The sequence below is a fragment of the Labeo rohita genome, chromosome 5, assembly GCF_022985175.1.
Source record: "Labeo rohita strain BAU-BD-2019 chromosome 5, IGBB_LRoh.1.0, whole genome shotgun sequence".
Classification (NCBI taxonomy): Eukaryota; Metazoa; Chordata; class Actinopteri; order Cypriniformes; family Cyprinidae; genus Labeo; species Labeo rohita.
Genome location: NC_066873.1, coordinates 41,921,759 through 42,065,937, shown reverse-complemented (window position 1 = coordinate 42,065,937; position 144,179 = coordinate 41,921,759). Strand labels below are relative to the sequence as shown.

Sequence of the window (144,179 nt, the reverse complement as noted above, 5' to 3'; positions counted from 1 at the left end):
CAAAGAAAAAAACAATTATGGAAAATGAGGATTAGGGCCATCCAATGACCTGCAGGGTGTTTTGTGTGCGCAACCTTAATCTGAACAAATGGGGCTAGTAAAAAAAAAACAAAAGCTTTTACTAGCATTTCACTGTCTGCTCTTTTACAGTGTTGCCCCAATTCACTAAAACAATTAGAGTCAATAACATATTTGAGACTTGGAAGGATTATCCAGCAGTTGGGAGAGACGATCTGTCAGAAACAGACAGCAAAACTCCCTGCCACTATATCACTTTAAGACTTCATCCGAAATAATTTTTACGATGAAAGTGGATAAAAATGAAACAAGGCTATTTAAATTTTCTAAATAAATGACAAATGAAAGAATATTAACCCCAACAAAACAGAACTAGATAAGGTAACAAGGAGATAATGCTGGAAAATTATTTTATTAAATATTATTTGCAGTATTACTAATTATATTATTATTTTTAATGTTATTTTAATATATATATATATATGTATGTATTATTTAAAAATATATATTTTAAAATTATTAAATTTTTTTATTAAATGTATTATTAAATATATATAGTTTTTATTATTTTTATAGCATTTTTAATTTCTAAATAAATGAAAGAATATCTACTCTAACAAAATTATCAATGAAAGTGACATTAAATATTTTTTGAAAGCTGACAATATCATCTATCTACTCAAAATAAAACATATCTACTCACATTTTAAACAGCATTTTGATTATTCTCGCTAATTAATGCTAATGCATGCAGCTTTAATGACCTCATATTAATATATCTGCACTTTTTAAGCCAAAAGGTGATTAAAATTGTGAAAAACTTTACAGTACCATTCTCTTACAGTACATACATTTACGATTTAACCTAACTGTATCTCACACCATATATAGTTTTACCTTTATACACACTTTAAGCATCAACTATGAATCAAAGTTCAGTCATGTGTAACAGAATTAATGTACATTCATTAATCTATTAAGCAATGTATAATTAATAATGCTTGATAATTAAGTGCTATTTTAGACTTTCTGAGATGAGGTAAAAGACATTTAAGTTCTTCAACTTAACAAACTACTAAGCACTCATACCTGTAGAAGGCGAACATGACCAAAGCATTGCCTGTGACTCCTAAAGTGCCGATGATGAGGATGAGGAAGGCGATGATGTAATGCACATGATCCGGGACGTCCAGTCTTTTGTATATCTGCCGTTGAGGCTCCATCACCAACCTGAAGATACAGCAACAAACACTGAAGAACAGCACTTAAACAAACCTAACCTGAGCTCTGACTCAGTCATGGTCTCTGTCTTCTCTTTTCTGCATCACTTCCTCTCAGTCTGTCTCAGAGTAACAGAGAGTTTAGTTAAACACTATCACTAACAGCAACAGACGGACACACAGCGACCTACTTGTCAGAGCGGTTCGGTCACGTCACATGACACACCCCTCGCTCCAGCATCTGTCCCACCCCAGCTCTTCTGTGTCTTCAGAGTGATCCCATGCTCATCTCACACACACAATCAGCAGGTTATTATAAGCAACAACAACAACAACAACAACAAAAAACAGCATTTCCGATCTGAATATTGACAGTTGGGGGATATTTCACATGTTCACTTCTTTAAACATGACTAGGAGAGGAGAAGAACAAGATGGCTAAATAAAAGAAACAACCCGAAAGAGTTGAAATGAGAGCATGTGTCAGATAGATTACAGTGCTTTCCGTCTTCCATCACTAATGTATTCATCGGGTCTGTAATGGATGTGAGGGTCAGAGGGAGATTCAGAATGAGTGAGAGTGAATGAGGGTGTGAACATGTACTGCCTCAGGGATTCAAGCTTCTCTGAACTCAAAGAAAACTCCAGGAATATTTCTTCGAAAGTCAGAAATGTCACAGAGCATCCAGTGTATACCAGTGTTATGTCAGCATTATCTGGGCCATTCTACAGAACTAGTGCAAACTGCTGTCCCACAACCAAAAAACACATTTAAAAATCATTTGAGTATTCGAAATCTTAGATGTTTACTAAGATCCTTCTATTATCAATTGAAACCCACAATAATATTTAAAATATCAGTAAGCTTAATATATATAAAATCTAAATTTATTGGGTACTTTCAGTTGGTAGGTGGTTGTCCTGAACCTTAACCCCTACTGAAATAATTTTTGTATTTTTTTCCATTGTTGTTTTAAAAAATATAATTTAGATTTTTTTAAAAAAAGTGAAGTTTAAAAAATATATATTTATTTAATATTTTCTTTTTAATGTTTTATGAAATTATGAAACTTTACATTAAAAAAAGCATCCCGCTTTTTCTTATCACTACCGAAACAGTGTATGTTTTAGTTCAACAGCTGAGACTGATTTTAATTACACCCCTACATTTATGATCAGGAAATATTCCTGTGTCCCTCTCTCATAGCTAAGGTAGATAGGACCCATCATTTTGAGGTAAATGTGTTCAAAAGTATTAAAAATCTGTGTAACTTTAAGGAGCGTCACTACCGAGTCTTTGACATCTTTAAGCTAGGTTCAGAAGTATCTAAAATTGTCACTACCAAAACATTTGGTCGAGTTTTGGTAGTGACATCGGTAGATTTTTTGGGTGTTGTGCCATAAAATTGTCACTACCATAACAGTCACGGCTGAAATATGTCATCATTTTTTTGGTAGTGTAAAAAGTGAACACATAATCCTTGGGAGAAATAAACAAAATTTTAATACAGTTATGCAATTCTTTTTTTTTTTTAGTTTTGTTTTTAGTATGTTTTAGTAGTGTTTTAGTTATGTCAGTTAAAATTCTGTAATGTGATCGCTACCAAAACATTACTGTCACTACTGAAAATGTGATGTCACTACCGACACATGGGATGTTTCGTCAAAAAATAAAGTACACTGAATTATCACCTAAGAAGTTATGATAGTTTTTGGTTCAATATATGTTCAAACTAATAAATCCTACTCTGTAGAATGGTCCATATACTATTACAGTATTTACTAATATATATATATATAAATATATATTTGGCATATATATATTTACACACACACACACATATATATATGTGTGTGTGTGTGTGTGTGTGTGTGTATATACATATATACATATATACATAAATACATTTACATATATATGTGTGTGTGTGTGTGTGTGTGCATATATATATATATATATACATACATACATACACACACACACACACACATATATATATATATATATATATATATGTGTGTGTGTGTGTGTGTGTGTGTGTGTGTGTTGTGTGTATGTCTGTTTTGCTTTAATTTTTATTCCAGTTTTCCAGTTTTAGTTTTAGTAAATTTAGTGCTTAAACATATTCATTTCATTCAGTTGCCAAGGCAACATTTCTAATTTTCATTTCATTTTCATTTCAAAGTTTTTTACTATATATTAATATTTTATGTCAGCTTCATTTAGATCACAGAAAGTAATTTTTAATAGTTTGTCATTTTAGTTAATAATTACAACACTGCAATCTACAGTTTTTGGGAAAATGCTAAACCTAAATGTAAGTGGGGAGTAAGCACATTGTATGAAATCGTACAAATCCATTCCATTCGATTTAGCCACTAATTTGACAAGTTGTAAACAAACTGCCATGAGTGTGTTGACAAAAACACATTTTTAAATAGTTGTTTCCACTCAGTAACATTAATCACTTTGACTAAATTCACTGTCCTCTATGTAGCAGCATACTTTTTAACACTTTTAATTTCTTCAGTGTGATATATTCACAGACAAGCATCACTTTTACAAGTACTTAAACTTAGTATTAGTGATTTAAATCTACTTTGAACACTGTTGTTGCATCCAGAATAACAATGTGCAGTAAACGGTAGAACTGTGTGCACTACAACCCAATGTACTATTGTAATACATTAAAATATTATATAAAACACACCAATTTGCAATATCAAGCAGCAAAACGAACTGATTTGTACAGATAAAAATAACTAGATGCAGATGAGGCCGGAAGCCACACCCAAAAAATGTATCACGCCTGCTCTTACGGGAAAATAAGGTGGATAATAGGCAAAAAAACAGTATGTTAAAAGATGTCAAATTTACAAAAAAAAGTACCGGAAATATCCGGATAACTTACTACTTCCAGCAAGCTGTTGATTTTATTGTCAATGAGTTCTGCTGTTTTCTGTTGCACATTTGGCAAATACAAAGCTTTGCTATAACATTAGCAGAAAACACACTTTTGACTGTGACCACCTTGTTTTATCCTACAAAACCCAGCAAATAAAAAAGCTTAATGGTTCGTCCTAAGAGACCTTGTGTGTCTGTCCGCATGTTCTCTCATCGCTTTAGCACCGTAATCCAGGCATCACTTCTGTCCTCTCCACGGCAGTCAACGGCCGCTATGGGATTGAAAGATGCAGGATTATATCTCTCTCCATAATCCTACATCTTAGCTAAAACCTCACTGACAGTAACAGCATTACTTTAATTCAGCCTATATGACAAGCGTGCTCACTGTAACACAGCGGCCTCTGGAAGATTATAGTATAGATCAAGGAATCAATCTAACTAACCTAGAACATAAGAGGTTCTTACTCCTAATCTGAGAGATGAGGTCTGCGGGAGCATAACTTACTTGATTGAGAAATAAACATTCTTATTATAGATGGATGTACATAGTTTAAAAGTTTGGGGACAGTATTCTATAGGACAGCTGCACATGTAAAGGCAATGTAAGCCTCTTTATCCTGTCTTGAACAAATCATCCCTCTGTATCACTGTGTATTAATGTAACAATGGTATGAAATGAAATGTCTGTTTAGTCAGGACAATGTTTTGCAGTATAGTAATGGTGTACAAATGGGGACCAGCAATTACATTACATCATATAAGGGCCATTCCGCAGAGTTGGAAACATCTTGAAAAAATGTCTTTTTCCACAAATTTTGTATGTATGCAAATAATGTCCAAGGTACACATTTCTAGTAATTGTGCCGTTATTTCTCATGTTGCATTTTCAGAAAGTTTTGGAATATTAGCTTACATCTGCCTTGTAAATATATTTTTTCCTATTTTATGATACAGTTTTCAGAGGTAAATCAATAACAATTACAATTTTAACAATATTTCAAGTGTGATTTATGAGATTTGTTGTATTTTGAATCCAGTTTTTCATTGTAAAACCCAAATAGTTGATCACTCTGGTTTTAAAGTTAAGGATCCGTTAGTTTGAATATACACTGAACCAAATACTATCATAACATCTTAGTTGGTAATTCAGTATACTTTATATTTAACAAAACATCCCATGTTTCGGTAGTGACAATAATGTTTTGAAAGCGACCACATCACATTACAGAATTTTAACTCGCATACTACAACATACTAAAAAACTACAATTTGCATAAATGTACTAAAATTTAGTTTATTTCCCCCAAATAAAGGATTATGTGTTCCCTTTTGTCACTACCGAAACAATGACGACATGGTTTTGGTTACGACTGTTACGGTAATGACAATTTTAGATAGTTTTGGGCCCACCCAAAAAAGTGTGCGTTTAGTAGTGACGTTTCTTGAAGTTACACACAGTTTTCCTATTTTTGAACACATCCACATCTACCTCATCATGTAAATACGAGAGACAGTGACACGAAAATGGGGGGCACTTTCTTTTTTACATAAAGTTTCATCATTTACAAAGAAAATATAATGTGTTTCATAAAATATTTTTTTGAACTTCACTTTTTACAAAATCAAAGAGATATTTTTAAAAACATCAACGGAATAAAACGCAAAAAATTTCAATATCATTTTCATAAGTTAAAATTTAGGGGTTAGGGTTCAGGACAGCCACCTCACAATTGAAAGTACCAAATAAATGGTGAATTTATATATATTAAGCTTACTGATATTTTAAAAATTATTGTGGGTTTCAATAGATAATAGAAGGATTGTGGTACACATCTAAGATTTGAATACCTACCTTCATGTCTTTTTTTTTTTTGTAGAATGGCCAATAATCACTATGAATCACTATGTGATTTCAACCAATGCAAAAGAAAAAAGCAGATAGAGGAAAGTTATAAATCGAGTCTAAGGTATACAAATAAAACATTATTTAGAAAATCTGCCAATTGCATACAGAAAATAAGCTTTCATTTGAATTCTGTTGTCATTTATGTAGTCAATGCAATTAAATCACAATCTTTGTTTTTTTTCAGTCTTCAGGGATAGACAGATTTTCTTGGAAAGCATTACGTTTGCACGGAAACAAATCATGAGTTCGTAAATTCTCAGACTCCACATGACTGGCGATCTATTCCCCAGTGAAATAAGATAACATGTAATTTACCAAGGCTTTAAACTTTGCTCTCTGAGTCATGTCACGTCTTAATCTTTTGTTGTCTTGGGATTACTCTTATTTTAGCCCAAGATGAATGGTCATGTAATTTTTTTTTTATCTGGAATGAATACTTTTGATTACTTGCTGATCCCCTGTTGGGCTTAAACGTCAGCTTCATGGGAAGAAATGTGTCAACCTAGGCAGAGAAAAGAAGGAAAAAAACAAGGGTTTTTAGAACATTAACACAGACATCCTGAATACCAAAGAACAGGTGTGACATGATTACCTGAAACTGGTGTCAATACAACAGCACTCTTATCGCTTGCTTGTTTGAAAATTCTCATTTATCAGCCACAATGCTTTCTGTCCAAGAACAGTTTGGGGTTTAAGCCAAAAATCTGACCGAAAATGCCTTGGATATTTCATAATGTGGGGTCAGGAAATTTCCCTGTAATTACTAAATCATCAAAATCTACTGTAACAAGTTTAATGTCCCTAGTGAAAAAAGTAACAGAATTAAAATGCATTTTATACTAAGGGTAGTTCAAGTCTAACAACATATTTACTGACATACCACTCGAGACTTACTGATATAAAAAATTGTAATTAAAATTTATTTGGAGTAGTATTTCTTAATATTAATCCTAAAATGTGTTTTAATGTCACTATTGATGAGGATTGTAAAATCTTTAAATAATACCAGTCTTCACGCAAAATATTTACAGTGTACCTAAAGTATACTTGCAATAGTTCCACTTTAGCACAATCAAATATACTTAAAGTACATCATTAGTTAGACTTCAGCACTACTTCCTCACAATTAAAGTGCATTAAGTACGAAATTAGTTGTTCCAATTTAGCAGACTTTAAATATACCAAATTTAGTATACTAAAAGTACAACTGCAGGCTATTTTATTAAGTACGTAATATGTAAATGTATTTGTAGCATACTTAGCATGAAATAAATATATTTTAAATACATTTTAGTATATTTAATTTTCACTAGGGGTGTGTTCTAGCATCACTAACAAAAAAAAGTTACTCAGTCCGGCTTAATCTAGTTTTCTCTTCTTTTGCTGACATCTAGTGTTACAAATATGAAGAGCTTTCTCAAATCAAATGACAAACATTGTTTTATGTTTTGATTCTGTTATTGACAGTAAAACACCTCATGTTATCAAGCAAATTATCTAAAAAAAACTATAAAAAATAAGATAACTGTTAAATGATGGCATGAAGGTAAATGAAAAGGTATCAAGTGACATAAAAGGTAATTCAATCGAAAATTCTTATCAAATGACACTGAAGGTGAAGAACATTAAACAATAATAACTATTTTACTCTCATATTCTTACAGTTTTAAGATAATTTTGGTTGCATGGTTTTACCATAGCATTTGCAGTAAAACCATGGTAACTACAAAATTAACTGAGTTTTACTGCAAGAACCATGGTTTTAACTATGTTTTTGTAGTAAAATCACAGCAACTACAAAATGAACCATGGTTTTACTACAGTATTGACAGTAAAATCATATTTACTACAAAATTAACCATTGTTTTACTACAGTATTGACAGTGAAACCATAGTAATGACGAAATAATCTAGCAAAACATCTAGCTTAACTGTTTTCTAGTAAAACCATAAAACACAAAATTAAATGTGGTACTAGAATATGTGTGCTAAAACATTTATACAGTGAAAGAAAAAATTAAGCATGATTTTTTTTAATAAAATAAATAAATACGTTCGCGAAGGAAGTCGGATTTGCATTTACTTGCAACAGAAGTGCGTCAGCGTCGAAAGGTACGTCAACAAAATAAAAATACAGTAATTTATCACGTTAATATACATTTAAATATCACAGATATATCTACAAACGTTTTATTTAATTCTGTGATTACTATGGTTTCAATGCGAAAAACATATGTAAACCCTGGTTCTTGTAGTAAAACCATGGTTAATTTTGTAGTTACTGTCGTTTTACTCCAAATACTCTAGTAAAACCATGGTTAATTCTGTGGTTACTACAGTTTTAATGCAAAAACCATATTAAAACCATGTTTTTTGTAGTAAAACTATAGTTAACTTTGTAGTTGCCATGGGTTTACTGCAAATTCTATGGTAAAACCATGATTACGTTTGTGGTTACTATGGTGTTACTACAAAAAACATAGTTAAACCATGGTTCTTGTAGTAAAACCATGGTTAATTTTGTAGTTCCCATTGTTTTACTTCAAATCTTATAGTACAACCATGGTTTATTTTGTGGTTACTATGGTTTTACTACAAAAAACATAGTTAAACCATGGTTACTGTAGTAAAAGTTTCTTTGAGTAAAGTTTATAATTAGAACGGTTAAAGAATACTCTGTAATACAAGCTTCTTCTAGCCTACACTGTAAGAAACAAAAAAAACACAATTTGTTGAGTCAACTTAAAATAATTTGTTACCCTGCTGCCTTAAAATTTTAAGTTCTCTCAACTCAAATAAGTTTAGTCAACTTGAAATGTTAGGTTGTACCAAGTGACAACTTAGATATTTGAGTTAATTCAACTTAAAATTTTAAGGTAGCTGGGTAAACTCAACTATCTAAGTTGTCACTTAATAAATTATTTTTAAGTTGACTCAACAAATTGTTTTTTACAGTGTACTTTAAAAAAAATGAAATATACACCCCGCATAAAATGAAGTGTCTGACATTTATTTTATGAATAAAATCAGTAAGTCACATTTTTGATGGCAAAATGATAGGCTTCAAAACATCAAGGCAGAAAAATTAAGAGATGCATTTTTTGCAGACATCCATTAACTCACATGAACAAAAATCAAAAGCTACAGTAGCTATAAAAGAGTCTTTGGGATTCATAAAAGTTTGTAGCTAGAAGGAAAAGAGAGGCAGAGACGTTAAAGAGAAAAATCACAACACTTTGTCCTTCCACCACTAGCAGCCTAAAAACTCACAGTGCAAACATTACCTCATTACCGCTATGTGACAGCTATGCATTCATATTCAGAACCAATCTTCATCTATAAATTCATCAGTCTAAATACTGATTCAAAATGAATGGTATAAAAAACAATAAATATAAATACATTTGCCCTTGAAGTCTGGACAAGAACTGGTCGCCGAATCATAAGTGGTGTAAAAAAGGGTTGCACATTTAAAAACATACACAGTTTGGCTTTTAACTGTTTAGTTGTGGCTATTCAGTAGGATTTAAAATATCAAATCTTGCATGAGGAACAAACAGCCTCTGAGCTGGTCTGGTCTTACATTTGCATGCTTGCTTATAGAATATATAATGATATATTCACTGTGATTCAATTATGTGGTTAAAAACCATTCGGTTTTCACTATCAGCACTGAAGCTAAACAAAAAAATCCCCAGATCTTCCTGTTGTTGCAGGAGCTGGTGTACAACAAAAAGTTCACAAGAAAACACTTTCATCTTCATCTCACCACATATGATGCTTCGTGCTAAATGCTGTAGGCTAATGTTTGGCTCTTTTGTTATATTAAAGCTTACTGTTGACCAACCATGATGGTTTTGAAGAGCTAAACTGAGCATATATTAATTTTGGCTGTAACTGCAAATGCATTTGTTGCTTCTCAGCTGAGGTCAGTGATGTTAGTGTTCCTGATATTGTTGTTATTTTGATGACGCGGTTCTTGGATCGCTGTTATTGATGTTGGCGATCTGTAGCTGGTGTTTCTGAGGCGTTCAGTTGGTGCAGGTGTTGATGTTCTTGCCGTCAGCTGCATCATCAACCAAAGACAGATGGTAGTCCGTAGCGAGAGTGAAATGAGAAATGCATCCCACTAAACCTCGCATGTACTGTCTGTTAGTGTGCAACGCAATCTCCTTCATCCCACCTAGAGAAATTTGAAAATCAAAATCACCAGCAGAAGTAGAAAAATACAAAAGAAGTCTTTAACGAGGGCCAGGGCTGCATTTATTTGTTCAAAAATCCAGTAAATCAGCAATATTGTGAAAAATGTTTACAATTTAAAATAACCTTTTTCTGTTTGAATACATTTTGAATTTTAATTTATTACTGTGATTCAAAGCTGACTTTTTAGCATCATTACTCCAGTATTCATTGTCACATGATCCTTCAGAAATCAAAATATGCTGATTTGCTGCTCAAGAATCACTTATTATTATTAATGTTGAGAACATCTGACTACAGCCTGATATTTTTATGGAAACTATGGAAAACTTTTTTTTTTTAATATCATAAATGTCTTTACTGTCACTTTCAAACAATTTATTGCATCTTTGCTGAATAAATAACTGATTTCTTTCAAAAAAGAAGTGTACTTCTGAATGGTAGTGTTTTTTTATTCCTACTTTATTTCATACACAATGCTGTATGAATATCTATTTCATTATTACCAGCATCCTTTAGTCATCTTTATCATTACAATTAACGTCATAATTGTGTTTATTCTTACCAATGTAAAGGTCACCGTTGATGTTCAGCTGCCTCATCTTACCCGGAGATCTGCCTGTTTTTGCTCCGTAATCATCGACTGTTAGTTTACCAGACTGTCCATCCCTTCAGACAAAGACAAACATAAATTAAACTGAGAAAACTTCAGCCCTTGTATATGGTACAAATTGCCTGACATTCATCTACACTTAAAAAATTTGGTGTAGGATTTACTTTTAAACAATTTTCACTTAGAAACTGCGAGCAAGTTTCATTATAAAATGACAAAGAAACACCACATCCCTAGTGAAAAATAAATATACTAAAATGTATTTAAAATACATTTATTTCATGCTTTTTCTTGCATTTACATCTTATATACTTAATAAAAATACCCTGCAATAGTACTTTTTGTATACTAAACTGGTATATTTAATGTCTAATAATTTTGTACTTACTGTAATTTAATTGTGTGGAAGCAGTCCTGAAGTCCAACTAATGATATACTTAAGTACATTTGATTGTGCTAAAGTGGAACTATTCCAAGTAGGTACACTTTAAATATTGTGCATTGTGCACAAGTAGTACTCCAAATAAAGTTTAATTACAATTTTTATATCAGTAAGTCTCAAGCAATACGTCGGTGAATATGTTAACAGACTTGAACTATTAGTATAAATAAATGCATTTTAAATATAGTACTTTTTTTACTAGGGATAACACTAGATTGCTGTAAAGTGAAATTTTGATAAAGAAAGACCCACTGAAATAATGATTTAATGACACATGTCTGACCTGACAGCCTTCACTCTGTGCCATTTGCCATCACTAAATGTGCCATTAATGACCACAGTGGCGGCTCCGCTACCAAGATTGTAACTGTAGAGAGAATAAGAGATGTTAGGATGCTTCTGATCCTTGTGAACTGTCTGCAAAAATGCATGCATATAAAGGTAAATCTCATTACTTTCAGCAAGTAGTTGCATGCAGATGGATATGTTGTTATACCTGAAAATGAGTGCTCCGTCTTGAAGGCCGAGAGACAGGTAGTCACTGTTGGCTCTCATTGGACTGTCTCCCCGCCATAGTAAAAGACCATCTTTAGACGTGCTCTTGAAACGCATGAACATGTTTGTTCTGGAACCAGATACCCTGCAGAGACACGCACCATTATATTAGCACGTGTGCATGCATGTATGCACACAAAAACTTAATGTGAAGAAAATAGAGTGCATTAGTTGGGTTCTGGAAGTAAAAGCCTACATTTCTGTCCGTTGAGTAATAGATTTTTGACAAATGAAGCCAATTTGTTTTGATTAATTTAAAGTACTTTGAAAATAATTTTTGAATATTCAAGGTGAAAACCTACATTACCCATGATTCCACCAATCAGAGAGTTGTAGTGAGCAAATTGTACGAAAACAGTTTACAGAGAACTCACTCTCCCATGAAGCACCACAAATATATATAATGCACATTTTGCAGTAAACTATTGTTTTTATAGTTATAATCAACAAATTAAAAAAATAGTTTAATATTTCACCATTTGATTATGTTATTCACAGCGCTTAACTGGATTGTAGCTCCTTTTGTTTGATTTTCAATTTAAATTCACCTCATAACTGGTTGGTTTAGTTCATGGCATATATTGCATTAACAAAGACTTTTTAAAAATCCCTATGAGAAAAATGAACTGAAAAAAATGCTTCCAGAATCAATGATACTAAAAAAGTGTGCATGCACTAATTCACTCTATTGATCTGAGCGCAGTTACAGAGTGTAAAAGCAAAAGTACTCTACCTTTTGAGGATATCTCTGTTGTCATATGTCAGATAGCTGCGTCCAGTGAACTGAGGGATCTCAATAGATTCAGTGACAGCTGATGCAGGGAAACATAAAGAGTGCACAGCTCTTTAACAATCACTAGATGGCAGCAAACGACATAAATACACTAAAGCTTCTCACAAGACAGCAGACATGAATGAGAGATTCTGACTTGAGCACTTACTGTTTAAGCAATAATTCCCACATTCTGCACAGTGAGAGCACAAAACAGAATAAAAGAAGCTTAAGAAAGATTTTGAAGTGTTATGGAAGAAGTCTGCAAAGAATATCAGAGCAAAATCTCAGTCTAAAACCAAGCACAAAATATTGCTTGTGTGCTATGAAAGGAAAGTTTACAATTAGTTCTCAATTCCGCTCCTTAAGATCTGCCTTCCTGCAGAGTTAGTTTAAACTGTGTACTAATAGTATGTGACCCTGGACCACAAAAGGGTCAACTTATGAATAAATAAGCTTTCCATTGATGTATGGTTTGTTAGGATAGGACAATATTTGGCAATATTACAACTATTTGAAAATCTGGTCTTTAAAGTCTTTAAAGTTGTCCAAATGTGGTTCTTAGCAATGCATATTACTAATCAAAAATTGTTTTGATATATTTACGGTAGAAAATCTACCAAACATCTTTATGGAACATGATCGTTCTTTAATATCCTAATAATTTTTGGCATAAAAGAAAAATTGATCATTTTGACCCATACAATGTATTTTTGACTACTGCTACAAATATACCCGAGCAACTTCAGACTGGCTTTGTGGTCCAGGGTCACATATGAGAAGCAGAGTGCAGTATGCAAATCTTAGTAGTATGCATTGTTTTCATTTATATTAATAAAATTATTTGCATTTTAATCTCATTTATATTCATATACAATTAAAATTACAATGCACATAAAAAATACATAAAATTACAATGCACATTTAGGCAAATGTATCTGGTCAATGATATTTTAGTATTATTCATATACTACTATTATAGTATGTATTAATATTTTAGTAAATTTTGTGCTTTTTCCATTATATTAGTGACATGAAATATTAACAATAATTATAATAGTAATAATACACTGCTATAATAATAATACAACTATACACTGTCTACGCTATTTCATTCATTCATTCATTATTTATTTATAAAGCACATTTAAAAACAACCCAAGGTTGACCAAAGTGCTGATCAGGAAACTCAAATAAAAACAAAATATATAACAATCAATAAAACAACATACATAAAATTAGAATAATAGATTATAATAATAAAAATAATACATTTAAGAAATTTTTAAAAAGACAAACTATGTTATTTGCATACTGTGCACATTCAGAAATAATTGCATGAGAAGTAAGTATTGCATACTGAACTTATGGATGGATTCGCGGCTTCAGGTTTGTGTTATTATAATTAACAAACTATTAACTATAATTACTAAACTATTAACAGCAGATCTTCAGGAGCACCTGTGCCATACAACAGTATGTTTTCTCACCTTTCTGACAGTGTTTCCCATCGTACCCAAGCGCACAGTCACAGTCGTATCCGTCCCACTTCGGCCTGCATGTTCCTCCATTAGCACACGGGTTCTCCACACACGGGTGATCTGCGTTTAACACGTTCACACCAAAAGCCTGACCAGGGTTCAGCTCTATAGTGCGGTCATTCAGAGTGATCTGGGATAGGAGGATTAAAATGAAAAATGATTATACCATTTTAGAACTAAAAACGTTAAAATCTGCATATGGATCATGCAGTAGTAAATTGTCAATTTCTGACTACTTAAAACTCAGGTGTTGCAGCATAAAATTAAATTGCAGCACTGAACACTAATAAGCATCTTTAGACTCACTGAATTAACTGCAGCTGAATTTACACTACTTAAAAATCATGATTATTTGTTGCAACGTTGCAATGTGGTAGTCAGTGTTTTTGGGTGTCTGCAGTTTCTTTATCTAGAATCTACTGTCCAAACTTGTACCTTCTGCACAGTTCCACTAAAGGGTCTCAAGACGCGAGCGCTCGTCTTAGTAATATCATAATTAGGAACTCCTCCAATATATAGAGGAGAACTGCACTTTATCTGTGTAAATGCACCCTGAGAGAAAAAGAGAGAGAAAGATAATGCAAAATAATAAGAAAGCATACAGATGCCTTGTATTATACATTTATTTCTGATTGAACAGATTTTGTTGTCATTAAATGATGCTCAATAGCCCCTTTTAAGTAAAATGTGTTGACCTTTGTTTTAATGCTTAGGACTGAATAACGAATAGTAATTACTTGGCCTGAATAAAATAAAATAAAATAAAATAAAATAAAATAAAATAAAATAAAATAAAATAAAATAAAATAAAATAAAATAAAATAAAATAAAATAAAATAAAATAAAATAAAATAAAATAAATGACACCCTGTATATGTTCTTTATTTTAAAAAACCACAAACATTTGTTGATATGGTGAGCCTACACATATAAAAGTAAACTCTTTACAGATTCAGGTGATGTATTACTTTTGTGTGTCCAATAAAAATTGAGGGAGCAATTCAAGTTCTTTTTGCTGTCATCTGGAATATATGCGAGTGCTCCCGCCGGTGCCTTAGCCAACCCCAGGACGTATAGTAAAAGGTATTCACATTTGTTTTAACGTTTAGGACTGAATAATGAATAGTAATTACTTGGCCTGAATAAAATAAAATAAAATAAAATAGTATGATTTTTTTTTTTTAAGTGTTACAATTTTTTTTTTTTTTTTTTAAGGAAATTAATAGTTAATGTTTATCAAATTGATCAAAACTGGAGTAGACTGTAGTAATGATGCTGAAAATTCAGCTTTGCATCACAGGAATAAATTACTTTTTATATATTACAGTAGAAAACAGCTATTTGAAATTGCAATAATAGTTTGCAATTACTGCTTTTACTGAATTTATGATTAACTAAATGCCTTGGTAAGTACAAAAATATTACAAACTGACCCCAACTTTTGTATGGTAGTGTAAATGTTTTAAAATAATTTAAACTGTTCACCTCTGCCATGCCTTCTACTGGTCTCTGGTTGTCTACTTGTAAAATGCCATTTTTTGCTGTACGAGAGACACGCAACTCATGCCACACGTCCATAGCAATGGCCTCTTTACTCCTGACAACAGAAGCAAAGAATATTTAACAGCTGTGGATTCACAGTCATCTACCAAAACAGAAAGAAAGTCACATGTTTTGCTTTTTCTTTGTTTTCACTACACACTCCACCTGATCACTGTGGCTCCCGAGCCGCAGTCGAAGCGAAACTCCACATATCCGCCCACCAGGCTGATTGACAGGAAGTCACGACTGGCTGCATCATCGGTGTAGAGCAGCGTGCCGTCGGGTTTGGTCGGCTGGAAGGTCATCTCAAACTCCATGAAGGACAGGTAGTTGTGTGAGGGCTGAGGCCAGGGGGCGCTGGCGTACGAGTACATGCTCTCATTAAACTGAGGCAGAGACAACAGGAAACCTGAAACGAGACGTATAAGCCTTAGAATTAAGAAATATGAAGTCAGGTAGCAACTTTCTAATCATACTATAATCATGCTAGAAACATGCTAGCAACATGCTAACAACTTGCTAAACATGTTAAAACATACTAGTAACTATCTGAGACTATCTATCTGAGATTTTAAACTTTAAACTATTTCAGACTGAAAACCATCAAACTTAAAACTTTTTTTTTTCTTAAAACTTTTTAAACTTCAAACGTTCTGGTGCGGCTTTCTCAAGCCAACTTAAAGTTTGTCTTGACTAACTTTTTATCTAGTTATTACTACTATTGCATATGTCATTGTTCATGTGTGTTAAATGCTGTATATTATGCTATATATGTAAGACATATATGTTCACATTTTTGCACTGAGGTGTTTCTGAGACACTATGACACTTATTTCTTATGAAAAAGAAGTGCACTTACTGAATGGCCACTTGTAGTGTACTTTAAATAATATATTTTTTAAACGTACTTGCACATAATAAAAGGCCACTTAAATGTACTTAAAGTAAATTTCTTAATGCAAGCACACTTTAAAAGACTATGTAATGTCAAATTAAATATTTAACTTTAAAGTACATTTTAAATCATTGTTGTAATATATTTTAATTATTTTGATGTGTTGACTGGCTTACTAAAGCACATAAAGTACTTAATTATAATTTTAACTGTAGTGTTACTTGATATTATATTTAAAGTAAATATATATTTAAATCTACTACACTGGTTGCACTTTATTTTGCAGTATGTGTACTTACACGTACTCACAGTGTACTTACCTAAGAAAGTTCTGGTAATATAAAGTAACTACATGGGGTAGGGCAGGGTTAGGTTTAGGGGTAGTACATGGGTCATTCTAGAATTAGGGGTACATTTAGAATTTAACAATGTGAAGAAGAAAGTTTTCCTTTTTCCCAAAAACCCAAATTATGACCTTACATGGCTGCTTTGAAACAATCTATATTTTATAATGTGCTATATAAATAAAGGTGATCTGTAGAAATATGTGCATAAAATACCATCTATGTTTGCTACTGTCAGCCATGTTAGCTTTACTGGGTAACACAGTATTGAAAATTGAGTATTGACATTTTTAGTGTTTGGGCCTATACTTAATATGGAAGCCTAGAACTACTGAGCATATGGTATGTTTAGAAATATATGAACAAAACGTAAGTTTTAGTAAAATTGTCTTGTTAGAATTTGCAAAAATACTTGTGTAACACTGTTGACAGTCAATTAATCCACTCTTGACACAGGTTTGCTAGTTTAACCAATATTAAAGGAAAGAGAGAGAACATAACTTCTAGTGTTTCATCCATGTGCTTCTAAAGGAAATATCATCATACTGTGCAAATTATGCGAGGATGGGACAAACCATTCCTTTTTGAGGAAACAAGTTATATCACAATAAACACTTATTATTTTTGAAGCGCACACCCAAATGTCTTGATGACCTAATCTAACTGAAGGTGAAACTATGAAATTAATTCATATTTGAGGTAATTTGCATGCTTAAATGCAGAGTAGAATGAGCAATTTTTAAAAAATCGGACAGCTGAATACCAGGGTTGTATGTGATATGAACATCATTTTTGAACAAATGATATGGCTTTTTCAACATATGTGACTCTGGACCACAAAACCAGTCATAAGGGTCAATTTTTTGAAAATGATATTTATACATCATCTGAAAGTTGAATAAATGAGCTTTTGTTATGATATATTTGGCTGAGATACAACTATTTGAAATCTGGAATCTGAGGGTGCAAAAAAATCTAAATATTGAGGAATTCGCCCTTTAAAATCGTCCAAAGGAAGTTCTTAGCAATGCATATTACTAATCAAAAATTAGGTTTGAATATTATTTATGGTAGGAAATTTACAAAATATCTTCATGGAACATGATCTTTACTTAATATCCTAATGATTTTTGGCATAAAAGAAAAATCTATAATTTTGATGCATACAATGTATTGTTAGCTACTGCTACAAATATACCTGTGCTACTTATGACTGTGGTCTGTGTTTTGTGGTCCAGGGTCACATACAGTAGTGTGATCGAGAAAATATAATTGTGTACTAGAAAATTAAGCATTGGGGCTTTATATTGATGAAAATATATTAAAAATACACTTCACGGACATGAGATGTACCCACAATTATAGAATGACCCACCTAGTTATTCCCTAGTTATTGTAATTACTAAAATAAGTACACAGTATGTACATCAGGAAGAGGACTGTAAAATAAAGTGCTACTGAAAGTATAAATATGGTGGTTCTTGCACATGCAAAAATCAGCGGCATGGTCTTGAGTGTGTGTTTGTGTGTGTGTACAGCAGTGCGTGTGACTCACTCTCCTCACAGAGGAAGCCCTTATAGCCCAGAGGACACAAGCAGATGAAGCCGTCTGCACGGTTGGCAAAGCAGATTCCTCCATTAGCACAGGTGACCTTCTCACACACACTGTTGCTGCACTCGCCTGAAACACACAGAAGAGAAGAACATGCTTTGAACACAGTCCCCAAAAGTATGTGAGCATTTAAAAATCTCTCAATATCAATGCATCAGATCACTGCACTACTGTTCAAAAATTTGGGGGCAGTGATACCTTTTAATGTTTTTGAAAGAAGTCTCATTAAGGATATATTTATTTGATGACAATCAGTTAAAACAGGAATATTGTGAAATATTATTTAATTCAAAAATAATTGTTGTCTATTTTAATATATTTTAAAATGTAATTTATTTCTGTAATACAAAGCTGAATTTTCAGCATCATTACTCCAGTCTTCAGTTACATGATCCTTCTTGGCTTGCCGCTCAAGAAACATTTCTGATTATTAACATTGTTGAATATGATCATTTTGTTTTTCAAGAATTAAATTTAAAAAATTTGAAAGTTTACACTGCCACTTTTGTTTAATTTAATGCATCCTTGGTGAATAAATGCATTAATAAAATTGAAAAAATCTTACTGACCCCAAACTTTGGAACAGTCGTGTAAAATATTTACTTCTCCTTCCTGAATATTTTAATAGCATATTTGCAAGCTCACAGTTCTCTGATGTCAGATAATGACCATATGACATGCAGGTAAACAAATAAATTATTTAATCTTTTTCAGTGTTTTATTTCTATTACATTAATTATGATTTAAAATTTTCATTTATGATTTAATTAATTATCAGCTTTTCATAAACTGATGAACCCTCAGGGCAGAATAGAAAAAAGCATAGCAAGTTACATTTATTTGAAAGAAAGACACACAAGCATACTTTAAGCAACGTTTGACAAAAAGAAGCCTTTTAGGTTTGAAAATCAGAAAACAATAGATAAAGCAGTTTAAAATGAAGACAAAATGTATTTGGACACTTATAGTTATGGGGTATGTCAAACTAACCAATGTCTGCTCCGCTCAGTGCATTTCCTTTAGGCCAGGGTCGGATGTCGATGGCTTTACTGTTGACAGTCAGACTCTGCATGCAGCCCTGAAAGCCACGATTGGTCCCCACCGCCCTCACCAGCCAATAGGCATTCGGCGCTCCGCCCAGAAACAAAGGCGTGCGGAACGTTATTTTAGTGTACTGACCCTGAGAGAGAAAGAAAAGAGGTTGTCAGATGCATTTTAGAAGCTGGTCAATACATCTACTGTGTATATCACTACAGAGAACCTAACTTTATTTTATCATTTTGTGTTTTTGTCCTGTTTCTGTATTGAAGCATTTGAGATCAATCTTCCGCCACAAATATTGCAGTCACAGATAAAAAAAAAAAAATAACAGTGAAACCAAAATTTAAAAATACAAGAAAAAAAAAACTTCACACACAAATTTAAAATGAAAGCAAAGTTTTTAGAATAGCAAAGAATGGTCACGAATCAAAAAATAATATGTTTAATCAAAAATATAATAATGCATTAAAAAATAAACATGACTCGAAATTTTAAAAACAAAATCATATTGCACGAAAATGAAATATTAATGCAAAATTATCCAACTTGCACACAAAATCATTTGTTCCTTGGTTATATTTCTCTGTTTTTTTATGCTCTCAGACATATTTTTATTTTTTGAATGCTTTTTTTCACTTCGCTCTTTAGAGTTGCATGTAAATCAGGGCGGGCCTAAGTATCAACATTGGTCCATTAGTTCTAGATTAGAGCATCAGCAGCTAACGAGGCACACTGGAGTGACATCAACTCCCCTCTCAACTGACTGGAGGAGCCGTCAATCAAAGAACACATGATTTTGTGTGCAAAATAAATTTGGATAAATTTGCATTCATATTTAATATTTATGCAATATGATTTTAAATGTTTTTAAAGTTTTGATTCATGCTTATTATTTTTTTAAAATGCATTATTCATTTTTTGATTTACGCTTATTGTTTTTCGATCCGTGACCATTGTTTGCTAGACTGAAAACTTTACACCCCCCTTTCAGAATCTGCAAAATGTTCATTATTTTATCAAAATAAGAGGGATCATACAAAATGCATGTTATTGTTTATTTATTGTTCTGACCTGAATAAGATATTTCACATAAAAGACGTTTATGTATAGTCCACAAGAGAACATAATAGCTGAATTTATTAAAAATGACCCGTTCAAAAGTTTACATCCCCTTGATTTTTAATACTGTGTTGTTACACAGTTTTTTTTTTTTTTTTTTTTTTTTAGTGATAGTTGTACATGAGTCTCTTGTCCTGAACAGTTAAACTGCCTGCTGTTCTTCAGAAAAATCCTTCAGGTCCCACAAAAACTTAGGTTTTCAGCTGGTTTTTAACTGAGGGACTCTTATGCAACTATTACAGAAGGTTCAAACACTCACTGATGCTGCAGAAGGAAAAATGATGCACCCGAGCTGGCGGGTTAAAATTTTTGAAAAGAATGAAGATGTTTACATTTTTCTTATTTTGCCTAAATATCATATTTTTTCATTTAGTACTGCCCTTCAAAGGCTACAGAAGATACTTACATGTTTCCCAGAAGACAAAATAAATTAAATTTACCCAATTCAAAAAGTTTTCAAAATTAACATTTTGCAGATTCTGAAAGGGGGATGTAAACTTTTGACCTCAACTGTATTTTTACTTGTGTTTTGGTTTCACGCTTATTATTTTTTAAATCTGTGACTGCAATACTTTTGGTGGAAAATTCATCCTAATCCATACATGCGTACCTGAGAACGGCCCGACACCGGTGTGTCATTGTCTAGTCGTAGCCAGCCATTCATGCCGTCTCTAAATATTGTGACCGTGTGCCACTGTCCAATCACAACAGAGCTTTCACTCACGATTTGAGCTGCCCCTGTACCACAGTTAAACCTGTGCACATAAAAATCACCATCAATTACTAATAATCATGAAATCAATAATAAAAAAAAAATACATAAATAAATAAGACTCCATAGGATTGGAAGTGGAAGTGCCTGCAAATACAGTAAGCCAAAAAAAATGTTTTTAGGTGAAACAATGCGAAAATTATAGTTTTAGGTTAAATAATATTAATTGATAAATAGATATACATAGAAAAAACAATCATGATTCCACATATAAACAGACATGTAAATTAGCTACCAAAACAAAAGCATGAGGTGAATTAACAGCAGAAAACTATGGAGACTGAACACTTTATAAGAACTGTATTTAAAACTGGAGATACCTGTAGTGTAGTTTTCCCCGCACAAGGGCCAGGGAGGTGAAATCTCCTCTACCGTGTTCATTCTCTCCACAATACAACAGCAATCCATCCTCAGCCTCTGCCTGACAGGTCAAAGCAGTCATTCATAAGCGTCAGGTCTCAAAAACCTCTCAAACGCATCAGAGTCTGCCTGTATATGTGATTATACAGTACCTTAAACTCCAGGCTGATCTGAAAGCTCTGGTAGGAGTTTTTAAGTGGTTCAAACGTCATGTGGGAGTAGCCATAGAACTTTGGGAAATTTACCGTCAGACCTATAGGACAAAAAGCTAAGTGGTTACAACACTTGCTTTTGAAATCTTAAGACATTTGTACATGCACACACCCTCTATATACTGTGCGTTTCAGTCTTGAGAGTCTATAGATCCAAACGCTACGACTGAAGGTCACAGAAAATGATTTCTTTCAGTCCGTTTGGACATGCTTTCTGGCCCGTCACATCTTCTGTGACAGAGTTGTGGTTACAGAGCGTTTCATCTCTTGGGCACAAATCCCATAGTTCATCACTGCCATGTTGGTGTACAGCCACATCCACATGCTAGAACATATGACCCTTAGCCCAAACCCTAATTATATCAAAATTAAAGTTTTGTGACTTTTAGTCATGTTTATGACGAAAGTTCAAAGTTTGAGGGTTGGTAAGATTTATTTGTTCTTTTAAATAATCTCTTATGCTCATTAAGGGTGTATTTATTTAATAAAAAATACACTAAAATCAGTAAATTTGTGAAATATTATTGCAATTTAAAATAGCTGTTTATAATTTGAATATATTTTAAACTGTAATTTATTCCTGTGATGCAAAGCTGAATTTTCAGCATCACTACTCCAGTCTTGAGTGTCACATGGTCCTTCAAAAATCATTCAAGCTCTTCAGGAAAGTTTCTTCTGCTTATGATTATCATTATAAATGTTGCAAACAGTTGCTGCTTAATATTTTTCTGGAAACGGTGATACATTTTTCACGAACTCTTTAAGATAACTAAAAGATCAGCATTTATTTGAAATAGAAATCTTGCATGAAATCCTGCAGAAAGCAATACATTTTGCTGGATATAAATATTTGAATAAAATTGAAGTGGACAGACAAATTACTTCTCTCTGGAAACAGATAAGACACAATATAATAACTAAGCAGTTTACTTCTGAAGTAGGTACATTTGGAACAAGTGAAAACATAAATACTTCCCCAAGAGGCTGAAAGAATATATAATTGACATTTGGCCATTAACCAAGCTAATGTTTTGACACTCAGAATGAGTGCAGCTCAGCAGAATAGTGACATTTCATGAAATTGCAATTTTCAGCACAACATATATTGCATTTAAAAATATTGAAACTGATATGCAATACTGTAAGAGATTTAGAACAATAAAGTAATCTTGTGTTAGGAGTCAACTTGATTTAAAATGTTATTGTACACGCTCTGAAAAGTTTACACATAGCAAGAAATGCCAGGGGAATAGACAACAGCAAATAAAAACCTCCACACTCAAAGATTACACACTCCTAAGAGACCTCAGAGAAAACAAGAGAGAGAGATGGAGGAAGAAATGAAATGAAAAAGAGACACAAATTCTTCACGCATCTGAGATGGAGACAGAGATTCAGAAGGGTTTAGTAGATTTTAAAGGTTCCAGATCTTAGTTAATCTAACTAAACTTCAAAATGCATGTGGTTGTATCATGTCTACTAAGAAAAGAGATGAGAAAACCCTTTGCATATTATTTTTTAAATACCACATACGAAATATATTAGTTTTTAGGAAAAAAGGTGTCAAAGGAAACCACATGTGTCTCGTTGACCACTCCAGACTCTGTAAACAGCAGAAAAGAGTCAAAGTTTGCCAATCAACAAACCAGCCAATCAGAAACAGCCTCTGGATGTTCATTGTTTTTTATGCATACTTAGTGGGCGGGGTTTTGGTGAGGGTGAGTGGCTTCATTCAGTGGCATCATTTAAAGGGATAGTTTACTCAGAAATTTGTTTTGGAATGAGATGTGGGTAAATAAATGTTCATTTCATTTTTAGGTTTGATGAAAGTTAGAAAAACGGTAAAATCACTTAAAGCACAATTTTGTGTGTTGCAATAAAATCACATTGGTAATCTAACATAACTATAAAGTGTCAGCTGAACGTTTGGAATAATTAAGATTTTTTAATGTTTTGGAGGTCTCTTATGCTCACCAAGGCTGTTTATTTGATCAAAAAAATACAGTAAAATACAGCAATATTGTAAAATATTTTTGTAATGTAAAATAAATGTTTTCTATTTGAATAGAATTTGAAATGTAATTTATTTCTGTGATGCAAATCTGATATCATGTGATCATTATCAATGCTGAAAACAGTTGTGATGTCATATTTTTATGGATAATGTAATACAGTACCATTCAAAAGTTTAGGGTAAGTATGATTTTTTGAAAAAATAGACATTAATAATTTTATTTGGCTAAATTTACCAAATAAATTGGTTGAAAAATGTCAGCAAAGATATTTATGATATGACGCAAAAAAAATAAATTTCAAAAAATGCTATTCATAGAGTCTGGAAAAAAAGTATCACACGTTCTACAAAAATATTAAGCAGCAAAAACGTATAAATGTTTTAAACATTTATAACAAGAATCAGTATTAATAATTGAGCATTAATAATAATTAAAAATAACTGAGTGGCAGAGCAACATATTAGAAGGATTTTTAAGACTGGAGTAATGATGCTGAAAATTCAGCTTTACATCACAGGAATAAATTACATTAAATTACAAAAAAAGAAAGTTCTTTTAAATTACAATAATATTCCACAATATTACCATTTTACTGTATGTTTGATCAAACAAATGCAGCCTTGGTGAGCATAAGAGATTACTTCAAAAACATTATACAAATGTATTATTATTATACATATAATTATTCCTAACTTTTGGCTGGCAGCTTATATTAAACATCAAATACAGTATGTACTGATTTACTCTATTCAACATATTGACTCTCAATATGAGCAAACTTACCTTCTGAGCAGAAGTCTCCCTGCCGTCCAAGGTTGCAGTGACATCGTGAGCCGCCAGTATCGTAATCGTTGATGCAGAAGCTGTCGGGAGGGCAGACCGTCTCGTCACATGGTACGTCGTAGACCCGAGGTCTTTCCCCTTTCCATGGCGTCACTGACGGACTGGGAGATGGAACTACAGGAGGAGGCGTGGTGGGGGCGGGGCCTGACAGTACAAAAGGTGTGGTGGTCGTCCAGGAGGCGGGGCTAGTGACAGTTGTCGTGGTTGCAGGTGTTGTTGATGTGGTCCACACTGCCGCTACTGTTGGAGTGAAGCTGATATTTTGGGAAACAGGAGTACGCATCCTATAAATAACATTTCCGTTACCGGGAGTCCCAATGCGGGAGCGAAGCTGAGACCGCCTGCCGTTTTTCTTACTGCTAGGAAATGACTTGATCTGCAAGAAATGTGTAGATGAATGTCATAAAGTTTAAATAACAGCACATTTTTTTGTGACAAGATGTTGTTTAGTGTGTAAAAAAAATGTTTATGGAAACCATTACTTCCCCCAAGTTCTTTCTTTTTGTGAATTTAATTTTTTTTTCTTAATAAACATAAAGATGGCTCACCTCCTCAATGAAGACGTCATAATCCGAGTCATCGATTTCAAAGCCATCCTCATCTTTATTGTCAGAGTTTGAGATGTAGATGTCATAGTCTCCGCTGCCTACATCTGATGAACCTGTTTTTTCATAAAGCAGCGTATCATATATTTCAGTCATCTGACCTCATAAATACAGTAAGCTGGAAAAAAATCACCATGATTTCATGCACAGAACAAGCATGTTAGAAACAGGTTTCTGACTGCACTGTGTTATTTTTGAAGAAATCAGGTCTGTTTATACAGGAAGAAGTGCACTGAATTGGAATGACAAAGAACTTCAACAGTACAAGAACCTTTAAGTACTTAAGAATTTAAAATACTAATAAATTCTATAATAGTGTATAAATAATACTAAAATAACACTTTTGGACTTTAGTCGACTGTGATCATATAAAATATGAACAAACTAAATGCAAATTTCTATATATCTGAATATATTTTTTTAAATTGTATGTTTCTTTTGGAAATGCATTTCAATTCTTCCTTACAGTTGATTTCAAATTTCAATTCCACCTACCTTAATTTAAATTAATTATAAACTATTTTGATGAAAGATTTTTAAATTGTTTTTAAAGTCTCTTATGCACACCGAAGCTGCATTTATTTGATAAAAAAAAGAAAAAAAGAAAGAAAAAATACAGTAAAAATACAGTGTAAAATATTATTGTAATTTAAATTAACTGTTTTCAATCTGAAGAAATTTGAAATGTAATTTATTTCTGTGATGCAAAGCTGATTTTTTACCAGCCATTACCCCAGTCTTCCATATCACGTGATCATTATCAATGCTGAAAACAGCTGTGCTGCTTCATATTTTTGTGGATATTGTGATACACTACCATTCAAAAGTTTAGGGTAAGTATGATTTTAAAAATAGAAATTAATAACTTCACTTGTATGTTTCTTTTGGAAACGCATTTTAATTCTTCTTCTTTACATTTGACTACAAATTCTGCATTCTGTTTTCTACCTCAATTCACATTCAGGAATTAAATTCGAATTTAAGAAACATGTTTGGTTCGGTTCTGAATGATGCACAACCCAGGTTTTTGATGCCTTGTCCCAAAACAGTGACTAAATTGTAAAATTTTTGCATTTTACATTTCAAAACTGACCAAAGTTTGTTCCTAAAAGTAATGCATAAGGTGGTTTGTGTGACTGGACTGTTAAAGTGTTTGTGTTTTGAGGTCTCTGTTCTTAATCTGTCTGCTGAAGGGGTTGGGGGCGGGTAACTAGTGCTGTAATCTTCCTGCTTGTGGTGTTTGTGTGACACAGAAGTCATCTTCCTTAAAATGAGCAGGCTTTAAGATGCTTAATTTAATTAGTCTGGTCCTTCCAGCCACCATGCATGCAAACAAATCTGTGAGGAGCATCCAAACTATAACAGTTACAACATAAACCATGCAAATCATGCACTTAAGTATAGTCAATTAGACCCTTTTACCCTAAGTAACCTATTTAACACAATGGTTATAATGTGAATCAGTAACCTTACAGTACCCAGACCTGAGGGTCTCGTAAGGTCATGTCCCGATCGCACTGTAGCTCACCGAGTGTGCGCACGGGATTGTTAATGGCACTGGGAGGGCTGATCCCATGTGCGTTCACGGCCCTGATGACAAACTGGTACTCTGTCTCAGGAATCAGACCCTTGAGCACCATAGAGTTTGACTCTACTGGCTCTCTGATGTACGTCCACTCAGTGTCCATCTCTGGCCTGCAACACACACACACACACACACACATCAACAAACTTTAAAAACAATGCTTTCACTGATTAGAGAATACAGATACAGTATGGAAGAGAACAGCTGTAGATTTAAATTCTTAACTTGACTGAAATAAAGTTAAAATGAAATAAAATCTGGATGACAATCTTACACTTAAAAAATTAAATGAAAATAAGAAATGTTGCATTAGCAACTAAATTTATTTCAGTTAGATGCAAAGGTAACATTTTTTATTTTTAAGTTTTTTAGTTGAACTTAAAGTTGAAGTACTAAAATAACTAAAACTATAAGTGAAAAAATAAATATTTATTAAGAAACTAAATAGACATATTAAGAAATATAATGACAAAATCCCAAACAAAATGACTAAAACAAACTAAAATTAAAATGAAAGACTGTAAAATAATGTAAAATGTAAAAATAAAAGCTATGAAATACTATAATTGTATATAAATAATAATTATAATATGGTAACCCTGATTGACAAAAGTTAAGTTATTAAATAAGATGAAATATATTGTTTGGCAGGTGACAATATGGTGAGAAAAGTCTGTTTAGAAAAGTAATAACATGATTTGAGATGAGGGGACTGAGAAGGTAGATTTAAATACTTATATGTATTAAAGAATGAATAAAAAATTAAATAAAGCTGAAATAAAATAAAATATAAATATTAGATGAAAACCTTACACTTAAAAGCTTTAACAACAGTGAGAAATGTTGACTTGGCATCTAACTGAAATAAAATTAGTTGAAGCTGAAGTACTAAAATGACTAAAAATGAAAAAAAAAAAAATAATAAATAAAAATTACTAAAAAAAATAAACTGAAATACTAAAAAATATAATAATAAAAATTACAAAATCTCAAACACAAACAAACCAAAATAAAATGAAATTTAAAAATGTGAAAAATAAAAGCTATGAAATAATATAAACAATAATAAAATAACACTGTTTTTTTGGTCGACAAATGTTAACAAATATGGCAAACTATATTAACTAAAAGCAAATGTCTACAGGTGGAACTTCACAAATTACACTAATAGACTTTTCCTTGAATATCTTTGAAATATGAACATATCTCTCATTTCAAATTCTTTTCAACTCTTCTTTTTTACATTCAAATTCTGCATCCTGTTATAAATTTAGGCATTTAATTAGAAACTGGGTTAACTGTGTTAACCCTGGGCGTGAGCAGTAGAAATAGTGATGCTTGCCTCATTAAGCACCACTAATTATCAAAACTCCACATGTCAAAATAAGAACATTCTAGTTTACAAGCAGCAAATGCACTCAAGCCAGAGAAAGAATTAATAGTGCCATTAAACACAACTAAATTGGGGCGATTATGTGAAAGGTTGTTAATCTGAAAAGCAGACGGTCTCTGGGGGGAGTGAGTCTAATCTGCTGGAAGACCAACACTCATGTTGCATAATTAGCAATGAGGATTACAAACATAATGATTTCACACACAAATGCACATATACTGACCCTGGACGTACAGCAGGATACCAGCATAACGCCTGAACACACTTCACTGAATTTATTATTTTTATTTTTTATGTATTTTATATTTATATTTTCTGTATACACTTACATTTTAGTTCAAGTTTTGGTAATTTTGTTACATGTTTTTGTCATTTTCATTAGTTTTTAATAGGGCTGCAAAACAAGTAATCGCATTCAAAATAAAACTTTATGTTTACATACTATATGTGTGTGTACTGTGTATATTTATTATGTACATATTAATATACACATACATGTATATATTAAGGAAAAATATGTTAGATTTAAATACAAAATATTTATATTTATATATAAATTATACACAAATATATATGCATACAAATATTTATCTAAATACATACATATATGTGTGTGTATTTATATACTGTACATAATAAATAAACAGTACACACACATAGTATGTAAAAATAAACTTTTTTTGAAAAGTGATTAATCACAATTAATAGTTTTGCAGCCCTATTTTAAATTTTATTTAAATTTGTTTATATACATTTTTTTTTAAATTAGTATTAGTATGTTTGGTTTTGGTTATTTTAGTACTGTTGCCTTGACATCTGGCTCAAATAGTTTTTAGTTTAGTTAACATTTATTTTATATCAACTGAATTATGTAACCAATTAATCAATCTTAATTAATCAACTAACTGGGCTATAGAAAAACTTTTAGAGCTAAAGAATTAAATTAATATAACAAGTGCAAATAATTATAAATAAATAGGAATAATGTCAATTTATGATTTTCCTTTACAAAGCTATTACTTATTTAATTTAATTTAATTTAATTTAAAATTTAATATAAGAAAAGAAAAGAAAAGAAAAGAAAAGAAAAGAAAAGAAAAGAAAAGAAAAGAAAAGAAAAAGAAGAAAACAAATGTTTATCATTCAGTATATGGAAATAACTTTTTAAAAAGTATGATAGGATGCACTTAATGAAGAAGTCTGGTGAATATCCTAAGTGGGGCTGTCAGTCGAAAAATTTTAATCGAATTAATTACATCATGTTTCGATTAATTAATCTAATCAATCACAAAATACATTTGTGAAAATACCCACAAAAGATTATTTAAAGCTATGTTTGTGTTAAATGAGAAAGTATGAAGTATACCTTAAAATTGTAGCTTTAGAAAGAAATATTTTATTTGATTCAACATAGAATTTATTACACATAAACATTTAGGCTGCAATGGCCTAATGTAAACTATGAAACATAAAAGAAGATAATTTGAGAAACATCTCAGTATTTTTTCTTCATACAATGAAAGTCACTGGTAATCAAAACAGCTTAGTTACCAACAGTCTTCAAAATACCTTCTTTATGTTCCACAAAAGAAAGGTTTGAAACGACATGAGGGTGAGTAAATGATGACAGAATTAAATTTTGGGGGGTGAACTATCCCTTTAATGTTTTTATTTTCATTATTATTGATTTTAGTTTTTATTTTAATTAAAAGATACTCTAAATAAGACACTAAATCTGCCAGCAGGTGGCGGTAAATGTCTTTATGAGTCGTTCACTCTTTCGGTTCAATTCCTTCGTCTGATTAATTCAGGAATCTCTCTTTATAAATGGGGCTTTGAATCATTTGTTCACATGATTCGTTCAAAACGCGGATTCATTCAGAAACTAAACACCGCTGTGTTGCTCGGAGACACACAACAATTCTGCTATGGTTTCAAAGATAAATGTGACACTGGATCACAAAACCAGTCATAAGGGTCATTTTTTCAAAATTGAGATTATACATCATATGAAAGCTGAATAAATAAGCCATCGATGTATGGTTTGTTAGGATAGGACAATATTTGGCCGAGATACAACTATTTAAATATCAGGAATCTGAGGGTGCAAAAAAATCAAATTTGAGAAAATCACCTTTAAAGTTATTTACATAATGTTCTTAACAATGTATATGACTGATCAAAAGTTAAGTTTTCATACATTTACAGTAGGAATTTTACAAAATATCTTTACTTAATTTCCTAATGATTTTTGCCATTAAAAAAAAAATCTATAATTTTGACCCATACAATGTATTTTTGGCTATTGCTACAAATACACCCTAGCGACTTAAGACTGGTTTTGTGGTCCAGGGTCACAAATATGTTCTCTGCAAAACTGAGCAAAAACACATAATATAATGTTTAAAATATAACACAGTATCAACTTCTTATTTACTGAACTGTTGTGTAAAATCACATTTAAGGTCATGATAGATCAGGACAAAATCAGCACTCGTGTCATATTGCTCTTGCTGCCCGTGTGATAGGCTATTGTGTGTATGTGATATAAATATGAGACAAAACACATACAGGGGCATTTTTTGCACCAATATCTTGAATTTTGGGGCAAAACTGCATTTATGGAGTTGTTGCCCCGCATCATATTTGTCAACAGTCAACTACACAAAATATAAGATGATACAGGTCTAGGGGTGGGGCCAGTGTATTAACTGCATTAAAATATTTTAATTGCATTATTTTTTTATTACTAATAATTAACAAATTATACTGACACCCCAGTCCTATGTAATCACATGTGACATGTTTCTTATGTTTTTGGTCACTATATAATTCTCATACTGCCATTTGTATAATTTTATATAGTTGTCATGACTTACTATTGTTCTAAAATATAATAATAAAGAATGAGAAACAGCAATCATCAGTCATTTTTCAGGCATTGACGCACACATAACAGCAGACCGTTGTGTGCTGCTGGTCAGTTGTTTGATGTGTGTGCTCATGAAGACTGTGTTTTCAACTGGTCTGAATGGGTTAGCTGTGTCCTAGAACAGTAACTACCACAGAAATGCATTAGTTTCATGAGTCATCTGGACACACAGGGCCCGACAGGGTAAAGATCACACGCAGAAACATCAGTCAAAGCCAACAAACGCATTGAAAAACTTGCAGGAAATTCATTCTTTGCATGTAAATGAATGGAGATTAACAGAATGTGATTTTGTTCCAGAAAATGTTTCTTAAATGAAAAAGCAATTCTATCTATCTATCTAGCTATCTATATTAATTGTTCAATTACCTGATATATGCCACAAGGAAGTATAGCACAGGTGCACTTCCTTCACTCTCTCCATGTTGCCATGACAATGCCAGTTCTGTGTCTGACACGGCGACCACTTTAGGCTGGGTTGGAGGTGCAGGAGGCATGCACTTCTCTACAATATAAAAGAAAAATATCCTGCACATCGATTACTTGTGACTTGAGAAAATGGATGAGCTGAATGCATGTTTTGGGGTTTGTCTGCTCACCATGAGAGCCAGTGCTGATGTCCCGGGGCATGCTGGGTCTGCCCTCTCCTGCCCAGCCGTACGCCCCCACACTGACACGGTACTGCGTGGCCACCTTTAGGTTCCCGATCACCACATCCTAACAGACACACAGATTAGCATGCAAGACCGCACCATATGGTATTAACAGAGAAACAGATAGTGAACGCCTACTCACAAAGCTGGCTTGGCCATCAAACTGTCCCTGAAGAAAAAAATGACATTTCTGCTGAAGCCAAATTGTTCATTTCAAATGGGGTAGAGTTACACCTAAGTCTCGCAATCACTATGGTCTGATAATTTATTATTCTAATTATTATATATATACAGTTGAAGTCAAAAGTTTACATACACCTTGCAGAATCAGCAAAATGTTAATTATTTTACCAAAATAAGAAGGATCATACAAAATGCGTGTTATTTTTTTATTTAGTACTGACCTAAATAAGGTATTTCACATAAAAAGATGTTTACATATAGTCCACAAGAGAAAATAATAGTTGAATTTATGAAAACAACCCTGTTCAAAAAATGATATACACTTGACTCTTGTTGTTCTTGAGTCCCTTGTTTGTCCTGAACAATTAAACTAACCGCTGTTCTTCAGAAAAATCCTTCAGGTCTCACAAATTCTATGTTTTTTCAGCATTTTTGTGTATTTGAACCCTTTGCAACAATGACTGTACGATTTTGAGATCCATTTTTTCACACTGAGAACAACCGAGGGACTCATGTGCAACTATTACAGAAGTTTCAAACACTCACTGATGCTTCAGAAGGAAAAACCATGCATTAAGAGCCAGTTGTGAAAACTTTTGAACAGAATTAAGATGTGTAAATTTTTCTTATTTTGCCTAAATATCTTATTTTTTCATTTAGTACTGCCCTTCAGAAGCTACAGAAGATACATACACGTTCCCCAGAAGACAAAATAAGATAAATTTACCCTGATCTTCAAATTCAAAAAGTTTTCACCCCCTGGCTCTTAATGCATTGTTTTCCTTCTGATGCATCAGTGAGCGTTTGAACCTTCTGTAATAGTTGCACATGAGTCCCTCAGTGTGAAAAGATGGATCTCAAAGTCATACAGTCATTGTTGGAAAGTGTTCAAACACACAAAAATGCTGAAAAACCAAAGAATTTGTGGGACCTGAAGGATTTTTCTGAAGAACAGCAGGCAGTTTAACTGTTCAGGACAAACAATGGACTCATGAACAACTATCACTAAACAAAAAAAACACAGCTGTGGATCATTCAGGTAACAACACAGTTTTAAGAGTCAAGTGTATATACATTTTTTGAACAGGGTTGTTTTCATAAATTCAACTATTATTTTCTCTTGTGGACTATATGTAAACATCTTTTATGTGAAATATCTTATTCAGGTCAGAACTAAATAAAAAACAACATGCATTTTGTGTGATCCTTTATATTTTGGTCAAAATTAACATTTCGCAGATTTTGCAAGGTATATATCTATATAAAGGTAATTTAACAAGGGTTTGTGGCAAAAATGGCACAAAAAGGGGCAAAAAATGGCCCCACACAGTTAAAAAAATGTTATTACAGCTGTCGTGATTAAAATGTAACGTGAAAATGAATGAAAAGTTTCCATTTGCAGAATTACATTTAGATTCGCACTGCCTCAGATTGCTTTTACGTTCTGTTTTGTGCAGCGTTGAGCCTAATAACCAATCAAACACGTTTCAGTTGAACTTAAGAATGCACTGGCCAATCAGACGCACCTTAGATTAACCAGCACTGAAAACACCGGAGCTGTTGTTGCGTGTGTATACTCGCGATTTCCCTCATCATAAACAACAGGGAGCAGATATGAGGTGAATGAATTTTATAGCTTTAGTGATTATAATGGGAGTTTTTGCATAACTTGTGCTAGACTTGATTAACGTGATAGACAGACATATTTGTCTGTGAAGCCAGAATGTGATGTGCCCAAAATGAAACAAAAATATTTTATATTGTTTTCTATATTGATATTAACAATCATTATTAAAATATATAAAGCAATAATCTACAATAATGATTTTTGTGATAATATTACAGCCCTATGAGCTCCTGTTTTAATTAAGATACAATTTTAAACAGTCTATTGTTATTGACAAAAGTTTAAACTATTGGTTAAAGTAACTGGGTACATATAAGTATTTGACATTAAAGACAACATAGCATGGGAATTATAAGGTGATTACAAAAAATTGCCCTCACAAATGTAAAAAAATGCCCCTGGAAATCAACTCCTGAAATAAATGATTACACACATATATAAATGGATTATTATAATAAACTAAATATAATTATGCAACAATTATTATTAACAATAATCAACATAAAAAGGTGGGACATACAGTTGTGAGCATTTCCAAACTCAATGGGACTTCCAGGGCAACAGCATTGCTGGTTGGACGATTATTCCTCATCTCTGTGTAAAACACCTGGTCAACAAAATAAACAAATATTTACATGAACATAATGTAGAATGGACAATTACTCTCAAATCATTCTTGTAGCTCTTTCTGTACAGCACCAGTGTGGAAATCAGACAAATCAGATAGGCTTGTAAGTACAATCTGGCAACAGAGAGAACCATAACACAGAGACGCTTAGTAACCTAACAGCAAGCAGAGATGAAGACACCTCCAACTGTCTCTACAAATAGGATAGAAAGGAAAAACCCAAAGCGCTTCACTTCTTCACATGTGCAGATCAGGTAGTAAACACTTCTGTCTGTAATTAAGTGAAGTGTGCCATTTGTGAACCTGGACCACAAATATTTGTAGCAATAGCCAAAAATATATATGGGTCAAAATGATTGATTTTTCTTTTAAGACAAAAATCATTAGGATATTAAATAAAGATCATGTTCCATGAAGATATTTTGTAAATTTCCTACCGTAAATATATCAAAACTTAATTTTTGATAAATAATATACATTGCTTAGAACTTTATTTGGACAACTTTATAGGCGATTTTCTCAGTATTTTGATTTTTTTTGTGGTCCAGGGTCACAAATAGTAATCGTAACTTTAAAAATATTAATTTTCTTTTCATGAAACATGAAATTCCTTTTAAAAAGCAGATTTCTTTTCTTGTAAAAACTACAGTACAGTAATGATAAAACTGTTTGCACTACAAACCAGTGTGTTCCTAATTAAGATAATACATTAATACAATATGGTTTTTTGCACCCTCAGATTCCAGATTTTCAAATAGTTGCATCTCAGCCAAATATTGTCCTATCTTTGAAAAAAAAAAAAAAATCTCTGAGACTATACATGCCACAGTTTTATGTGGCTGTAAAGAGCACATAAATGTTTGGAAGTCTGAAACATCCAAACATTCACAAATGGCTGACATTAATTTAGTAATCACATGTAACACTCTTATGGAAATATGATAAAATTTTGTAATTATCATTTAAATCGGAGTAATTTTGTCATAAATCAACTGTTTGTCATAAATCAACATTTCAGGAAAATGTTATGGAGTTTCAAATCAAAATATGACTTTCTGTAAGTTGAGGACACCGGGGCTGAAAGCATATTTATTACGCATTTTGGGAGACAATTTTGAGATGCCAATTTTACATACATTTTGCATGAAGAAAAATTGTATATAAAATCATTCTGTTATAACACAGAGAATCATCTTTATACAAAGTTTGGTATAAAAATCCTGAAACCAAAAATATATTGGTGATAAATTTGTGATAATTGTTTTTGCCTATGTATGTTTATTCATGTCTTTTTATTTATTTACTTATATTCAGTCCCACTGTCCTCTTCCGTGGACATAGCATAACATATGAATGTCATTGTGATGTTTTCATCAGTTTGGGCACCCATTCATTGCAGAGGATCCACTGGTGAGCATGTGATGTAACACTAAATTTCTGCAAATCTGTTCTGTATTTATTTTTTAAAAATTGAGTTCTGGTGTCTTCTACCAAGAACATAGCATTATATAAATAAATTATAATTTTTCAAAAAAAAAAAAAATTAAATTAAATGCTCTAAACAATGTAATGGCATGAAAATTGCTAATTTTCCCCTAAAAAACATTTTTTAGGGAAAAATGCTAATTTTTTCCTAAAAAATGTTTTTTAGGTCTCAGGAGGTAAAAAATGAAATAAAATTAGTAACATTTTACAATTTAACTTAGTTTAACTTAATTTACTAAAATAAGTCAAACTGAAATTTTTTTAAATATATATATAAAAATAATGGTAACACTTTACAGTAAGGTTTATTAATTAACATTAGTTAACATGAACTAAAAATTAACAATACTTCTACAGCTTTTATCTTAGTTATAAATCTTAGCTTTTAATCTTTAATCTTAGTGCATGAAATGCATTATTAAAATCACAAGTTGTTAACATTAGTTAATGCACTAACATGAACTAACAATGAACGACTGTATTTTTTATTAAATAACAGTAACAAAGTTTAATAAATAGCGTAACAAATGTAATGTACACTGTTCGTTCATGTTAGTTAATACATTAACTAATGTTAACAAATGTAAAGTGTTACTAAAATAATACAAACATTTTTAAAAATGACAAAACACAAAACTAACTATAACTGGACTAAAATTAAAATTCAAATATAATATGAAAAACTAAAAACTAATTAATATCAATAAAATCTACAACAGTATCTCAGAGTTACTAAAATAACATTAATACCAGACCCATTTTGACAGAAAAAACGGTTTGTCTAAATAAAACAGTGAGCAGCAGTGTCTCTGATATTCAGTTATCATTGACATATGATGAACACTGGGATTCAAACAATCAATATGCAATCAGCAGAGAGGCATGGCTTTTATTTTGAATAGCTATAGTTAGGATAGAAATGTATGATTTAAAAAGATGGATGGATTTGTACCTTGTAGCCGGTGATAGTGCTGACGTGTCTACGTGGCATTTTCCACCGGACACTGAATGCAGTGCAGTTCACCGTCTCCAGCTGAATGTCCAGCGGTGGACTCAACCTCTCTGACAGCGACAACAGGAAAACAAAATCAACATTTTAGCATTCATTTTTTATATGTATATGTATATGTATATGTATATAACAAACTCTTAGGAATAAAGGTGCTTTATTGGAATCTTTAACATCCATTGAATCTTTCTGTTGGACAAAAAGTTCTTATAGAGTGGAAAAATGTTCTTTAGAATATTCAAATGTTCTTTACACTAGGAAAAAAAAATGGTTCTTTGCCTTCTCCATTGAAAATGTTGTTTGTTCTGAATCAGGAGAAAAATATGCACAGATAATGCAACATTTACAAGCAAAAACTGTCAAAAACAGTTCTAAACAAATATGTTGGTGGATTTTGATGTGAGAGGACAACAGGAAATTGACTTTTTCACTGAAGGAAACGTTATTACTGATAATAAACTCAATTTTGGCCAGAAACACATTACAAACACGCAGCTTTTCACTTTATCAGATGTTAATTGATGGACTGGAGTGGTTTGGATTACTTGTGGATTATTATGATGTTTTTATCAGATGTTTGGACTCTCATTCTGACGGCACCCATTCACTGCAGAGGATCCATTGGTGAGCAAGTGATGTAATGCTAAATTTCTCCAAATTTGTTCCCATCATGAAGACACAAACTCATCTACATCTACAGCCTGAGGGTGAATACATTTTAAGTTCATTTTCATTTTTGGGTGAACAATTCCCAGTTGGAAGGCCACAACAAGAAAGAACGAAATAAAGAAAGATCTAAACAAAAATTGTTTTAGATGCATTTCAGTTGATGTGAGTGGACAAGGTCATTCCTAAAATCTCTCTCTCAGAGTAAAAAGTTGATGCCTACAGCGCTGATGGACAGTTCAGTGTGTGCGAATGTCGCTGCAACTCTCGTCACAGGAAGACAACAACACAATCACCCTTTCTGATGGAGAGTGAAACACGCAGCCAATGCTACTGCAAGTTCAAAGACAAAACTTGCTCTTATTTTGGCTTCACCTACCAACACAAATTTATTATCTCATCCCGACACATTCACAGCTTGCATTAAAGATGCATTTATTCCAAATGCATCGCTCTCTCATTTCAGATCATTTGCTTTCACTCAAAATAAACACACATCAAAACATTTACTTTAAAGGTTTGTTAGTCATTAGAGATATCAAGTAATTTGACTGCGTGTGACTAATACGCTCTTTGATGATGTTTGTTCCATGTGATCTTGATCTGAGTTGCAGGTGTTTTTGTGGCGCAATTAAAATGATGCCTTCTGAACATAAACCAACAAACCAATCTGAATCTAAACTTATCTGAAAACATGCAAACCAGGAATGTTATTGAGCACAATGCAAAATCAAAACTGCAATATAAGTCAAATACAGCAATTAAATAATGCAGAGTCATAATTCCGAGAGCGTCACTGATTATAACGGAACATTGTGACATTGCAATACATTGAAGTGAGTGACAGCTTTTTAGTGACTATAAGGAAGCGCTATTTGCTCGCTTTCTATAATCAGTTCGGAATTTGAGTAAAATTTTCGCTTTACGTGCTGCTAACAGGACCAATAGCCACAAAACCTTGCACATTCAGCGAACTTTCAGGACTGACTGAAAAAGCAGAACGGATGAGATGGAGGAATGTCTGTACTGTACAGGAGAAGCGTATAAACTGAAAATCACAACATATGTTGAATGTGATCCTTATGTTACGAAGAGGAGTGATTTTTCAACTAAATTGAAATAGCTGCCTCAGTTGCCCGTCATCGAGGCGGTGGAAATAAGCTATGCACCTAAACCTGATAGCAAACAAACTCTTTCAAAAGTGATTCCCACATTTATATGAAGAATGCAGGATATATGTCACTCCTAAAACTACTGCTGTACAGGTTTTTTGGCCATTGGTCCTGTTAGCAGCATGTAAAGCGAAACTTTTTTTCAAATTCTTAATTGATTATAGCCTAGAAAGCGAGCACATAGCGCGTTCATATAGTCACTAAAAGGTTGTGACTCACTTCAATTTATCGCAATCTCACAAGGTTCAATTGTAATCAACTGCAAATATTCTCACTGTCTCACCCTGTATCTATTTATATATTTCTTAATATCTTAATATTATTAATCTTTTATTAACCATTCGCACACACAAGCATTGTCTGACTCTCCTCCTGACCGCAGACGCAGATTTACAAGCCACTTTTCCCTTTTTTTTTTAGAGAATTTCTTGCCTTTTCCTCCTTATGCAACAGCAGATGTTCATACATGATATGAAATAAAACTTCTCGATTTGACCGATTTCCATAAACAACTGAAAACACAGTCATTTTGAGATTCTGCTATTGATTCCTATGGAGAAAAATCACTTCCTGCCCTCCAGCTGCATTTCGCGCGTCCTCAGAATCACGTGATTGCAAACCTATTTAAGCAACGGTAAACAAGACAGCGCAAGGCGGCATTCATTTATTTAAGTACAAATTATGGATTATGAGGACGATGTTTAGACAATACTTACATTGTTCTTTTCACATCATTTCTAGTCTCCGTGCTACCTGAGGTGCTGTTACCAACAGTAAACAAATGTTTATACAAATGAAAAAAAAAATCGTTAAAATTAGCTTAAGTTTAAAACATATCGACACTTGAAAGACTAATGGTAGAATCGTATACTGATGGAATTACAGTGGTATAAACTATAAAACATAACATTTATCTACCTAATCTTTCACGTGGTAAAGACTACGGCAAACCAGCTGTTCTCCCGTAGTAGACGGCTACAGTAGAACGTCAGGAAGTGGCAGTTAAAGTCGCGAACGCGAAATATGACGTCGGAATGCCGTTGCCATTCCATCCGTGGCTGCTGCTTAAAGTCTCTAATAACGGAAGCGACGCGCTCGGTTTCGGGTTTTTCCAGGCGCGCTCGCGAGATAATAAGTTCGTTATTTCATATGCAGATGCGCGGCAGCCGCGCTCATAACGGAAGCGACGCGGTCGGTTTTTTCAGGCGCGTCCGTGCCGCATCCAGATGAAAACATCTCAACTTTTCAGAATGCCACAAGCGCACCGCGGGTCATGTGACAAGATTCAACCAATTAGCTCCATCCTTTCCTGTAATAACATTGCTGATCATAGCTGTACATTTCTTAATAAATTTAGTAGCAGAGCTACAGCAAGTGATTTTTAGTGCTGGAAATCCGTTTGCCCTTTAATGAAACTTTCGTGCCTTCAGTGAGAGTGCGGGTCATGGTTGCTTAGCAACGGCATTGGAAAGGAGGAAAATCGGCGCGCCTAGCGTTTTCCACGCGTTTTTAGGCGCGATACGTGAACGGGCCCAAATGCATCTTCTCTAGTGAGCTTGCGCAGCGCGGCAGTTTGAACTTTGGTCCGAGCGAATAAACAGTTGGTGTGGCGCGATTCAAATGAGTCGCGCTGTTTCGTTCCGCTTTTGGCACATAAAAATTTTATCGAACATTTATCGAACTCTTCATAACGTTTTATCGAGGAAAATTATATCGCGATAATTCTCATTATCTAATTATCGCCCAACCCTGTAACAGATGTAACAGACCAACACATGGAAAGCAGTCTGGGAATGATGTCAAATAATGAGCCATTCATGCATAAGCAATTAATATTATTAGTCATGTCATGTTTTTTAAGATGAAGGTCAAAAGCAACACACCCTGGACCACAAAACCAGTCTTAAGTAGCGTGGGCATATTTGTAGCAATAGCCAAAAATGGGTCAAAATTATTATAGATTTTTCTTTTATGCCAAAAGTCATTAGGATATTAAGTAAAGATGAAAGATATTTTGCAAATTTCCTACTGTAAATATATCAAAACTTAAATTTGGATTAGTAATATGCATTGCTTAGAACTTTATTTGGACAACTTTAAAGGCGATTTTGCGAGGTATTATTTTTTTGCACCCTCAGAATTCCTCATAAGCTTGTGAAATGGCTTGACAAATGCAGATTTCTTTTCTTCTAATATCTATTAAACAGAACATTAGTTCAGGAAATATTAAAAGGCCTGTCCCTTTATTTACAATAGTCCATAGCCTTTAGTTTACATCACAGCTGTGAATCATGATTATACTCAGTATACAATATTTCTTAGAAATGGCAAGTGAATTTTCAAACATTTCAATAAGTAGTACTCTATATTGTTGTCAAATGATCCCATCACATTGCAGTTTGGGAATAAAGCTTCTCTGAAATAAAAGTGACAGCATTTTTGTAAAAAAAAAATGTCTTAATGTTTGAAAGTCAGATCAAATGATTCAAAAAGAGGTGACAAAAATCAAAGTTGCAATTATTTCTGGTTCATACATCACACTAAAAATGAAAGCATTGCATTCATTCAGTATTTCATGCTTTGTTGCTACATATTTTGGAAAACACAGTCCACAGTATGCACAGTATATATAGTCTTTACTGCATGATTTACAACTTTCAATTGCTTGTCAGAAGTAGCTCCTACTATGGAGAGAGAGACACATATATTCCCCTTTGGTCAACTTTTAGGAGTGCACAAGCACTCCTATAGATGGGACCCAAAGCAAACAGACAAAAAACTAAAAGTCACACTACACAAGATTTGATTTAATGGCATCTTTAATTTGAGAGCAACCCAGAAAGACATAAATATCATTAAAGTATGGATTTTTAGGCAACAGAAAACTGAGTAACAAAATTGGAATTGATGTTTAAGTGTGTGTGACGGTAAGAAAACTTTTAAGAGAGACTTCAGACCAAATATGTCTCATTTTCATTAACAACTTTGAGTCAATACAAACTAAAGCAAAAGGGCTCCAGGCAAATATCATTTCCAACAGATGATGCTATCAAACTTAAGGAAATTACACTTACCCAGACCAGCTTATAATAGTCCAGCAAGAATTACTTCTGCAATTTAAATCCTTCACCTTCATAAAAGAAAGAGGTGGGACAGTATAACCTAAGATCTACAAATATGAAATACTGTGCTCTGGCCTAAATTTGTCAATACCTGTCTTTATTTGTCTTTTAATAAATATTTGTCTTTTAATAAATCAAGCCCACCAAAGTAAATCTTGCTTCCAGTTCCTTGGCTATACCACTAAAAAGCGCATTAAGGTTAAGTATCCCCATATACCCAAGGGTACCAAAGGGACAAGCACCAATTTGCAGCATTTCATCTGAGTGTCAGTTATCAAAGGGCTTGTTTATCTGAAATGACTGATGGTTTTCATTACTCTAAATTGTTCGCTATGGGCATTGGGCATGAGATCGTCCGGAGGGCATACGGACGTGCCATACAGCACTGACCCTGTCGTATGACTGCGACCCCAAATGCCACTGTGACAAATCACCTGTACATCCATCCATCGAAACAGCCTAAAAATTCATCCTGCATGCATCAAGTGGATTATAGGACATGTAGAGGCTCCAAAAAAAGTTTGGAAGCCAAATGCATGCTTAAAAATGTGTGAATGTCATTGCATATATAACAAACTATCATTTATTTTAAAGAAGGATAAGGCAAACACACTTCTAAACCAAAGCATGCTACAAAAAAGGCAAGTTTAAATAATAAAACAGCTAAACGGTTCAAAATAAACATGCACTTGTGTGAAGTCAAGACAAAATCACTTTACTGTATGCATTTTCAAATCAGCATTAAAAAAGACGACTAAATATTAACAAAAAAGACGAGCAATGAAAATGACACTCACCTGACTTTCGTGCACTAGACTTTCTTGCGCAAAGAGCGAAATTACACATCCACACCAATGCAAGAAGCATCATCACTCTTCTCTGGAGGCGCATTTTCAATCCTTTATGATTCTGAGATACTAATCGCGTCAATCTAAGCTTCAAAAGCTGTTGTTCCTCATTTTAAACTCCTTGAGAACAAAAAACAGCGTTTTGTCGATGCCGACTGTTGCAGGTCTTTGTATGCACGGTGAAGCCGGTCTGATGCGATTACTGTCTGCTGAAGATCAGACACACTCCTCATGTGCGGCCCCACAGGAGCCCCGACGCCCGCGATCAACTCTGAAGAACTTCTACATCCACGGAGCGTCACAGCAGCTGTCGAAAGCCCGTGAATCAGCCCCAGACTTGAAGTTTCTTCTTATTTGAGAGTGTTTTTGAGAGAAGCAGTGAGGAGAGAAGGCAGAGACACTCGGAGTTAAGAGGATAATGGTCTAATCTACACAGATGGGGACTTGAGCTCGCTTCAGTAACTCTGACCAATATAGCAACACGGGGAGACTGGTCGATAAAATACTACGGCACAGACTGAAGGATGATTGGATGGAAAGTTTGAGAGGTAGAGATGAACGGGTATTCTTAATATAACTACTTTATGGCAGGTACTAAATGTGGAGAAACTACAAATTAAGACTAAATTAGTTAGAGACTGCAGGGTAGTAACATATTTTTTGACCTGAATGAAAACGAGGCTGTGAGGCAAGTACAGTGTTCAATGGATGGTAGGTGTTGTTTAACAATATCCATTGTTTAGCAGACAAAACGTCTTCCAGAAAGAAAAAAAAACTTTCAAGTAGATAAAAACTCTATAAAACATTTTTGAAAGTTGTGAAAAAAATAAAGGATCTTTATATCCATTTTTTATTCCTGTAAAAGTGGGTGCAGCCATTTGTAAATTTTATGGGTCTGGCTTCCAGTCTAGCTGTACAAAACAGCTCGTTTTGCTGCTTAATATTGCAAATTGTTGTGTCTTACCATATTATATTAATGTATTATCTTAATTAGGAACACACTGGTTTGTTTACCGTTACTGTAGACATTACAAGAAAAGAAATCTGCTTTTGTCAAGCCATTTCACAAGTATTTTAAGAGGAATTTCATGTTTCATGGAAAGAAAATGAATATTTTTTAAGTTAAGATTACTATTTGTGACCCTGAACCACAAAACCAGTCTGAGGGTGCAAAAAAATCAAAATACTGAGAATATCGCCTTTAAAGTTGTGCAAATAAAGTTCTAAGCAATGCATACCCTGGTGAAAAAACCAGCATATGCTGGTAGCTATGTTTTGATGCTGGGATGCTGGTTAGGTAGGTTTTGATGCTGGTTTAAGATGGTCCTTTGCTGGTTTATGCTGGTCCTTTGCTGGTTTTTGCTGGTCAAGGACCAGCTTAAACCAGCATCAAAACATACCTCCCAGCATATGCTGTTTTTTTCACCAGGGTATTACTAATCAAAAATTAAGTTTTAATATATTTACGGCAGGAAATTTACAAAATATCTTCATGGAACATAATCTTTACTTAATATCCTAATGATTTTTAGCATAAAAGAAAATTTGATAATTTTGACCCATACAATGTATTTTTGGGTATTGCTACAAGTATACCCATGCTGCACGTTATTCTTCTCGAACCGGAAGTCTCACTCATAGGCTTACTTCTACAATGAAGAAAAGGTGGATAGCGTAGAAATTTTAAGTCTATTCCTCACAGCTTTCTTTTTCATCCGCGTTAAATTTAAGATGGTGTCTAACCCTAAGGTCTGTAATGAGATAGACAGACAGACAGACAGATAGATAGATAGATAGATAGATAGATAGACTACTGATTTCCTCCTTTTTCTACAACTGTCCTGTCCTTTTCATGTCTTCTCTTCTCTCTGTTCTCCTTGAGGATATGAGGAATCTCCAGCTCTATTCTACCGGATATTGAGGAATTCATGAACTGCCTGAGATTCAAAGCAATCTTTTCTTTCATTACATTCAATGTTTATGTCAAAAAATAAATAAATAAATCATCACTGCATTATCTGCATTGTTTTCCACACTAATAATCAAAGGCTATCTGAATTAAGTTTGATGATTACCAGTCTAATTAGTGACAACATTCAGCGTAATTACAGAGGTTTGAATTTATAGCAATTTGGAATTAAGTGGGCTACAAATTAATCACAATTAAAGCAAGACAAGTCCACATACACAGAGAGAGAGAGAGAAACTTTTTTTGGAAATTACATCACAGGAAAATTGGAAAAATGGTAAAATTGGAGCGGCCTCTAGCGGCTTAGATTGGTGATAACAACAATAAATAATGTAATAAGTAATTAATAAGTCATGTACATTAAGTAATGTCCTGCACTTCACACTGTTGACCGGTAGAGGTCCTGATTTCACGACATCTATTTATTAAGAGTTTATTTGTCCAGTGCACTTCCAAATGTTCATTTGGCTGACCATCAGTGGTGTTATTTTTAAATTAATTAATTTGAATAGCAAATATAAAAAAATCTCACATCCTTATGCACACTTTATATCACACGTGAACAGTTTATTTGCAAAAACAGATAGGCTAACTCCGTTTTTAATTTTTTTAATTTTCAAAAATCATGATTTTTATGATGTTATCATGTTTTATTGTGTTAGCTGTATTTTTTTCATTTATTTATTTATTTATTTTTGGTTATTTTTACTTCAAATCTGCAGTTTTATTGAGATTAATTGGAATGCACAATAAAAAAAAAAAAAACATGATTTTTGAAAAATTATTCTTGTTTTTGCAAATTAACTATTCATGTACATCTTATAGTGGAATGGTATAAAACTAGACTCAGTATGGACCTGGAGGATAAAAAACAAACAATAAACATTACTGATAAAATTGGTTGATTTTTGTTTTATTTTGTGATTCATGAAGTTTGGTTATTTTATTTTATTTTATTTTATTTTATGAAGATTTCTTCAATTTTAACATTACTTACATTTCAAGAAGGAATAAGTAAATTAAAATGTGTAGTTTATTGCTCAATGATATTTTTATTAGAAAGACGCTTTTATTACGGATATTTCTAATCAGATGTTTATTGTACAAAAATCATGAAAATAGGATTTACTATATAACATTCTCTACAGATAATCAGAACAAAATATATGGTAAAATGACAGACAAAATGGTGAATGAGTTTATTATGATTCTTGCTGTTATTATTATTATTATTATTATTATTAATATTTTCATTTTATTTTATTTTTTGGAATGGTATATTTAGAAAAGTTGCACATTGTGCAACAAATACATAAAACATGGGCTAAAAATCAAATGAAAATTAAATGAAAAAAAGTTTTATAAATTAACATCTTCAGATCAAATTTTAATTCAGACGTAAAACATATACGCCTACACTGTAAAAAACAATTTGCTGAGTCAAATTAAAAATAATTTGTAACCTGGCTGCCTTAAAATTTTAAGTTTAGTCAACTCAAAAAAAAAAGTTTATTCAACTTGAAATGTTAAATTATACTAAGTGACAATTTAGATATTTGAGTTGAATCAACTTAAAATTTTAAGGCAGCTGGGTTACTTACCCATCTGTTAAGTTTAGCAAACACAAATATCTAAGTTGTTACTTAGTACAACTTAACATTTCAAGTTGACTAAACTTATTTTAGTTGACTGAACTTAAAATTGTAAGGCAGTTGGGTAACAAATTATTTTAAGCTGACTTAACAAATTGTGTTTTTTATTTTTTACAGTGTAGCTTTTACCTCAAAACGTTATTTTAAAAGTTATTTAAAGTTATTTAAAATATTGTTAAATATTTCAAAACTATTGTAAATATTTTACATAAATTCTTCAATTTTTTTTTTTGTCAAACCAGGTGGCGATCCTGCAATGGAGACTGTTGACCTGTAGAGGGAGTGTTTGTCATTCACATGAGCGCTGGAAACCCATTTATCAACAGGTTATGATTTTTCATGAATATATTTGTTACCAAACAAGGATGAATTACCCATATTAGAATCCCCTTCTGTGATTAACAGAAGGGGATTCTAATATAGGTAATTCATCATGGATATCCAGGTATTGTATTTTATCTCTTCAGCACGAATAACGAGACAACAGATAACTTTAATACAAATAATAAAATTATGAGATATTATGAAAGAACGACAAATTAAAATGAACCTAAATTATATTTATCTTTAGCGATTTTTTCCACGTTTAAATAACATCCAGGTGTGTGTTTGCTTTGTTCATGAGGTCACGTGTTGTAATCGCGCGAACGGTTCACGCGCACTTCACTTCACCTCACAGCTGATGCGGGGATGAACTGGACTCAGACTGGACCTGAATTAAACAATCAATCAAATTAAAAACCGTAAACTAAAACTCTGATTACAGAAGTGGATGTATGGCAACAATACTACCTTTTGGATCATAGTTCTGCTTGTGAAACTGTCGTCGCGTACAGGCTGATGTAGTTTGTGCGCGTGGATCTCTGACAGAAGAAGATCATGAGAGTCAGATGAAAGGAAATATAATATGCACGGTTTTTATTTGATAAATGTTTCGGAAAGCACCTTTGGCTCTGTGATCATCAGTGCTGATGGACGGATATACAGAGCTGAACTCAGGTGAGTGTCATCAAACAGCTTTTTCACCGTTTTATACAGAATCAATAATAACCGTTATTGCAAATAATGTTTTTGTTAGCATGAGCGGCTAGTTGTGGGTATTTATTAAAGTTACACTTTTAAATTGTATTTGAGCGATAGGCTATAGCCCAATACTACTGCTACTACTAATGTTATATATAGCTATAGGTATTATTAAGTGCATTTTCCACAGTACCAGTGGATAGTATATATATATATATTTAAACTACAAATTAATTTTAAATAGTTTTAACAATAATAGTAATAGTGCTATATGAAGTTATATTACTGTTAATATTTCCGTTATTATTATGACAAATATAATTTAGAAAGTGCCTTTTTCTTAGTAGCAAATGACTAGATGTGTATTTTTATATCTTTTAAATTGTTCTGGGGTTATATAATAATAATAATAATAATAATAATAATAATAATTATTATTATTATTACAAAAAGGAATTAATATAATAAAGAAATGTAGTAAATAAGTAAAATATAAAATAAAATATAAAATAAGGATATGTTAAGTTACATATTTATTGTATTATTGTTGTTATTATTATTTTAACATGCAATTTAAAAAGTGCCCTTTTCACAGTAGCCCATTATTATTATTATTATTATTATTATTATTATTATTATTATTATTATTATTATTGTTATTACTACTACTACTGCTACTACTAAAAAAACTAGAATTTAAAAAAAAAAGTTGTTTTTTTTTTTGTCCAGGATAATAATAAAAACAACAACGATTATGATAATAATTCTATATTATGTTAAATATTTATATTTGTTATTATTATTATTAATAATACAAGTTTTTTTAAATGTACTTATAAATTGTTTGGATATTATTATTATTATTATTATTATTAATGCTATATTACGTTATATATTTGTTATTATTATTATTATTATTATTATTATTATAAATATAATTTGTATAGTTTGTAAAAAAAAAAAAAGTAAAGTAAAATTTAAAAGTAAAATTTGTAGTCCTTTAGTCCATTATTATTATTATTATCATGCTAAAAACTACTACAACTTATAAAGGCAGTTTTTTAAATGTTCTTTTGAATTGTTCTGGGATTATTAATAACAATAATAATAATGTTATATTACTTTAAATATTTGTTTTTATTATTATTATTATTATTATTATTATTATTATAAATATAATTTGTAAAGTTTGTTAAAAAGTAAATTGTGTAAAAAAAATTGTATTCACGTACCCCATTGTTATTATTACTACAAATATAATTTGTAAAGTTAGTATTTAAAAAAAAAAAAAAAAAAAAAAAAAAAAAAAAAAAAAAAAATCACAGTAGCCCAGTATTATTATTATGTTATTATAAAAAAAAAAAAATAGGATGTATTTATCTTTTTTATGTACATTTAAATTGTTCTGGGGTAACATAAATATAATAATAATTAATGCTATATTACCTTAAATATTTGTTTTTATTATTATTATTACAAATATAATTTATAAAATGCCTTTTTCACAGTTGAATAAAGTGCCTCATAGGTGAATTAAGGAAATGTAAATGTAAAAAAATAAATAAATAATAAATGCTACACCCACACAAAAAGCAAGAACAGAATGTGCATTTTCAATTATTTTTTAAAAGAGGTACAAAGCTAGACTGTCTAAACTGTGATATGAATACGGTTTATAAAGGCTTTAGTGTAAAACAGTGATTAAAGACTCAAACAAAAGTGAGTAATTCACCTTAATGTTTGTAATGTGTGTTTGTGCTGTGCAACACAGGCTCTGTGAGCTGAGGAGAGAGTAAGATGAAGATCTGGGGTGTGATGCTGGCGTGTGCACTGATGCTGAGCTGCGTGTCCTCTGTCCCGAACCCAAGCGGACACTCTCACCATTCACAACCACATGCTCAGTGCCATCAAAGACTACAGGACCTACAGAGAAAACCATACAAACATCTGCCTGATGCTCGGACCGTCAAACATCTGGAGCCAAGAAGTCACTCAGGTCAGGTGAAGCCATTCAAGTCTTATTATTAAATATATAAAAGTCACACGATAAAGCGGATTTCGAGACACACCTGATACTGTTGTGATGGTTAAGTAAAGAAGTTTCAGGTGACCCATTGTACCTGGGTGAGACACTAGACACACACTACTCTAGTTCTCTCAGCTTACAAACTGAGCTTACAACTCGGAAAGCCGCAGCCATTTGAACCTGTATTATATCTGGTACCTGTGGACAAAAGCAGTATTGTTGCTAAAAGCTGTCAGAATAATGCAAACTATATCATGTTATGGCTCTTTGATCAGTCTGCTCATCCTCTCATAAAGGCACATCAAAACACTACCACCTTCACATACTGTCAAAACACAATGTACAACGCACTTTAAAGGGTCATATCATCAGTCTACTTTCTCCTAGAGATCCACTAACCAAGGTTTCCTGCAGCAAAAACAGGCATGGTTTCGTTTTACACGACCACCCTCTTTGACTCTTAGAATGAAACTGTCTTTTTTTGTGAACTTTTTTATTTACAGTTTTAATTCACTTTACTTTAAGCTTTCATAAGTTTGTTGGGTGTTTGTTGTTTGATTAGTTTTTTTCTGTAAGTTTTAGCAATTTTGTTATGTGCTTTTGTCATTTTTATTCGTTTTTTAAATTTACTGTAGCTATAATTTATTATTTTAGTTCAAGTAATTTTGTTGTGTTTTGTCAAATTTGTTGATTCTTTTCTATTTCTATTTAGGATTTGATGTGCTTTTGTCATTTTTATTACTTTTGTATTTCTTTATTTGGCTCATTTTTTCCAGTTTTAGTAATTTTGTTATGTGCTTTTTGTAATTTTATTAATTTATTTTTCTATTTAGCTGTATTGTTCTTTCAGTTTTAATTTCGTAATTTTATACGCTTTTAATATTTTTATTAGTTTTTTATTTTTCTACTATTCTCTACTTTATAGTTTTATATTCTTTTTTTAGTTATATTTAGCTTTATTTCAGTTTGAGTAATTTTGTTTTTGGGCTTTTGGCAATTTTTTTTTTTTTAATTAGTTTTTAAGTTATTTCTATTTCTATTTACCTTTATTTCAGCATGAGTAACTTTGTTATGTGCTTTTGGTGATTTTATTAGTTTATTTCTATGTAGCTAGTATTTTTCTTTCAGTTTTAGTTTTCGTAATTTTACATGCTTTTAATATTTTTAGTCTTTTTTTAATTTTTCTACCATTTTCTACTTTTTTTTAGGTTAGTTTTTCATTCTTTTTTATATTTACCTTTATTTGGCAATTTTATTTTTCTATTTACCTGTATTTTCCTTTCAATTTTAGTGTTTGTAATTTTATGTGCTTTTAATATTTGTAGTAATTTTTATTTTTTAGGTTAGACTTTTTATATTTCTGTTTAGCCTTATTTCAGTTGACGTAATTTTTGTTTTTGTGCTTTTGGCAATTTTATTAGGCTTTTTTTGGTAATTATTTATTTATTTATTTATTTATTTATTTTATGTTTTATTCATTTTTTTATATTTGATATTAGCTGTATTTTTCATTCAGTTTTAATTTCGTAATTTTATGTGCTTTGAATATTTTTTCACTTTTTTTTTTTTTTTTTTTTTTTTTTTTTTTTTTACTTAACTTTAAATATTTTTATTTCAGTTTTAGTAATTTTTACTGCTTTTAGTACTTCAACTTCAACTTTTATTTTTTATTATTTTATTTCAGAATTTTAATATTTAATACCATAATTAGTTTTTTTTTTTTTTTTTTTAAGTTTTTCACATAATATATTATGTTTCAGGTTTATTTCAGTGAAAATGCTAATAACATGATGTTCTGTGCTGAAAAGTGCCATACAAACGGTTTCAGATTGAAATGATCGGTCATTGTTAAAAATAAACTTCAGATGCATGTTTCTAATGTTGGGATCATTAGCAACAATACAGGTGCTATTTACAATTGGCACCTTCAAAATCACAGATTTCATATTGATATACGTTTTCTGCAGTTCGAGTTTATCTATTTAGAATCAATAAATAGCTTTTTGGTGAAAGGTGAAAGAAAATGTTATTGTTTTCATGATATGACCCTTTTAAAGCATCCATATATGCAAGACTTTTCCACATAAAACTACCTTACCTTACCAAATTCAGGTTTAAGTTTTAACATTTTGCTTAAAATCAGGTCATATCTGTAGTGCAAATGTGGGAACCTCTCTTTCCTCTGTCATCCAGACAGCTTTCCCACAGCCCACTCAGCCTTCACCCACAGATCCAAGAGATCTCCAAAACGGAGAGGTTTTCTCCGCAGCAAGACGGACAAAAAGAGACCGGGCCGTGACGAGAGAGAGAAGGGAAAAGGAAGAGCATGTGCACTGAGACACGTCCAGCTGAAAGTGTCTGATCTGGGTCTGGGCTACCGGAGTCAGGAGGAGCTGATATTCAGCTACTGCAGCGGCGTGTGTATGAACTCCCTCACAAACTATGACAAAATCCTCACCAGCCTCGCCGGCGACGGTAAAAACATTCTGCGCAGCTCCCCTCCCACCGCCTGCTGCCGACCTGTCGAGTTCGACGACGACCTGTCGTTTCTGGATGACAACCTGATATACCACACCATGGCGAGGCACTCGGCACGGAAATGTGGCTGTGTCTAAGCAGCTGCAGTGACAATGACACCAGATGAGAAAATCAATAGAAACAATTTCAGGTTATTACATGTGTAAGCATGGCTCGGCCGAGGGAATCATCATGACTACATTTCTCAGAGAAGATACAGGATAAGGAATTGCAAGAATAGTGTTGCAAGATGTTCAAAAACTGGTACGAAAAAAGGATAAAGCTGTGGCAGTATTCTAAGATACAAAAGCTAAAAAGTACAAATATGTACCCTTTAGATACTAATATGTACAATTAAAGGAGAAGTCCACTTGCAGAACAACAATTTACAAATAATTTACTCACCCCTTGTCATCCAAGATGTTCATGTCCAGTGTTGGGGAAAGTTACTTTAAAAGTAATGCATTACAATATTGAGTTACTCCCTAAAAAAGTAACAAATTACATTACTTAGTTACTTTTTATGGAAAGTAATGTGTTAGTTTACTTTTGCGTTACTTTTTAAATCTGGGCAGGGCTTGCTTGTTTGTTTTTAATATAAAAAGTTCTGTTTTTGGCAAATGTAAAAGTCTTTTCACACCAAAAGCCTCAGGCTTTGAGAAAAGTGAATTCACGTCTGTACAGTAGACTGCAGGAGGAAAAAAAAAAAAAATCAACTCTTCAGCAATATAAAAAAAAAGTAAAACAAATGTTAGATTATCTTGAGTAATTTTTGCTTATTAGTATGGTTGAACTGGATCATCGAAGGTCGGCAGCAAAGACATTGGGTAATAAAATGGTAATTAAATGCATAAAGGATATTTGTATTATTTAACATATTTAATTATTGAGGTTTGTGTCATATTCTGCGTTGAATTTCACTGTTCACTTTATTCATTTTGAGGAATACTGAATCTGTTTTTTGTTAGTGAGATGAATTAATGCATATTCACATTTATTCTAAAATAATATCTTACTCCTGATGTCTCTCAACATGGGGACAGGAGAGCTTTTAATCAATAAATGGGGGGAAAAGTAACTGGCGTTACTTATTTGAAAAAAATTACTCTCTTATTTGAAAAAAATAATTTTCTTGTCAATTAAAAAGTTATGCGTTACTTCACAAGTTACTTGGAAAAAGTAATAATATTACGTAACGTTACGTTGTAATGCGTTACCCCCAACACTGTTCATGTCTTTCTTTCTTCAGTCGTAAAGAAATTGTTTTTGAGGAAAACATTTCAGGATTTTTCTCCATATAATGGACTGATATAGTGCCCCAAACTACCAAAATGCAGTTTAAATGCGGCTTCAAACGATCCCAGCTGAGGAAGAAGGGTCTTGTCTAGCGAAACGATTGGTTATTTTCATTTTAAAAATACAATTTATATACTTTTTAATGCCATACACTCGTCTTGTCTTACTCTGCCTGGACTGTTTTTGGTACTTCTGCAGCAATGTAGGATGATTTTGAAATGATTTTTGAAGTTGAGGGAGAAAATACGAATGGAGTTTTTTGACATACCTTAACTGTCTTGAGCCACAATACTCAGAGTTCATGGAGAGAAAGGCAAGATGAGCGTTTGAGAATAAAAAGTATTTAAATTGTATTTTTTAAATGAAAATAACCGATCGTTTCGCTAGATAAGACCCTTCTTCCTCGACTGGGATCGTTTACAACCACATTTAGGATCGCTTGAAGCTGCATTTAAACTGCATTTTGGAAGTTCAAAATTGGGGCACTATATCAATCCATTATATGGAAAAAAAATGCAGAAATGTTTTCCTCAAAAAACAATTTCTTTTACGACTGAAGAAAGACATCTTGGATCTTGGATGACATGGGGTTGAGTACATTATATGTGAATCTTTGTTTCAGAAGTAGACTTCTCCTTTAAAGGTGATTATGAGTGTTATGAAAAATCAGACTTTTTCCATGTTTAAATGCCAAAATCAAGTCTCCAGTGCATCTACCAACCTAGAAAATGTGAAAAAGGACAACTTTTTGCAGAGTATCTGAGGTACCAGCTGTAAAGGCACAGCCCTATTCTGGAAAAGGGGGCGGGGAACAACAGCTCATTTGCATTTAAGGAGACATGAACGAAAACAGCGTGTTTCTGCTTCCACTCAAAATGGGCATTTTCAAAATGATATAATAAATGATCTGTGAGCTGTGTCACAGACACATTGTGGGGACACCAGAGACTTATATTACATATTGTAAAAAGCGGCATAATAGGTTTCCTTTAAGGGGTAAATAAAGTAAAAAGATGTACCTTTTAGCTTTTGTACCTTAAAGTACCACCCAGAATGACAGCTTTGTACCTTTTTTGAGCACTTAATAGGGAGGTTCATTTTTCTTCTCAGCAGGCGTTGTAACCATCTTAAATAGCAAAGACACAGGATATTTTGTGTGCTGTGTGTTTTTATAAATTCTTGTTTCTTTTAGATCTTTAACCTTCACTATAGGGTTAATAAGAGAATGTTCTCTGGTTCTTGAAATGAATTCATCCCTATTTATATTTATATATTTTTGAGCACCTATTTATATGTTTCTCCCCCCAAGTTATTTATTCATTGTTTAATAAAAATGAACAAAAAAATAATAATTTACTCACTTCTACATTGTTTCAAACCCGTATGATGTCCTTTGTTCTGTGGAGAGCAAAAGATGTTTTGCAGACTGTTCACGCTGCTCTTTTTCCATAGTACACTACCAGTCAAAAGTTTTTAAACAATACGATTTTTAATGTTTTTTGTTTAAAGAAGTCTCTTCTGCTCACCAAGCCTCCATTTATTTGATTTAAAGTACAGCACAAGCTGCAAACTATATTTGTACTAATTAAAATAATTTTTCTATTGCAATATATTTTAAAATGTAATTTATTCCTGTGATTTCAAAGCTGAAATTTAAGCATCATTACTCCAGTCACATGATCCTTCAGAATTCATTCTGATTTGCTGCTCAAAAAACATTTTTTTAATGTTGAATAGCGGAGTAGAATTTTATCAGGTTTCTCTGATGAACAGAAAGTTCAGAAGAACAGTATTTATCTGAAATAGAATTTTTTTTGTAACATTATGAATGTTTTATCACCACTTTTGATCAATTTAAAGCATCCTTGCTAAATAAAAGTATTAATTTCTATAATTTCTGAAAAATTATACTGACTTTTTATAGTGTATAATGTTACAAAAGCTTTTTATTTCAGGTAAATGCTGTTTTTGGATCTTTTGATTAATCAGAGAATCCTAGAAAAATATACTAAACTGTTTTAAATATTGGCGATAATAATAAAAACTCAAATCATCATATTAGAATGATTTCTGAAGGATCATGTGACACTGAAAACTGGAGTAATGATGCTGAAAATTCAGCTTTGATCACAAGAATAAATTACATTTTAAAATATATTCAAATAGTAAAAATATTTCACAATATTACTGCTTTTGCTGTATTTTGGATCAAATAAATGCAGCCTTGGTGAGCAAAAGAGACTTTAAAAAAAAAAAAAAAAAAAAAAAACGTTAAAAATCTTTTGACTGGTACTGTACATCAGTGGATTTAAAAAAAAAACAAAAAAACAACAAAAAACCCGCCATAGTTTAAGGGATTTATGCATTATTTTCCAAGACTTCTAAAGCTTTTATGATGAACAGACCTAAATGTCTTTAAGTAAAGATCGTTATCACGGTCATAGTACTTAAAGCCACCATAAAAAGAAAATTCACCCTATTTTCTAAATGCATATTATAGATCTTATAGTAAATAATTCATTTATACATTTAAAAAAATGTTTGATCTTCATTTTAATCAAAATGCCTTAACTCAATCTTTTAGTGTCATTCCTACAGGAATCCTCCAATCATTTACCAATTATTTGCTTAAACTCCTTCAAGCTTGTTTAATCTGTCTCTATTTTTGAGTGCCATGCCCACATCCCAACATCCAATCAACAACTGAGAGATAGAAACAAGTCCCCGCCCTGCTTTTTTTCTTTTTTCAATAATTTCAATCAGCATACAGAAGAAAAGATCCATTGCTAATTTAGTTTTATCACAACTTCCTTAACCAGAAAATAAAATATCAATACTCTCATACTTGGCTTTGTTGCAACCCAGGCTTATTGGAAATACGTGACCCTGCCTGCATTTCTGCAAAACCTAAAATACATTGCTCTGGGTACATTTTGCTGAACTCATTAAATGACACATCCACAAGATGCACTATAAGCTAGACATTTTTTCCCCAATCCAGATGCGCTTTTTTGCACCGGGTGAGCTACTGAGCAAGTTTACTTTATCAGAAAAGCCATACATATTGAGATGAAAGTGTGATGAAGGTGAAATGTTAAAATGTATGTAAAATTATTTTGAGGTCATAACATAGTATTGTGCAAGTAACTGTGGAAAAAATTAACCCTTTATTTATCAATAATCGGCCCCGTAATCAGAATTTGTGTAAAAAGGAGCAAAAGTTGTTGGTGTTTTACTGCCTCTTGTGTTCATTTTACCTGGAAACTTTATGTTACGCATTTTTAATAAGCCTGGGTTGCCTTTATAATATTAATTTATCTTGATCTTTTTGACTTTTCTGCTCCACAGAAGAAAGTATGTCATACGGATGACATTCATCAAATGATAACTTCCCTTTATGTAGCCAAAATGCCAAACTAACCCGTGATATTTTAGACAGATATTTATGAGTCACTAATTGAATTGTTTTACTGATGTAAATGTGGTGCTGTAAAATGTACTGTATTACTGACAAAGCTGGAAATCCAGTTAACATTTACCTCTCAGCATTGTATTTGTCTGTTTTGTACAGCAAAGGAAATGATAGTGCACCAAAATTTAGTGAATTTTATTTTTATATAACTTATATAATCATTTTATTTTATTAACCTAGAAGAGATATTTGGTAGTTGTGTAACTGTAATTAGTGTTAATGTCAACATGAAATCAAAATCGACCCTGGTAACTTACTTCATCTCTTGACAGTATTTAAAGTAACTGAATGGCATTTAATGTAATAACTTCTACAGCAATAATACCAAATAACGGCAGTGAAATAGTAGCATTACCATCATTACTTGATCATCAGCCTCCAGATTCTGGTCAAAAAGCCTCCTCATAAATTGGAAAACATACCACATTATGGAATAAAATGTGTAGAGGATGTCATTTTATGCTGACTTTGTCAAAATGATCATACCTTAAAACAAAATAATACCATTTAGTCGACACTGTTATGGCTTGAAGACCTTCATTTATATCATGCAATAGGACTGTAACATGTGCAGTGAGTTTATAACTTGTATGTAATGGTTGGAAACACAATAAAGAGCTTGGGTTTGTGGAAAAAACGTATAAATAGAGAGTAATGATGGAAAAGACGAAGAAAAGAGAATGAAATTGGAGATATGGAGTGTGGTCGTGATCTGATCTCTAATTCAGAGTTCACGTTTCGGCCGCCGCACACACCTGTCATCACACACCACACGGGACAGCGTTAATACACCGGCCGACAAAAAACAACCTTGTTAATGCTGTTACCTCAACATGACGAACAAAGACCCAGGTCAACGGTTACATCAGTAATTAGTCATTAGCTGTTGTAAATCTGTAATGTGAGTACTAGTCAGGGAGAGGAGGAGGAGAAGAGCCTGAATATAGAGCGTAAATGTTGGATGAAAAAATTTCCACTGAGAATATACATATGAGGTCAAAAGTTTACATACACCTTGCAGAATCTGCTAAATTATTTTACCAAAATAAGAGGGATCATATAAAATGCATGTTATTTTTATTTAGTACACATTTACATTTTACATATAGTCCACAAGAGAAAATAATGAAAAGTTGAATTTATAAAGATTACCCTGCTAAGTTGATATGTACTTGATTCTTAATACTGTGTTGTTACCTGAATAATCCACAGCTGTTTTATTTTTGTTAGTAATAGTTGTTTATGATTCCCTTGTTTGTCCTGAACAGTTAAACTACCTGCTGTTCTTCAGAAAAATCCTTCAGGTCCCACAAATTCTGTTTTTCCAGCATTTTTGTGTATTTGAACCCTTTTCCAACAATGACTGTATGATTTTGAGATCCATCTTCTCACACTGAGGACAACTGAGGGACTCATACGCAACTATTACAGAAGGTTCAAACACTCACTGATGCTTCTGAAGAAAACTTGATGCATTAAGAGCCAGGGGTATAAACTTTTGAACAAAATGAAGATGTGTACATTTTTCTTATTTTGTCTAAATATATATTTTTCTTCATTTAGTTCTGCCCTTCAGAAGCTACAGAAGGTACATACACGTTCCCCAGAAGACAAAATAAGTTAAATTTACCTTGATCTTCAAATTCCAAAAGTTTTCACCCCCCAGTTCTTAATGCATGGTTTTCCTTCTGGAGCATCAGTGAACGTTTGAACCTTCTGTAATAGTTGCATATGAGTCCCTCAGTTGTCCTCAGTGTGAAAAGATGGATCTCAAAATCATACAGTCATTGTTGGAAAGGCTTCAAATTCACGAAAATGCTGAAAAACCAAAGAATTTGTGGGACCTGAAGGATTTTTCTGAATAACAGCAAGCAGTTTAACTGTTCAGGACAAACAAGGGACTCATGAACAACTATCACTAAACAAACACAGCTGTGGCTCATTCAGGTAACAACACAGTACTAAGAATCAAGCGCATGTAAACTTTTGAACAGGGTCATTTTTATAAATTCACCTGCTATTTTCTCTTGTGGACTATATGTAAACAAATTTTTGTGTGAAATATCTTATTTAGGACAATACTAAATTAAAAAAAAAACATGCATTTTGTATGATCCTTCTTATTTTGGTAAAATAATTAACATTTTGCAGATTCTGCAAGGTATAAATAAACTTTAAACCTCAACTGTGTATATAAATCACCAAAGCTGCATTTAGTTGATGAAAATACAGTAAAAACAGTAATACTGTTAAATATTATTGTAACTTCAAATGACTTTTCTATTTGCATGTTTTGTTGTGTTGCAAAGCTGAATTTTCCACATCATTACTCCAGTCTTTAGTGTTACATGATCCTTCAGAAATCATTTCTATAGAGGGTATGCATGTGACATCACCGTCAGCTGGAGTGGCTGCTGCTCCGCCCACTGTGTGGCAGCATTGGTTTCAACGTGAATGCTGCGACAGAACACAAAAAACACCTCTAAAACCAGAACGAGCTTTGCGATTGACTGTACAAAGAGATTTGACAAGAAACCTGAAGCAAATTAATCGCTGCAATTTAAAGAAACAAATGGTCTCTAGGCAGTGAAACACAGTTTTTAGCTATCATTTCATGTTAATATTCTGAATTGTGCAGTAAAATCATATCCTATGTATTGTATTATAGTATATCGTATTGCCAGCTCATCAACTAAATATTTACCATCTTAAATTCTGCATAACTGGATGTTTTTAAATAAACACTGACAAAAACTATACAGGTTTTTCAACTGGACGATATGACGATATATATAACATTGATATAAGTGATCACCAGAGTTTAGACCAACCTATTTTGTATTTATAAGATGAGTTCACAGGCAAATTTGCTTTATTTATTTTCCCCAGCGTCAAAATCGGGTACATATAAGTGTTAGAAAACACGATTCCTGGCTGCATCAATATCCATTGACCACTGGATATTTGTTAAGTTGTTAGGAACATATCATCAAGTTCAGCAACCTTTAGTTTAAACTAATTATCGTTTGTTTTACTCTTCCCTAATACATCCATTCACGCTGAAGGCTCTTTTGCCACTCAGTCCGGCTGAGGGGGCGTGTCCCGGCAGGAAAGTGACGTCAATGCATACCCTCCACATGCTGATTTGATGCTTAAGAAACATTTATCAACGTTTCGCTGTTATATATTTTTTTGTGTAAACTGTGATATGTTTTTCATGATTAATTGATAAATAGAAGGTTAAAAAGAAAAGCACTTATTTGAAATAGAAATCTTTTGTAACATTATAAGTATCTTTACCGTCTCACTGCCTGTGTGAAAACATCTCTTACCTTTCTCCAACTACACAGCCGGTCTTTTCTGTTCAGCTTGGAGCTTGACTCGACACTCCAGCCTCTCCTTCTTTATCTGTAATTATAGAGCAGCATTCAAAGTCAATATCTGAAAGAACGACCACAGCGTTTAGCTCAAGTGTTAAAGCACCTCATTACAGTGCATTGTGTGTTAAGAGAAGATGTGCCATCATGAGCAGTAATAACACATCTCTTTTTGTCTGTTTAATGTATAGAGACAAATGTAGAGACTGCTGCTGCATAGATGAACTATATTTTAATGGAATAGTTTACCCCAAAATTAATTTTTGCTGAAATGCACTCACCCTCAGGCCATCCAAGATGTAGACGAGTTTGTTTCTTCAATCAGATTTGGAGAAATGTAACATTACATCACTTGCTTAGCAATGGATCAATGAAGTGAATGGGTGCCGTCAGAATGAGAGTCCAAACAGCTGATAAAAACATCACAACAATCCACAACATCTGGTGAAGCAAAAAGCTGCATGTTTGTAAGAAACAAATCCTGATCCATAGCATTGCTTTCTCTAATGAAAAAAAAAAATCTGCATAAGGAGAGAAATATGCACAGATCAAGCACTGTTTGCAAGCCAAAACAGCTGTAAACAAATATGTAGGTAGATTTGGATGCGAGACATCAAGATAAAAATCATAGGCTTAAATACATTTTAAGATTTAGGATCATTTGTAATTACTGTTATAACAATGAGGAGAATCTAATGTTTTAATGCATTCTGGATGCACATTTAACCTACACTGATCTATATTTCATGCACACTTAGTTTTATCAAGAACTGTGGACTAATCTATTTCATCTCTTTCATCAGTTGAAATTACGTTTTCTCTCCAAGATGAAGGCTTTAGCCAGTCATAACATGCATTCTTCTCCCAGAATGACGTACAGGAAAAACATTTCCTTTTGCGCAAACACCTGTTGTTCTGTTTCCAGCACCTGTGAACCTGCTGACAGGTAAAGTAACATGACGTTCTACAGAAATGACTGAAAACAATGACACTAAAGAACTTAATGTACCATATATATTCTTGTATATCAACTTTGGACCAATGAGACTTCACTAGGGGTCAGGTTATTTAAACATGTCATACATATATAAGTAGTATACATGTAACGTTCTTTTATTTTAGAAGCAAGCTTTACAGTTAACAGCTTGTTAAGAGAGCAGTATTTCCAAAACTCAAATGCCGAAAGGCTGGATATTTAAGGTTTTTTGTAATGATTATCCAAAAAGTAGCATATATTTATATTTATGCATTGGGCACATGATTTCATTGCTGTATTAAATGGCATTTTATCAATTATCAAAGTGTGAGGGAAAACATAATATAGTTCTAATCATAGAAAATTCATGTAAATTCTCCACTTTTGCTCTGCACCAAAATATTTCATAGGTTAGAAATTGCTTTTGGCAAGGATAAAAGTCTGTAAATGGTGGAAATGAATCCATTAAACAGTAAAATGTCATGTGAATTCACTGGTCCAATGGAAGAAGAAAAAGACAATTCGCATGGAAAACTCACATTTCTGGTACGTCCAGTTCTAATAGAAACAGAGGAGCCTCTTTCATTTAACCCAATTTTGTGCAACCAACTCTTGACTTTTGAATGTCTGATCAAAAATCAATCAAGAAAGATATTAACCCTGTAAAGCCTGTGAAGGAAATAACAGTAATAATGATTATAATAATAGTCTTTTTTTGTGTGTGTGTTGGACCTTTAGACAACACATTTAAACAGTTTACATGTGCTTTTGGTTGAGTATCATTTATTTGATGCATCAGGCTTTTATGTTTCATATAGTAATAATATAGAGCTCATATTCAAGGAAAAAGTTGCTTTAGCTGCTGATATTTATATGGCCATAAAGTAAAATGAAATTCTAACAGCTTGTAATGCAAATCAGAGAGATCTTTATAACAGTATAGCAGACAACTTGTATAAAAAGTATATAAATATCAGTATATCTCTCAATAATATCTTAGAAAGATATTTAAATGTTATCTTTAGCTTTATGATCAAAAAAGTAGTTGCATGAGAACAAATAAACACTTCTCAAAAGCCTGATGATATTTGATACTCACTTTTTAACGTTTTTTCTATAAACATGAATAATCAAGTGTCCCTAAGTTATTTCATCTTGAAATATTACTAATAACATAAAACTTATGTTTACTTTATAAAAATAATTTCAGAGCAAAAAGACATGTGAACCACAAGCCGAAGGTGAACATTTTTACAAGAATATAAAAATGACAAATACATTTAGCTGCCTTTGTTTATCAGATGATACAGTAAGCTTTACAGGGTTAATAACTACGGCAGATATTACTTGTCAATGAAACGTGAATAGTATTGACATGTTTGTTTCTAAACAACCACTATGACTGCATTAGTCTCTCTGATGGATATGGATTTGTGAAGGGAACGTAAGGACATAAAGCTGGCATTGCATGAAAACAATCAGTTTAAGGCAAGTTGTGCTATTTAAATCAATCAACATCATTACAAGTTTTGTAAATGTTAGAAAATTGCAAGAGATGACTGGCCATGTGATCCCAAGCAGGCAACCACCACCTTAAGTGCTCATTTGTATATTAAAAGTGCTGCTATTATTGTGTGTGTGTTGTGGATTGGTAGTACATATAGTCCAAAATACAATTAAATGAGTAAAATAAATAATTACAGGGTGACACTTTATCATAATGTGCCATTGTTCCACATTTAATGTACAGTTGAAGTCAAAAGTTTACATACACCTTGCAGAATCTGCAAAATGTTAATTATTTTACCGAAATAAGAGGGATCATACAAAATGCATGTTATTTTTTTTTATTTAGCACTGACCTGAACAAAATGTTTCACATAAAAGGTGTTTACATATAGTCCACAAGATAAAATAATAGTCTCTGTCATTTTTATAAATTCAACTATCACAGAAGGTTCAAACACTCACTGATGCTTCAGAAGGAAACACGATGCATTGAGAGCCGGGGGGTGAAAACTTTTGAACAGAATGAAGATGTGTACGTTTCTTACTTTGCCTAAATATTATATTTTTCCCCCATTTAGTACTGCCTTCAGAAGCTACAGAAGTTGCATGTTTCCCAGAAAACAAAATAAGTTAAATTTACCCTGATATACAAATTGCAAAAGTTTTCACCCACCCAGCTCTTAATGCATGTTTTTTCTTCTGAAGCATCAGTGAACGTTTTAACCTTCTGTAATAGTTGCATACGAGTCCCTCAGTTGTCCTCTGTGTGAAAAAATGGATCTCAAAATCATACAGTCATTGCAGGAAAGGGTTCAAATACAAAAAAAATGCTGTAAAACCAAAGAATTGGTGGGACGTGAAGGATTTTTCCGAGCAGTTAAACTGTTCAGGACAAACAAGGGACTCATGATCAACAATCACTAAACAACAAAAAAAAAAAAAACAGCTGTGGATCATTCAGGTAACAACACAGTATTAAGAGTCAAGTGTATGTAAACTTTTGAACATGGTCATTTTTATAAATTCAACTATTATTTTCTCTTGTGGACTATATGTAAACATCTTTTATGTTAAGTATCTTATTCAGGTCAGAACTAAATAAAAAAAAAAAAAAGCAACAACATGCATTTTGTATGATCCCTCTTGTTTTGGTAAAATAATTAACATTTTGCAGATTCTGCAAGGTGTATGTAAACTTTTGATTTCAACTGTATTTACAACAGCAATAACACCAAATTACTCATAAGCAATATTAAACCTAACACTTTTAAAAAATATATTTTTCAAAGTTGTAAATAAAGATTAAGGGAATACCTTTTACAAGAAAATACTATTTCAGTCTTTCTACTTCAAAATCCCACATTTAATTCAATGTTAATTGCCATTTCTTTGTAATTATTTGTGAAAATTAAATGCCACACCATCTTTTTTTTCAGTATAAACGTAATACTTCTGTAACAAGGACACATTAAAATAAAGTGTGACTTTAAAAAGTATTGATTTCTTGGTGAATTCTATAATAGACAAAATTATATGGGGCACCTTCACAAGTTGTCTGATACCCTGGATGTGTTTCCCCGGATAATTTCTCGTCCTCTCTTCACTATACCTGTCAAAAAAAAGAAACGCGCATGGCAAAAAATGCAATAAACGAAATGAAAAGTGAACAAGAGTTGCAAACGGACAGGATGAGTCTTGCAAGTAAGAGAAGTAGAAAATTTATTGCAGTATTTGTTCCATCAGAGGCATGTGGGTCCCTTTACGCTGAGCAGGGCGACCTGTAATCGCAAATCTCCTTCGACACAGCCCTCCTCACAGACACTGCATGCTATACACAATAAATTACAGCCACACGGTGCTATCGTACAAAATGGACAAACAGCTCAACAGAGAGAATCGTCATCGTCAGCCAGTAAAGAAGGAGCTAAGCTATAGAAAGCCGCTTGACGCTAAGAAATCCGAAAAGAAAAATGAAAAAAAAAGGAAGGAATAAAGTAAAAACATCAACAAACTAATTCTTTCAACATTCAGTATATATTTAAATTTCTTTTATAGATATAAACAATATTTTTATGTTAAACTATGATACACTGGGAGTAGAAATCAAACAACCAGAAATCTGCTGCACAACAGCGAAGGAGCACCCATACAATGTTTCTCCAAACATTTTATTCCTGCGATACGACGATGCACTCTGGCGCAGAGGGCCAAATGTCACCGCCAGACCCAGAGTGCATCAGAGAGAGAAAGAGTCTGTAGTGTAGAATAGCCGCTCGTGTTTGTGTGTGTTTGGCTGACCCAGGAGATGTTTGGCTGATAGGCATGATGGTATACGGAGAGACGGTGAGAATGTGTGTGTGTGTTGCATTAGGCTGAGAGGATCCGAAATGGGAGGTATGTGCGTGCTTGCGTTTACGTATTATTAGCTGGAGTTCCTGTCCTTGGCAGCGTAGAGTGACCGTAGAGTCTGCGCCACTTTGTGGTTGAGCTTGTTGCCACTGGTGAGTGTGATTTTTTTGTAGATGATGTCAGTCTCTTTGATGGTGTCCACCCACGGCACCAGCTTGCGTCCGTCGCGCCGCTTCGCCTCGGTCCAGGAGCTGGAGTACGAGCCCGCCATCCAGTGGATGTTGTAACCGTCGCTGTTCCTCTGGATCACGCGTGCGATCTGTGGCCGGTCTCGGTATTTGGGGCAGTGGATGGCGATGATGTCCAGCGCGCTGACGGACTCGTTCATGTTCGTCAACAGCAGGTCCGCCGAGTCGGCCGCGCGCCTCCCGCGTCGAGACGCCTGTCAGGAGAGATGCAGAAACAAAGCGTGAGCAACGACTGGTCAGATGGTTTGTAAGTTGCCTAAGTGCCCTTATGAAGGTGTATTTTTTAAAGGAGAAGTCCACTTCCAGAACAAAAATGTACAGACAATGTACTTACCCCCTTGTCATCCAAGATGTTCATGTCTTTCTTTCTTCAGTCATTAAGAAATTGTGTTTTTTGAGGAAAACATTTCAGGATTTTTCTCCATATAATGGACTGATATGGTGCCCCGAGTCTGAACTTCCAAAATGCAGTTTAAATATGGCTTCGAACGATCCAAAATGCAGTTGTAAACAATGCCAGCCGAGGATGAAGGGTCTTGTCTAGTAAAACGATCGGTTAATTTCATTAAAAAAAATTTGAATACTTTTTAATCTCAAATGCTCATCTCATTTTGCCTGAACTCTGTGTATTCTGGCTCAAGACAGTTAGGGTATGTCGAAAAACGAATGTCAAAAATCATTTCAAAATCATCCTACATCACTGCAGAAGTACCGACCCAGTCTTTGCAAAGTGAACATGCAAATAAGATCAAACAACCTAAACAAAAAAGGTAGAACAGCAATATAGGGCAATTCTGAAGTTGAGGGAGAACATGAGATGGGAGTTTTTCGACATACCCTAACTGTCATGAACCGGAGCAAAAACAGTCCAAGCAGAGTAAGACAAGACAAGCGTTTGGCATTAAAAAGTATATAAATTGTATTCTTTTTATGAAAATAACTGATCGTTTCACTAGATAAGAGCCTTCTTCCTCGGCTGGGATTGTTTACAACCGCATTTGGGATTGTTTAAAGCTGCATTTAAACTGCATTTGGAAACTCAAACTTGGGGCACCATAGCAGTCCATTACATGGAGAAAAATGCTGATATGTTTTCCTCAAAAAACAATTTCTTTAAGACTGAAGAAAGAAAGACATGAACATCTTGGATGACAAGAGGGTGAGTACATTATCTGTAAATTTTTGTTCTGGAAATGGACTCCTTTAATGGGAGACACTGCAGGCAAAAACACTTTTTTCATGCACCTCTCAAGAGATTTTGAGCTTTTTGGTTTTTCATAAAGTGTTTTTTCAGACTAGTGGAAAGAAAACATCCAAAAACACTTAAGTGTTTCTTTTATAGCACTTTATCTATTTGTGTCAATAGATTTCAATTACAATACATATTTTAAAGCCAATATTTTTTTCCAATAAAAGCTCATCAGTTATCCTAAGAAAAGAACAGGTATTGTTTTTGTTTTAGAACAACTTTGGTGAAAGGTTTTGATCCACTTCACATGTTAACTACTGTATATACATACATTTTTTTCCTTTCTCAATTTTATTCTTTGACTTTGTCAACAACAATAATATATTTAGTATATTGGAACTATGGAAATTTAGTATTTCATGTGTTTGGAACTATGGAAATGGGAAAGTCTGGGAATTTTCATTAGTGAAATAAAATAAAAACAGACAATATTGCGTCTAAAATATAATTCACAAAATTAACTTGTTTCTTGAGCTGTTGTATAAAATCAATATCACATTTGGAATCAGGCAGATATTTTGTGTGTGTGACAAAACCTCATATAGGTGTATTTTTGTAGGGCCCTATGAAATCAGTTTTATTCTTTTCCAAATTGTGTTTTATTTTTATTTTTTTTCCAAATTCTGTTTTTCTGTTTTAAGTTTTCTGGATTTCCGTTTTTCCTTTTTTAATTCTAAAACTAAAAGTTTTATTGAAAAATCATGTCTAATTAATCGAAATCATGAAACTTAAACACTTTAACAGCAATTTATTAAAAGCTTCTCAAAAATGAAATTTTAAGACCCTATGAAATGTTTTTATTTTCCTTTCAAATTCAGTTTTATTTTTACCAAATTGTTTTCCATTAATTTTCTGAATTTGAATGGTTTCACTAAATTTTAATAACCAAAAGCATCTCCAATTAGCCATTTTCATTAAAAAAAATATGTATTATTACTTTACTTCTTTTTTCAGAAATACTGTGTTGTGTATTTACATTTTTTTAAAACTGAACTTTTATTGTAACGGGTTGCTGTGAAAACCCTAAAGTTTCTGTTTGTATATATGATATGACGGTAGTTTTTCCTCAAAAGAAATAGTCATACTCATGAAGTGACTTTCAGAGCAGTTCTAGAGATTATTTAATGTGTTCATGTACTCGGCAGAGGCTGAAAACACTGCAAGCGTCATGCACGATTCAGTATGTGTAGTACACACTCATTCACACACAGACACGCAGAACTAGCGCCAGAAATAGTATTTTGGAGGCTTAACATTCACAGCCACTAGTCAATATTGTGTTCTGATTTAAGCGTACTGACCAACTTTTAGATTTATTCATCCAAAATTTGGCAAATTCCGTGACATTCTGCGTTATACTGCTAATTCCATTTTTATGACTGGATTCCGTGATTCCGTACATGTTTTCTGCATTGTGGAAATCATAAGGCCCTAGTATTTCTCCCACCATATATTGTATTTGAGTCTGCAAGCTACTAGGCTGCATCACACTCTCAAAGCATGCACTCTCAAAGTGCGTTTTTGTTTGCTTTTTGCAAAGCGAGTGACATACTCAATAGTGTCAGATGATAACATCAGCTAAAAACATTTCTTATATTACTGTAGATGATACATATCGCACACCCCTCTAGGTTGACAGCCAGAAGTCTGGTTGTGTTGTATTGTTTTTTGCGTTCTCTCACCCCTGGTGTCCTCTCCTCTCCTTCACTGTCTTCATCCTCTGAGTCAACAGTGTGGTGGTTTCGGGGGCTTGTGGCTGCTCCCCCGAGCAGTGCAGTGATGGCTTTATTCCTCACGGTTGCACTCGTCTCTCCCTCCTCGTCCTCTTCGTCAGGGTCCAGGTGCTCCATCAGCAACTTAAACTGAGAATCAAACAACATTTTTGGCTCAAAGGTCCCCCATTCTCCAACACAATAATTCTTCAAGCATTTATGGTGTAATTATGGCAAAGCTTGAATGTTTTCTAATGATTTTATTAACAGAAACTGGAATTACTAATTATGTAAAATGAACAATGGTGCATTTTGTGTTTTTAATAAATACATTTTTATGTTTCATATTTTGCATATTCTTTTTCTTCTTATTATTAGCATCATTACTAATATTATTTTACTTTTTTGTAAAGCACTTTGGATCAACTATGATTGTTATTATTATTAGTTATAACAATTATCATTACTGGCACATTTCTTGTAATTATTATTAAAAACAAAATTTATTATTAAAAAAAACAATGCTAAATATTATTACTAACAATATAAATAAAATATATAACACTACAACTTTTTTGTTTGTTAGGTTTTTGTGATTTAAACATTTTAAAACTGTTCTTCAAATAAAAACATTGCTGGGGGAAAACAAAGTATGAAGTATTAAATGAGGTTTGATTACTTATATATATTATTATATATTACTTATATTACTTATATAATAATAATAATAATAATAATAATAATAATAATAAAATTTATATTTATTATTAATAATTATTATTTAAATACAAATACTAATTACAACTATTAATATTATTATATTTAATATTTAAATAAATTTTTTAAAATCCCTGGATGTTGCCTACTGACAAATATTTGTATAATTACTATGTAAACCATTTTAAATAATATTACTAACAATATAAATCTAACTTATAACATTCCATAACACTTATTTTTTAAAGAAAATGTGTAAAAATAGTCTCACGTCGAGGTACTGTTTAATGATCTTCCTCTTTAAATCATTTTGGTTTTTGTTTGATTTTGTTTGTTTGTTTTTTGTGATTTCAAACATTTCAAAACTATGTTCTTCAAATAAAAACAACCCTTATTTAGGGAAAACAAAGACAAAAAAAAAATCTTGATTTTTTTTTAGCATTTAAATTAAGTTTGATTAAAAAAAAATCTTGATTTTTTTTTAGCATTTAAATTAAGTTTGATTACTTAAAAAAATAATAATAATATAAATAATATAATATAATAATACATTTTAGATAATACCATTATTATTATTATTACTTTCATAATAACAATAATAATAATAATAATAATAATAATAATTTATGAATATTATTATTATTATTATTATTATATTTAATATTTAAATAATTTGAAATAAAATATAAAATAAAATATTACTAACAATATAAATATAACACTCCATAACACTTATTTTTAAAGAAAATGTGTAAAAATAGGCTCACGTCAAGGTACTGTTTGACAATCTTCCTCTTCAGATCATAGGTCATCTCATCATGAACCTCATCATTCTGGAGGAAGTCGATGGTCTGCCGTGGACTGAAGTTAACCGACGTCTTCCTGTTGACGGCTTTATCGTACACCTTTGCTGACTCCGTGGGAGAGTACTTTTGAATTTTGCTGCATTGGAGCAGAATAAATACAGTAAATATAAAACCTTAACAGAACAGCTATCATTTCATGGTTGCCAAGATGCATAATGGCCGTTTCCTACCTGTCTGAGAAGCCGTAGAGGTTCTTGAGGTGTTGTTTGAGCACTAGCAGTAACAGTATGCCCTGTGATGCCCTAGCAAAGTCCAGGAGAGACGCTGCGTCTTCAGGCAGACGCTCCATGACAGCATCGGCATCATCAAGGTCAGAATCAGAATCTGACTCCGACTGCTTGGGGCACTCCGTGGGCTTGGGCTTCCTCACCCGCTGCCCCTCCTCATCCTCCTCATAATCATCATCATTATAGTCTTCATCTCCGCTGTTCCTTTCTCTTTCCTCGTCCTGCTCTCCCCTGTCCTCTTCCGAACCGTTCTGGTGCTGTTGCTGTGGCTGGTGCTGTGTCTGCCGCCGCCGCCGTCGTCTCCTCTTCCTGCTCTTCCTGCCCGGAATCTTAACGAGAGACTGGATACAACGATGGCTCGTTTAGAAGTTGTGGTGGAATTACTATCATAACCATCAGCGCATTAACATGACATCTATGCGTTTCGTCTAATGAACAACAACAATGTGTTAAATTCAGTCATAACAGGGGCTATTTAAATATATAAACCTACATATACACTGTCATTAAAAATTAAGAATTAATAATTTTTTTTTTTTAAAGTTTCTTATGCTTATCAAGCATTTATTGGATCAAAAACACAGAAAAAAAGTAATATTGTAATATTGTAATATATAAATAATATATAATATATTATAATATATAAACTGAAGAAATACATTTCTAAAAAAACACCATAAAATAAACTAAAATTAATAATTCTGTTTTACACAATGGTAAAATTATTTAAATGCTTACACCATGCTGTTTTAGGTAAAAATAGGAACATTAATTGTAATAAATATACATTTCTCTCTAAAGAAAGCAGAATTGAACAAACCCATACATTTTTCTCCAGCGTTTTACTACCTCAAAATATTTGCATAAAAAAATAAAAGAATAATAATAAAAGAATACAACTCACTGTCATGTTCTAACCTTGTAATATTTATCTTTCAATTAAAACCTAAAATTTTACACCCTTAATATTGTGCCAATTTTTTATTGTATCGAAAATAGTTTTGAATGTCAATATTTAGCCAATTCTAAGATTCTATTATTGTAACACTAGTTTCAATGTTACAATCTAATTACAATACTAATGTTTATTCTTTGCTTTTAAACATTTTGTTTTCAAATGCACATTATAAGCAACCCAATCTCAGAGTACATGCAGAAATGCATTGAAGTGCTGCTTTGAGACACTGAAAACACACGATCATGAGCTGCTTGTGTGTAAATGAAAAAAGTGCCACACTTCACTTAAAAATCAGATTTAAGCAATTCATGTGGATCATATTTCAGGTTGGAAAATAAAATCATATACCTGATTATATGAGGATATCCTGCACTTTATTTTTGGCCCTTATAAAACGATCAAGAACATTTTAATCTTTTTGACTTTAAAAATTAAATGGGCCATTTTTGCTGCTGTAAAACATCCTCTTCCCATTGAAAATGATCAACAGCGCTTTCCTACATTCGCACAGAGGCTGTAAACTGGATTACACTGTGACAGGTTCCCAAAACAATCAGTGCTGAAATGTGCTACACAAACTGTTAAGCTCAGACAGAAGCACTTGAGCACGTTTACCTCTTTAAATGTCTGCAGCAGGTTGCTGCCTGACACAGACAGTGTGATGTCTATATGATGCATGATGAACAGCGGCTCCTCCTGAGTCTGATAGGGGAAGTACGCCAAATTATCAGCGATGAACAATAGCATGTTCACCTCAATCTTCTGCTCGGACACAGAGAGACAGACAGATGGAAAAGGTCAGTCTCAACGTCACAACAAAGAGGAACGACAGGAAGAGACAGACACACAAAGAGCGCTAACCGAGCTGTCGTCGAAAAGATTGAGCAGTGAGATGAGGAACGCTCGCCGGTGTTGTCTGTTCGCGCGAACCATGCTGTAGAGGTGGGAACACTGAGCGGAATTGGACTCGTCCTGACGGAAACCACGGATCACAGGTCCTGTTGATCCCAAGACGGCCTGCTGCACTTGGTACGACATCTTCATGCCTGCTACAGCCTTCATCTGGAGAGCAATTAAAGTTGTACAAATTAAATAATGCATTATGCAATGCAGGTACAACACAACGCAATTTTATTGTAATACACACAAAAAGTGCTTTCCCACTTTACATTCTTACACTCTCAACTTCAATATATTTGACCAGTAGGAATGATAACCACAATTATCCAATTTATGAACAAAATTACGATATTGCATGAGACACAAATAGCAAGGTGTGTAGACTGGTGCTCACATGGATGAATCCAGTGTATTTCTTATCAATCTCCACCAGCTGCTGGTCCGCTTTGTTCCTCATGGTGGGCTCTGGGTCCGTCCCCATTGCGATCAGATATGGCACACACTGTGATTGAAAGGAGGAAGAAAAAGTGACAAGTCCATGTTAGTGTGCAAGTTCTTCAGCCAAGACTGTGACAATGATGTGTAGGACCACGCCCATTCTTGTGTGTGTGTTTGTTTGTTTTTTTCTGTGTGGATTGTGAATTCTGTCATTTACACTTTTATTCAGCAAGGAAGCATTAAACTGACCAAAAAACCTTTGCAACAGTGTTGCAACTGGTAATTTTGACAGCAAATTCAGATTTAGTTTTAAGATCATTGCACACTAAGTCCGAATTTTTCGTATGCCTTATTTATTTATTTTTTTTTCGCATTCGTCATTCTTTCCTATCAAAATGCTTGCCATGGATGCGAAAAACGCAGAAAATCGAACCTGATCAGATGCCAGATGAAGGAGGCAGTATGTAAATGTGATTGACACAACGTGAGGTCGTATTTATTTTTTAACGTACGAAAATGTCGGACTCAGTGTGCAATGACCTTCTTCTTTCGACTAAAATGGCATTTAGTTTTAGTCATTTTAGTCATCTGAGTTGTTTTAGTTTTAGTCTAAAATTGAATGGGTTTAGTTACAGTGTAACGCATTTATAAAGCATTTCTCTAAAATTAACAAACCATTGTATAGGTTTGATATTAAGGTTTTATCATGATGCAACTTGCCTTTATATTAAAATTAAACTAAACCACTTCACATAAAGAAACAAGAACATGGTCTTCTTTTCAATGAAATGCCAATGGTAATATAGGCTAATTATGCACTTTATTTATATACATAAATGTAGATTAATCTTTATTAAGGCTACTAAAGTGATTCAATAAAGAGCAGCGATTGATCTTCTACACAGACAATAGCAACTAAATTAGGCTGCTGTTCCTTTAAAACCAAACGCACAGATACAATGCACTAATACACGTCCGATATTCTCCCAACTGTTTACGTTCACCTAAGATGTAACTGAGTGCGTTCATGTGAATACTCATCAAAACGGACAATTCGACATAATTTAGTGAGCATTTCTCCGTTCATGAGACGCTAAAGAGTACTCGTGTGCTGTGTGAAATTGATAGAGATAGATCAATAGGCTATGATATAGTTCAAACGTATGCATCTAATCTCCAAACCATGCAGAAGATTCGTTCTGAATGAATCTCTTCCCAAATCGTCTGTCCCTACCATTTGTCTCATTTTTATTTGTTGACAAAAATGTCAACAGATTTTTGTCATAGTTTCTGTCATTCAAAACAAGTTTTTGTTTTATTACAGTCTCGTTTTTGTCTGTGAAAAAAATGCCATTGATAAAAATGATGTGTCAACGAAATTAACAGTGTTACAAAAATAAACGTTTTTTTAACTTTCTATTCATCAGGGAATCCTGAATAAAAAACATGGCTTCCACAAACATTAAGCAGTACAATAGTTTTCAACATGCATAATAATCAGAAATATTTCTCGCAGCATTTCATCATATTAAAATGATTTCTGAAAGATCATGCAACACTTTAGACTGGAGTAATGATGCTGAAAATTCAGCTCTCCATCACTGAAATTAATTACATTTTAAAGTATATATTCAAATAAAAAAAAACATTTTTTTTTATTTGTAATAATATTTCACAATTTTAATGTTTTTACTGCCTTTTTGATCAAATAAATGCAGCGTTGGTGAGCAAAAGAGACTTAAATAATAATTTAAAAAAACGTACCAAACTTTTAAAATGATAGTTAATGGTACCCTTTTTTTTTTTTATATATATATATATAATAAATTATTTATTTTGCATTTACACTTAAACATTTTATTCATAAGTGTGCTGCAATACATGGTATTGCAATTATAACAAGGAAAACAAAACAACATGCAAACGGTTAAGATGAATACTGTGTTCGGAAAGGAAATTACGTGTACTACGGAACCCCTGAAGGGAATAAATACGATTTAGTTGGGTATTTTGTTATATCTTTTAGGAAATTATACTATATATAATGTGCAGTCATCAGGGAACTGCTATTAATATGCGGGACATTGAAATCGCTTTTGAATGTGTTCTCGCTTTTTACTTTCACTTTTGAGATTCGCACTCACGCATACTGACCACAGCACTAACGGCAGTACTTACCACCCATTTTACAAGATTAGATGTTTGGCAATGGTGCTCAGGATCTAACAAATCATTTGCCATCTTCCTATCAGTCATCTTTCCTTACTTAAATTTTATGCACCGTAATATACCAGGCTACCACAAGCAAGTGGTTAACCATGTCCCATTAGTGGCTCTGTAGAACTTGTTATTCATTTTCCAAGGTTTCCTAAATATGGATTCACTACTCAGGAACATCCCTAGTTTATAATGTCAGTGTTGCATAAAGGTGTGTGTACCTGTACGGGGTGTATGAGTCCCTGGCTGAGGGTCAGAGCGATGACATTGAGGGCGAAGTGTCGCACGCTGGACTGCGTGTGGAAGAAAGACTCAAGCACCTGCTTCAAATAGAGCTGCATGATGGAGCTGCTCATACCAGAGGAGATGTCACCCATCTCTTTCAAATCCTCCTGCTTTGACATTTTCTGCCCTGGAAAGATAAAAACACAAGCAGCTTTCGTTAAAGAGTTTCTAGAGTTTGACAATCCCAGTTTCAAGTCTGCCCCTAGGTTTTCTGCTGTTGGTATAGGAAATGCTGTTAATCTCAAAAGCATACTAGCAACTTTAAAAGCCTTGAGCGAACAAGCAATATGGTCACTCACACTCTCTGTCAGCCTCCTGCATGCGAGAGTCCTCCTCCTGGAGATACATCTGGAGGTTTTTCAACACCTGGATCTTTAGCGTGATGGAGCTCCGCTTATCAGACAGGAGCCCGTTATACAGAGACTTCACCTCTGGAACGAACATCTGACTTGGGTGCATGATTAACAGGAACCCTGCAGGACATGAGAAAGACAATGATGGTGTTTTTTAATTCAGTAATTAAAATACTGATATGATGCAAAATATGAAATCAATCAGAGAACAGGTTCTGCAACAAAAAGCTAAGAAAATACACTATTATGCATCTGACCAATTAAGCATTACCCAGTTCTACTAAGTGTTGTTATTGTTAACTAAAAAACTAAAACTATGGAACATTGCTTACACTAACTTAAAGCTGAAAATAAAACAACAACAACAACATACACACAAATTAGAAATTATGTCTTGGCAATTACCTAAAATAATTTTCAGTTGAAGTACTAAATAATAAAATAAAATCAATTTTAATTAAACTTAAAACAAAATAAAAAAAATAAATAAAGTAATTTTTTAAAAAATGATTAAAACCTTATAGAAATAATAATAAAACTAATAAAAAAAAAGACAAAAAAAATAAAAAATAACAACTGAATTGAAAACTGAAAATATGAAAATAAAAACTCAAAATATTAATAAATACTCGACTATAAAAAAAATTCGAAAACAATGAATGCATCATCTTACCCAACCCAATGATGGCTTTGCATTTAACTTCTTCATCCTCGTGATTTGTGAAGTACAGTAATGATTCCAAAACCTTTTCCTTTATCACAACCTGTCAATAACAGTGCAAGATTGGAGGTTAAATAACATACAGTTAAAAATACCAAATTAAACTAAACATAGTAATAAAATTGAGAGCGAAACAAATGGATAATTTTAGAAATATTTGATGAAAGTCATTATTAAAAAAAAAACTAAAAAAAAATTAAATAAGATAAAAAATACAATAAAAATAAAAACAAACAATCTTGGGTTTAAGAAAGCCTAATATATAAAAGTCTTGTTTCAGTGAAATTTACATTTAGGTTTACATATAAACATAACAGTCAAATACCTAAAAATGTTGCAATACCTTAGTGGTGCCCTTGAACTGCTCGAGGTCGAAGTCAAAGTGTCTGCAGAGAGCTCCCACAGTAAAGAGAGATCTGAGCAGGGGCTGCTTTGGTGGCAGCGAGTGCCATGCTGTTCGTACCCTCCTGATGCTGTATCTTTAGCTTAGTCAGAGCGCCATAATAACGGTTAAAACAGGCCCATACAAACTTATAATTATGAGTCACTTTATTCACTATCGCACCCAAACAGCTCACACAGTACTGGACAACCTGTGTGAAAGAAGAAAGAGAAAAAGTAGAAATAAGGTGTGTTTTAAGTAAATTAAACATTAATTTACATATATGAATTATGTATACAAATGGGTGAGTGCAGGTCACTTACGGTCATGCCATATTTTAAGATGAGTTTCATCAGGTCTTCTTCAATGGTGGTCAGGAAGCTCTCGCTGGGGTGATCCATCAGAGGAACCACAAGCTCCAGGATCTTCGCAACGTTACAAATCACCATGAAGTCACTCTGAGACTGTGAAAATGACAAATGCAAAAGCATTAAGCATAAACACTTCTGACACGTGTACCCTGGCACAATATCATCTTAAATCACTAGCAATAAATGGCCACTAGATGGCAGAATGACCTTAAATAATATAAATATTACACTTACAGTTGCTCTGCATAGAGCCCTATGAATCAGTTGTATTATTATTATTAATTTATTTTTACTTTCTTCCATTTTAATTTTAAGTTTCACTCTTTCTGGATTTCATTTTAGTGGTTACATTATATTTCATAATTAAAAAGCATGTATAAATAAAATCATAAAACTCACAATTACATGAAACCAATTAAACACTTTTTTTAAAGGTTTAACAAAACATTAATTTTTAGGGCCATATGAAATCCATTTTATTTATTTTTTTCCAAATTCTATTTATTTCCAGTAATTCTGGATTCCCCCCTCCCCCCTCAATTTCTTGGATTCTGTTTTAATAGTTGAATTAAATTTTAATCATGAAAAAGTCTAATTAAAATCATAAAACTATTACAATTTAGCCACAAATTACTACAAGCCTGGCAAAAAGTTTTTATTTTTCCCAAATTCTGTTTTCAGTTGTAATATTTTTGTTTTTCATTTTCAATGGTTTAAAGAAATTTTAATAATTAAAAAAAAAGCATGTCCAATAAATTAAATGTAATAATTTATTGCACTTACAATAATAAGACCCTATGAAATGTTTTATTTATTTATTTTTTAAGATGTAATTTTTCAGAAAACTGTTGTTGTTTTTACATTTTTCCAGAATTATTAAAAATACAAATTTTTCACAAAGGTTTTAAATATACAAAGGTTTAACAAAACTTTACTGTTTAGGGCCCTGTGAAATCCATTAGATTTTTTTTTTCCCCAAATTCCATTTATTTCCAGTAATTCTGGATTCCGTTTTTCCCCCGTCAATTTCTTTAATTTTTGGATTCTGTTCTAATATTTGAATTAAATTTTAATAATGAAAAAGCCTAATTAAAATCATAAAACTTACAATTTAGCAACAATGTACTAAAAGTTCAGCAAAAACTTTTTGTTCTTCCCAAATTCTGTTTTCAGTCTTAATTTTTCTGTATTCCATTTTCAATGGTTTAAGGACATTTTAATAATTAAAAATGCATATAAATTAAATTTATAAAACATCAACAATTTAATAATTTATTGCACTTACTTAATAATAAGACCCTATGAAATTTTTTCTAATTTGATATAATACAAATTTATTATTAAAAATACAAAATGCTGCAAAATGGCATGTTTACTGTAAAAATGAAAGTGTGAACTTACACTGCACTTGGTGGTGAGGTAGGGCTGCATAGTCATGGCATGCTTGACCATCAGCTGCGCTCTGATCTTACTGAACAGATACAGTGTGGTGATGCATGCAACCAACCGTGTGGAGTTCACACTCTTGTGCTCTGCACACAGACAGCATCACAACAGCGAATTAATATGGGAAAACCATAACCATAAATTCACTCATTAATGCATTACAACTACTCATACAATAATTTATTTTTTTATTTACAAAAATGACATTAAATGCAACCTAAACACTAATATGTATAAAAAACAAAAACTACAAAATAAATATATAAATGAATAAATAAATAAATAAAGCACCATGTAAAAATGGCTAGGAAAACTCGATGGTTTTTGGATAAACGATGGTTAAAATAAAAAAAAAAATTGCAAAAATAAATATAAAGTAAACGTAACACTTCTATATCATTAATAATAATTTACGTTTAACATTTAATGGACTGAAGCAATTTAACTACAAAAAAAAAAAAAACTACAAAGCTTTGAGCATAACACTAAAAGCTATCAGAATTTCATCTTACTTTTGGCCATATAACTACCAGTATATAACTAAATTGCGTATTTTTGCTCAGTTTGGTCCACCAAATAAAATTCAGGTGTTATGTAGTGTGAGCTCTATATTTCTGCTATTACATATTACATGATACATAAAAAGCCTGATGCATCAAAAAAATATGATACACAAAAACCATATGTGCAAGCTGATTTTTGTCTGAAGGTTCTATAAACACTTCCATTCTGATATAATTTTTTGTGACTATTATTTCATACATCTGGCTTTACAAGATTACTAATAACTGATAGGTTATGAAACAAATCAGATTTCGGTATAGAAGTGTGGGCATACCTGCAAGTGCCTCCTCGTATTTGAGGATGTACTCCACAAGATTATCCACCAACTGCACACAGGCCTTCCTGGCCGGCTTATAAGATGAGTCCTCCTCTGACTTTAAAAGCTTTAAAAAACAAAACAGAATGAATTGCAGCTCTGCAGTCATCCAAACTAGACACCGGACAACGTAAACGGATTTGACCTGAAAACACTTACGTTCTGCAGGAGTTGCTCAAACCAGTCATAGCCAGTGTCCTTACAGGCAGCGACCTGCGGCACAGAAAAGAACAGGATCAGCTTAGGGACAATGCACTATTTCAAAGAAAAGCAATTTTCACACCTGATTTTTAGGTATGGACCAGAGTCAGTTTGATTTGACCGATTTGTGTGAAAGTTCTGTTATTAATACCGCTATGTACCAAGGAATTAGGGTGCATTTCATATGAATGAATAAAGTAAAGCAAGACTGATATTCTCCAAAAAGAGCAGCAATTGCTTTTCTCATTATTGATGTCTCAGCAGAAACTGCCTTCAGGAAAGAGCTCACATTTTCTACATATCTTGCAATGCATCTGGTGCAAAGAGATGCAAGCTCCACTGGCACATCTTGTGTTTTGGTAGTAAAACCAATTGAGTGAAAGCATGCCTTCTCTAGTGTTACCTAGCTACAACCACAAACAGCTGCCAGTGGTTCTCACATTGATTATGTAAACATCATACTCTGAATTAGAGCCAAATAAAACAAATGCAGAATCGAACCTGTGGTCAGACAAAACAATTATATGTGTGACCCTGGACCACAAAACCAGTCTTAATTTGCTGGGATATATTGGTAGCAATAGCCAAAAATACATTGTATGGGTCAAAATTATCAATTTTTCTTTTAAGCCAAGAACCATTAGGAAATTAAGTAAAGATCATGTTCCATGAGGATATTTTCTAAAATTCCTACTGTAAATATATCAAAATTTTATTTTGATTAGTAATATGCATTGTTAAGAACTTCATTTGGAAAGGCGATTTTGGTAGATTTTGGCGACTGAGGTAGATTTTTATCCCTAAGAAAATTCGAATTATAATTGAATTTATTTAAAGAAAGAGAAATTTTTGTTCAGTAAACTTCTGTTCAATAATAATAATAATAATAATAAGAAAAAAAACTATTTTATTACTGCTATATCGAAATCATACTGAGCTGTGACATCAAAACCGAGGTATGCACCAAACCATTATGTTTGTATAACGTTACACCCCTTAATTAGAAAGAAAAAATATATACAGTATATACAGCTAGTTGGTGAAGGAAGGACAGTGATTGGACTGACCACATCAGTGATGTTGAGAATCTTCCTATTCATTGTCTCTTTGTCGTGGTTGGCTGTTGGTGTAAACCACAGCTTCTGGAATGTTTCATTCACCAGTTTCTGCAGGGAGAAACAGACTGTTAGCTCAAACTTTTGTCACTAACTGGAAAATCCTATCACAACTGTAGTTCAGCACTGCATTTATCATGCAAAACAAAGCTGGGAATGTAGTTGCACCTTGATGCCCTCCTCGTCATTGACCCTGCGGATCATCTTCACGCACATCTCTGTGATCTTACTGAAGTTGGGCTGCTCTAAACAGATGTCTCTCAGAATCTTGATCACCCTCTTCCTCACGCTGATACCGGTGTCCTGGAGTAAAGCACATATAAACATAAATTACTCACAGATTGCATGTACAGTATTCAAAATAGGGAAAAAAAACCTCCTAAATCAAGAATTTAGGCTAAAATTTACATCAGTGTCTAAAGGGAAAGCGCATATTTTAGGTGCATTCTTGCCGTATGTAAAATTATCTTTTAAAATGACAAACCCACATTACCTATATTTAAAAATTATAGTGAGGTCATAAAAGCTGTATGCATAATAACAAAAAAGTCTACTGAACAAAACAGCAATGGAGAATGAAAAACAAGTACATCCTGCCCCATTTTCAGTGAGGGCAGGTGTTTGGAAAAATATTATATTAATTATTGATTTTTTGTTATTATGGGAAGTAGGGATGTGCCCAAATAGTGAATCCATATTAGGAAAGGCACAGAAAACAGCTGCTAGCCACTTACTAGCGGTAGCCTGTTACATAAGAGTATTGAATATCTATTTCACTAAGCACAAAACAGAGTAAGAAGAGGTGACAGATAGGACAATGGCGAATGATTTGCAGATTCTGAGCACCACTGACAAATACCAAATCTTGTAAAATATGTGGTAAGTAGGCCTACTGCCACTCCGTGTGAAGCACACAGTTTACAAGCAGTTTCAATGCCCCACATATTAATAACGGCTCCCTGATGCCTGCAATTTATATACAGTGTAATTTCTCAACGATATAATTGAGAGACAAAGCACTGAAATATATTTTTCCCTCCCATCTCATATTTAGGGGTTTCGTAGTACATGTCATTTCTTATTTGAACATGGTATAATCGGATTCGGACACATCCCTAATGGAAAGTGTAAAATATTTTTTATTTATTTAGAAGTTAATAGCTAGTAGGAAACACTCACTTCTTGAGTCTGGACTACCCATACTATATAAAATGTTGTGTTTTTGTATTAAAGTTCACTTCCAGAACAAAAATTTACAGATAATTTACTCACCCCTTGTCATCTAAGATGTTCATGTCTGTCTTTCTTCAGTTGATAAGAAATTACGTTTCTTGAGGAAAACATTTCATGAATGTTCTCCATGTAGTGGACTTCAGTGGTGCCCCAAAGTTTGAACTTCCAAAATGCAGTTTAAATGCGGCTTTATATGGCGATCCCAGCTGAGGAAGAAGGGTGTTATCTAGCGAAATGATCTGTCATTTTCTAAACAAATTTATAATTTACATAATTTTTTTTTACCTCAAATGCTCGTCTTGTCTGGTCTCTACGATGCGCATACGTAGTCTGTATGTTGAAAAACTCCTGTCTCGTTTTCTTCTATTTTACCTTTTTTTTTTTGTAAAGGGCATTTGATCATCTTTGCATGTTCACTTTGTAAACACTGGCTCTGTACTTCTCAACGATTTTGAAGTTATGGAAGAAAACGAGATGGGAGTTTTTCAACATACCATAACTGTATTGACCGTACTGAACCGGTAAAAACTACATACATTGCCAATTTGTTTTGCAAATAGCAGATTGTTTTGCTAGATAAAACCCTTCTTCCTCAGCTGGGATCGTTTAGAGCCATTTAAAGCTGCATTTAAACTGCATTTTGGAAGTTCAAACTTGGGGGCACCACTGAAGTCCATCATATGGAGATGGTTCCTGAATTTTTCTCCTCAAGAAACAATTTCTTATCGACTGAAGAAAGAAAGACATGAACATCTTGGATGACAAAGGGGTGAGTAAATTATCTGTAAATTTTGGTTATGGAAGTGAACTTCTCCTTTAAAATACTGGTGCATTTGATGTCCAGTGTGCACAAAAAAAAAAAAAAAAAAAAAAAAAAAAGTAATAAAAAAATTGAGAATCGTGAATAAAAAAAACGAAAAATAGTGAATCGATTTTTAATCGAATCATGACCCCAAGAATAGATTTCAATTGAATCGTGAGGTACCGAAAGATTCCCACCCTTACTGTAAATTATTATTACTAATTAACATAACCATGCTCATTTTAAAACATTTTAAAATGTAATTTATTCTATTATGGCAAAGATGAATTTTCAACAGACTGAATTTTACTGAATAAGTCTTCAGTGTCAATGATCCTTCAGAAATCATTGTAATGTGCTGATTTGCTGTGCAAGAAAAAAGTTCTTCTTACAATCTTGAAAACTGTTGAGCTGCATTACATTTTTGAGGAAACCATGAAACCAGTTTTTCAGGGTTTTTTTTTTTTAATAGAATTTTTTTTTTTTTAAATAATTTTATTTGAAATATAAATCTTTTGTAATATTATAAATGGATATTTAATAAATTGTTCCGGAGGAAAAGTATTTTCTTTAAAAAAATAAAATAAAATCTTAAAACTTAAAGGGGTCATCGGATGCTAAGTTCACTTTTTCATGTTGTTTGAACATTAATGTGTGTTGGCAGTATATGTACAAATCTACCCTATAATGATAAAAATCCATGCAGCGGTTTTTAATTAATCTGTAAAAATAATATCCCCTTTTTCAAATCGAGCCATTCTCAGATGCCTGTCGGTGTGCCGTAACACCGACAGAGGCCGCTCCCACAATAGTTGATTGACATGAGCGATTTACCTCGAATCAGCTGTCACAGTCTGCCCTCTTTGTTTCAATGCCGGAGCAGGGATGTAAGTTAGACAAAAATATCTCTGACTGAGCGACTGAGGTGTTGTGTTGCTGGATGTAATAATGAACATAGTGGTCGTCATTTACTCCCGACATCTGAGCCGCTGAAGATGCAGTAGATTACGTTTGTTTGTGAAGGGAATGTACCTCCCGATGTACATATACCCGTCTATGTTCGCGCGAATCATTCATGATCCAGCTTCACTTACAGCAAAAGTGAGTATAAGGGGTTTTTTTTAATGATCTCTGCAATCGCCTTTTCTTATAACTTGGTAGTTAGGCTAAACGCGGCTAATGTAAACAAGACCGTCTTTTCACAGAGAGAAGAGAGGGGCGGGGTGAGCAGAGCTCATTTGCATTTAAAGGAACAACCCCTTAGAATGAGATGATTTTTGCTGAGCTCATTTTGACAAGGTAAAAAGAGTATTGTTTTACAAAACCATTGAGAATTTTTAATCAAAGTATATTAGAGACTTTTCATTAAGACCCTAAAGAATCATATCAACTTGTGGAAAATAGGCATCCGATGACCCCTTTAAAAACTTAAATTACTATAAAACTTAAAATAACATATGAATTAAATATTAATAAGTAAATGCATTTTAATTTTAATTGTTTCGATTTTTGTCATGCATTATCTTCTTGTCAATTCACCAGTTTACATTTACAATTCTGTGTGTTCGCAGCATAAAAACACGGGTTAATTTTCACACTGTCTGAACATAAACAGCAGATTGCCTCACTGAAAATTCAAATTCATTCTCTACCAGCAGATGGCGCTTTTGGAACGTCAGAAATATAGCCGTTTCCCCAGTAATGGCACTACACAAAGCAGCAGCATCTGACTTTCAAATCACAGCTTTTTGATGTTTAATGGTCACATTAAACCATATGGCAATTCTTGTCTTTCTGTCCCTAAATTTAAGACCACTTGAAATTATAATTAAGACATTTGTGTACCATTTAAGACTTTTTATGGCCTTAAATTTAATGCCTTATCTTTCAGACAGGTAGTTATTTAAAGTGCAGTCATACCAGTATCCTCTCAATGAGCATGTCATAGTACTGCTCTGTCAGCTGAGGTCGACTCAACACAAACCGTCCCAGGAGCTCGACCGCTGCTTCCCTCACACTGGTGGAGTTATCCATCAACCGGCCATGAACACCACGCTGCATATCAGACTGCACAACACAGACAAACATACCAATTAAAAGGCATGAACGGTCAACTCTGATAATTATCTATAGTCTTGTGCTGTCAGTTTGCATTTCTTACCCTGGCCAGTATACTGGGATCAACAGCCACCACCTCAGACAAACACTTCATGGCTTTGGTCCTGACAGCTATAGCGCTCTCCCCTAACACTCTCAGAATCTAAAAGAAAAAGCATAAAAGATGCACTGATTAGGCACATTAATACGAGGAGGAAGCTGATTATGCCTACATTTTAGACCCCTCTTCTCACCTGTGTCAGGTAGATGTCAAAGCTCTGAGAGAAGGGTCTGGTGGAGGCCAAGTAGCGTACGATAAGGCAGGCATCCTCATAATCCACAGTGTCTGAATTCATCCTGTCAAAAGATTTATTTGGCATTAACACCACAATATAACCCTTATAATCCAATCTTGACTGAAGCTGAGGATGTTACATCATTGAGGCAGTGATATGATAATACCTGAGAGTAGTAAATTGATTGGGAGTTGATTTAATGACGGTGTGGAGGAATTTCTTGCGAGTTTCTGCACGTTGCATGATGTCTCCGGTGGCCTGGAGCTCTTTGGCGTGCTGCGTGCCCTCAGAGTCCTCCTCCTTTTGATTTTGACTCTTCATGGCCTTCTCAGCCTCCGTAGTGCAGTCTCTGAACCACTGAGCGATGTAAAATTTGCGTGCAAACTACAATACAAGATCAGAGTGACCATTAAGCATTAAGAATTAAAAAAAATAAATAAATAAAAAATATATATATATTCAAGCTAGTGATATCTGCTAATAGTACAATTCTAATTTTGCACGTCTCATTTATTATTAGAATAATAACTTATATAGCCAATATCATATGTAATTAACATTAATAACAGTAGTATTATTATTACTGATATCTGCTATGAGTAAAATGCTATTTATTAATAATAATTATTATTATTACTTCTATCACCACTACTTTTAAAATCATTTATAATTATAATAATAAATAACAACAACAATTATTACTGATATCTGCTACCAGTAAAATGTTACATTTTGAGCATGTCTTGTTTATTATAACAATCGCTTGCACAGCCAATTATCATGTAATTAACATTAGTAACAACATTAGTATTATTATTACTGATATGTGCTATGAGTAAAATGATATTTTTAATAATAATAATTTTTATTATTGTTATTATCATTATTATTATTACTATTACTACTGCTACTACTACTAGTAGTATTATTATTACTAATCACCACTTCTTTTAATCATCAATAATAATAAATTATAACAAGTAGTATTACTGATATCTGCTACCAGTAAAATGCAAATTTTGTGCATGTCCTGTTTTAATAATAATAATAATAATAATAATAATAATAATAATAATTGACATAACCAATTATCATATGTATCATGTGACCAAACAACATTAATAACAACATTATACAATACAATAGTATTATTTTTATAATTTTTATTATTACTGGTATCTGCTATGAATAAATGATAATACTCATAATAATAATAAAATCCGTATTATTATTAATATTATTACTACTACTACTACTTTCACCACTACTTTTAAAATCATCATCATCATCATTATTATTATTATTATTATTAATATTAATAGTAATAATAATAATAATTATTATTATAATAAATTACTACAACAACAACAACAACTATTATTACTGATATCTGCTAACAGTAAAATGCTAATATTGTGCTAAATAATATTCATTAATTTACAAAATACCAATTGGTGGGGGGGGTCTAAACTCACCAGGTACATTTAGAGTACCTATATATAATCCTAAGGATTTTCTCTACCAACATTTACTTAATTTATTGTTATTCACAGGCGTTAAATTACCAAAGGCAACTTTTTAGATGCACTTTAGATTTTGACACTTGATCACAGAAAAACACATATTGACTGACCACAACTAGACATAAAGGCCACCGGACATGAAAAGCATCTGAGCTGGACTCACTGTGAGAGCAGGGTCTGTTTCTGCATTTTCATCCATATAATCCAATAAGGCTTTCTGTAGCCGCTGAGTCTCGTCTCCCTCTGAGCTCTAAAGACACATACAAAAAAATATTAAATAAAAACACATTTAAAATTCAGTGTTTATTAGATGTAGTCCATATGCACCAATATGCATATTGAAGATACACGTGCATGTACCTCTCTAATGATGCGGTCGATGGCTTTCTGGTCCATCCTGCTGGTGACAGAATCTTTTCTCAATCTGGCTGCTACAGTACCCAGATAATCCAGTGATGCCACTCTCAATGCCATCTCTGTCTGCTTGTTACTGAATTGGTGCACCTAGAGACAGAGCATGAAGAATCAAGAATTACTGAAGTAGTATTAACCTATGTATTTCACTGCAAGCACAGATTTAGAGTATTTTCTTTCATTACTTAAATTATGTTTTTTTTTTTTTTTTTTATCTTTTTACAATGCTACAAACCCGTCTGCCTGAACTTTAATTCAAACAGTTGTTTCACGTAAATAATTTGTTAAAGCATGAGGAACAATACCTTTAAATGATTAACAACAACAACAATAATAATAATAATAATAATAATAATAATAATAATAATAATAATCATTATTAACAATATTATTAATATTTATTATTTAATTTATTTATTTATTTATATATATATATATATATATATATATATATATATATATATATATATATATATATATATATATATATATATATATATACACTACCGTTCAAAAGTTTGGGGTCAGTAAGACTTGTAATAGTCTTTAAAGTAGTCTCTTATGCTCATCAAGGCTGCATTTATTTGATTAAAAACATACAAAAAAAAAAAAAACAGTAATATTGCAAAATGTTTTTACAATATAAAATAATGTTTTTTATTTTAACATACTTTAAAATAGAATTTATTCCTGTGATGAAAAGCTGAATTTTTATCAGCTGTTACTCCAGTCTTAAGTGTCACATGATCCTTCAGAAATCATTCTAATATGCGGATTTATTATTAGAATGATCAATGTTGGATAATATCAACAGTTGTGCTGCCAAATATTTTTTGGAACCTGTAATTTTCTTTTTCAGGATTCTTTCATGAATAACAAGTTTAAAAAGTACAGTGTTTATTCAAAATATAAATATTTTATAACAATGTAAATTATTTATTATTAACTTTTAATAAACTTTTAATTATTAACTTAATACATCCTTGGTGAATAAAAGTATTAATTTCTTAAAAAAAAAAAAAAAAAAAATTTTTTTCATTAATTCTACATATGCATGTAGGGGGAGGTTAATGCTCTGCTGCAAATAATGTGATTTGCTATAGCTTGTTCTTACCAGTAATCTACCCAGCAGGCTTAGCAGTAATTCTGAAGCGGGCCACTCGGGTTTGTTGACTGTAGACAGCAGATCCTGCACGAAATTCTCAAACAGCGGCCTGTAATCTTCCTCACCCTGTTTACTGCCACACCTGAGAAGCAATTATGATACAAAATCACAATGAGTACTGTACACGCATATTTCATGATAAAAAAAGGAAAACAGGAAGGGTGTTCTGACTTCTTGAGGAAGACAGAAAGGAAGTTCTGAGCCGTCCGTCTGGCCGTTTCATACGAGTTGGTGATGAACACATCGTCGTCAACCTAAAAAACAAATTAATACTGTTAGCACAGCCTGTAATCTATACTAGACTTTGTGGCAATAGTACAAATGTGACACTAGCTCAAGTGGTGTTGGGTGAGTATCTAGTACCTTCTTGTGATCGTCTTCAGTGTCTTTCTCAGAAGGCAGGTGGACTACACACTGAATTAGTTGCAGCACCAGAGCACTAACCATCTGAATGTATATGGGCTCACCCTCAGCATCACTACTGTTCAACCTAAACACACAGACAGAAACAACATGCAGGATACACTTGAGTTTATCTCAGACCACAGTTTAGACAGAGCTGTCATCTGAATTTAGGTGGTCATATCAGTACCTGAAGTTCCTGAGGCTGCGTTTGCTGGTAGGCAGTCTGGCCAAAGAGGTAAAGATTTCCTCTAGAATTAACTGTCTATGCTTCTCATAACGAGAGAACACCTGAGACAAAGAGAGAAGCGAGATGCCTCCATTAGTGTCATGTTTTGACAGTTCAGTCTGATTTCCACATTTTCTTTGGTCGTAAAAGAAGAAAGCAAAAGCAATATTCATGATTTTAAGCCAAAATAAGTATTTTATAATTAGTATTTAAGCATTTTATAATTAATACATTTTGCAATTATTTTAATTAATTTTGTCACAAGACAAAACAGAGACATTCCTGACAGAAGAAAGGGGAAAAGTGCTAAATAGTTTTGTTTTTATTTAATGAATATTTTTTTAAATAATTAATTAATTTAATAATATTTATAGTATTATATATTTTATAATTGGGTCAAAAACGAAAAAGGATTTAAGCATAAAATAAGTACAGTACTGTTGTATAAAATTGTTTTTCCAAAAAAAAATAAATAAATAAATAAATTAAATTTTTCTGTTTAATTTAGTTGCATTTTTGTTTTTGTTTTTCTGAGCAAAAAATAAAAATCATTAATTTTTCCCTAATTTACAGACAACACCATCTAAAATGTTGTTCAATGTAAAAATCTTGTCAGGCATTTTTACAACAAAAATCAATTTATGACATTTTTTAATATGCTCCCTTATTCTTTTATATATTTTTTTTTATTTTTTTATGTACAAGTCAGAATAAGTATGTTGTTTGAATTTTTACATAAATATTGTGTTACACTGAATGACACTAACTTTTTATTATCCAAATTTTGACATCTTATTCTCCAAAAACTGAAACCTTAAAAGTAGACACTTAACTTACATTTAATGTGCTTTCTATGGACATAAAATCACTTTTGTAAATTTCTTTTGGTGTGGACATCTGAAAGTTTTTGACCCAATTATAAATCTCAAAACATTATCATGCAAAATATTTCTTCCCAGTTTTGTTAAAGTTGAGAAATGCTTTCAGTGCATGACCAAACAAATGCACAGGGTTTTGCTGCAAATTTAAGAAAACATACCGCCGTCACCAGCTTTATGGCACACAGCTGCAGCTCACTGACATTCTCCACAAAGAATGGAGTGATTCCCATCGAAGAGACCTGCAAAAGAACAAAAACACAGAGCGATACAACATGCAATAAATGCAAATAAACTATAAAGTATACACAAATACACTGCACTGCTCAATTCCTACCTGCAATATTGTCGTATCGGTCATCAGCTGAATTTCCAGCAGCTCAGAGATGTTGCTGACGACGTCACACACTTTGTTATAGAGCATGACGATGACCCTCTGCTTGGCGGTGGAGCACTTGGCTCGCTTTGCTTTGGAGCTCAGCATGGAACCTGAAACCACACATGGTTCAAACCACATGAAGATGTTAGGAAGCAGTTCATTCATTACACACAGTTCACATTTAATAAACTGGTGATTTACAACCACGGAAGTAAACTGGTAGTAAATACCAAAGTAAAATTTAATAAAATGCATAAAATGTGTAATTTTAATACTGTTCGTTTGACAAGGTGTAAACAGGCAGAAGTGTAGCTTCTCACCTCCTTTAGGGTCAATTCTGTAGACTGGATCATACTGCGGGTAGAGAGTGTTTTGCAGGTGGAACTTCGTGTACTGCAGAACTCTCTCGATCACGTCCTCAATGTACACGGCTTTGGGCATGTGTAATGATGTCATGACGTTCAGTGCTGTCAGACACGCATCCGCTGATTTGGTCACACGCTCCATGATGAGATCCCGCCAGAGACGCTCCTCGTCCTCTCCGTCGTTATCCTGATGAAGAACAGAGAGGAAAGACTGAGGTAAAAGCACTGAACTACAAGTAATAGCATCATTTGAAGTGTGAAAATATCACAAATATAACACGATTAAGGAACAAAGTAATGTTTACGAGATTCATGAGTGTTGAAAGACTGGCTCCATCCAGAATGTTCTTTTCCAGAATATTCAACAGTTTCACCAGTTTATCAGAAGGAATCTGGGCATTAGAGGAAACAACAAAAGAATATGAGGTATATAGCTAGAGTGGACATTACAGAAAACAAATTATTTCTATTTCAAATAAATGTTATTAAAAAAAAAAAAAAACACATGTGACCCAGAAGACTGGAGTAATTATGTTGAAAATTCATCTTTGATGACAGGAATAAATTATATTCTAAAATACATTTAAACAGAAAGTAGTTATTTTAAATTGTAATAATATTTCCACAATATTACTACTTTTACTGTATTTTTGTTCAAAATATATAACGCAACTAAAGTGCACTTCAACTTTTTCAAATTTTAGGAATGCACTATCAAACCTATTGGCCTTTATAGATGTACTAGAGAAGGATTGCTTATTGAAATGGACTAGCCTAAACCCACCATACTTTTAACAACCGCATAAAAGGGGTAGTATACAGTGACATATCTCTTACCCTGCAGGTGATGCCCATGGCTTTTATCTTAGCAGATTCACTACCTAATTCACTTAGCTGCTGTTTCCCCAACAACAGCTCCTGAGGAATTTCATCGTCATCTGATAACACAAAAAACAAGTCAACACAGAATGTGAGATGACCATAGTCAAAAACAGAAAGAGTTTGGTACACAAAGTCCTGCATCTGTCAACAATAAAAAAAAAAAAAAAAAAAAAAAAAAAAAAAATCTACTGATTTGCAAAAAAGGCTTATTAAACAAAAACGATGAATATCGTCATATTCCTATCCACATCATATTATGTAAGACAGTGTGACGTGTTGGTGCAAAACATGCACTATTTTTGGAATAAACATTGCAAAATTAAAAATTAAATTTAATTTAGCAAATATGATACAGGTAAATTCTACAAAAAGAGATACATTGCCCTACCCTGAGCATTAAAGTCCACATCCTCAAGATTCTCCAAGATGTTGTCAATACTTAACGAGAACCTTTTAAAAGTGGAAGAGTCCATCATTTCTGAAAATAAAATTGGAAAAATACAGGGTTTTAATGAGCATCATTCTGACAGGAGAAAATGTTATGAAGGAGGTGCGAGGGTTTACCTTCAGGTGTTAACTTGGGCTCATACGCTTTCCTCTTCTTCTGCTTCTCCTTTGACTTTAAACGTCTTGCAACTAAAAAAAAAAAAAAAAAAAAAAAAAAAAAAAATCTCTAACTCAAACACTAATAAACCATTTAAGCAAACTTCAGAAAAACCTCAAATAATATGATGACACTATAGCTACGCTGAGTTTTGGAACAGAAATGTGCTTTCATAATAAAATGCTCAAAGAAATAGTTCACCCAAAAATAAAAATTGCCAACATTACATCCTTTACAAACCTTTTTGGATCTTTTAACAGAGACCTATTATGCCCCTTTTTACAATATGTAATTTAAGTCTCAGGTAGGGCTGGGCGATATGGCTGAAAACCGATATCGGTCGATATCGATAATTATTGATATTTTTTATGACCCATTTAAAATAAGGAACAGGAGAAAAATATATTACATTTCAACATTTTTATTTTAAACTTAACCTTCCTCTGATCATAACCCCCCCCAGTTATTAAGACAGAAATGTCAACAACCATGGAAAACTCAAATAATTAAAATGTAAACATAATTCTAAAGTCACAATGAACACTTAACAATTATCTCTTAACATTTAAGGTGCAAAATGAAAGAAAATGTAAGAAATGCTTAATAAAGTGTAATAAAATAGTGCAGTGTTAAATATAAACAGAGAAATATGCCACTGCCTCCGTTTTATCTTTGTACCATTTAGATTCTTTGTCATAAGGCACTGATGCAGAGTACCTCTCCATGGTGGTCTGCTGCTTGTGTTCAGGGATCGAAATTAACTTTTTTACTTGGTAGCACTGGTGTTCCCAACTTCAAATAGTTAGGAGCACCAAAACTAAATTTAGGAGCACTAAATGAATATTAAGGTTGCATTAAATACAACTACACAACCTATAGCCTACAGCCTAGATATGTTATGTAGTCTAATTTGCGCACATTGGGGAGTCGCTCTCTAAACATGGGGTATTAAAACTGCTTTTGAATGCGCGCGCGCGCGTTTTACTTTCGGTTTCGTTTTAACGATGGCGCGAAACTCTCGGCGGTACTGAGCGTCCATTCTACAATACAAGATATTAATTTAATAATTTTGTCACTCCCATGTTGCTAGGTTATAAAGCGAGTGCCTTTGTTAATGCAACCAAGCTTGCTTCGCAACCTCAGTTTTCTTCCGACGAAGAATAAAAAAATATCGAACGTTTTATAGAACACATTTTTATTGATATCGATCACGTGTCTATCGCGATACATATCGTTATCGTTTTATCGCCCAGCCCTAGTCTCAGGTGTCCCCAGAATGTGTCTGTGAAGTTTTAGCTTAAAATACCTCACAGATCATTAATTATATGATTTTGAAAATGCCTATTTTAAGTAGAAGCAGAAACACTGTGTTTTTGTGCATGCCTCTTCAAATGTAAATAACCTGCTACTCCCCACCCCCATTTCCATAATAGTGCTGTGCCTTTACAGTTTGTATCTCAGATACTCTGCCAAAAAACATCTGTTTGATTTTGATTATCATGTCTATCGTGCGTTATAAACCGTATTAGGTTAAACTTCTGATGTAGGGTTTTCTGAGCGCACACATCCGAAGCATACGCACACGGCATGTGAGTACTAAAATAAGTTCTCTTTAATGTCTTATTGCTTAAACTGTCAAATACACACAAGTTTATGTTGAACACATAAAGGAGTAAAAAAAAAACAGTTGGTTATGTGTGTGAAGGTAAACAGCGGATGTTTATATTAGATATGTGCGGCAGCAGTGTAATATACAGTAAATCAATAAATCCACTACTGGTCTCTTGTCTCATCTGATGCTGGGACTCTAAACAGTACACCATTGTCGCCTGCTTAAACAAAATGACAGCACCGTGGGTGGAAACGTGCAAATTAAGGGGCAGTAATATTATAATGAAATCCCCTTACCACGTCATTGGGGGAGCGAAATCTGACACGCTCGTTTTTTCACTCTTGCAGAGAAAGGCTTATCAAAACAAAGTTACTGGGTGGTCCTTTTTCACATTGTCTGGGTTGGTAGATGTACTGGGGACCCGATTATAGCACTTAAACACAGAAAAAGTCTGATTTTCATGATTTGTCACCTTTAAAGGGGTCATCGGATGCCCATTTTCCACAAGTTGATATGATTCCTTAGGGTCTTAATGAAAAGTCTATAACATATTTTAGTTAAAAATTCTCAATGGTTGTGTAAAACAACACCCCTTTTACCTTGCCAAAATCAGCTCTGTAAAAATCATCTCATTCTGGTCGAGGCTGCTTTAAATGCAAATGAGCTCTGCTTGCCCCGCCCCTCTCTTCTCTCTGTGGAGTGACGAGCCTGTTTACTTTAGCCGCTAAACTTGCTAAATAGCACATTATTAGGAAAGGCGATTGCAAAGATTCATTTAAAAAAACCCTTAAACTCACTTCTGCTGTAAGTGAAGCTGGATCACGAATGATTTGCTCCAACATAGACGGATATATGTAGATCGGGAGGCGCATTCCCTTCACAAACAAACGTAATCTACTGCATCTTCAGCGGCTCAGATGTCGGGAGTAAATGACGATCACTAGATTCATTATTACATCCAGCAACACAACACCTCAATCGCTCAATCTGAGATTTTCTTGTCTAATTTACATCCCTGCTCTTGCATCGAAACAAAAAGGGCAGACTGTTACAGCTGATCTGAGGTAAAACACTCATGTCAATCAACTACCGTGGGAGCGGCCTCTGACGGTGTGACACCACAATGACAGGCATTTGAGAATGACTCGATTTGAAAAAGGGGATATAATTTTTACAGATTCATTAAAAACCACTGCATGGATTTTTATCATTATAGGGTAGATTTGTACATGCACTGCCAACACACAATAATGTTCAAACAACATAAAAGTTCAAAACAACAACAAAAGTGAACTTAGCATCTGATGACCCCTTTAGGTTTTGGTTACCTGGACTTTCAGAGGAGGGACAGAAAGTCTTATGGGTTTGGAATGAAATGAGAGCGAGTAAATGATGACAGAATTTTCATTTTTGGGTGAATAATCAATTTCATGGACAATGAATAGTTTGTAGCTAACCGTCACTAAGGCTGGGAGGAGGTGAATCTTGGTCAGAGTCGTCGAATCGGCTGCCTGAGCCTCTACGTGCGTCATAGCTTCCTCTTCGATGCTCTCCTGAACTCCTCCGGTCGCGCTCCTCTAACTCCCACGTTCTGTCACGATCCTTCTTCTGGCGTTTACGAGATGCTGAGGCAGAAAACAGAGACCATAAATGTAAATAAAGTTGTAAATACAAATATGTTTTATAAGAAAAAACTGTTCCAGTCTTTCTACTTTAATATTACTTATAGTTAAGTTACTTTTGTTAGTTTGGTTGACATTTTTACTTATTCTATTTTTTATTATTTTAATGGTATGGAGTAGACAGTGAAGGGAAATCAGTCAGCAAGTGACCAGCATGCACATGAACTCAGTACTGTTTAAAACGCATCCAAGGATGCACCTTGTGAACTTAGTTAAGCTATGTTCAGTTAGGTTAGGATTCATAATGAAAAACTTGATTAACATTGCACTTTTTTGATTTTGGGGTCCTCTATGTGTGTGAATCAGATAGTAGTCATTACAGTGCTGCTACTTACAGTACTCCTCGTCCTCAGAGCTGTCCTCCGCATACTTAGGCCTCTCATTGACAGTGCTGCGTTTGCGTTTGTTCATCTTCACCCGCTCACACAGAGGCATGGTGGACTCTATCTCTGCCAGCAGCTCAGGAGGAAGATCTTTCAGCACTGACGGGTCTATTCCACCTGTGCATAAAGACTTACACTCAACTTGCATTGCCTACAGCACATACAGGGTTTATATTATCAACTGTAATTGAGGCAAAACAAATAACATCTGCAGTGGTCCTAACAAGCTTAAATAAACTGACCAGTAGGGATGTCAAAAGTACTGATACTTTAGAATACAAGCAGAAGTATTTAGCCAAAACCCAAATGAGAAGCCAATTTAAGCAGCGGCAACATGCAACATTTCATAATTTAATAGTTCAACACACAGTCAGACAGCGATGTCAAAAATACTGAGTGTGCCTATCAGTGTTGGGAGTAATGCATTACAAGTAATGTGAGAAATGTAATCAGATTACTTTTTTTCCGAAAGTAACTAGTAAAGTAATGCATTACTTTTTAATTTAGGAGGAAATATCGGAGTTACTTTTTCAAATTTGCTTTCCCATGTACTGACTGACCACTCTCCTGTTCCCATGTTGAGAAAAAAAAATTCAGGAGTAAGTGCAGAGGTGTTATGTGCACTATGTAAACATGATGTTACTGTGGTTCTCTGGACTAGATTAATTTGTCTCGCCTGCACAAAAACAGATTTAGTGTTTCTCAAAATGAATAAAAACAGACAAACACAATCTCAGAATATGAAGCAAACTTGCAAAAATTACGTATGTTAAAACAAATATCCTTTGTGTGTTTAATTCCATTTTATTAACTAATGTTTTCGCTGCTAACCTTTGTTGATCCAATTCAAACATACTAATAAGCAAAAATTACTGTGTTGTACTGTACAAACGTGAATTTTTTTTTTCCTTCAGCCTGGGGTGTATGCATTTTGTACCCTGCACAGATTTAAAAAGCAACGCAATAGTAATGCAACATTACTTTTCATAAAAAGTAACTATTAAAGTAATGTAATTATTTACTTTTTAGGGAGTAATGCAATATAGTAATGCATTACTTTTAAAAGTAACTTTCCCCAACACTGGTGTCTATTACAATAATTACAGTTATACCCATTAAGAATTACATTTAGCTTTTCAAAGGACCATAAGTTTGTTGCAGGTGATGAAATCCTTGCATGTGTGAATGTTTTCTGTTTTTAATTTAGCTTTTTTTTTGTTTTGTTTTTTTTAAGTAATAAAATTGCACTTTAACATGCCAAATTAAACCCAATTTTACATTTAACTATTCTTATTCAATATTTACTTAACTAATGCCTTGGCATCTAACTAAAATAAGTGTAAACTAAAGGACTGAAGTAACTAAAAACTGAAAAAAGAAAAAAAAAACAGCTATATAGAAATATTAGCAAAAAACAAAAAGCTAATAAAAACAAAAACAAAATTATTTAAAAAAAAAATAATAATAAAAATAATAAAGCAGCTCATTTAAAAATATTAAAAAAACACTGTTAAAGTATATAAATAATACTAAAATAACACTGATCATGACAATCGCACCAACATCTGTTTAAAAAAAAAAAAAAAAACACCACCTACTGTTCACTACTTATTTAATATTACTAATACTAATACAACCATTTATTTAACAGTACTATTACTTTTTGTACTCTTTAACCCATCATACAACAAATCTGGCTACATAAATGAGACTATTATGAAACTTGCAACAACCTCTTCGAACAGTCAATTCAATTCAATTCAATTTAAAAAAAAAAAAAAAAAAAAAAAAAAAAAACACTAAGTGCCAACAGTTCAGCTCTTACCAGCTGGAAAACCCAAGAAACATTTTGTACAACTACCCTTTTACATGCAGCCAAGTAATACATCTCCCTGCCTGGCTGTTCGTTTGATTCAAAAGGTAAAACCATCATGATGTTCTCAGAGTGGGAAACCGTTATTCAAACTAGAATAAGCAAAGATGAAAGGAGTTCCCCTACCTTTCCCAGATCTCCCAGAGGACAGCCTGTTCTTGCCAGACTTAGAGCCGCGCGAGTCTCTTTCCCTCATGAACCGCTGAACTTCATCAATGGAGAGTTTCTGCAGAACGACCACAGGCTTGACAGTCTTCTTTACATCCACCTCTGGTTCCAGCCTCTCCAGCCGCACACACGGCTGCTTCCACCCTTCTGGAATATCTCCTGTTCCGAGATCTTTCCTGATTTTGGGAATGGTGAAGTTCTTAAGCACTCCCGAGCTGGTGTTTTCACCCAGCATGTATGGAGGAAGCTCGGCTGGTTTGCTTCCAGACTGAGCCGCACGTTGCGTGCCGACGTCACCATGCCGGCCCTCGGGTCTGTGTTTCTGCCGCGGGGTATCGGGCTGATGCCGGTGTTCTGGAGCGTGGTCATGCTTGTGTTTAAGGGCCTTCGGGGTGACGCCCTCCTGCGGCTCCTGAGGCCAGCGCTGAGCCTCGCTGGCAGGGATGGGCATGCCCATGCAGGCGTCCTCCACTCTGCCCGCTTGCTCCAAGCTCACTTGCAGGCCTGGGCGGCTGGCGCTGGTGCCCGCGGCGCTGGCCTCCTGAGGGGCGAGCCTATGCCCTGCGTTAGCCCCTCCCCCTCCACCTGGAGCCCCAGAGCCTGAACCAGCTGTGCCAGCTGCGCCAGGCTCCTGCGGGTGAGAGTCCTGTTTGCGCTTCTTCAAAGGCTTATCTATAAAAAGACAAAAAGATGAGATTTGTCATTTTTGTTATGAAAATAGAGGGGGCTTTTAACTTACGCATTTCAGGAATGCATTAATTGTGACCCTGGATCACAAAACCAGTCTTAAGTAGCATAGGTATATTTTTACCAATAGCCAAAAATACATTGTATAGGTCAAAAATTATTGTTTTTTCTTTTATGCCAAAAATCATTAGGATATTAAGTAAAGAACATATTGCATAACGATATTTTGTAAATTTCCTTTTTTTTTTGCACCCTTAGGTTCCAGATTTTCAAATAGCTGTATCTCGGCCAAATACTGTCCTATCCTAACAAACCATACATCAATGAAAAACTTATTTGTCAGATTTCAGATGATGTACAAATCTCAAAAGTGACCCTTATGACTGGTTTTGTGGTCCAGGGTCACATATTGAATGAAAGTGACAGTAAAATCAGTGCAAATATTAGTTTTGGAGACAATGTATTTACTGACACCCTGTATCATACCTTTATCCTGCACCTCTTTAGCGCCACGTTCCGTTTCCATGGCCGCTTCGCTTTCCATTCTTTCTATTGCGGCAAGTGCCTCCACAAGTTCTCCTTCTGGGTCCGAACCGGGATACATTCCCCCAAGGTCCACATCTGCTGCCCTGCCCCGTGACTGCCTCAAGATTAGCTTAGTAGGGTCTTTTGTGGGCGAGCCCACGATATCATACACTGTAGCCTTATCAGCCGGGTCACGCTCTCCCTCGTTGGGCTTTAGACCGCGCTGCTTGTCCGGGGAGCCCAGATGCAGTTCTTGAGCCCCGTCGCAAGGAGGAGTGTAAGGTGGAGATGACTGCAGTATGTGAGATGTGAAACCCGCCCTCATCTGATCCTAATGGTTTTCAGAGAAATACACAATCAGAACAGCTTCTTAAAGAGTTACTGTTATATAAAGAAAAGTGGATGACCAATTTTAATTTTTGATGGCCGACGGCGATGTCTTGGAGAAGAAGGTGGCTGACAGCCTATACTGAAATAAAATTATATAAAAAAAATATTCTGAACCTGAAAAAAAAAAAAAAAAAAAAAGATTTATTTAGATGGCAACTTTGTGATTCTGTAAACCAAGTTACCATCTAAATAATTTTTTTTCAATTGCTATGCATGTATTGTTACTATACTTTTAACTTTTTATAGGTTGTACTTTTAGATTTTTATGTATTTTATTTCAATATTTTTTTTTTACTATATTTTACTTATGTATTGGCTGTCAGCCACCTTCTTCTCCAAGACATGTTTACAAAACTTTTTTGAAAATTAATATAAAAACAAAATATTCTAAACTTGAAAGAAATACAGAGCAAGCGACAAAATAAAAATAAAACAAATAACTTTTAAGAAATTTTAAAAAAGGTTCAAATATAGTTAAAGGTATAAATTAATGCGTAGCAATTGCTGAAATAACATTTATTTTACATAATGTTTACAAAATTAGAAATAATTTGAAACTTAATATGAAAACAAAATATTCGGAACTTGGAAAAAAAACAGATTAAATGGATTTATTTAGATGGCAAGATTTTAATAAATAGGAAGTTAACATCGTAACCAACAGCGCACTTAGTATACCTTTTAAGTCTGTGTGCACTGGAAATCATAATTTTGTCAAAGACAAGGCAGTGCTAAATATTACAAAGCATAGAGTAAACACACAGTATAAATGCATTCTTGAAGGCTGATGGTAAATGTGAGAGTATTGTAGCTTTCGTTGTTTAACAGAATGTGAGCCCCATGCGCACAGGCGCTGGCATCCAGCGCTGTCAAAATAAAAGTCCCACTTCTGACACAACAGCCAAACACAAAAAACTGCCAACTGCTGGTCAACTATTATTATAGAACAGACATTTAAATACCTTATTCTCATGAACATTTCTCATGCCTCCAGGAATCATCGGGCTTGCTACTGAACCTGGAAAAAACAGAATGAAGTCTAGATGAGCCAAAGAACTGAGAAAGGTCTCAGTCAATGGAAATGATTCTGTACAGGTCTGGCTATGTGTGCGTCTTCATGCAGACCTTGCTGTAGGTGCTGGTGTTGACTGTAGGCTGGAGGGTGTGGGTACTGTCTGTAGCCGGTAGCAGGGCTCTGAGGGGCATAAGGGCTGGGCACTGGGCTGCTCTGCTGAGGCAGAAACCGCCCACCAGAGCCAGACTGCCCCGGCACAAAACGCCTGTCATCAGAAACAGGAAGGGACATGGTCAACACAGAGAGATTACTAAATCTACTTGTCAACACTGATTTGTTAAAAAAGAACATCAAATTATTTAAAGTAATTTTTAAACTACATTTTAAAATCTATTCAAACAAAAAAAACAGTTATTTTAAATTAAACTGTGTTTTTGATCAAATAAAAGCAACCTTGGCGAGTAGGCTGCGACAAATTATTATTCTGATAATCGATTAATCTAGCGATTATTGGAACAAATAATCAACTAACTTGATTATTTCATAGATTAATCAGTAGGTTTGAAGCAGTAGTTACTGTGACCTGTTGCTTAGCTTTTTACAGTGAAAACAAACTGGAAGTGCCATAAATAGAAGCACAAGATACTCCACATGAAAACTGAATTAGAAAACAGGCTCACCCAGAGGGGCTGTGGGACATAGAGGCTTGGTAATTGGCAGAAGCTGGGCTTCCCTGCATGGAACCATGCGTGATTTTATACGGCGGTGCCATTGACTGCTGACTTATACCTGGGAAACAGAAGAATGTGTAAAATAGTCTGGATAAGAAACAACACAGGCAGAAAAGCAACTATAACAACATAGCATTACTTGAAATGGTCACTGAAAGTTTTGAGACTTTCAAATTTCCAATGGGCCAGTTAAAACCATTACTTCACCTTTGCTGCTATATAGGAAAGTAGCAAAGAATTAAATAATTCAGTCATTAGGTCACTGCAATGAATCACAGAACTTAAAATAAGAAGCATTTATTAAAAACACATTAAATATGTATATATTATTTTATATAGAACATTTTATATTTAATACAAATATTCCTTATTTTAATTATACTTTCATGCATTTTTGAGCCTGTTCCATCACCCCACAAAAGCTGACATAGTTTCCTCTTTATTTTTAGGCACAAATGGGGCTACATAATGGTTATTTAATTTTTTTTTAAATATACAAGTTTGATGCGCCATGCAAACATATTCTTAATTCACACTACACATGTTCTGGCACATGATGCTGTCAATGTAATGAAGACTTTGTAAAGTGGCATTTATTGAAGGACAGTGCAGGGACAACTACCTTAGACGTGGAAAATATATCCATTTATATGTTTCTTTTTTAAATTACCAAAATTTTAAACTGTAATTGTTTTGACATTCCATAACAAGAAACAAAATCAAACAATTTATTTCTCCATAACATACACATTACGGAGAAATAATTAATACAGTTTTGTTTCTTTCTTTTGTTGTTTCATAAATGTTATTTTCTTTGAATAACTGAAGGTCAAAGAAGAAACAATGCTTCTTTCTGTAATTCTAATGGACAAATCACTATGTTCTGGGAGAGGAAAGGGAGGCAAAGTATGTCTTATCAGAAGGACAAAAGCTGCAAAGATAACTAAACATTCCGCAGACAGACACACATATTTTGTTACATTTACCTGCTTGGGTGAAAGCAACCTGACAGCAAACTAGCAACCCAAAGGTAAGCAATGTTGCAAGTGCAATCTCTTCAGCTTGTATTAGTATCAGTTTTCTAAAGTGCTCGGATTGACTCTTACCCGCTTGGGCCGGATACTGGGGAGTGCTGGGTGCGGTCTTATTCCTGAAGATGTTGGGGTTCCTAGACAGCAAAAGCTGCAGCAGCACTGGCACATCTCCCTCCAACTCATCACTGCCAAGGCTGTCCTTCAGCTCTCTGTGGAAAAACAGAGTTGACACACTCACAGACCACTGAGAGAGCAGACAGGGCACTATGTTTTACGTGATGCAGAAAACGCTGTCAGAATTGGAGGATGCAGTCATAAAAATGTAATTTACTGTCTAACTTCTGATAATTTGGCAAAATTTGAATGAATAAATCAAAAGAAAGGCTGCACACTTTATCAAATTGAGATTTGGACTAGAGTCTGTGCATATTAAACTGTGAAAGTCTATTTAGTGTCTGCATGTGTACATACACATACTTGATGCTTGTGGTGTTTTCAGTATTTGTCATCTCAAATAAGGATATCAGCATTCAGACACACACAAAGTCAAAGGTCTTCACTACAACCCACAAAAATAAATGTCTGGTTTAACTTGAAGAAATTATGACAAATATCTAATTACTGTGCAAGTAGAATCTTTTCAAACCAGCAACAACAAGAGTTTATTCAAACATTTTTAGGAATAGTTTTTGTCCATGTTTTCATTTAAACTGTAAATCTCTGCTCTTTAGCCCTTTTAATTGCTTGTTATAAATGGAAAGTAACTTTCACATTTAATTTGAGTACACTTCAAACGATTTATGCATGCATTACCAGTTTTATGCATTATTTGATTAGCACTGTTTTTGATAATAAATTTTTATTAAATCATAAAACAATTTCTGAAAAAATAAAAACACTTCAAAAGGCCCTACTATTGTCAATTTTTTTTTTATTAAAAGTGAAAAAAAATAAATTGTTGAATAAGATTGTATTTTTTTCTCTGCACACAAAAAGTATTCTTGTAGCTTCATAACATTACATTTATACCACTGATGTCACTTGGACTAAATATCTTAATAACATTAAAAATATCTTAATTTGTCCTCCAAAGATGAACAAAGGTCTTACGGGTTTGGAATGACATGAGGGTGAGTAATTAACGACAGAATTTTCAATTTTGTGTGAACTGTCCCTTTAAGTAATTAAGTAAATCAAGGGTTCAGTTGATTAAACATTTTTTTTTTTTTTTTTTTTTTTTTTTTTTTAGAGCTGCTCGGATCAGGATGTTTGAGGCCGATCACAGGAAGCAGTATCTGCCGATCTGATCACTGATACCGATCTTTTTAAAGCCTCCTGTAGAATTATTTATAGATATACTCCAATCAGGATTTTTAGACACTTATTCAGGGCCTGATGTTGTGATGGAGATTTTTTCATTTGAGGGGTGGAGGGGAGCATTTTTTAGACTTTTTTTTTTTTTTTAAAATAAATATATATATATATATATATATATATATATATATATATATATATATATATATATATATTAGGGCTGGGCGATATGGCTGAAAACTGTATCACAATATCAGCGTTTCATATCGGTCGATATCGATAATTATTGATATTTTTTATGACCCATTTAAAATAAGGAACAGGAGAAAAATATATTACATTTCAACTTTTTTTTTATTTTAAACTTAACCTTCCTCTGATCATAACATTCGTCACAATGAACACTTAACAATTATCTCTTAACATTTAAGGTGCAAAATAAAAGAAAATGTAAGAAATGCTTAATAAAGTGTAATAAAATAGTGCAGTGTTAAATATAAACAGAGAAATATGCCACTGCGTCCGTTTTATCTTTGTACCATTTAGATTCTTTTTCATAAGGCACTGATGCAGAGTAACTCTCCATGGTGGTCTGCTGCTTGTGTTCAGGGATCGAAATTAACTTTTTTACTTGGTAGCACTGGTGTTCCCAACTTCAAATAGTTAGGAGCACCAAAACTAAATTTAGGAGCACTAAATGAATATTAAAGTTGCATTAAATACAACTACACAACCTACAGCCTACAGCCTAGATATGTTATGTAGTCTAATTTGCGCACATTGGGGAGTCGCTCTCTAAACGTGGGGTATTAAAACTGCTTTTGAGTGCGCGCGCGCGTTTTACTTTCGGTTTCGTTTTAACGATGGCGCGAAACTCTCGGCGGTGCTGAGCGTCCATTCTACAATACAAGATATTAATTTAATAATTTTGTCACTCCCACGTTGCTAGGTTATAGAGCGAGTGCCTTTGTTAATGCAACCAAGCTTGCTTCGCAACCTCTGTTTTCTTCCGACGAACAATAAAAAATATCGAACGTTTTATAGAACACATTTTTATTGATATCGATCACGTGTCTATCGCGATACATATCGTTATCGTTTTATCGCCCAGCCCTAATATATATATTTTCTCACATAAATTTTTGATCAGGCAGTGCATTTTTGTTTTTATTGCAAAATAAATAACAAATATTGCACAATAGCTTACACACAGCGCAAGTCTGATTTCCATAAACACATTATCCATTATTTTGATTTAGAATCCAAACATTGTTACTGAAAATACTTTTTCAGCATATTTACCGCAAACAATGCGCTGTCACTTTAATTCTGCGTGTGCAGCACAGACTCGGTGCGGAAAGGATCTCTACACTGCTGCAGACGCACAGCTCCTAGAATGCATTACTAGACCGCAACCGTGCGCAGCTTGAACGCTTTAATCTGTTAGCATGAGTGTGGAAAAAATACGCACTGCAAACGGAGGCATGTAAACGTGGCGTTATGCATTTACGCTTCAAGTGTGCATAAGCGCCCAGTCACCAGGAGAGCGTACGAGCGCTGAAAGGTTAAACACTGGAAAGAATTAATAAGAAATGCAGTTTACAAACTTTAGCAATGATGCGACACTGATTCTATTCTGCAAGTAACAATTCCTGTGTCAACTGTGCAGCTCACTTATAGTCAGTTGCTATGTGGTGTTTGGAAGCCAAGTGTGCACTTTTGACACTGAAAGAGAGAGGACGCGCGGTCTTTCACTCGTGTTATTAAATGTAGAAATATGAATTGTACCTCACCTTCAGTACTATAATTGTTTTACCCGCGCGGAAAAGCGGCTGAGACTGTGGCGCTGCATGTCGTACCAAACCTCTCATGGCAGGCACGTCATCAGCTTTAGATCGGTTTATGAGATCAGCCTTTTTAGAGAGCACCGATCAAACATCCCCAAGGGATTACTGGCCGATAATAATCGGTAGCCGATTAATCGGAGAACCCTACTTTTTTTAGCTATTAAATTTTAATTAAACCATTAAAACAGAACCCAGAAAAATAAAAACATGGAATTTGGAAAACAAACTGGGACAGATAGGCCTGCATGTGCAGAGAATTAGATTTAGACAGAGCAGGCATACAGTGGTGTGGTGCGTGTAAAGGGCAAACATAAGCAGAAACTCACATGTGCTCCGTGGAGACCTGGCTGAGGCCGCTGGCGAGCTGAGAGACCAGAGTTTCATCCCTGCAGCCCATCAGATGCCCCACTTCCTCAGCTACACGCCCGTTGTACAGCAGGCTCTTAGTGGTGGTGCCCGGTAAAGGGGAGGGCAGGGGCAGCTGGTTCAACACTGTACACACAAACAGAGTGTGATAAGGCTAAGCTTTCTTTATTACAAGAGCTCCCAGGGTAGAAATCTTACAGCCACCTAAAGCACAGTCAGAGACAGTCTGATGCAGCCAATCTAAAACACCCTCTTTATAGCACACATGAATCAGAGTCCAAAAAAGCAACTTCTTATCAGATAAACCAGATAATGCAGATGCTGCAGCACAAGATCTGTGTCAAATAACTGCTGTTCTTTTGAACATGCTATTCAAAGAATCCTAACATGTTTTGCATAAAAAATTAAGCAACACAACTGTTTTTAACAGTGATATCAAGAGGAAAACTCTGAAACAGTAAGAAAAAAAAAATCTCTTAATCATTGCCTATTTCTTAGGATTACTCTGCATTAAACAGCACCGAAGTAACGTAATTAGACAAAAAATATATTTTAAATTAAAAGAATATAATGCAAGTTTATAAACTTTATAAAAACAAAGCATTTAAGTCTAATATAGTGAACTGTTTAATTACAAAATAAATTGTTCAGAATTTAAATTCTGATAGGATGAATTAGTTTTAAATAGAAACTTTTTCAGCGACTTACAATTACAATTATGCACAATGCTCTGTTTCCAATATTGTATTTATAAAAAAAAAAAAAAAAAACAACAGTAGGATTTCATAAGTAAAAATACTATTAACTGTTTGAGACCTATCGTAGTGATATCCAGAGAATCTGCAAGTGTAATTCTAACTTAACATCACCAGGAGGTGAAGAACTATACTACCCATATTCCTAAAAGTAGCACCGCCAATGCAAAAGTCATTACTCTTACCAGACAGGTCTCTCTACAAGCTAGAAAATATCCCTCCAAAATACATATGATTTTTTCATTTTTCTGTTGTGAGCCAAGAGGTTCTTAATCGATGGTATGAGCTTTTGTTGAAGCCAATAAAGCACCACAAATTAGTCAGTCTTATTTAATACTTAAATATTTGCAAACAAATGCATGTTTTGCAATAAACTAAAAATACATTGTTTCTATAAATACAATCACTAACTTTAAATGAGTAGTTTTATATTTCTCCTTTGATTTCAATTTGTCATTTGTAATGTTTTGTGTGATGGCACATCACCAGTCAAAACTTTTTATACAGTAAGAATTTTTTAAAGAAGTTTCTTCTGCTCACCAAGCCTGCATTTATTTGATCCAAACTACAGCAATATTTTTACCATTTAAAATAACTGTTTCCTATTTAAATACATTTTAAAGTTTACTTTATTCCTGTGATTTCAAAGCTGAAATTTAACATCATTACTCCCAATCACATGATCCTTTAGAAATCATTCCAATATTCTGGTTTGCTGCTCAAAAAACATTTATTATTATTATTATTATTATTATTATGCTGAAAACAGCTGAGTATTATTTTTTTCAGGTTTTTTTGATGAATAGAAAGTTCAGAAGAACAGCCTTTACCTGAAATAGAAATCTTTTATTATAAATGTCTTTATCATCACTTTTGATCAATTTAAAGCATCCTTGCTAAATAAAAGTATTAATTTCTATCATTTCTTTCCCCCAAGAAATTATACTGACTCAAAGCTTCTGAATGGTACACTGTATAATGTTAGAAAAGCGTTATATTTCAGATAAAGGCTGATCTTAAATCTTTCTATTTTTCAAAATATCCTGAAAAAATGTACTCAACTGCGATAATAATAATAATAACAGTAATAATAATTCTAAAAATGTTTCTTGAACAGCAAATCAGCATATTAGAATGATTTCTGAAGGATCATTTGACACTGAAGACGAGTAATTATGCTAAAAATGTAGGTTTGATCACAGGAATAAATTACATTTCAAAATATTATCAAACAGAAAGCAGTAAATAGTAAAAATATTTCACAATATTACTGTGATTTTGTTGTATTTTGGATAAAAAAAGCAGAAGAGACTTAAAAAAAAAAAAAAACATTACAAATCTATTTTTTTCCCAACTTCCAAATATTTTTTGCTCCAAATCAAGGTTTATAACATTTATGTAAGGTTAGTTAATGGCTTATAACACTTTAACAAAAACCTTTTTAAAATCACAATGGGAAGAATGAATAGAAAAAATACTTCCACAACAAATGCCACTGAAAACGTGAATTACGAGCGGTGCGATGAGTGTACTTACAGTCAGTGAGACCAGCAATCCCAGCAAGGGTTGTGATGGGCACATGTGGCATGTCCCCATTCATACTGACGGCTGGGCACAGAAGTCTTACGCACACAGAGTTCCACAGAGATATTTATACGCTGACCATCCCTCACATCTCACTCAATCCTAGGGGAAAATAAAAGAGTCTTTGAATGAGGTTGTGACATGGGATGATGTCTAGCAAGCTTAATTTGATTGTTACAGAGTGAACAGATCAACATAAATTATACACTCGTTTCAAGTCACTATGTTTCCTGGTAGAATCAGTCCACTCAGACATACTGTCTGTAACAGGTGTATTGATTTCTGTGTGCACTAACTGCCACGTAGAGGAGCATTATATGAGACCGATAACATCTACAACAGTGCAGACAGCCTGACGGACACACCCACTATGGACTGACAGAGGATGGACCATGGACACACCCCTTATTAGATATGCAAGCCAAACCCTGTCTCTCTCAAGGGACCAATGACAGCTGGGAGATGCTAAGCACATAGTAAGCACAAAAGAGCAAATGCAAAGCAACAGACCTCACATAATCAAACAAGAACAAGATTTTACACACATTCAAAACAACATACGACATAGCTGCTTTTAAGACAAGTAAGCAGTGTGTGTTTGTTTTTAAACAACTACATTTCATAATGCATTGCAAATCGTAAAACCTCTATAGTATCAAAAGAAAATTCTGCACACATTTCCGCATCCGGGCTATTTGGGGTGCATTAATATTCATGGCTCATTTGCATGTGAAGCTGTATTCGGAAGGTAAACAGTCCAGTGCTGAGCTCTGACGGGCTGATTATCGATGCAAACAGTGGTATTTCTGTTGCACTGGCCCTTTAAAATGTCAATACTTCACTTATTTATATTCATGAATCCATTCAGATCACTTGCACGCAGGTTTTATGACAACAACTCAGCAGCGACATTCACATAAACGCATTGTTTCACAATCAAACCTTTTGTCCCAAGAAATTAAAATTCAACAAATAGGAACGATTTCAACATCTAAAGCAATAACATGTTTATATTTCTTACCGAAAACATACTACAAGCGACTTTCAATTGGCTTAAGTTCTGAACGTAATTATAAGCCCAATTTACAGTATTAATTATCTAAATCGTTAATGCAAGATGCTATTAAAGAATGTGGCAAGTCATACAGAGGAGCGAAGCATCACATCTGTGCAAACAGGGCAACACAAAATGACTAAAAACACAGTGTTGACAAGTCGATCACTGAAGAGAGGAACCATTCATCCTCAAAGCGTTTCACTGACGTTTATTCAGCCGTAATGACTCAAAACATGGCTAACATAGCTAACTTGAAAACAACAGAGAATGTAAATATTTACCAAAACAAGCATTCAAGCCTTCGTGGGTTATCGAGAGATGCTTACAGATGATTTCGACTATTAGCAAAACGTTAGCTTGAGACTTAATAGATTCCTTGCAGAGGCTCGCTAGTTAGCATTGCTCTGATCCGATATTTGAATTCTCGCAGAAACCCGAACCGCTTGCGTTCGTAGTTATTTAAATAACAAATTTAGTTATCTTATATATAATTTTCAGTGAACAGTTCAGTCATTTAGTCCAACTAAACGATAGCCGCCGCTATGCTAAACACTCGCGAAAGCTAGTTCGGCTACGCACATCTTTCTATCTCCGCTCGGGAACAATAAAAACACTTTTCGCTTTCCTCCATTCTCTCTTCACGCCGTACGTGACGCGACGAAACGCTTTCGGTCATTACAAGACGCGTGGGATGTTCGTATATAATCCGTTTGCGTTCACACACAAAAACACTCGCCCGTGTTTGTGTCGCGAGGCCTCCGCGAGCTCCTCAGAAGCCTCGGACTCGACGCACGAGAGCGACGCCGGGTCACGCGCTTCCCGCCACGGGGGGGCGCCGGAGGAGAACGACGACTAGCCGAGCCGTTGCGACGTTCGTCTCCTTAGAGCCGTTCCGTCGAGAAAAAACAGTTGGAAATATGTCGAAACGTGGGAAGGAGAGATTAGGAGAGATTGTGACAGGGTTTCATATTTACCTTAGCTTGGGGTAACTTCAAAAGAAGAAAAAATAAGGGGACTGTTGTTGGGATGAGAGGTTGGTTGTCGGTCTGCTGTAAGTCTCTGGCTCCCCCTCTCTGCTATAAAAAGATCAGCGCGGGCTAGCGGGGTTTGTTTAGCCGAGCCAGCTAACAACAAGCCAACTCTATCTTTATCTGGGGTGGGGGAGGTCAGGCTTTCTCTCATCACACTTTAAAAACATTTCATAATGAAGCCGACGTTAATGCAGCTCCTCATTAACTCATCGCGACAGTGTTCGCCAAACACACTCGCTTACGTCTTTGTTTGCCAACAAAAAGCCCACAACTGATGCTTTGTCGCTAGTCAGAGGGAATTGTAGGTTGACCGGAAATACAAATACTAATAACGCGATTATTTTCCCGCAGACACAGATGTGCTACTGACGTTTTGCAATCCTTTTCCATCAGGTGTGAAAAAAGCTGCAACTAAGACGAAATTCTTCGTTTTTTAAAGATGTTTTTTTATTCTAGATCTTTATTTGACATCCTCATCAGCACATATCATTTTATAGTATTTCTCACAATAATACACATACTTTATACACGTATAAATTACATATGACCCTCACCCACAAAAATAATTTGAAAATCTGAAATCTGAGGGTGCAAAAAAATCTAAATATTGAGAAAATCGCCTTTAAAGTTGTCCAAATTAAGTTCTTAGTAATGCATATTACTAATCAGAAATTAAGTTTTGATATACTTAAGGTAGAAGATTTAACGAATCTTTGTGGAACAGGAACTTTACTTAATATCCTGATCTTTTTTGGTCATTTTGACCCATTATTTTAATTCAGACACCTTTTTCTTCACCATTTCTCACATTATCAGTTTATTCGCTTAGGTTTACAAAATGGTAATAAAATATGACAAGAACTCAGTTAAACTGTGTCAGACCATATGCATCTTGATAATCACAAATGAATTACAGTCAAACCGAAATTTATTCTGACACCTTCAAAATTTCTCACATTATCACAGTTTATTCATTTTAGTTTAGAAAATGGTAATAAAATATGACAGGAACTTAAACTGTGTCAGAACAAACTAATCTTGACAATGTTAGATAACTTTGATAGAAAGGTATGTAACAAAACATGGTCAGGTCAAAGTGTCAAATCAAATTTTTGGTCCCAAATCTTGATAGTCCACCGTATGAAGAATTTTTGGGTATATTAAAGTTTATTTTGCAGTTCTCACGTACATAAATGAGCTATGGTGTCCTGCACCCACTAGTCAAAAAATTATATCTGATGTTTAATTCATTTTTGGTTTGATTTTATATGCTTCATACTTTACACACACATACACTTTTGTATATATAAAGTATGATGAGTATTAATTATAAAGTATATAGTGAAAAAAATCTACAATAATAATACTATTGCATATGTATCTACAATCTAGAATAATGTAAAAAATGTACTGAATAAGATAGATAACTAACATGAACTAAAAATGAACAAACCATTTATTGCAGTATTTATTAATCTTTGTTAATGTTCATGTAAATAGTCGTTAATTGTTAGTTCATGTTAATTCATAGCGCATTAATGTTAACAAGCACAGCTAATGATTTCAATAATGCATTAGTAAATGCTGAAATTATCATGAACTAAGATTAACAAATGCTGTAGAAGTATTGTTCATTCTTAGGTTATGGTTACTAAACTAGTTAAGTAATGAACCTTATGTTTGTGCATGCATTTTAAAATTTATTGTGAATAACACTAACATGATATGTCAAATAATAAAAATTCATAATAATATAATGTATATTATAATATTATTAATATATAATCATATATATGGAAACAAATACTACACTATTGATATAACCCTAATAAGAATGTTTAGGGATTTTTTTAATAGACTATTAGAACGGCTCAAACATCCTATTGCATATTAAAGAAACTGTAAAATATTTTTTTAATTGCTGATGGGTTTGGGGGCTAGCAGACCCTTATCAGTCGTCAGTGTTCTTGTATGAACTTCTGGGTTAAAACTTGACCTAGAGTTCTGTCCTTTGAGTTTTTCTGTATTTTCACTTCTCACCACTGGATGGCGACTTAGTATAACGATTAAGGCTAGCGGGCAGACTTGTAGTTTATTAACAACTTTCTTTAGCTTTATTTGTCTTCTAAAGAGATATAATTCTGTGTAGCGATATTTAGTTTGGTATTCAAGTCCAAACTAAAAGCCTGTGTAAGTCACTTTGGATGAAAGCATCTGTGAAATGCATGAATGTAAATATTATATTTGAATTTGTCTTGATATTTTGTTATATATGCTGTAACATTCATACATTTTATGTGCATATTGGGGCCACTGTTTTCTCATTACCTGTTAGGAGCATATCTATTGATTTTAAATTATGCTCATACTCACCTCAAGAAAAACACTACTGGAGCAGGTCAAGGACATGCTAAAATTATGTCAACAAGGTCTTGACATTAACAGAGATTAGATCACACATTCTTTCTGAGACGGTAACTTCATGTACTTGATAAGTAGTAGAGTAAGGAATTGAGAAATGTCAAGGATGAGCCATTCAACGGCTGATAATGATTGTAATTCTCCAGAACTGGATGGTGCTACAGTAAGAATATAATATTTAACTCCTGTATCGTCACTGCAAATAAAAAAATTGTAAAACATTAACAATTCAATTCCTTCATTTTGAAGGAGTAGTTTAAAATGTGCTGATAACGCAGTGAAGATGTAGATGAGTTTGTTTCTTCATCAGAACAGATTTGGAGAAATCACATCATCTGCGCACCAGTAGATCCTTTGCAGTGAATGGGTGCCGTCAGAAAGAGAGTCCAAACAGCTGTGAAAACATCACAAGTAATTCACACCACTCAAGTCCATCAATTAATGTCTTGTGAAGTGAAAATCTGCATTTTATCATTAAGACATTTTTAACTTCAGACTGTGGTTTTAGGCTAAAATACAAGACCTCTATCTATAATATTGCTTCTTGTAGTGAAAAAGCCATCCTTTTTTAATAAGGAGAGAAATATGCAGAGATCAAGCAGAGTTTACAAGCTAAAACAGTTCTAAACAAATATGTGGGTGGATTCTGATGTGAGAGGACAACAGGAGATGGGCTTTTTCACTGGAGAAAACATTATTTTGGATTTTGGCCAGAAGTGACCAAAAGTGATTTAAAATACCTTAATGATGGATTAGTTTCTTATAAACACACAGCTTTTTATTTCACAAGATGTAAATTGATGGACTGGAGTGGTGTGGATTACTTGTAGATAATTTTGATCAGCTTTTTGGATTCTCATTCTGACGGCACCCATTCACTGCAGAGGATACAAAATAGGTAGCAAATGAATCACTAACCTGTTAAAGGTGCATCCTAAGAACGAAACAGGTAATGTGAACAGTCCTGGTCAAAATGCTTTTTTTATTCATAGATTTCTTTATTCTGTTCAAACTGACAGTCATCTATAAAAGTCTTAAAATAAGATGATTACATCAGTTACACAGTTTATCAAAAAACAACTGTTTTCAGAGTGATATCACAGATTCCAGCTTAGTTTACAGATAAAGTCTGTAATTGTGTAGCATGGAAACATCGCACTATACTGTTGTTTCTGGACTCACTGCTTGGCTTTCCAGCTTAAGCTGCCAAAACATCCCTTGTGTCATAACATTTGTAACAATTTCTTCTTTTAAAAATCATTTGAAATCATTTAGCTTATTTAAAATCAGTTTATTTTCCCAGCCCAAGTATCACCAATCATTGTGAACAAATGATTTCCATAATGACATTGTTTATCTTGAATTAACACAAACAAACCTGTATCTAGAAAATTAATAAAAAATAGTTCTAATGAAATCAAATCTATTCCATTTACAATCTACAAAGAAGACCACAGTGGACCACACGTGTCCATCTCTGCTTGAACTTCAACACATTTGGATGTCTCTGACAAGCATATAAAAAGACTTGAGATGAATATCAGACTAGTGTCTGACTAAGTCACTAGTGTTTGTACAAAAACTCTGTTTTTCCACGGATAAAACTCCTCAGGAAACAGGCAGTTACATTTTGGTCTCACTGTCAGGAATCTTGGCGTTCTCACACTCGCTCTCCTGAGAGATGAGCTGATATGACTTCTTGGTCTCGTTCTCCTCCACAACGGAGTTTCCGATCTCGGCGTCGATAGCGTTCAGCTCGTGGCGTGACAGGTGCTCCACAATGCCAGCACCAATGGAGTCGCCCAAAACGTTAGTGGTTGTGCGCAGCCGATCTCTGAAATAGCAGATGAAAACAAACAGATTTATTTTCATGGTGGAAATTTTTCAGGGCTGCGCTTGGTCCAAGTACACCATGACGTCTTATCAAAGTCATTAAAGGGGATTTATTATCTGATTTACACATCTGGATGTCACATGAGCCTTTGTTGTGTTCTGAGGGCCTCATGTAGCTTCCGCTTAAGGAAAACAGTTCCTCCATTTTGTGCGGTGTTTTTGCTGACCCATCTTTCCTGGTATGAAGGTTCCTCAGAGTCTGAGGCCTCCTCTAAGCCTCACAATGCCTCTTCTGTTCTGTACGCTGCTTTAACCAGCACACAATCTGACGACAAGGTCCCTGACTGAACTTGAATTCAACGACTGCTGTTTTGCTCTGAATGCGGTAGGAGTAAAGGTCGCAAGAACATGCTATCGGATATGGGTGTATTGTTTAGTGGGTCCTGAACTCATTGGAAGCAGATGTTACATGTACAGTTGGATTACAGGTTATGAAACGTGAAAGATGGAATATCTTGCTGCTCAGTCCTGAAGTTCTGCCTGGGTCCATGTGAAGGAATATCACATCACAGCATTGACATTTACATTTACTCATTTAGCATACGCTTTTATCCAAAGAGGCACAAAGCACCTTCAGATGTTCTCAGTACATCACAAATTGAAATTCTCCTGTTCAAGATTCCCACAGCTTTTAATCAACAAATTTCCATGACTTTTCCAGGCATTCTGGATTATAAATGCTGACAGAATTTTTTACAAATTACATAGAGGTTATAGTCACAGGGCAATTACTAGGTGATGAAGTCACCAAGTTTAACTTGGAAGTAATATTATGAATATTATCTTATTATGAATATAATTAATTAATCTTTAATTCTAAACAATAAAATATTTAATTCTATTAATTATTTTCTAAAATTATAATTAATGAAATGAAATTTAATTGTAATTAATTATATTAATTAAAATATTTAATTAATATTTTTATGACTTTCTATTACTTTTTAGATAAGTAGTTTCCACGAGGTCTGGAAATTGTTACAAACGGAACAAAACCTCACATGTTTCATAATTCACAGCATAACAAATTAATAACTCTAATGAATTACAGTTTTTCACATTTGCTAAAACAATAAACCCCATTCTCTAAACCAAATTCTCAATAGCCTAAATCACTTTGTCAAATAAATCACTCTTTCTGCGAAACCTTAAACAAGTTTAGGCAGTATGTATGTACGTATGTGTGTGTGTGTGTGTGCATATTTATCTATATCTATGTACATATGTTTTTTGTTTTTTTTGGGATATTCACCAAACTTTGGTGTGATTTTCTTTTGAGTGTGTGTATGTTTATGTATCTTTTTATTGCTAAATAATTACAATAAATACAATAAACAATATTGTATACAATAAACATTTTTTTTTGTAACTACATGCACTGGACACTGTGTTCTACATTTTTTGATGTAATGTCTAATGAATGATCTCTAGTGTGTATAGTATGGACTAGTGTGTGTATGATTTAAAAGCTTTATTTGATTCTGAGTACAAGTGAAATGGTCTTGTAGCGATTGTTTGATTTTGCCAGAAGAGTCAGGGATTCTGTGAATTTAGTTTGAACATTTGGATTTGTGTTTAAGGTTTTGAGAAAATGAGTGATGGTTTAAAAAAAATGAGTTTTAACTATTCAGAAAAAACTGTAATAACAAATTATACAACTACAACAGGGTCGAAAACTAACGAGAGCTTGTGGCAAAAATGCCATCAAAATGAACAAAAATGCGCCATAAATTCAAGACAAGGGGCAAAAATGCCCCTTTGCAATTTAAAAAACATATTACAGCTGTTGCAATTAAAATGAAATGTGAAAATCAATGAAAGTGTGAATTTGTGAAATTTTAGACACTTAGGTTCGCTCACACTGCATCAGATTGCTTTTACGCTCTGTTTTGTGCAGCATTGAGCCTAATAACCAATCAAACATGTTCCTGTTGAACTTAGGAATGCATCAGCCAATCAGAGTCGCTTAGATTAGTCAGCGCTGAAAAGGCTGGAGCTTCCAAATTCCCTCATCATAAACAAAACAGTGCAGAAAGTAAATAAAAGATTAATTTTGTAACTTCAATGTTTTCAGTTTTTGCATAACTTGTGCTAGACTTGGCAAAGTCTAAATGGAAAAGTTCTGACCCTGAACTACAATAAGTATATCCAACCTTATCTAGATACAGGCATACAGTACACAAACCTTAAGTGTTATGTACTACATAGCAAATCTCAACAGGCTGATCACAAACTGTAAAATATATTATCTCATAGCACTACATACAATAGGATATACAAAGTTGCATATATAGTATATTATATCAAATTTTATTTGAATACATAGAGTACTCTCAGGTAAAGAGATACCAACTACACAGCAAATCTCAACTGCCTAATTTGGTATTTTTGTCGCAAAACTGGATATGTAAGTTTGTACAACCTGATACCGCAAACACAACTTTTTTTTTTTGCATTTTTACATACTGTTTTTTCTATTTAATGCTTTAAAGCTGCTTTGACACAATCATTATCATCGAAAGTGCTATATAAATAAAGGTGACTTGACTTGACTACAGTATCTTCGCCTTGAGATCTCAGTTTTTTTATGACATTGGGAACCCTGTCTGTTTGTTAAAGCCAATGAGTGTAGTTATTCAAATACCTTCTCCTTTCCCAATTTAGTGTGCAAAGCGCACTGTGGTTTTCTTGAAAAGTGGTATGCGGGATGATCTCACACACAAAAATACTTAAAACATTGGTCATAATACATTAAAAAAAAACAGTACTCACAGGAACCAATCAACTGCGATAATTAGAGTGATGTCATCGGTGGGCAGTCCTACAGAGGTCAGCACTATCACCATTGTAACCAGGCCAGCCTGAGGGATTCCAGCTGCACCAATACTGGCTGCTGTTGCTGTGATGCTTGATAATTAAACAAAGCATGCATTCAAAAATCATTTTAGCTTGTCAGATAAGTTCTGAAATAGTGTGAGAAATCAACAACATTTAAGGCAAAACACTACAGGCAAAAGCTGTATTGTACATGCACTGGTAAATTTTGAGATTTTGGGTCATTCTGGTTTTATAACATTTCTTATAACTAGTGGCAAGAAAACATCCAAAATACAGTGTTTAGTTTATTACATTTTATCTATTTGCATCTGTAGATTACAGAATTACAGTACTGATTTTTAAAGGCTGTTTTTTGAAAACGATTTTTTTTGTGAGAAAAAGTCAGAAATCTCTTTAGCAGCATTTACATACACCAAATTGTCAGGTTTTATTTACATTCTAAAGACTTTTAAAGGTTCTGAAGATTTTTTTTTAAATATACACGTTTATTCCTATCTTTTTGTGATTTTTCTGAACATATTTTTGGATTTATGGAGTGATATAAAAAGATATCCAAAAAATTTCTGAAATGTTTGTCGACGTAAAACATGTCAACAAAAAACAAACATTTAGAACATGTCTTTATTCAATGTTCATATTTTTGTTCTGGAAATGTATGCAAATTAGTGCATTTTATGGAAGCCTGTTTACGCCACTTATTAAATTTTTTTAAGTAATTGTGACTTTTTATCTCACAATTCTGATTTTATAACTCGCAAGTTCATATCACGTAATTTAGACCTTATATATAGATGCAAGTATGTATTATATATAGGTGCAAAATTTTCTCTCACAATTTTTCTTTCTTTCTCATAACTGTGAGTTTATATCAGGCAATTCTGAGAAAAAAGTCTAAATTTGTGAGCTTAAATCTCGCTGTTTTACTTTATAACTCGCAATTGCAAGTTTATATTACATTTCTGAGCAAAAAAAAGTCAGAATTGCAATTTATCATCTCAGGACGGCATCAAGGAACGTCCGAATTCAAATTCTTTTATTTTATATTTTATTTTATATTCTATAATTTACTCACCCCCTTGTCATCCAAGATGTTCATGTCTTTCTGTCTTCGTAAAGAAATTATAATTTTTTGAGGAAGGCTTTATATAATGGACTTCATTGGTGCCCCAAATTTGAACTTCCAAAATGCAGTTTAAATGCAGCTTCAAAGGGCTCTAAACCGAGGAAGAAGGCTCTTATCTAGCAAAACGATCAGTCATTGTTTTCGAAAAATAAAAAAAAATTGTATACTTTTTAAGCTCAAAAGCTTGTGTAGCACAGGCTCTGGGATGCGTGTTCTTGAACGAATCTTTAATGTGACTCGGGAAGAACGAGTCATCTCAGGGAGTGATTTATTCAGTTGCGCATGCGCAACATCCTATTAGGTTCTGTACTGGAATTAGTTCACCTGTTTCGAGTCTTCGGGTTTTTCGAGTCGTTTGTTCATCTTATGGGGCTGACACGTGATGCTGATTTTGCTAAAATGAACAAAATGACTCAAAAAAAAGATTTGTTCATTTTGCTGAACGAGACTCAAAGGTCTGAATCAGTATAATGATCCGAACTTCCCATCACTACTACAAATCATGTCTTCGAATCCCCACAAGTTCATCGTCTGTGTACTCCAGCTCAAAAAGGTAGAGTATGTCGAAAAACTCCATGTTATTTTCTCCTACAACTTCAGAATCGTCCGACATCGTTGTACCTTTTTGTTTGTAAACAGCGTTTGACTCACTTGCACTTTCTTAGTCTTTGCGCCTTTGCTTTGTAAACACTGGGTCCGTAGTTCCACCTACGTCCACGTGACCTTCCGACGTGATTCAATAGTAAGTGAACGTGCATCCCAGAGCCTGTGCTACACAAGCTTTTGTGCTTAAAAAGTATACAAATTTTTATTTTCCGAAAAATCGACAGATCGTTTCGCTAGATAAGACCCTTCTTCCCCGGCTGGGAATAAGACAAAAATTCACTATAACCTTTTTTTATATTTTATTCAGTGGTGCAAACGGGCTTCCATTTTTAATTAGACAATGCCTAACTTGCTTTTTTAAACATAACATTTCAGAAAGTACTACTATGTGTAGTACTATTAAATGTCTTAACATACTGCGATTAATCAACTGGGGAAATATGGTGATGTCTATCAATTAATTACATGTAGTTACAATTTTTACCCTTTTCACCTGTGGTGTCTTGCCTTAATTGAATAAGCTTCTCTTTATTTGTCCTAACTGTACCTGATGGTTAGGATCTCTCCAAAGTTCATCTCCATGTCATTGACTTGTGCAATGAAGATGGCAGCCAGAGCCTCATACAGAGCAGTGCCATCCATGTTTATAGTGGCTCCAACAGGCAGCACAAAGCGGGTTACACGTTTATCCACATGGTTATTCTCCTCCAGACACTTAAAGGTGATAGGTAGAGTGGCAGAGCTACAGAGAGACAAAATATGTCATCATCAAGGGTGTAAACTTTGGTTTGAGAAGTGTAATGCATTTACACACATTACAAACTTAACTGACTGACTTCTAAACAACAAATAGTCATATTAAGTGCAAACAATAAGTGCAGCCATAATCAAATTAGGCTAGGCTACTCTCTCAATATTCGAAGTGCAAATAGAGACCAAATTTTTCAAGCATGATACAGAGCTACAAGTGACAAGATGACCCAAACGGCGTTTTGAAAAGTGTCCCCCTGTCCGCCCTGTCCCCAGTGGAAATTACACCTCTGGTCATCATTAACTGATCATCATCATGTTTTTAACTTGAATATATAGAAAAGGAAAGGAAAATGTACGAAAGGAAAATGTTGCGCAATGTTGCCACAACTTTTTAAAGTGGCGAGTCGCAGCGGGCTGTCAGGATCCAAAAGGCACTATAAAAATAGTCCATATGAGTACTGTGCATTTGAAACAGCGTGTATTTGGTGAGTAAATAACCACATTCATTTTTGTAAACTAACCCTTTTAAGTATGTTGCGCTCTCATCTAAAGCAGAGGAGTAGCACTATGGCAAAATAAATAACATTATACTTGTACTATAACTGTGAGTTTACGGTCTGTTGAGTGTGATGAAATAAAAACACAGTGTGCAGGACGTAATGACACAAACGTCTTTCCACCGACTTGTCCTCACATACTGATGCTGATTCGATTCATGAACAAATGACTCTTTTGAGCCATTTCTCTATAGTGATTTAAAAACATACAGTGTAGTGTGATTTCAACAATTACGCTTAATGAGTAGTTCAAAAAGACAAACCTCTGGTTTGAATCCGTTTGATTATTCATTTACTGAGTTAAATGATATCATTCAGAGCCACTACTGAATCAACAACATAGTGTTTTAAGTGATATCCGTAACAAATTATCATTACTTTCAGTGATATCCATATCTAAATAAGGCAAGCTCTGCAGTTAATGAAATATATATTTTATATGTATTCAATTTAATTTAAACTTAAAAACTCACCTGGATGAGGTACCGAGTGCAGTAACAAGGGCTTGCAGGAGTCCAGCGATGAACACAAATGGATTTTTACGTGTCACAAGGAAGTAGAGCAAGGGCAGTACGATGACCGCGTGTATCAATAGGCCAATGATGACTGTGATGGTGTACATGCCCAGCTGGCCTCCCATTTCTGTTATATCATCCATCTCAACGATCTTTCCCGCAATCAGGAACATTATGCCCAATGGAGCATACCTGAGGTCAAAAAACACATAAAATATATATTAGCATTTCAGAAAAAAATAGTGGAAACATATACTTAAAAACAAAAAGGAGTGAACCTAAGTTGTGTAATAAAGTGTTTTTGTATAGTCATGTGCTTCAAACTGTGACAAAAATGTTCAAAAAATGTGCAACAGTAATTTCTAATCTAACAACATGATATCTGACAGTCAAGAAGGAAGCTGCACGATTCAGTTTCATCAGTTTGTGGAAATAATGACTCTTCCGAACTGATGGTCATGTGTGACTTAAAATAAACCAGGAACCATACTTATGGGTTTTTTTCAGATTCGTAAGATCTGTAGTTTACTTTAACTGGCAGAAACGACATAAATATTCTTTCTTTATGATATTTATATGACAAAAATACAGTCATGATCATCAGAAAGTAACAGCATCAAACTAGAATAAATGTATAATATATATACATTTATACACATAACTAAAGAAAAGCACCGAAGTTTTAGCTAGCTATACATTGTTGTGGTCTATACCGAATTACTGAGCTAAAATGCATTTTTTGTTCATGTAAACAGACCTAAATTCAAATACTGACCTATAAATTGGCATATATGTGACCCTGGACCACCCAATCATAAGTGTTCATAAGTTTTCTAAAACTGAGATGTATACATCATCTGAAAGCTGAATAAATAAGCTTTTAATTGATGTATGGTTTGTTAGGATAGGACAATATTTGGCTGAGAAAATTTTGAAAATCTGGAATCTGAGGGTGCAAAAAAAATCAAAATACTGAGAAAATCACCTTTAAAGTTGTTAGCAATGCATTTTACTAATCAAAAATTAAGTTTTGATATATTTACGGTAGGAAATGTACAAAATATCTTCATGTAACATGATCTTTACTTAACATCCTAATGATTTTTGGCATAAAAAAAAAAAATTTTTACCCATACAATGTATTGTTGGCTATTGCTACAAATATACCTGCGCTACTTACGACTATTTTTGTGGTCCAGGGTCATATGCATATATTACATAAGTTGCCAAACAATTTATTTAGATTTTAGACACTTTTTGATGGACTTCTCTATTGGTGTCTTAGCACAGCAATTCATTATTCCATTATTTATTATGTAAGGGCCAATATTTAACTCTTTCCTCTAATTTCATCATGCTTCAATTGCTAATGTTCTAGAAAGTCTGCTCAGAATTAAATTTACAAAAACAATTTGGCAGGCCATGACTTGATTTATCCTATTTTGAGTGGTTTTCATTCATTAGAAAAAAACAAAAACCAAATGCGTAATGACCTCAAAGCTGAAAACTTTCCCACTCTAAATCACTCACCACATGATAATGGCAACCAGCCTCATGATGGCCTCATTTAGGCAGTCAAAGAAATCCCGCAGCGGTTGACCCTGTTCCTTCATGCTCCCAATGATAAGGCCAAAGCACATGGAGAAGACCACGAGTCCGAGCGCGTTGATTCCATTAACCGTTCCCAACACTGGTATCACCTCTTCACGTTTGAGTTCCTGCGACCCGTTGCTCAAACTGAACAATGTCTCGTTTACCAGAACTTTAACAGTGACCACTCGCTTGGCATATTGCGTTTTAAACTAAGGAAGGTAGAGAGAATAGAAACAGTAAATTGGTTGTGTTCATCATCTGGATTTTTATTGGCTCTTGTGGGTTAAAAACATTACCTGTTGTGTACAAGCTTGGACTAAATTAGGAGGAAACATGTTTCTGTCAAAAAATGAAAAAGAATATAATGTTAAAGGATAATACTAAAATTGTAAATTCAAGGAGAAGTTCACTTCCAGAACTAAAATTTACAGATAATTTACTCAGCTCCTTGTCATCCAAGATGTTCATGTCTTTCTTTCTTCAGATGTAAAGAAATTATGTTTTTTGAGGAAAACATTTCAGGATTTTTCTCCATATAGTGAACTTCTAAATAATCCACTTCTAGTGGACTAAATGCAGCTTCAAATGGCTCTAAAAGGTCTTATCTAGCGAAACAATCTGTTATTTTAAAAAAACTGACCATTTATACTTTAATACTTTTAACCTCAAACGCTCATCTTGTCTAGCTCTGCGTGAATTCTGTGTATTCCGGTTCAATACCGTGAGGGTATGTTGAAAAACTCCCATCTCATTTTCTCCTCCAACTTCAAAATCATCCTACACTGATGCAGAAGTACTGACCCAGTGTTTATAAAGTGAACACGCAAAGAAGATCAAACACAGTTTACAAAATAAGTTAAAACAGTGATGTAGGACGATTTTGAAGTTGGAGGAGAAAATGAGATTGGAGTTTTCCCTAACTGTCTTGAACCAGAATAGAAGTCCACTATATGGAGAGAAATCCTGAAATGTTTTCCTCAAAAAACATAATTTATTTACGACTGAAGAAAAAAAGACATGAACATCTTTGATGACAAGGGGGTGAGTACATTATCTCTACATTTTTGTTCTGGAAGTGAATTTCTTTAAAAATGTACTTCGCCATACCTGATGAGATCGAGGAAGGCATCTGCTGGACTGACTTGTTCTATTTTCTCCTGTTTAGTGAATTCATCTTTAGAGCCTTTTCCTGGGTGAATGATGAGCACCATGACGATTCCAATGAACACAGCGATGATAGTGGTGGTGGTGTAGTAAACTACAGCTCTCACTCCCATCTTCCCTGAAGCTCGGCTGTCCAGAGCGGCCATACCTGCACACAGGTGACGTTAGATTGCAATTTTATTTAGTTTCACATGACTCTCTGCCTGCATGTGTGTGTAGTAATGCAAGCAACAGCATATATTAGAAGTCGAAAGTTTTGGCACACCTGCTTATTCTACACTAGCATTCGAAACTGATACTTACTTATCCTGAAACTGTATATTTTACATATGTGACCAAGGACCACAAAACCAGTCTTGAGTCAATTTTCCAAAAGCCGAATAAATAAGCTTTCCACTGATGTATGGCTTGTTAGGATAGGCCAAGATACAACTATTTGAAAATCTGGAACCTGAGGGTGCAAAAAAATCAAAATATTGAGAAAATCGCCTTTAAAGTTGTCCAAATGAAGTTCTTAGCAACGCATATTACTAATCAAAAATTAGGTCTTGACGGTCGGAAATATACAAAATAGCTTGATGGAACATGATTTTTACTTAATATCCTAATAATTTTTGGCATAAAAGAAAAATTAAGACTGGTTTTGTGGTCCAGGGTCACATATTATGACTATTATTAAATATATTATGACTATTATTGGCTTATTTTAATCATTTTTAAGTAATCAAAACTAAAATAACACAAATGGCAGTATAGGAATAATGTAGTAAAATGTGATATTAAAATGTGTATTAAGTTTTTGTTTTTTTTTTTGTTTTTTTACAGTTGTTTAATAAAAGTTTTTAAAGAATAACAATTTATGTTTGTCTACAAAAGTAGAAGCTTTTAGACCAAACATAAAATTCAGTGTCTAATTTTTTGATTTGTACTGCAAAAAAAGACAAAGAAAGAAAGAAAGAAAAGAAAGAAAGAAAGAAAGAAAAAGAAAGTCTCAACATTGATGCTCAACAACAATAGCTTGTATAGCAGTCAGACAGTATATTTCCTGAAGGTCACTGACCACAACTGCCATTCAGCATTTCTCTCTATAGGACTGAAACAGCCATTGTATTGAACTATGTATGTCTTCCATTATTGTGTATGGTGTGTGTGTGATCCTAAGTAGTGATCTCACTGCCCCCAACCCCATAAAGCCCCTCAGCTTTACACCCCACAGTGGCCTGGGAACCTTCTGCACAGGTCATGTTCTCTTCCTGCTGCTCTCATTAGTTCTTATCTCCATGGTAACGACGATTTCCACGCCAGAGTCTTATAAAGTCTTATTCTCCTATACTGCAGAGTAATTACCTCACATATACACACACACAGTCTTCAAAGAGGAATTGTGTGTGACCCTCACAAAAAAAACCTCTCATCTAATGAGAGTTCGCTCTCCGTGGCCATCAGCGAACAGCCAGATTTTGCTGATAAACTAAATCCGCTTGTTGCATCAAGTAGCTGTTTAATCAAATATACAGAGCTCGAAATTTAAAGGATTAGTTCACTTCCAGAATAAAAATTTCCTGATCATTTTCTAACCCCCATGTCATTCAAGATGTTCATGTCTTTCTTTCTTCAGTCAAAAAAAAAAAAAAGATTTTGACATTCCAGGATTTTCTTCATATAATGGACCTCAACAGGTTGAAGGTCCAAATTGCAGTTTCGATGCAAAAAAAAAAAAAACTATATAGTTTTTAACCACAAATCCTCATCTTGCACTTGCTCTGCAATATGCATGTGCAACACATTGGAAAAGTCATGCATAGTTAGTTCTTCATCTGTGTACTCCAGTTCAAAAAGTTAAGGTAGGGCGAAAAACTCCATCTAAGTTTCTCATCCGAAACTGTTCTCATACCTTTTTTGTGAAGGGTGTTTGACTTTCTTTGCATATTCACTTTGTAAACACTGGGCTGGTATTTCTGCCTACGTCACATGTGACCTTTCAAACTACGTAACGCATGAGGTTGAGCTAGTGCAAGACGAGCATTTGTGTAAATACTGTAAAATGAAATTCCAGGACTTTCAAGGACTTTTCAAGCACTACTTTTTTTCCAAGGACTTTATTCATCTGACTTCTCAAACAGTGTCTTCTCCTTTTTGTTTTTGTTTTCTTCTACGGCCTTATGTTGGTTTCTCCCTCTTCTGCCCACATTTGGTTGTTCCTGTTTCCGGTCCTCGTTTAATCATCATTAGTTAACCTTGTATCACCTGTGTCTTAATTTAGTTCATCGTTATCACCCGTCTTTATAAGTTTCATTCAGTTCTGTGTTTATCGTCCGGTCTCGTCACCGTTAATGTGAATGTGTGTACCCCCCCTGCTGTGGATTTACCTGTTGCCTGTGGATTATGTCTATGTGACAGAATCGCTTTTTGAATCAATCGGAGCGGTTCCAGGGTAAATGACTCACTCAATTGATTCAGTTAATCTGTTCCTCTTTTTGTGTCTTCAGCCAAGTTTACAAGACATTGTCAGTACTACTACTGGCTTAGCTCATTAGTTTTAGTTTTATTAACTGAAAAGTGAAAAAAGTATTGTTTTTTGATTTGTGTGAATTTTGTGTGAAAAGATATTAAAGATGTATAGAAAATTAAACCCTTATTTCATACATACATTATCTTTCAATAATTCAAGCACTTTTTAAGTATCTCTTCAGGAATATTGCTATTTTTAAGGGTTTTCCAGGCCTTAAATTCTAAAAAGTCGAATTTAAGCACTTTAAGCACCTTGTACAAACCCTGTAGATAGCCATTTGAAACTGCAATGTGGACCTTCAACCCATTTGTCCCCACTAAAGTCATGGAGAAAAATCCTGGACTGTTTTCCTCAAAAACCTTAATTTCTTTTCAACTGAAGAAAGAAAGACATAAACATTTTGGATGACATGGGGATGAGTAAATTATCAGGATATTTTCATTCTGGAAGTGAACTAATCCTTTAAATATTAAACTGCAGCAGATGATTTGAATAATTCCTCAAATTTTGAGGAAAGGCTTCATAGTACTCTCTAAGAAAATGGGCTTATGGTTTTTACACAGCGAGTGGAAAACCAGATTCAAACCATGTCTAAAGATCAGAATATTATAAGATTTGAGGGTGGACTTTTTGACCTGACTTATAAGCAACCTGTTCATAGAAATATTTGATGAACAAAGAGATTAAAAGAACAGCATTTATTCAAAATAGAAATCTTATGCAACAATATTACAGTTCAAAAGTTTGGGGTCAATATTTTTATTATTTATTTATTTTTGAAAGAAAAACTGCTAAAACATAGTAGTAAAGACAAAAAATGTTATAAAAGTTTTCTATTTTGAATAAATGCTACTTATAACTAAATATAAATGAATAAATGTTCTTTTTAACTTTTTATTCATCAAAAAAAGCAGATCAACTGTTTCCAACACTGATAATAAATCAGCACATTAGAATGATTTCTGAAGGATCATGTGACCCTAAAGACTGGAGTAATGATGCAGAAAATTCTGCTTTGCATCGCAAGAATAAATTATATTGTAAAGTATATTAAAATAGAAAAATGTTATTTTAAATGACGATAATATTTCAGAATTTATTTATTTTTTAAATGCAGCCTTGATGAGCAGAAGAGGCTTGTTTAAAAAAAATAAAATAAAATGTTACTGATGAAATGTTTCTTAAACAATTTGTTTATGCAGTGATAAATCAAGTGACAAATCCACCTTATTTTTGCTTTGCAACTATATGGCCAGGCAGCCGTTAAACAGCCCTTCTCAAAGATCTTCAAATCTGTGTCACTGGTTGTCTCTAAAGTTTGTCCTTGTTTTGGCTTTTACAGATTTGGTTGACCGGATGACATGCTGTGATGCACCACATGTGTGTGTGTGTGTGTGTGTGTGTGTGTTTTGAGTGTTTGATCTGAATTAACCTCTACTGTGTCACTGATGTTCAGCCTTGTGACTGTGCAAGAAACAAACAGTGTATATCCAAGAAGATCTGTAAAAACAGCTGCTATTAAAGGAGAAGTCCAGTTCCAAAACAAAGATTCGCATATAATGTACTCATCCCCTTGTCATCCAAGATGTTCATGTCTTTCTTTCTTCAGTCGTGAAGAAATTATGTTTTTTGAGGAAAACATTTCAGCATTTTTCTCCATATAATGGACTGATATGGTGCCCCGAGTTTGAACTTCCAAAATGCAGTTTAAATGCAGCTTTAAACAATCCCAAATGCAGTTGTAAACAATCCCAGCCAAGGAAGAAGGGTCTTATCTAGCAAAAGGATTGGTTATTTTTTATTTTTAAAGAAATACAATTTAAATACTTTTTAATCTCAAATGCTTGTCTTGTCTTACTCTCCCTGAACATTCTAGTTCAAGACAGTTAGGGTATGTCGAAAAATCTGATTGTATTTTCTCTCTCAACTTCAAAAATCATTTCAAAATCATCCTACATCACTGCAGAAGTACCGACCCAGTCTTTGCAAAGTAAACATGCAAAGAAGATCAAACACCCTTAACAAAAAAGGTAAAACAGCGATATAGGATGATTTAGAAGTTGAGGAAAAAAAGTTTTTCAACATACCTTAACTGTCATGAACCGGAACAAAACAGGCCAGGCAGAGTAAGACAAGACGAGCATTTGGCATTAAATGGTATATAAATTGTATTATTTTTATGAAAATAACCGATCGTTACGCTAGATAAGACCCTTTTTCCTCAGCTGGGATTGTTTACAACTGCATTTGGGATCGTTTGAAGCCGCATTTAAACTGCATTTTGGAAGTTCAAAATCGGGGCACCATACCAGTCCATTATATGGAGAAAAATGCTGAAATATTTTCCTCAAAAAACATAATTTCTTTATGACTGAAGAAAGAAAGACATGAACATCTTGGATGACAAGAGGGTGAGTACATTATTTGTAAATTATTGTTCTGGAAGTGGACCTCTCCTTTAAATCTGTTGTAAAGTCAATATGAAATCAAAACAGACTCTGTTTACCTAAAACACATTTCTGGTCCAACAGCAAATGAAATTCCAAGGAAGTCAACATTTCAAAAAAAAAAAAAAAATCAAAATGTAATGTGCTCCACCTTTCCTTTTCAGAAGATAATCATGAATATCTTTTACTGTTTAACCCCTTCGCTCCAGTCATCTGACTCCATTCTGGTATGTAACACCCACATCTCACTATCTAATCAATTTTTGCTAGATAAAATCAAATCCTGCCCTGGATTTCACACTGAATATCATGTTTTACTCTGTGATGTCAGCTTATGTAAGTGAAATGACTCATGAATGCTGTTTCATGTGGACTCCATAGCAAAAACCAAAAGCATTGTCTTTTTTTATTCTGTTATAAGCTTTGTTTCTGACATAGGCAATCCGTAAATCTGCACAGCAGCCATCAGTCTGCCTGGAAACTGTTTGCGGCTTTATTTAGAAAGCAGTAAATGCTATTTATACACAGAGAAAGCGTGTGTGTGAGAGAGAGCTGTCTGAAAGGACCCTTTGTTCATTTCTCTGTATGGTCACTTTGACCTTTGACCTCTTGTCTGTTTGGAAAGTGACCATCAAAGCACTGACCTCACACACACTCTCACCTGCCCCCGCTTTCTTAAACCGGTCGAACCCCTCAAGAGAACCCATGTTAACCTTCCTTAAGATTTGTTTTGAAACAAAACAGGCCTAGAAGCTGGACTAGCTTGACTAAGATCTCAAAACTAACCGAATTCTTAAACATACAGGTTTTGATATCTATAAAACGATTTGCAAATACATTTACAGCTGCAAAAACAGAATTGCTTCAGCTGCACGAGTGACATAACAATATCTGTTGTCCCCTTTGATCTAGACCAGAGCAAATTTGGCCCGTCCCCTTCCCCTGCATCTTGTGTTTATCTCAAACTCATGCAGTTCTGAGTCTAGCTGACAGAGTTGCCGGTGTCCTCTCAGTGCCTGGTGGCGCCGCAAGTGGCCCGTACCTGTAATTAAACTGGACACCAGCAGGGGGAGCACCAGCATCTGCAGCATTCTCATCAGAAGCTCTCCAGGAAAGGAAAAGTATTTGACCTCTCGATAGGACATTTTATACGGCCGCAGTCCAAATCCCAGAATTATACCTGTGAGAGAAACACATGTGCATTTTTTAATTGATGTGTAAAAAAGACTTTTTTTGCATTTTGCATTGTTTTTAGCAGGGGGGTTAGGGTTGTTATGCAACCTTTTTGTATATACTGAAACAGAAAGGGGAAAAAAAATGAATGTCACGATTGTGAAATAGTCCAAAAGTGTGTTGTACTGTGCCACTGCTTATGTCAGAGCACAATACTGTCTTTGTCAAAACAAACCTAAATGAAAGCTAATTCTATCACATTTTGGAACCAATCATATTGGGATCCAAAGAGATCAAACAATATAATAAAAAAAAACAATTTAATAAAAAAAAAATTAGACATTTAGTTCCAGCTAGATCATATTGGTTCCAAATTCCAAAATGTTAATTAATGGAATTCTTTAATAGTATTCCTTTACAATGTTTTTAAAGGATGAGATTCAGGGTTTGTTATGACATTTAATGTGGAAAAAAAATATAAGATGTTGAATATTATGTTATATGGCATAACAAAATACTTGCTGAATAATGTTATATGATATTAAATATGTTCTCTGAAACATTCTTCGTTTAAATTAGGCAGATTAATCAGCCATTATTTGGCAATTTTGAGAATCACAATTGTATCATTGTAACATCACATTTAAGAAAAAAAGTTTTTTTTAAGTTATTTTAAAATGTAATGTTAAAATTATAAAATTGTACATTTTAAATAAATATAATTTGTTATATTCATATTTTATCTTTATATTAAAATTGTTTTTATTTTTTGTGGTATTCATTTAGAATATTACATTTCAGCTAATATCATAACTTGTTTAGCTTTATATTATTAATTGCATTTTTTTTATTCAATAATGTTCTAAACAGTATCATTCAGCTTTTACATTTATTCAGTTGTATGCTATTTTTACTTTTATTTTTACTTGCATTTTTATATATACAACATTAACCCATATTATAACATTTTTAGATTTATATTATTAATTGCATTTTTATTTATTTTATTCAATTAATAACTATATTCTAACCAATATTATTCAGTTTTTATTTTTAATTAATTGTATGATATTTTTACTTTTATATTTATTTGCATTTTTTATGTATATACGTAACATTTGAACCCATATTATATAACATTTTTAGATTTATATTAATTGCATTTTTATATTTATTTTATTCAATTAATAATACTATATTCTAACCAATATTATCCAGTTTTTACTTGTATTCAGTTGTATTCTATTTTTAGTTTTAGATTTATTTGTATTTTTTATGTATATACTTAACATTTTAACCCATATTTTTTAATAACATTTTTAGAATTATATCATTAATTGCATTTTTATTTATTTTATTCAAATAGTAATACTATTCTACGCAATATTATTCAAATGTTACTTTTATTCAACTGTATGCAATTTTTGCTTTGATATTTATTTGCGTTTTTATATGTATTTATTCTAATTCAATTACAATATTATATGATAAATCTATTTGTTCATGTCCTTTCAGAGTAGTAAGCACAGCCAATCATCTGAACATCAGGTATCATCTCACCAATGATGACGGCAGCGACTGTGAGGATGACGAAGGCATTCCGCCTAAAGAAGCCTTTGACGTCATTGGCGGTGATGTTCTGTACGGTGTTGCGTGCTCGCTGCGATCGTTCTGTGATGCCGTCCCGCAGCTGCTGCACTCTGCTGCGCTGCAGACGTGTCTCCCCGTTACTCTGAGTCATGCCTGGAGGGGGCGCCACACTGGACACACCAGACACCGCTGAACGATTAACAGTAAACACTTCGCTTCTGGCAATATCTGCAGAGAACAACATAAAGGTAACCTTTCTAATGCAATATCCATCTAGGTCATAACAATGTTAGTGGTAACTCGATTTTACGTTTTGTGTAGAAAATGTGAGTGCATCGAAAAAAATGGTGTAGGATTTACATTTAAACAACTGTCACTGAGAAATTACTAGTAAATTTTACAAAAAAACTGAACTTTTACAGTTGTGAGGAGATGCAATTGTGTTTGCATCACTACACCGTAAAAACGTAATGCTTGTAAATAAAATAAAGTAAACACTATTTCACTCTTTCTACTTCAATATTTATTTTTTTATTCAGTGTTACATGCTGTTTTTTGGCATTTAACTGTGAAATCTTACTAGCAATTTCTGTGTGAAATTTGTTTCTATATTTTTTTTTTTTTTTTTTTTTTGGATAGGTGTTTGCAGATCAAAAGAGATAATTCGATTGGATTGATCTGTGTGATGTTTTAGCTTTTTTTTAATCACCCCCCAGGTGAAAACTATGAATCACATCTTGAAGACATGTAACAGCACACTTCTCCTCAACAGATCGCAGGATTTAATTTATCAATGGTGCATGCTACAGTTTATAAAAAAGTCAAAAGTTTGCATACACCTTCCAGAATCTGCAAAATTGTAAATATTATACCGAAATGGGAGGGATCATACAAAATGCATGCTACTGTTTATGTAGTACTGACCTGAATAAGATATTTCACATAAATAATGCATATAGTCCACAAGAGAAAATAATAGTTGAATTTATAAAAATGACCCTGCTCAAAAGTTCACATTCATTTTATTCTTAATACTGTGTTGTTACCTGAATGATCCACAGCTGTGTTTTTTTGTTTAGTGATAGTTGTTAATGAGTCCCTTGTTTGTCCTGAACAGTTAAACTGCCTGCCGTTCTTCAGAAAAATCCTTCAGGTCCCATAGATTCTTTGGTTTTTCAGCATTTTTGTGTATTTGAACCCTTTCCAACAATGACTATGATTTTGAGATCAATTTTTTACTTTGAGGACAACTGAGAGACTCCCATGCAACTATTACAGAAGTTTCAAACACTCACTGATGCATTAGAAGGAAACACGATGCATTAAGAGCTGGGGGGTGAAAACTTGAATTTGAAGATCAGGGTAAATTTAACTTATTTTGTCATCTGGGAAACATGTAAGTAATTTCTGAAGGGCAGTACTAAATGAAAAAAAAAGATATTTAGGCAAAAAAGAAAACTGTACACATCTTTATTCTGTTCAAAAGTTTACACGCCTGGCTCTTAATGCATCGTTTTTCCTTCTGAAGCATCAGTGAGCGTTTGAACCTTCTGTAATAGTTGCATATGAGTCCTTCAGTTGTCCTCGATGTGAAAAGATGGATCTCAAAATCATACAGTCATTGTTGAAAAGGGTTTAAATACACAAAAATACTGAAAAACCAAAGAAATTGTGGGATCTGAAGGAACAGCAGGCAGTTCAACTGTTCAGGACAAACAAGGGACTCATGAATAACTATCACTAAACAAAAAAACACAGCTGTGGATCATTTAGGTAATGACACAGTATTAAGAATCAAGTGTATGTAAACTTTTGAACATGGTCGTTTTTATAAATGTAACTTTTTTTAAACATCTTTTATGTGAAATATCTTATTCAGGTCAGTACTAAATAAAAAATAACATGCATTTTGTATGATCCCTCTCATTTTGGTAAAATAATTAACATTTTGCAGATCCTGCAAGGTGTATGAAAACTTTTGACTTCAACTGTATATTATAACAATTATAATAATTAGTGGTTAGTGGTTTGTTCAAATGGTTAACCTGAAGTATGAACAACAATAATAGTGGTTCTTGCGTTAAACCTAAAAACCTACACTGTAAAAAATACAAATACTGTGAAAAAAAAGATGATTGTAGTACATTTTACAAGGAAATACTATTTTAGTCCTTCTACTTTTTACATTTAAATCAGTCTCTTTCTTGGTGTTTTCTGTCATTATCTGTGAAATTTACTAACGATTTCTCAGTGAATGTCTCTACACCATTTTTTTTTTTCAGAGAAATTAATTTCAGATTAAATTTGTTATAAGCTCCTACAAATAATGGTTCCACAGGGTTTTTTTCACCACTTTTGGTTCCTCAAAGAACCTTTCAATGAACAGCTCTTTAAAAAAAAAAAAAAAAAAAAAAAAAAAAAATTCTTCTTGGAACTACTGATGTCAATAAAGAACCTTTATTTTTAAGAATTAGGTGCTCTCTACCAACTAATGTTAATCTGATTTAAAGTCCCCTTCAGTCAGGACATTAACTTGTGTACTATTTACACGCATGCAGACATACTGCAAACATTGTCTGAATGATTTCAGTAGAAGTGACTTTAGCACAGGTCAGCACAGGTCTCTGAACGGCAGCCAGATGCATCAGCACTCAAAAAGTTACAGAGTAGTGCAGCTATCTTTCCACGTGTGCTAGGAACACAGCCAGACCAAACACTGCTACTCTCCCCCTCACACACTTGGACTCACATGGTCTGAGAAAACTCACATCCACATTGAGAACAATAACAGACAGTTACTCACATCAAAACAAGGGATTCGGTCCAACCCTTCCTATGATGAAGATCCTCTATGCTGAGAGCCTGGAGAGAAGTGTGTACTTAGAAAGAAAAGCGCAAGAGTTTGGAAGCAAAGGACGGCAAGCATGGAGGGTGTGAGTAAGACGGACGGGGAAGAACCAATAACAGAGTGGAGGGAAGATGAGAGGGGCGGAGCATGCTGAAAAAGAGAAGCTCTTTCACACACTGGAGAGGAGGAACTGCCAGCTCAACTGTGGGAGGGGCTTTGGATGGAGCTCCTCCCATTTTAGATGATGAGATGGAGGGAAAAGCATTTGTGTTTGTTTTCACATGCAGTGGGATCCACATGGTCTGAAGCCACTCTGTAAAAAAAAAAAAATAAATAAAAATTCCGAAGTTGTGGAATAAAAAAAAACTAATTTGATAATTTGCCTAATGTGAACATCTTTAAGATGCTCTTTGGATCGTTTTCAAGTTATCCAAAACATTATCATCAGGTCTTGTTCCAACTTGTCAGTTCTACTCAATGTCAGTTAAACGGATATTCACAACCCATTTCACTTGCATAATCTGACATATTTGAGTGAAGTGAGATATTTAACAGAGATTCAAATGTTGGAGGGACAATTTTATCTATCAGAAATTGATTGAATTGTGAAAAACTGACATTACATTAACTACATTACTAAATGGAGGCAGGGGGTCATCGAATGTCGAAGTTGTAGAGCTTGTTTCTGATGAAAAGAAAAAAAATGACTGTATGATTCTCAACTGAGGGACTCATATGCAACTAGTACAGAAGGTTCAAACGCTCACTGATGCTTCAGAAGGAAACACAATGCATTAAGAGTCGGGGGGTGAAAACTTTTTGAATTTGAAGATCAGGGTAAATTTAACTTATTTTGTCTTCTGGGGAACATGTAAGTATTTTCTGTAGTTTCTGAAGGGCAGTACTAAATGAAAAAACATGACATTTAGGCAAAGTAAGAAAAATGTGCACATCCTCATTCCATTCAAAAGTTTACACCCCTAGCTCTTAATACATTGTGTTTCCTTCTGGAGTATCAGTGAGTGTTTGAACCTTCTGTAATAGTTGCATATGAGTCCCTCAGTTGTCCTCAGTGTGAAAAGATGGATCTCAAAATCATACAGTCATTGTTGAAAACGGTTCAAATGCACAAAAATGCTGAAAAACCAAAGAATCTGTGGGACCTGAAGGATTTTTCTGAAGAACAGCAGGCAGTTTAACTGTTCAGGACAAACAAGGGACTCATGAACAACTATCACTAAACAAAAAAAAACACAGCTGTGGATCATTCAGGTAACAACACAGTATTAAGAATCAAGTGTATGTAAACTTTTGAACAGGGTCATTTTTATAAATTCAACTATTATTTTCTCTTGTGGACTATATGTAAACATCTTTTATATGTGAAATATCTTATTCAGGTCAGTACTAAATAGAAAATAACATGCATTTTGTATCATCCCTCTTATTTGGATTTATTCACTTTTTATTGTTATATTTTAGAATATTAGCATTGTTTTATTTTTGTCCTACAAACTTTTTCTCATCCAATATTTTGAGGAGACACTGCACATATATGTGTGTGTGTGTGTGAAGAGTTCATTTGAAAAAACAATTTCAACAATTTCATTCAAAAAATCATGTTTTTTTTCACTGAGCATTCCAATGAATCTCAATCAAACTGCAGTTGGGTTATTTTGATAAAATAAAAATAGCTAAAAAAATACAGCTAACTAACACAAAACAATAAAAACATAATAAAAAACATGATTTCTGAAAATTTGGCACCCAGAGTGACGGGAGTGAAATCTGGCTGCTGCTCAGATAAGAATCCCAGCTCTGTTTCCACAGTCTCTCTCTTTTCCAGGAAGTCAGTGTTTCATCATACGTTCAGTGAAAAGGGAAGCAAACAGAGGAACTGTCCAAGCTAAGAGCAGACACTCAGAACGGAGATGTTAATGTGACAATTAAAAATAATTATAAACCGTATTTTAAAATCTTTTCAGATTGATTAGTGAGGAAACACTAGTGCTTTAAGAACTTTGCGCAATAAAGACATGTATTTTCAGCGGCATCCGCCTCACCTGGAGGGAAGCAAAGGTGATAAGAATGAACAAGAACACTGTCTGCTAAAAGCCCTAAAGGGGCTCATTACAGGAGATTGGGCAATATTTTTTGTTATTTCACAATTCTATTCAATAACCTCATGATTGTGATGGTGGTTTCAGATTATTTTTATAATGCTAATAATGGAAATAAAGTCTGAAACAATTTTAGTCAAATGTCAGGCCAAGACTGCTGAAGTGTGTAATTTTCTCATGTTAAAATACACTCTCCTATCTCGGATTGTTATGTAGAGACAATTTTAAGTGGGTTGTTGGTTAATTTCCCTGAAAAGTCTGGCTCTGTGGATCATTTTGTTTGCAGTTGCAATTAGGTGATGCAGAAATTACACGCTTTAAAATGTGGGGGTGGAAAATTACACTGTTATGAATTTTTTAAATGAATAAATATATTTGTAAAAAATAATGTATTTATTATTATGCATTTATTATTTATTTGCATTGTTTTTATTTACATTTATATAATTTAAATACATTAAATAAAAGACTAAAAACAGTGTATATGAAATAAATAACTACACAACTTGAATCAGTACATACTTGAAAATCTAAAAAGCTAACAGCTGACATAGTGACTTATATATGAGCAACCATTAAAATATATTCATATTAAAAAAGTTTTTAAAAGTTCTTGTTCAAGTTTTTATTCATTCATTCATGCATTTATTCACCAACTGAAGTAATAAAGTAATAAAAGTATTATTTATTAACACAATAAGAAACTGGTCCATAGGAGTAAACATTAAATATATTTTTCAAATATTTTTAAATGATTTATTTATTAATATGTATTTATTATTATTATTATTGTTGTTATTATTATTATTATTATTATTTACATTTTATTTACATTCATTTAAATGCATTCAATAAAATACTCTAAAACATTAAATATGAAATAAATAACTGCAAAAAAAGAAAAAAAAATTAAAAATTACATGAAACATAAATAAAAGCCAAACAGTTATGTATTCTAGCAATGTTTATTCTGTTATTATATCTTGTGCATTATTTATTATTTAATAAATTGACCATAATTGTTTAGATTGTTATTCTAATAAAGTATCTGACATAAATGGACACTCTATGCCTTTTTTTTTAAATCTGTGTAAAAATACTGTGGTATTGAAGGCAACAATAGGTGGAGGGGTGAACGCGGGGTTAGGAAGTCATTTTGACAGAGTTTGCCATTGTAAAGAGTTTGAGGGACCCATACAAGCACCCAGCAGGTCAGAGGCATTTTGGGAAATGACAAAAGAGGGACGTCTGAATTAGGAGCTGAGTAACTTAGATTTGGAGTTCCCATGGAAACGCTGGTTGGGAACCACAGGCAAGACTGGGAAACATCTGCTTGTGTCTGCTTTCTGTTCGGCTTTTGTTAGTGAATGTAGACGAGAAGAACCAGGATTAACATAGCCGAGTTTTTGCGCTTGTTTTAACTTTGTGAGTCAGCAGATGGATGTTTGCTTTTATAGATGTTTTACTTGCAGGTGAATCAATAAATTGAGGTTGAACTAAGGAAAGAGGTGGGACTGACTGTTTTAGGGATGGGGATGTATGGGAAATGTGACATCATTGAAGAGTGAGTGTTTACATGTGGAGTCATGACTTCAGGAAAACACCAGTTGATTTTGATGCATGATGTGTAATAAAAGTCAGTTAAGTCAGTGATGAATTGCCTCAATAAAACAAAAAAGAAAAATAATACAAATGTTTTGAAGTTTTGAACGTGTGTGTGTACTGTTTAAAAAAATAAAAAATATTGAAATATACATTTAAAATACATACTAAATATTTTACATCAATATATATATACAGTAGTCAACATTTGAAGTGGATCTAAAAAGTTAATCAAAGTTGACCTAAGACAAGAACAGGTATTATTTTGGTTTTAGGACAATGTTGATGAAAGGTTTTGATCCACTTCAAATGTTGACTACTATATATATATATATATATATATATATATATATATATAATACATACAGAAACATTGTGTATAACTTTGTGTGTGTATACTTAAACAAAATATTTAAAAATATATGTAAAAATAAATACAAAACATTAAATATTAATATATATATAAAAAGGAAAAATATCAAATAATAAATCATTTTTAAATATAATATAGGAAATATATAGAACATATTATTATTATTATTATTATTATTATTATTATTATTATTAAATTATCGTCATATTTTATATTACTAAATATTGAAGCCACCACTGTTTTGTATACATATTTAGTACTTAAAATGTTTAAAAGAATAAAAATATATAAGAAGAAATCATTTTTAAATAGAATATAGAAAACATGTAGAGCATACTATTATTATTATTATTATTATTATTAAATTATCATAATAGTTTTATATTATAACATATTAAAGGTTGGCCACTAAAATATAACAAAAAAATTATTGTTGTTTAGGACAACTTTGATGAACTTTTTTCTGATCCACTTCAAATGTTGACTACTGTATGTATATATATTATATATTTTATATATATATATATATATATATATATATATATACACATACACACACATATACACACACCCACACACACACACACGTGTATATATACACATATGAATGTGTATATATTGTTGCCACAAAAAAATTAATCTGATGTCTTGTCTCTCAGGTCTGCTCAAACAGTGTGGGCTAAACTATGCACCAGAGGTTCATGCTCCAACTCCCAGGGAACATTACATCATTTCAAGAAGACCTTTAAACCCTGTCTGCCTCTCTGCTGCATTATGGCCATGTATCTCAGTTTGGTGAGACAGGGTGGGGGTTTCCCAGGGGACAGGGCTGTATTTGGGGCAGGTGATGCGATCTGTTCTACTCTCTACCCTCCAGAGAACAGAGACAGTGGGAACGCAGGGAGTTATGGGGCGGCTTTGTGCGGCCGTGGCATTGTGCGCTGGGGTTCCCAGGATCAAACTTCAAACATAACCTCCCCATGCTGCTGCACTGTTGTTACGCTGCACTCGCAGGACAACGAGAGCTAAGTACATTGGCTCTGAATGGAAGGAGGGAGATCAGCTCACTAAAACACTGCTTCTGGACCGGTGCTCATGCTCAAACACTGTGTGAATTAAATAAGCACGACTGATCCTGAGTCAGAAGTCTAGGGTATATGCTGTCGATATGATCTCTTTATGAGTCTGTGATTTGTATGCTGGGTTTAATGTCTGCCAGATATCTGCCGCTTGTATGCATCTGCATGTAAAGTCTAAAAGATTTAGACACCTACTCATTATTATGATTATTATCAACGCTTTAGAATCCTATAGTGAAGTCATCAAAACAATGAAACCAGTCATAAGTAGCATGGGTGTATTTGTAGCAACAGCCAACAAACATAGTAATATGCATTGCTAAAAACTTAATTTAAAGGCGATTTTCTCAATATTTTAAATAAAAAAATTGACCCTTGACTGCTTTTGTGGTCCAAGGTCACAAATGGAAAACCATCTTGCTCTGGTCTGCAGTTCTGGACATTTTTTTATGGGATGCTTTTTAAACACTATTGAAGGAAGAACATGTATGATAGACACTTTTGGGCTGCTTTCTGCAAAAAATCATCAGTTTCTAATATGTATTGTTGTTTTTTTAAACATCTGCCTACATATATATATAGTAAACTATTATAATTTTTTTTTCTTTTGAAATTATGCTGAATTAAAATATGAAACTAAACAAAAATGAGAAATGTTGCCAACTTAAAACATAAATAAAAAAATCTAATAAAAATAACAAAAGCATCTAACAAAATTACTAAAATTTAAAATATAAAAATAAAACCTTCAAAAAAATCATTAAAAACAACAAAAAGAGGGGTTAATTAACTGTTTAAGTTGAAGAACTAAAATTACTAACTAGAAAAAACCCTAAAACTGAACTAAAAATAAATACAAATAAAAATAGGAGAAATTCAACTAACATTAAAAACAAAAATATAAAAATAAAGACTAGTTTGAAATATTATTAATAAATTACATAAAACAAATGAGAAATGTTGAAACACTTAAATTAATAAATGAAAACAAAAAAATAAACATTAAACGTGAAATAAAACTAAATTGTAATATTTCCAAAACAAAAAAAAATTACAGCACATAACAAAATTGCTAAAAATTAAACTAAAATTAAAACTATTAAATATTATTCAAAACTAAAATGGGAAATCTTGGCGTGACAAATAATGTAAACGTTCACACGGAAATGAAAATTTGCTGTCAGTTTACTCACCTTCAGGCCATCCAAGATGTAGGTGAATTTTTTTTTGGATAGAGAAGTACATTTTTGGCTGAAACTGTGGTCCTTGGTGATAGCTGCACTTTTTTTTGAGAATAAAAAAAAAGCATATGAAGAAACACATACCCAAGACTCCTGATGATATATTGAGGTCTTATGAAGTGAAACAATCAGTCTGTGCAAGAAACTAAACATTATTTACTACATTACTGCCTATAATCCGGAGCCTCAGGAAAACTGAGAAGTCTGAGGCTGATGATAAACTTTTTAAGCAACGGGCAATTTTGCTCTCAACGGGCAACCAGGGCCCACAACAGATCTAAATTATCTCTAAATAGAAATTTGTTACCAATTCTCAATGGAAATGAGCCCAAACAATATTGTTAAAAAAAGTTGCGTGTATCATCAGCTTGAATCTTTTCCACAAAATGGTTCGTTCAGGCAGTTCATTACAGTAAACTGGTTTAATGCACTAGCTCATTACATAACCATGACGTGACATATCTACCTGTTTCTTCCTGTAGGAGTTAGTGTTAATTTTATGGGTCCAACTTCCTGTCTCATCCACATCTAGCTATTATTAGCAACAAAACAGCTCGTTCTGCTACGTGATATTGCAAATTGGAGTGTCTTACCATATTATTTTATTGTATTATCTTAATTATGAGCACACACGTGCAGACAGTTTTACCGTTTACTGCGTGTTATTATTCTTTTCATTACGGCTAGTGAACCGGAAGTATCACCCTTACTTCTGCGTCAAAGAATAAGGATACACAATTATATTATTAAAGCACCAAAATCTCCAAAATGTGATTTCTAAAGCATATAAAGTGAATTAAAATGTCTTATCAGCTCACCGTTTTACTTAACCAAAGAGAAACCATACAAAACGTTGATTTCGCTGATTCATGTGCTCGGTTCACTCATCGGTCGGAACTGTTTCCTCGCTGAATGAGTTAATTCATCATAAGATCACATTATTTGGCATTTTGGCACATTTTTGAGCTGAAAGTGAGTTTTGATTGAGTAACTCGTAGATCTGTGTTGCTCGAGCCGCGAACTCGAGTTTAAACGGTTCCGATTTGGTGAACAAAGAACCGATTCAAAAGAAAGATTCATTGAAGCACTAAAATGAAACTAGATGAGTAAAGTTTGAGAACAAACTTTAAGTTGGCTTGAGAAAGCCTAGCCTGAACGTTTCAAGCAGTTGTAATAGTATGGAAGCAGCTAGCATGATTTAACACATTGCTTACATAATTTAACATGTTGTTAACATGTTTTAGCATGATTATCTTATTGCTTGTATTTTTATAGGCTGATTACAATGTTGTTAGCATGATTAGGATGTTGTTATCATAATTTGCAAGTTACTAGAATGTTGTTAGCATGATTAGCCTGATTAGCATGTTGATAGCATGTTTCACACATGATTAGCATGTTACTAGCATGTTTCTAACATGGCTAACATGTTACTAGCTTGTTGTTAACATGTTTCTAGCATGATTAACAAAGTTGCTAGCATGTTTCTAGCATGATTAGCATGTTGCTAGCATGTTTCTGGCATGATTAACAAGTTGCCAACATGTTTCTGGCATGATTAGCAAGTTATTTGCATGATGTTAGCATGATTAGCATGTTTCTAACATGATTAGCAAGTTACTAACATGTTGTTAGTATTTTTCTAGTATGATTAGCATGTAACTAGCACGTTGTTAGCATGATTACCAAGTTACTAGCATGTTATTAGCATGATTAGCATGTTGCTAGCATGATTAGCATGTTACTAGCATTTTGTTAACATGTTTCTCACATAATTAGCATGATTAGCATGTTACTAGCACGTTGTTAACATTTTCCTATCATGATTAGCATGTTGCTAGCATGATTAGCATGTTACTAGCATGTTGCTAACATGATTTTACTAGCATCAAGCTGATTAGCATGTTAGCATGTTTCTAACATGATCAGCATGTTACTAGCATTTTGTTAGCATGTTTATAACATAACATGATTTGGCACGTTGCTAGCATGTTTCTACCATGATTAGCATGTTATTAGCATGTTGTTAGCATGATTACCATGTTACTAGCATGTTGCTAACATGATTGGCAAGTTACTAGCATGCTGCAAGCTGATTAGCATGTTAGCATGTTTCTAACATGATCAGCATGTTACTAGCATTTTGTTAGCATGTTTCTAACATGATTAGCATGATTAGCATGTTACTATGACGTTGCTAGCATGTTTCTACCATGATTAGCATGTTATTAGCATGTTGTTAGCATGATTACCATGTTACTAGCATGTTGCTAGCATGATTTAGATAGCTAGATAGATTAGAAATATTAGAAATATTACAGTGGAAGCTTAAATGAGTCTAAATTGGTTAGAAATAGTACATAGAAGGTAAGCTTGATTGAGCCTCAAGGGATTCTGGGAGTTTAGATTTGAATTTTGTCAGTTGGAGTTTGAAGAGTGTTGCTCATTTGAACATTCCATCAATGTAAGTCTATGGGATTTTTGGTGGTTTTGAAAGTCTGGTTTATGAAAACTGTAAGCCGGATCAGTTAGAAAAGATAGAACACACACAGAGTCAGACCAGTCTGCAGGTCTGGGCCGAGTTTGGTGGTTCTAGCTTGAAAGCTCTAGGAGGAGATAGATACCGAAATTTGGCTCAGAAGAAGAAGAATAATAACTAGATAAAAAAGTTCGTCAAGACAAACTTTAAGTTGGCTTGAGAAAGCTGGACCAGAAAGTTTTTAAAAAGTTTACAAAGTTTACAAAGTTTACAAAGTTTAAGAAGTTTTAAAAAGTTTTAAGTTTGGATGGTTTTCAGTCTGAAATAGTTTGAAGTTTTAAAGTTTGAATTCAGTCTGTCAGATAGACAGATAGATAAATAGATAGATAGATAGATAATTAACATGTTGTTAGTATGATTCTAACATTATTAGCAAGTTACTAACATGTTATTAGCATTTTTTAACATGATTAGCAAGTAACTAACATGTTGCTAGTCTGTTTCTAACATGATTAGCATGTTACTAACATGATTAGCAAGTTATTAGCATGTTGCTAGCATGTTTTTAGTATGATTAGCAAGTTGTTAGTATGTTGCTAGCATGTTGCTTGCATGATTAGCAAGTTGTTAACATGTTATTGGCATGTCATTAGCATGTTGCTAGCATAATTAGCAAGTTACTAGCATGTTACTAGCATAATTAGCATGTCATTGGCTTGTTACTAACATGATTAATAAGTTACTAGCATGTTACTAGCATGATTAACAAGTTATTAGCATGTTGCTAGCTTGATTCTAGCATTATTAGCATGTCGTTAGCATTTTGCTAGCATGATTAGCATGTTGCTAGCATGTTTCTAGCATGATTAACATGTTGCTAGCATGTTTCCGACATGATTAGCAAGTTTCTAGCATGTTACTAACATGACTAGCAAGTTACTAGCATGTTGCTGGCATGATTAACAAGTTATTAGCATGTTGCTAGCTTGATTCTAGCATGATTAGCATGTCGTTAGCATTTTGCTAGCATGATTAGCATGTTGCTAGCATGATTAGTAAGTTACTAACATGTTACTAACATGATTAGCAAGTTTCTAGCATGTTGCTAGCTTGATTCTAGCATGATTAGCATGTTGCTAGCATGTTTCTAGCATGATTAGCATGTTGTTAGCATGTTTAGCATGATTGTTACCATGTTTTAGCATGTTTCTGGCATGATTAGCATGTTGCTAGCATGTTTCTAGCATGATTAGCATGTTGCTAGCATGTTTCTGGCATGATTAGCAAGTTGTTACCATGTTTCTAGCATGTTTCTGGCATGATTAGCATGTTGCTAGCATGTTTCTGGCATGATTAACAAGTTGCTACCATGTTTCTAGCATGATTAGCAAGTTGCTAGCATGTTTCTGGCATGATTAGCAAGTTACTAGTACATAGAAGGGAAGTTTGATTGAGCCTCAAAGGATTCTGGGAGTTTTGACAGTTGGAATTTGAAAAGTGTTGCTCATTTGAACATTCCGTCAGTGTAAGTCTATGGGATTTTTCCCAATTTGAATCGTCATTTTTAGGAAAATCGTAAGTCCGATCAGTTAGAAAAGATATAGCAACAAACTTCAGATCAGTCTGAAGATCTGGGCTG

General features: G+C 33.6%; 5 protein-coding genes across 5 annotated transcripts in view; 1 reads left to right on the top strand and 4 right to left on the bottom strand.

Annotated features, from left to right (window-relative positions):
* Window positions 1-1,322, bottom strand: part of opn4xb (opsin 4xb) — a 13,488-nt gene extending 12,166 nt beyond the window's left edge. The window contains exon 1 of the mRNA XM_051109280.1: window positions 1,108-1,322. Within this exon, the coding sequence (XP_050965237.1) occupies window positions 1,108-1,241 (134 nt within the window). The 5' untranslated portion in view covers window positions 1,242-1,322. The remainder of the gene's footprint in view (window positions 1-1,107) is intronic.
* An 8,177-nt stretch (window positions 1,323-9,499) lies between these two features.
* LOC127165018 (pikachurin) lies at window positions 9,500-43,205 on the bottom strand. Its single transcript, XM_051109260.1, has 24 exons — window positions 42,788-43,205; window positions 36,974-37,083; window positions 34,429-34,515; window positions 32,241-32,267; window positions 32,045-32,162; window positions 31,815-31,950; window positions 27,064-27,230; window positions 25,479-25,591; window positions 24,871-25,306; window positions 22,013-22,113; window positions 21,821-21,921; window positions 21,339-21,483; window positions 19,559-19,748; window positions 18,512-18,637; window positions 15,883-16,126; window positions 15,661-15,772; window positions 14,611-14,727; window positions 14,125-14,305; window positions 12,804-12,827; window positions 12,596-12,674; window positions 11,804-11,947; window positions 11,591-11,674; window positions 10,818-10,921; window positions 9,500-10,235 (listed from the first exon to the last, which is right to left on the bottom strand). Exons 1-24 carry the CDS (start codon window positions 42,879-42,881, stop codon window positions 10,084-10,086), a joined length of 3,192 nt encoding a protein of 1,063 aa, XP_050965217.1. The 5' UTR covers window positions 42,882-43,205; the 3' UTR covers window positions 9,500-10,083.
* Window positions 43,206-49,279: 6,074 nt separating this feature from the next.
* On the top strand, window positions 49,280-52,324 carry gdnfb (glial cell derived neurotrophic factor b). Its single transcript, XM_051109460.1, has 2 exons — window positions 49,280-49,478; window positions 51,702-52,324. The coding sequence occupies exons 1-2, from the start codon at window positions 49,280-49,282 to the stop codon at window positions 52,121-52,123; spliced, it is 621 nt and encodes a 206-aa protein (XP_050965417.1). The 3' UTR covers window positions 52,124-52,324.
* A 12,033-nt stretch (window positions 52,325-64,357) lies between these two features.
* On the bottom strand, window positions 64,358-109,886 carry nipbla (NIPBL cohesin loading factor a). The gene is given in 46 exon segments (XM_051109257.1): window positions 64,358-65,446; window positions 68,184-68,363; window positions 69,698-69,872; window positions 69,967-70,364; window positions 71,597-71,743; window positions 71,843-72,043; window positions 72,276-72,383; window positions 74,758-74,948; window positions 75,121-75,294; window positions 75,848-75,938; window positions 76,239-76,319; window positions 76,321-76,488; window positions 76,601-76,741; window positions 78,050-78,180; window positions 78,933-79,041; window positions 79,134-79,187; window positions 80,243-80,341; window positions 80,459-80,593; window positions 84,246-84,392; window positions 84,487-84,585; window positions 84,677-84,779; window positions 84,885-85,102; window positions 86,405-86,491; window positions 86,602-86,745; window positions 87,770-87,902; window positions 87,992-88,074; window positions 88,184-88,310; window positions 88,413-88,513; window positions 89,491-89,571; window positions 89,667-89,818; window positions 90,029-90,260; window positions 90,379-90,465; window positions 90,911-91,011; window positions 91,344-91,433; window positions 91,520-91,591; window positions 94,629-94,796; window positions 95,189-95,353; window positions 97,236-97,949; window positions 98,451-98,820; window positions 99,842-99,897; window positions 100,005-100,159; window positions 100,575-100,683; window positions 101,732-101,868; window positions 105,147-105,312; window positions 107,478-107,627; window positions 109,557-109,886. Coding segments are annotated over 45 exon segments (7,113 nt in total). The 5' UTR covers window positions 107,542-107,627; window positions 109,557-109,886; the 3' UTR covers window positions 64,358-65,077.
* A 3,110-nt stretch (window positions 109,887-112,996) lies between these two features.
* On the bottom strand, window positions 112,997-133,774 carry slc1a3a (solute carrier family 1 member 3a). The gene is made up of 10 exons (XM_051109273.1): window positions 133,602-133,774; window positions 130,769-131,026; window positions 129,078-129,215; window positions 123,020-123,224; window positions 122,209-122,251; window positions 121,850-122,121; window positions 120,278-120,511; window positions 119,042-119,236; window positions 116,700-116,834; window positions 112,997-113,868 (listed from the first exon to the last, which is right to left on the bottom strand). Exons 2-10 carry the CDS (start codon window positions 130,947-130,949, stop codon window positions 113,658-113,660), a joined length of 1,614 nt encoding a protein of 537 aa, XP_050965230.1. The 5' UTR covers window positions 130,950-131,026; window positions 133,602-133,774; the 3' UTR covers window positions 112,997-113,657.
* Window positions 133,775-144,179: the final 10,405 nt, after the last annotated feature.

Excerpts from the sequence above, each read along its gene's own strand:
- LOC127165018 (XM_051109260.1), bottom strand. The coding sequence starts at position 42,881 with ATGCGCCTCCAGAGAAGAGTGATGATGCTTCTTGCATTGGTGTGGATG. Across the intron at positions 27,231-31,814 it reads TTCCTTGTGGCATATATCAG|GCCAGAGATGGACACTGAGT; the intron begins GTAATTGAACAA and ends TGTGTGTTGCAG. Across the intron at positions 14,306-14,610 it reads TTAGTGGAACTGTGCAGAAG|ATCACTCTGAATGACCGCAC; the intron begins GTACAAGTTTGG and ends CTCCTATCCCAG.
- gdnfb (XM_051109460.1), top strand. The coding sequence starts at position 49,280 with ATGAAGATCTGGGGTGTGATGCTGGCGTGTGCACTGATGCTGAGCTGC. Across the intron at positions 49,479-51,701 it reads GGAGCCAAGAAGTCACTCAG|ACAGCTTTCCCACAGCCCAC; the intron begins GTCAGGTGAAGC and ends TCTGTCATCCAG.
- slc1a3a (XM_051109273.1), bottom strand. The coding sequence starts at position 130,949 with ATGACTCAGAGTAACGGGGAGACACGTCTGCAGCGCAGCAGAGTGCAG. Across the intron at positions 120,512-121,849 it reads CTGGTTGCCATTATCATGTG|GTATGCTCCATTGGGCATAA; the intron begins GTGAGTGATTTA and ends TTTTGACCTCAG. Across the intron at positions 119,237-120,277 it reads GCACTCGGTACCTCATCCAG|CTCTGCCACTCTACCTATCA; the intron begins GTGAGTTTTTAA and ends GTCTCTCTGTAG.